Consider the following 121,896-nt stretch of genomic DNA (forward strand, 5'->3'; position numbering starts at 1 on the left):
ACCCACGACTAGTTGAATTTTTTTTCTCTGACAATACAATTTTCAACTAAGGGCCCCAACAAAGTGAAGTCTGGTTAGCTACATACATAAAATAAAAATTGTCACTGACCTTAAAATGTCCACCAGCAGCCCCAACAGGAATTTGAACCACAACATGCAGATCATTGAGGAACAGAGTGTATTGTCTGGCAGCCATCTCAGCGGCATCCAGTCTCTGGCCGTCCACACCCATGTGCACCTCCAACAGCTTGAACTGTCCAGAGGAAATCAGGGGGTCCACTTGGCAGGGCAGGTACCAGGTGATTGTGTCGGGCGTGAACGAAACACTGCCTGTATGGAAGGAGAAAACCCATCTGTCAAAGCGTTTGAATATCATTTCAACACCAAAGTTTTGAATAATAACCCCCCCCCCAAAAAAAAAAAAAAAAAAAAAAAAAAAAAAAAAGTTGTAATGTTGAGATTTTTGGTGATGTCAGTATTGAGTCATGACAATGCCCTGTTCAATTACCCTCCAGTATTGGACATGCAACTGCTGCTTCGATTTGAGTTGCCAGCCACTTCTTTTCAAAGATCGCAGAGGTTTTGAGCACCATCATGGGCACCCCGGCTACCTGCAGGGTTGGGTCAGAGCATAAAGCTTTTACAACTGATTTTGAATCTTTAACAGTGGGGTTTGGACAGAGTTGCATCATAAAAGTACGCCAACTGCCAAAAATTGTGGGTTATTTAACAAGGCAGAAAACGAGAAGTCAGTGCCAACTGGATTGGAGACAAACTGTTTCAAGGCAGTTTAGCATAGTTAAAGCCAATAATGCTGCACGGAAAGTTGTAAGACAGCCAATGGCCTGTGTGCAGTTTAACCAGAGGTGGAATGAGACACAAGTGACCTGCAGCTTACTCACCATCTGAGTGTATGTTTCAAGTGAAGTCTTTGGGCTTCTCAAAACCAGCCTTGAAGGACTATTTACTATTCCATAGCCGCTTCTCTGGGCCTCAGTTACTGACATGGTTTTTTCCACAGGAGAGAAAAACTTGAGCCTGGTGATTCTGAAGCCACCATCTATGGTCTTCTGCATGAAGTAATTAGGTTAATGTCACATTTCCAGAAAATGTTTAAAAAAAAAAAAAAAAAAAAAAAAGTGCACTAATCTAACCTGTGGAGCTTGAGGAGCACTAAATTTGGGATTTGTGCCAGGGACTGCATTTCCAGGTGGAGCGTAGTCACCTGGAGCTGCCCTTTTCACAGACACCTGAAAAACAAATGTCAGTGATAATCCATATGTCAGCCCTGATGCATGCAAACAGCACTGCAGCTTATTATCCTGTAAACTGCAGAGTAACACTTCTGTGGTATTCACTTGCCTCCATGTAGTTGTGTTCACAGATGATTTCCCTGGAAGCCCAGGCAGGATATTGGCAGGTTTCAACCACCTGGTGCACCTCATCCTCACCCACCTGGTTCCCATGCACTCGAAGACTCAGCATTGTTGTGAATATTTTATCATCCTAAAAGATACAAACAAGAAACTTAAAATAAATAAAAAAAATTGGGACAGTACCACAAAAGTAAAGTCTTCAGTTTCATCACCGCATTTTGAGCAAAACAGTTTTGAAGGGAGGCAAAAATGATGGTGTTGCCCCACTGGTCCGTCTTCACGTTGAAGCCACACTGAGATGCCAAACTTGGTGTTAGAAGGATGGCAGAGTTATCTTAAAAAAAAAAAAAAAAAAAAAAAAAAAAAAAAGGGGGGGGGGGGGAGAAAGAAGAGTAGTTACAGAAAAATAAAAATGTATACACACGTAAGTGGATTGGTTCACTTACTGATGACACCAGCCACTTCAAGAAGATTCCCTCCAAGTGGACCAACATCCACACGCATGATGTTCCCCAGACATTTTGAGCTGATACCTGGGATTTAAACAAACACTGTTAGGAGAAATCCCAGTTGCAGCTGACTACGTTTGGGGCAGCAAACACATACTTATGGAGGACTTCTTTTGAGCCTCTATGCGTACAAGCGCCAGCAAGAGAGTAATCCACCTGAAAGACACAGAATCATTTTTAAAGAAATCAATTTGAAAAAAATCTCAATAAGTCAAAAGCAGAAGAACAACAACAAAAAGACAAACCCTAAGCCAATTAAACAACCCATGGCACAAGAGGCAGTGAACTGGAATCCTCAAGGCCTCTGATTCTGCAGCTTTTATTGAAGTGAGTGTCAGGCCTGAAGTCTCCAGCCGTCCACAGAGGGAGGCTCCTGCTCAACAAAACCACACACAGGTGGATCCTGTTACTGCCTAATGGTTTAATTGAGTGTGCCGTGATCAGGCCGCACATGGGAGGCAGATTATATTTGTCCAGACTTCAGTGCATGCACATTTTTTTGTCTACAGTGTCTTAAATTATGGACAAAAGGCATACATGCACTCAGGTTAATGTACCGATTAAAGTAGAAACTAATGTCATGAGGATTAAAAAAAAAAGAAATATGCTTAAAATAAGTTAAAGATGTCTTTAAAATATTAATTGTGATCCTTTATAAAGGGTGAAAGAATATTGTTTTCAAATAATGAGCGCTAACAAAAAAAATTTTAATAAATCCCTACACATAACTACACTACACATAAAAAAAAGTATATTTTCACAAATGAGACACAAAAATGTTAAGAGGCCGCATTCATTTTCAGAGTAGTACAGAAATAGTCCAAAGCTCAGCCAGGGTTGGTGCTTTTTCTTAGGAACAATTAGTTTTACACCATAAGCAGCACACCTGGGAGATACCGTGGATGTTTTTTATGGCGGTGATAAAACGATGGGAAGTGCTCTCAGCCAGGAGACAGGTTCAATGGTTTAGTTTGTCGAATTGTCTCGTAGATTACAACTTGTCAGCCGGTTTGGTTTAAAACCTGGCGGCTGTGGCTGCAATCACAACAAAACTGTTCATCTGCTGTTACAATAAAAGTATGCTGTATTCAGCTTTAGCTGGCCAACACACTGTTACTGCCTGGGTCAGGGCTCAGCTTGGGTGCAGTGCTTTTTCACAAAAGATTGAAATGCCAGTGTGTGATTCTTACTTTCTTTGTGCCCTCCAGCACAGATAAGTTGCCTTCGGTCTCACTTTAATACGAGCCAAGTGCATTTTTACTAAATATTGCACATGCATTCAAGCAGCAGTACGTAGAGCTGTTACACAGTGAAAGTCTTTCAGGGGTTCAAAATGCCAACACTATAGTTCTACTCAGAATATTGTTCTCCTGTACAAATAAAACCACTCTGTATTATTGCAATAGTGTTCCTTCATCTGTGCAGCCTCCCTCCCTCCTTCCTCTCTCCTCTCCTCATCTCTCCTCCTCTCTTGCCCCTCCCTGTTCCCTGTAAAAGGGAACAAACTGCTGCCGCGCTGCTGTCCTGCCTTCAGCTCTTCTTGTCCTGGCTGCGAAGATGCAGCCCCGCGCTCCCTCCTGCAGTGACCCCACTGTGTGCAACACAAATCTGAAAACAACTGGATAAAAGTTATTTTTCATGGAAAGAAAAGCTGCAAGTGCAGGTGAGCACCAGTTTTCCATTTTCTACTCGGCTTTAGTAATTAACTTAAAAGTAACAGATATTTATAGATGGGATTTGGTGGCAAATAAATGCTTAGACAAAAAGTCAGCACTTTGTGCATGCAAATAAGCAGTATTTTAGCCAGAAGGGATTTGTCAATGCCCAAAGAACTATATAGAAATTTACATATGCCGGAAAACAATCCTTTTGGTTGGTGTATGGGTTCAGTTTCAACTTGTTGCCTCTCATTTCCTCTGAGTTAGTCTAGTCTGCTTTGTAATTTGATTGCTCGAGTGATAATCCTGTTCTTGAGCCCTCCAAGAAGTGACAGTACCTCACGCCTCTTCACTCTCTCCAGCACAAGCCATTTCCTGTGTGTGCTCTATCGATTTTTTTCCCTTCAGAGGACTAATGTGTTGTGCTGGCAAATATGTCTTGATAGACATCTGTCCACATAAATGCTTCTCTCACAACTCTATCTCCAGATGGTTAGGGGTCATTTTCTCGTCGTGAAATAAAACTATAAACCGATAAATTGACAGACATAATTTATATGCCATGTCTCTGAACATATCATCAGGACAATGGGATATGGGCAAATCCTCCATCGGCATGGGAATGAGGAGGAGCGGGTCCACCTCAATGTGGGAGGGGTACGACATGAAGTGGATCCTGACATGCTGCTCCGCTTCCCTCACACGCGGCTGGCTCGTCTGCTGCGCTGCCAAAGTGAGGCAGCAATCCTGGAGCTGTGTGATGACTACAGCCCGGCCGACAAGGAGTACTACTTTGACAGGAATCCTCGGGTTTTCCCCTGTGTGCTCAATTTCTACCACACAGGACGCATCCACATGATGGAAGAGCTGTGCGTTTTCTCCTTCAACCAGGAGATCGAGTACTGGGGGATCCAGGAGCTTCACCTGAGCCCCTGCTGCAGCAACTGGTACCACGAGAGGAAGGAGTACATTGAGGACAGAGACTGGGACATCAGGAGCGATGACCAGCAGCAGCCCAGCTTTGACTCGTCCTTCGAGGAGCTCTCTGCTCTTGATAAAGACTTGGCCAAATTCAAAGGCGCCTGGTGTGCAGAAGTGAGGAGCTACGTGTGGCTCAGACTGGAGGATCCGGGTCACTCCAGAGCTTCAAAAATCATCGCCGTGGCCTCCCTCAGCGTGGTCCTGACCTCTATTGTTGCCATGTGTGTCCATAGCATGCCTGAATTCCAGCATGTAGATGACAATGAGAGGCCCATCGAGGACCCCGTCCTCACCATCCTGGAGGAAATCTGCATCGCCTGCTTCTCTGCCGAGTTCATCATCAGGCTCATCGTTGCGCCCTCCTGCAGGAAGTTCCTGGGAAACCCCTTAAACATCATAGATGTTGCTTCCATTTTGCCATTCTATGCCACATTAGCTCTGGAGACGGCTGACGAGGAGGTCGCAGAGGAGAATGAGGACATCGAGAATGTGGGGAAGGTTGTGCAGGTTCTGCGCCTCATGAGGGTTCTGCGAATCCTCAAACTGGCTCGTCACTCCATCGGGCTGCGAGCGCTGGGAGCCACCATCCGCCACAGCTACCACGAGGTGGGTCTTCTTCTTCTTTTCCTCTCAGTGGGTATCTCCATCTTCTCTGCCCTTATCTACTTTGCGGAGAAGGAGGAGAAGGACACAGATTTGGGGACCATCCCTTCAGGCTGGTGGTGGGCCACAATCACCATGACCACGGTCGGCTACGGTGACACCTGCCCGGTGACGCTGGCAGGGAAGATAGTGGCCACCTTGTGTATCATCTGTGGCCTGCTAGTGGTGGCTCTGCCCATCACCATCATCTTTAATAAATTTTCAAAGTACTATCAAAGAAACAAAGCCATGGAGGGACAATGCATCACTAAGCCTGAAAGGCAGGACCCAGAACTTCCATATTACAATATCAGGGACTTGTTTAAAGAGAGCATGTATCCCTTCATTGGAGGTATCACCTTCAGGAACAGTGAGAGCAGTGTAGGAGACAATACTGATGCCTCCAGTCTCCAAGACATAGAGGTGTATGACAATGACACTTGTGAAAATGGGGCAGCAAAATGAGATCGCTGCCATTTCAGTTAATGTCGCTCCCTTTACGACTGTAAGTCACTCTGTGCCTCTCAGGGCGAAGCGCTCCGTCACTGACCCTGCCTTCCTACACTGTCTTCCTCCTGCAATTTGACAGTGAAATATCATGGTGATTTTTTTTTTTTTTTTAAAACAAGGAAATAGCTTGTGAAATATAGAGTCTTGCTAAAACCGGGAAACCTGAAGGCATTTATCTGAACCTTGCTCAGAGGTTTGAAAGCCCATTTTCTGCTTGAGAAAACTGCAGTGATGCATGTAGGAGGCCATAATGTTGATGTTTTTCAAGTAATGTCCTGTATTGATTTGTCAGAGAGTTTGGCAAATACAAAAGTCTAGAATGACAGCAACACTGTTTGATGTTTAAAAATGATCTCTGAGTTGACTGATGTTGCACAGTCTGCATGAACAGAAATAAACGCGATATAAATAGTCGAAGAAGAATTCTTAGTAGAATTATGCAATATCATTGATACAGATGAAGAGAGGACACACTTCTCTCTCACAGCACTTAGCACAGCACTAATGTGCCAGATTATCGTTATCAAACTTTTGCTATGGATAGCTTTGCTGGCATGCTGGGTGACTCCTGGGGGGGGCAGCTTAGATGGACCTGAAATAAAACTTGGTAAATCATAAGAAATGTGCCTGTCATTTATCACAGGACGTATAATAAGCAGGAGTATTCACTCATTCAGGAGAAGGTTTTCAAATTCAGGTGCACAACACTGATTTGTCACCATAAAGTATAACAGGATTATATCCGTTTTTCCTGGATAAAATTCATCTAAAACCTGTACAACATCTTTTCTTCAACGCTGAAATAAAGCAGAACCTTTCTTTACCTACTCAGTCCTTTTCTTTCCATGGATTTCCTGTCCAGTTTGATCATCTCTGGTTGAATGAGCTCCTGTCCTATAGAGCCAGAGATGTAAAAATCATTCCTCTGCAGGGGTCTCAAAGGGGCTCGGCCAGTTGACCAGAAGCATCTTCTCGGAAAGCTGACATGGCTTGTACTTGCAACAAAAAATGTTGTGTTACATGACGCATTTATCTTCCAGCTGGATTTAGAAACTTCAGATGGTTTCTTATCTACTGGCAGAATTTAATGGGAACCTATTTAAGAAAGGAAACAAATAGACTTGAGAGAGGAGCTGAAGAGCTGGGTTTCCTTACAGACACAGTTTTTACTTTACAGGTTGTGTAAAGACCGACCACAGACTCACACGAAGACATAAGCCTGTTGATGACTGATTATTTGTTAATAGTACTAAATGAGTTTCAGTCTCTGGGCCTCAGGTGTGGAGATTTGCATTTTGCTTCATCCACACTTTCTATGCTTTATGTCGGCCCGCTGCCATTTATTGTAATGGGAAGCCCAGAGAACTGGTACAGACAAGCTCTGATTACAAAGGCAGCGCACAGTCAATAAAATATTCTACATCACGGCTCATCGTTACATGGATCAAACTGCTAAAATTTGGATAAGAAATATATCAGCACTCATCAGATTAACAAAAGAGCAAGAAATTATGTTCGGGTCCTCATAATCATGTATATGTGCGTGGTTAATCACAGACTTAGTTTGAAAACATTGCAATAAAAAAGTCTAAGGTGTGATCGAACAGCGCTTGACTTACTGTTAGTCCTGCTATAATGGCTATCCCCAAACACCTTTGTTAGAATTAGTTCAGCAATGTAGAAAGCTGTAACTTGCACACAGTTGGTACACTACGAAGTCCAGACAAGAACAGTAATTTTAGGGAAGAGATCCCACCCAATTGATTTTTACTCAGCTATTGAATTTAATGACTCTCGGGGAAAATCTCCTTTCAATGTTTGCGTGATCAATAATATCTGTGCTGAAGAATCCACCACACAAGTCGCTGACACTGATCCAGCACCACCAGCGACAGATAATGATATTTCTGAGTTCCTCATCATTACTCTCAGCTTTGTGACTGTGGCCATTGGTTCTGTTGAGTGAGGTGGATTTCAATATTCTGTCACTTTGCTCCCAGCAACAATGCATTCACTTATTGAACTTATGTCAGACTGTGTTTTCTTTTCGTTTCTTATTTTCCATAATTTTCCACAGCTGCTGGCACCTCTGACATCTGACTTCTGAAAGCTATATTATGAGGGTTGTTGTAGCTGCTAGATTTGGTTTCTTATTCATCATCTGCATCACGGACTGGACCTGAAAGGTACTAAAAGGAAACATGATATACTGTACAGGCCTGAATATGTCACAGTCTTTCAAGCATTTCCAAAGTGAAACATTAAATATGGTAATACGGGAAAAATGTCTGTCTTGGCTTCAAAAAACAGAATCCCTCTCTTTCCAAAGTAATTTAGTCTGGCAAGTACAATTTTTTTAGGCTCATCATCTCTGCCAGGGACGATTCTCAGCTGTTTGGCAGATTTTTTTCTGCACTACAGATGTCTGGAGATGCTATGAACTACTTTCATTTGTCATTTTTTATTTGGTCAGTGGCAGAAAAACTCCTGCAGGATAAACTGGACTAAGAACGCATCCATAAAGTGACTTTAAAACAAAAGACAAGAAACATTAAAGCTATAAACAACCCATAATTCAACAAAGAGATTTGACATTGTGTGCCTGTATCTAAATGTTCAGGTCGATACAGTTCTGTTCTTCAGATATTTATTGGTTCTCTGGTGTGTGTAACGTATGTTAATACCTTTAAATTCCCATAATAAACCCTACACGGTACTACAGGTGAAACACTACTGTCTTGTATGTACAGGGTATGATAGTCATTGGCCAGGCCGTTGTTAATGTAAAGGGAAAATGCCAATTACCTGTTAAGGTCACAGTGAATGTGTCAACACAAATGCCAATGTTGCAGAAAGTAATGTGAGAGTTACGTCTCAAGCCTCCCTTTAGGCTTTTTTTCTTTAATGAAACAACAACTTTCATTATGTTGAGGCTGAGGGGAAGTTTCTGACTACAACACTCCTGCTGGGTCAAATGAAGGCTTAATCCAAGCTGATTGGATGTGGTGGAGCAATGAAATACTCAGGTAAAAGGTGCCACTAAACTATTGAATTCCTGTCAGAAACGCTGCAGTCGTTGGGACGTAAAAACAAATCAATACGTTTTATTTAAACAGTGTTTTATCCTTTTGCCTTTGGGATATAGTTTTGTAATTGCTGGCTGGCACTTTGATGTTGATTTGAAGTGAGTTATTTGGGTGCAGAACAGACAGTGATGTTTCTCAGCCCTGCACTGTGGTCAGGAGGGGACCCTTCTGCAGAGGCTGCTGGACATAAATATTAAATTAAAGTCACTGAAGAGAAAGATGGAGAGGGCTGAAACATCAGACTGTTCGCACTGTTCGCCGATGCACTTTTTGGGGTTGTAGGGAAAAAAATAAACCTTTGAGAACTCCAACGTTTGGTTTCAGCTGAAAGTACGACTTTAGTACATTACCCATACAAAGCCTCGGGGTCTGTAAAGTCCCTGAACCTCACACAGAAGGAAAAGGTCATAGCCTGCAATGATTCATGTGCAAAATAACTCAACTTCTTATATTGTAATGACATCGGTGTTATTTATTTTTACAAATGCTGATGTTCTCACTCTTCCTCAGTGCACTGAAACACATTTTCACCATGCACACCAATTTTTATATAGGCGTTAGCTATCATTAAATATTTACACACATGAACTGCCATCTGTAGCTGTCAGGCAGCTAACGAAACTATCGAAGCTTACCTCGCTAACATATGACCCATTTAGACTGAGGAGTAAAACGATTTATAAAACATGTGTTGACTCCTGACCGAAGATTTTAAATTCATTTTAAACAAAGATCACAGCATTGACTTAAATTACAAGAAGTTAAAAAAAGTACTATCCATATTATTTAAGCAGCTAAAATTGTTATTTTGGAAAAGACTAATTATGAAAATATACTGTTATCAGAGAGAAAGCTTGTGGTTGTACAGAGCAAAACAGCAGCATGCTTTAACGTTTATCAAGATAATGAGCCTCATCTGAAAAGCAAAGACTTGTTAATGAGCTGAAAACAGATTGTGTGATGCCAGTTAGGTAAGCCAACAAAAAAAAAAAAACAAACTGTAGAAATGTTTTTGTCTTTTGTCATGTGAATCAAAGATCATTTTGGGACCCAGCTGGGAGAAACAGTTTGAATATTTTTCCATTAGCTTTTGTATGCGAGCTAATATATTATGTTTTGATCACAGTCATTACATGGTACAGCTCACCGCAGAGTGCAGCCGGATCGCTTTCACTCAGCCATTACCAGCAGCTGTGTGGTTTCAGCTCAGGGTCAGATAGAACAACCAGGCCACTTTGTTTATATGTGGATTCCACTTTTTTTCCTCATGCAGGTTTATTACATCAGGGCTGGATGGATATTACTGATGGAGTTTTTTGGCTGCACAGCACATCAATCTGCTGCGTTTCAATCAAGCATAAGCATTTTGCATGTATTTAAATTTAGACATCAGGCATGTAGGAATCCTGCCGTTGTACCTGCCTACTGCTTTGCATCTTACCCTCAGAAAAACTTTCTTTTTATCAAGCAAGCAATATAAATGTGTTTTTGCTATGGCTTATCATTAGTTTATAGAACATACTGTATATTTTTATTCCATGTTTATTTTTGTAATAACAAGTACATGGAGCTACGCCACATACCAGTCTTTAGAGCTTTAGCTAGTCTGCAACGCCTGGCCTTAGATGGATCCTTGTATAAATACACATGACTAACAGGAAAAACCCCTGGCCCAAACATCAGTGCAATAAAAACTAAAAGGACATGGCCAACTGCTTTTAAAATTAAATTAATGGTAAAGCAGGTTGTATTTTGTTTTGCTGGTTAGATAATCTACATGTTCATGTGCCCAGTTTTTGGCATTTATGGGTAAATTTGTGTAAAAAAACAAAAAAAAACAAAAACAGCAATAATTTGAATAATCAGCTCCAATAAAATGATCTAACATACGTAGGCCTCTTTGAAACACATGATGATGTCTTTGCTCCACTGCTCAGGAACTTCATCTGTTGACTTGGCTCTGTGGCTGTAACTAACCAGTTAAGTAAACAACTAAATAATTTCCCAGTTCAAGAATGAGGGTGTCCTTGCCAGATTTAATTCCTATACATAGTTTAAAGAATGATTACATGACCTGAAGAGCAGTATGTGATCAAGATCCTCAACAAAAAGAAAACCTTTTTTTATATTATTTTTGGGAGAAACTCCCCTCCAGATGTCAATATTAATCATTCTCCATTAACCTTGAAAGTTTTAACTGTTATATAGCTGAATTAAAAAAATGAAATCTGGATCATATCTCAATTGTCCCACGTTAAAAAAAGAAAAACCTACCAGCTAAGGCCAAACTCACCTTCACCTCACCTTGGACACTGCACAGTGTGACTGATCCCATTAATGAATAACGGAGGACTGAAGCATTTCAATTAAGCTCTCCGGCTATGGCAATCGTCCACCATTACAGCCATGAACAGGAAACCCTCAGCAATTACAAAGGAAGAGATAAGGAGATAATCCAGTGTCCCATGTGTGGCCATCCTCACAGTGATGTGGGCTCAGACCTTAGCACGGTCTGACCTCAGTCGTCCTCAGCGCAGCTCCAGTTCACCATTCACAGCAGCCTCAGCCTCACTGGGATCTGTGACATTTGTCCTTGCAGACATATTCAACACCTGGTTGTTTGGACAGGTTAGGAGAGGTTACAGGCTTCAGCACTATGAGGCTGTAGGGTTTGAATGGCTACATTACAAACGGTAAACCTTTCATTTTACTAATGAGCCAAAAAAATCGGGATCATTAAAATATCTTCAATACGCAGATGTATCAGTGCAAAAATTTCAGATTGCTCTAACCTGTTCTGTTTCTTTTCAGTAGGTGGCTAGTGGGGATAATAATTGTTCACAAAAATGTTTAATTTTGCACCAGATTGGCTCTTCATTTGGGAGTTAATGGGGCATATTTGTGCTTCTGTTTTACTCTTAAGCTTTGTTTCACATCTATGGGATTTCCCACCAATATTTCTTGTCTAGCTCATGAAAATAATTGGGCTACTTTGAACATTTGTTTCTTGTAAATCAATATCTATGAGCCTCTTTATTGGCATTGCCATACTTCATAATTTAGACCAATAAACTGGGTAGCACTGGGTAGCAAATATATTTTGTTTTAGTATCATTTGTTTCATTTTTACAGCAGGTACAAAAAAAGCAAGCATGCAATATTTGTCGAAAGAGTCTCAGAGATACTGTATCTCTTTCACTGTTAATTACCGGCTCTCAAACATTACATGAATTGAATTTACATCTCATTAATGTGTTTCAGAATGACAGAGAGCTGAGCTTGGCTGGGCTGGGCCCAAGTAAAGATAAAGTGGATAGGATGAAAAATGTTGACTACATTGCTGCAGCGCTTAGCTCAGATGATGAACTGACGCACTCACTATCCACAGAGGGTTGCAATGGAGAGAGCAGGGATTTAATGGAGGTAGTAAAAGAGGGCAAGAGGGCTCTGAGTCCTCCTAATGAATCAGATGAGGGGAGTAGGAGAGAGAGAGCGACTGAGGCAGACTGCACGGAGGAGGGATGGGCCAGAGAAAGACAAGATGACAAAAACACTACGTTTTCTGCAGTGTACTGCTCCAAGTCCTCTGCCGTCCTGCACACAGCTAAACATGATCACTGTAAAGCTTGAAAACAGAAGCATGCCCTTCAAGCATTTAGTCGGCCCAATTGAGAAAAAAATTCAATGATTGCGATTAAATCAGAATAAGATTAGCTATCATAAAAAAGTAAGTAGTAAAATTACAGTTAATTAATTGTGCAATGCTGCGTTTAACACATAGACTGATGATGATGGAATAATTGTTTGGTGAAAAACAGTCAAGACTGATTCCAAGCTTCCTGGTTAACAACCAATTGCCTGAAAGCAAAATTTATACTTTTTTTTTTTTTTGGTCATATGACAAAAAGTGGAAAACATGTATTTCAAAAGCTGCAAACAAAAGACTATCTTTTTGTTTTCTCAAAATTTTTAAAAGTTGGCCCGAACTAATTAATCTATTAAATTAGCAACACATATCCTTGGGTCTTTACAAATCAGCAGTCATGTAATAGCAATATTCAATTAGGACCTAATTGAATATGCTCAAATGAGCGCATTTGGAGGATGAATAACAGTCACTCACTTTCATCTTATGGTACGGGAGATGTGTGACTTTATTACTTTATTTTATTCAGCCCATGATGTTGAAATACATCTACGCAGCCATAAAATCGAGACTGAACTTTTTTTTTTTTTTAACCTTAGTAGCAGGTTTTATAGTCATTTTATATTACTGCTGTGCCATGTAGTGTGGTTGTCTGTAACTGGGTCCACTCAGCCTTTCCAAGAATCAATAAATATCTTTTACTGAAAATCCATGAGAATCTCCAACTTCATTACATTCAGTTTTAACTAAAGCTTAGTTAGTTTGATGCAATGCAGTTTAATTAGATTTCCTTTATTATTATTCCTTTATTATCCCACAATAGGGAAATTCACATTTTACCTCAAAAGGAGTATTTATTGAGATCTTGTACACTTGTGTTGCTGCAAAAGGAGCTGGTATGACGGTTTTTGGAATAAGGACGTAACATCAATCAAACAGATGTGAGCAGTGGAACTGAAATTACGATCACTGCCTTTTATCCTTGAAGATGTGCTTTAAAAATGGCAAAAAGAAGAGACACATTAAAGCTAACTTTTATGAAGACAATTTCAATGTCATAAAAAACTTTTATGCAAAATCTGTGGCCAAGAGAGAAAAAAAAAAAAAAAAACGAGGCTCCTGTGATTGAGTGATAGATGTCGCGTTATATGTGAAAATCATACTGTGATTTGTGGAAATGAGTGAACCCGACAGCTTTAATGGTGACAAACTACCAGGTGTAACTTTTGTGCCTCAGGAATAATCTCAGTGTAAAATTTAAAGGGCTGAAATGCTGAATGCCAGCTCTGGTTACTGATGTTCAGTATGAGTCTCAGCGGTGAGCAGGTTAACATCTTCCTATTAACGCAGGACTGTGTACATTTATGTATGTGTGTATGAAATCTGAAATGATAAACCAAAGAATAAACAACAGTACTGCTGTCAGTGGAACAGTAAAACTGACGGAAGTCCAGGTAAACTGTCAAATTAGCATAAATTAGCATTAGCATGTTACATTCATGAGGCAGCATTAGCATAGCTTATAAACAGTGATTAAAAAAACAGCTTACTAGCTTAAGTCTACTCAAATCAACATCAGTGGGAACAAACAAACTGTCTCAATAGCCCCACAACACAATAAACTGTGGACACGTAACACCAAAGTTACTGAAACACGTGATGTAGTTAGTTAACACACTTACACACACCGAGTGGAAAGCTAAGCTACTGCCAGCGTGCGCAGAGTTGAAGGACCCCATCGCCTGCTTTAGGTGCCCTGGATAATACCTGTCCATTATCTCTCATTAATCGGGCTTGTAAGTGCCCCCTAGCGGGTAATTCTGTACGCACAGTCATAGTGGTCAAATGGGGGAAAATGTCTCCACTGACTCCAAAAGCCCAGGCTGTCTCCCAGATCTCCCCATGAGACACCTGACAACCTCATGAACATTTAACCCTAACCCTAACCCACGTTACCGCACTATTGCACTAATGTATCATAACTCACTTCAAATATTTCTAATTTCAATGCATCTATGTATATAATTTTTTATTTCTTTTTGTCTTTCCCTTGTCCGAGATTGAAACACCGGAGTCAAATTCCTAGCATGTTTACACATACCTGGCAATAAAACTATTTCTGATTTTTGATTTCGACTTTGGGAGCAGGTTCATCTCGGCCTTGCAGCCACCTCTCTCTCTCTGCGACTTATTTGTTTTTGTGGGTGACTGTTGTGATACAGCAGCCTCTCGGGTTACTTTTTCCCTGTTAGGTTTCATGTCAGGATCAGTTACAAGCAGTGTTGCTTTGCGTCTTTGATTTGACATTAACATGGAAATCGACTTTGGTGTGCTGCGAGAGCAAAAGCACTTAACAAATCTCTGAAGACATTATTCACTGAATAATTGGCCACCACATTGCTGAGCGGTATTGCTTTATTGTGCCCCAGTGATTGCTTTGATTAGTCCAAGATGACCTTGTAGATAATTGATGAGTGAATTTTAAGTTCTTGATAAAGCTGCTATCCATCTTATTTGCTGAGGTGAAAGTATATCTATCGATAATCTTCCTTCTAAATTTTGGTCTGCTCCTTCTACTTAAACATGCTTAAAGAAGAAAAAGTAATGGTCAAAGTATGACTGTAAATGTGACAACAGAAGATAGTAAGGTCATTTAGTATTAAGCACAACCATGCTGGACTGCTGTTCTGGTCTGATGAGCCATAAAATTATTTCTGGGGGAGTTGCCAAAGTGATGAATCAGTTCCTTTGGGGTATTTTCTTAAGATATAGCCCAGATATAAAAGCAGCATCTTCTCCACTGTTGTCAGCAGGCTATTGATTTACATTTTCTGGATTAATGTAATCAATTTATCTTAGCTACTAATGCAATTTTAACTTAGACGTGAATAAGGACAAACAAAGGTGACCCCATTTCTCCCATGATCTCATATATTTAGTGGAAGAACCCTATGCATTTATTACAGGAAAGTATTTTATTATTCTTTATTGCACCAACCTGATGATGCTTATTAATATTCACTGGATTTAATCAGCAAGAGAATACATTTGCAGACCGTGTTTCGACTGTGCAGGACGGTCATCACTTCACCCTCATGACTTATTGCATAACATGTTTCCAAAATCCATACACCATCACAGACAGAATCTCTGTAGCCGCAGCAAATGAGAACAATTGTTTATGTCGGAGCCCAGATATGGCCATTATTGGAGTTGTCATTTCAATTTAAATGAGAGACAGCGACAGTGTATTTATCTGAAAGTGTAAACAGAGAAAGCACTCTTGGACGGAACAATTGCCTGCTCCAATAACACAAAGGGTGCAAAATGTGGACACCAAGCAGAGATTGAAAACAACAGCGATCTTTCTGTCATTAGGAGGCAATAAGTCTGATTTACATTGTTCTGAGGCATCAGAGAAAATGTGGCTATTGATTGAATGTACAATAAGATGAAACTAAAGGAAGATTTATGTGGTGTTGTCATCATTTCTGCATAGAAATGTGTCAAAACAACAAAATGAATACAATTTATAAGATGCATTGGTCTATCAATAAACTACTGCCTCTTATTAAAAGTGAAAACTGCAATTTATGAAACTTTGCACGTCTCTAAAGTTTGTAAATATGCTTCATAAAGCTAGATAGATGAATTTCCAAACCACAACTTGCTGTTGCTGAGTTGTAAACTTGTTGTTCAGATACAAAGATTGTCTTTCTTAACATAAAATGAGAAAGCTGCTGTCTGTGAGTCGGAGCCAGGATCATGTGTATCGTGTTTTATGTGCCAAGGTACCTCCAGTCACAACCGATATAATCCTAAACTTGAGACTGTCCTGTAAAAAAATAAACTATTTTGCCTGAAAAATTCTGCAACCAGCAAGTCTGGTTTTAGAAGACATAAAGTGTGTCGATCATTTGCAACCAGGGACTGTCATTTAAAAATAAAACAACAAAAATCATTTTTTCAACACCTTCAAGGACACTTCCTGTGGAAAAATTAGACAGGTAACGTCAAGAAGCTGATTTTCAGGAGTCAATCAAGACAGTGAGGAAGTTTCATGCCATAGATAACAGAGATACTGTCAGTAAAGAAAATCAAAGATTCAACAAAACAGCTATTATTGTCCCCACATCCAGTCATTGAAATTACTATGCTTGCCTGAAGGAAAATGCCTGTGAGGAAGAATAAGCAAAGACATTAAACTGGTTAAAAAAAATTGGTGATAACAGTTGGATGCATTCCTGGAGAAAAGCAGAAAATAACTCAGATTATTCTTTTAAATGAATTCTAATGAAAACATGCCATTGTTGACTTATGGGAAATGTAGTGTCTATGGAAAATATCTCAGGCTGATCAAACTTTTTTCTTTTTATTAAATGTAATAATTAGCATTCAATCATGCTTTGTTGATTTGGTTGTAAAGATGTTTTACTTTCCTGTCAACTTCTGTTTTGCACTTTTTGGGTTCTTATTTAAAATGCGTGGCAAACCCATCAGAGACCGATAACATGCACTATATGCTATATTACTAAAACCTGTGAAAAGCCCTCATATAATTTCAATAAAGTATAATGTAATGCTAAAACCTGCATAATGAGTAATGGTGATGATGTCAGGGCCAAACCAAGGAAAGCCCGTCTGAGAAATAGCAGCAGAAGCCCCGTCATACAGTATGTTCACTAATGGACTTCTGGCTGCATGCCTGGATCAATCAGCAGGCCATCGTGCTACAGAATTCCCAATTTCAACAAGTCAGAACCCAAACTGTTGTTTACATCCCAAATGGTGTAGGCTGACGCTCCATCATGCCTGGATGCACAAAGCCTTCTTAATCGTGGTGGTGTTGGGGAATGTGCAGGTTCAACAGGCGGGGCAAGCCAACAAGGGGCGTACAGGAAGCACAGATAAATCAGAACATCTCGAGCACTGCATCACCTCCCGCCTGAAAGGAGAAGGCTGCATGTTGATGACTTTGTGATGGATGACTGATTCAGTCCCTATCAGATCTGGTGATGGATCACAGCAGCACTGAACAGGACACGGGCCAAGCTAAAGTGTCTGCTCAGGGCTTTGAGGGAAACCTTGTTGCACCAAGTGAAAACATGCTGATGTGGTTTAAGAATTTCAGCTGTTACAGGAGGGCTAATTCTGGTTCAGGTTATTTACCATATTTCCACTCAACAAACATCATTGAGATTTCCTAATATAGATGAAACCGTAAAGCTGTTTAACTAGGGCTTTACTCAGTCTACATTACAACCAGATTTATGTGTGGAGGACAGAGATGTAGTGGAGAATGAACCCACCTAAACTTAGCTGCTAAACCAACACTTTTATGTGCAGACTGTTTTATTTGCCACGAATAAATGCCTTTCACATTAAACAGATGCAAATTATATGACAGGGCCTGTTGAGCACAATAAATTAGTGCTTTACTGGCAGTGTGGTGGGGGAGAAATCCATGATGATGATAATCAGCTGGAAAAGGACCACCTGGGCAGGGAAAAATTATCTCTGGGCACATTTCCATACACAAATTTAAAGTGCTGTACATAACGCATTCAGAGCATTAAATAAGATTAAAGACAGAAATGTACTCTATGAGAACTGATGGTGGGGTGGTTAAACACTTTGGGAACTCCCTCATTTATATAGGGCAGCTGAGGCAGGTGGGAGTTTTCCAAAAAAAAAAAAAAACTACAATGTCTCAATTGTCACATAATCAATTGTCAATTGTGACACACAAAAGAGTAAACAAGAGATTACAAAAGCCAGGACACATACGTTTTGTTTGGCCCAAGTGGTGGCCATGTAGCTTGTGGTCATACTAAGAACAACATAATAAAGGTTTGACATCACTATATGACGAGTGAGAAAAAGTTCAGGGTATTTTACAAAAGCAACAAACTGTCTATTAGAATATCAGACATTTTCTAAAGTATCAAACATTCACTGCCTCAAGCAGCTAAAAGAAAACACATTACCTTAAAAATGCATTACAGGGTCAGTACTCAATGCAAATATGATTTTGTGGTGCTCTTTTGTTCATTTTCTGGTGAAGCAAGGGTGTTTGATTGCAGCACAGACAGTAAATAATGTCCTTGTACAGAGACTGTCTTTGTTAAAGTGGGGACTCAGACCAAAAGCTCTTGTGCCCTCATGGGAAGATTGGCAGGAGTCAGGAAATGAGGACTGAATTGAGAGCACTTACAGTGAGGGAGTGCATTTGGCAGGGCAACAGACACCACCTCTCTCACTCATGGATAATTTCATATTTCAGCGTGTTGCAAGGTCCCAAGCTGCCAATTCTGCAGAGTCACAACAAAGGACACAACTCCTGTAATAAACAATGAGTGACTTTACTGGGCACGGAGATGATGCAGATCCTTCCAGCTGCCCTAATATTTGCTGAGTGCCTCAAATCCTGTTCAAATTGTGTCTCGGCATTCAGGCAAGATTAAATTCTCATTCCTTCACCCTTCACAGTCGGTGGCTGCATTGTATCATTTACAGTGTACCCACGATGTGATGTGATGACAGCCCAGTCTTCACATCACAGCACAGCACAAACACTACAAGGGGTGACTGATAAGTTTGTAGCCTAAGGTAGACGTTGATCAGCAGTACAGTTCTAGTTCATGCGCACGCAGTTCAACTACATGAGTTACTATGCAGAGGGTTTGAAGTAATTAACTTTTGTGTTATTTCTGTTTAGTCCCTGACCTTTCAAAATTGCGTTATGGTTCCAGGCTCTCTTTGCAATATTTGACTGCAGCAGCTCACTTTCTTCCTGCATTATATGAAAGGGTCACCATATCGTAGTGGACCTTCTTGGGTGATCATTCCTGGAGACAGAGGTCGTGACGTGAGGGTTGATGTTGTCCGTTTTTGCCTGAAACAGAAATGCCATAAGTATTATTAACTTCAAACTCTCTGCATAATGTATAACTCATCTGCTTCTACCTTGTACTTCTGAAATATTGCGTCGTCATTTTATAAAATAAACTTATTGTCTTACACCTCAACTGTTAAATCAGAAGGATGATTTGGTAAATATGAAACTACAGTTTGCAAGTGGTTAGCCTAGCTTAGCATCAAGACTAAAAATATGGCATAACAGCAAGTCAGATAACTGTAGCCGCAAACATGCCATATCTCATAATGCGCCCAAAAAACTGTATTTTAATTTCCATTTTTTGCACAGATGCAATAAATAAGATATAGTGTGAATATTAGAGGTGCTTGAGTGTAGATTTTGTAGATCAAGATCAGTTACATTATCTGTTTCCCTACATGCTAAGCTAAGCTAGCCATTTACCTAGTATTGCATCTTATTTTCTAGGAGGTGCCCATCTTTGCAGTAATACAGTGAAAAATTATATTTTCTAAAATACATTTGCTTTTCCAAGCTTTTTGGGAATAAATATGACATCAGAGGGATCTTGCTGGACCTGATCCCTTGGAAAAGAAGATTTTCTCCTGCAGGAAGCTGGCCACTGGGAAAAAGAGCCTGATCACTCCAAAGCTGTGGAAGCGCTGTGGCTTGAGGGCAAGATGTATATGTTCCTTTTAAATGAGAAGGAAGGAGATGTCATGAAACATGCCGCCGTCAGTCCCAAACACCTCATATATCTGGGGCATATCTACCCTGGGCAACGAATGGATTGTATTCGAAGGGCTATTAGCATAACTGTGACAAACTAACTGCTGACCTCAGCTAAAATACTGACAGATGGTTTCAATTCCATTAAGTACGCCAGTGTGTGAGGAAAGCGAGGCCGCTGATCTTCAGCAGAGCAGGGCTCCTCTGTGTTCACTGCTCTGAAACTGACAGCAAAATGCTGGAGAACCCTGGATAAGGATGACCGACAGATAACCAATCAAAGCAGGAAGTGTCACAGTCCAAGAGGTCAGCTGCAGAGATTACGTCTCTCAAGGCCATCAAGCCAACATTGAAAATGAGCCGAGTGGTTTGTCAGTTATATGGCGGCTATAGTCATTACATGTAGTGATTCTGGTTCTGGGATCAAGGACAGCTGGATGTAAGCAATGCAGGAGAGATAATGTGCATTTGGTCGAGCAGAATGCCTTTAAAGCAAGTCAAAGAAGCAGAATCATTGTTTCATTTTTATTTGACTGAGGGTTTCCAGTCGTAAAGCCTGTAAATATGTCAGATTGGAAGGATTTTAGTGAACACAAAGCAAGGGAAATGGATCCAGACCAATGCTCCGAGCTCCTCGCGTGTCCTCTGCATGCTGTTTTTATAGTAAGTTGTAAAAGACTGAATCACATGCAAATAAACTGCAGTATGGTTTCAATAAATTTTTGATATCACTTTCCAAAAAATGTTTTGTTGTAACTCATGGTTTTCAGGTCACCTATATTAACACGACCACCTTTGGAGTCATTAGGTTTTCAAAAGTCGCTTGACAAGGTGTTTCATGAAGGGCTTAATCTGAATAACACGTATTTATTGACAAAAATCACAACTGGGAAAATCCAAACCAATTAGCATATCTAAATCAATGGAGGAAAGTGTGATACCTGTTTTCATTTCCCTCAGCCTACATCTGCTTCTTCTTATGGAGCTACAGGAATGACATTGACCTGCAGCCTCACAAGTCACGGCCAGAAAATGGTTTTCTAGCTGAATGAGTGAACATAAATAATCTTGACTGGAGGGACTGCTGTGAAAGCAATCCTGCTGTGTGTTCATGCCTGCTATTTTCTAAATAATACAATTTTTTTAAGATCACATTTTTGGCAACTTTCTAGCTCTGTTTGCCAAACATTTGAACACAACTGTTCAAATGTCAAAATAAGCCACTCAGTCCTCACAAGGATTCACGTACACAACAGCTCAAAGCATGGTTGACTAATTTCTAATATTTTACATATATAATTGTGATTTTGGTGAAGTTGTAAGACAAATGTCATGTGATCTTCAGCTCACCAACACCATATGACTTCACTGATGACAGCTGACGTTCTTCATCCCTTTTTCTTTTTTCTGTCTTTCATTGTGCACCTTCAACGGCTTCTTCATTTAAATTTAGGTCAGCAGCTTTGAAGAACATCAGCCTGTGCCAAAGCCTTCACTCCCATTGCTATTTCTTTAGAAGTTACATTCTCCAGTGTACATTTCTTCTTTTCATCAGATGTAACTTTACTTCAGAAGATCTCTTCATTTCTCTTCAAGGCATTTAGTGACATTGATCTGCTGTTCTGCTTTGTTTCCTTCACTCCACACAGCTCTGCCCCCTGATGTCTTTATCCTCTCCTTCATCTCTAACCTCTTTTATTGTGTTCATGTAGCTGGGGTTTCTAATAGGACCTAATTAGTAGGCCCAGTGCTGAGGAAAGACATTTGATCCTCACAGCAAACCTCAGTTTCGTCACAAGCCAATGGACAAAACGAGCCTATTGATGACACTGAATGCAGCTTCATATATCTCCAGGCGCAGCTATACACCGAGAAAACAGACATACCCAGTACTTTGAACTTTACAATGACGTATATCTAATTTGTATGATTTATCAGTTTATTGAAAATGATTTCATAAAAGTACAATAAGTTTGACTCCCAGCGAGTGCAGTTTAGTCCAGGGAAATTCCTCTAAATTGCTTGTAGCACGAAAGATTGCGTGGCTCTATATGTGAGCTCTGCAATGGGCTAGCAACCTGTTCAGATGGATAATGGATGGATGGATGGTTTTATATGAAGGAGAAATGGAACACCACAGGACTTGGCATTGCTGCATTTTTTTGTGAATTTTATATCTATTTTATTTTTGATATTTGTGAAAAACTCATAAAGTGAAGTAGGCCAATAGCACTGCAGATGGAATAGTAATGGTCCATTAGTCCACCACTGCGGTCCGATGTAGAGGGATGATTATCATGAACTGAACTTTTGTTTAGTCATGGTTCCTACAGCATCAGTTCCTCATATTAACATTTTCTAAATCATAACTCACTTAAAAATGTCAAAAATGCCAGCAGCCAACCTCTTGACAATACAGAGGGAAAATGAATGTTTTTACCGCACCATTTATTTTGATGATAATAATTGAACATTTAAGACTGAACTGTAGAACTGTAGGCAGAGAAAGCATGTTAGCTCATCACCGTGGTATACATTAAAATGAACATTTTTGTTTAAGTGATTTTTAAACATTTTAAATATTTTTTAATATATTATTTTTGATATTTGATTTTGATTTGTTGTCACACTTGAAATCTACAGGGGGACTGGGGCCCAGAGGTTGGGAAACATTTTCCCAACACAATGAGTCGTCCTGACTTGATCCCTGATCCCTGTGAATTTTTATGTTATTGGGACAATAATCGCAGGTAGCCAGAGCATTCACATATATAATTAATATATACAACTTATTAACTGATTTCCTAAAACCCTAAACCCTTGGCACAGGATCTTACTATAAATATAATATATAGCTTCAGCTAAAATTCAAACTAACAGAAAATTATTTAAGTTCAAATTATTTTTTTTTAAACATAAAGTTGTGGCTTCCACTTCCTTTTTTCCCTTTTGCTTTGGCATAAGAAAAGAGCTATGTTTGTTCTGGACCCAGCTCCTCGAGATGGCCTCTGTAGTGGAGGGAAATTTAATGATAGTTTTGTCAAAGAGAGGGAGACAGAAACAGGGCTAAATTGTCCTCTGGAGTCTCAGGGAAGTATGCCCCGCATCTCATCTCCTGAGGGCAACAAGCTGCAGTTCCCTTTGCTGAGCGGCATCTCAAAATGGCTGAGTTATGTCATCATTGATCAATGCCAAATTTCATCACACCCCCATGTCTGAAGATGAGTTGGCTCAGCAGCCGTTAATCTGAAAATTACAGGTTTTTATCAAGCCTGTCTTGCAGCCCAAAACAAAGCTGTGTTATATTTCATTGTTGATGAATTGACACCAACCTGTAAGGACTGGGGAAGATTTAAGACTTTGACTTAAGGGATTAACCTAAAGAATGGATCTGGAAATCATCAGTGTGAACCCTTTCTTCAAAATAGGCCGCAACAGAATTGATGTTTAACTACACACAAACTTGCGAGAGGAAACTATCCTGCATGCTGAAGCTCTGCCTCCCCCTGCTGGGTCAATGCCTAACACTCACACACCTCCTCTGGGACTGACAAAATTAAGAAACATTTCGGGCTTTTTTTTTTTTTCCAAAACAATTGCAATTTTAATAAACTTTTCAATTCACAAGTCATATTGCAGCTGACGTGATTAGTTTTTTTTTTTTTTTATATTACCAAAATCAATGAAAGATGCAGTATCATAAATATATGGCAGTCTTATATATACTTTTCTTTACATATTAATTTCAAAAGGTCCCTTAGTTGCAGAAGTAAGTGTACAACCAACCTAAAATTCTGATGAAAATTCAACATCATTTTCCTAAGGAAAACATTTTTTTTTTAAATACAAGTTCTACCTTTATTTAAAAGGACTGTGCCTATAAAGTGATAGATTGCTTTGTTCTTGACGTTTTATTGCTAGAGACATCCTGATTATCTAATGAAGACCACTCAATGAAAAAGTAAAATATTTTGACATATTCAATTAAATAATGGGTATAAAAAGGCGAAAGCAGAAGCATTCATTATAAGTGCATTTACAAAAAATAAACTTCCTCTGAATATTTAAAAGATACAAAGGTGTGGAGTGTGAGCATTTGTCTGTGGACCTTGTGCCCTCTCTGTTCAATCCCTTTACACTGTTTACCCATCAATGCATCTCATTGATTTTTCTCCTTGTTTATTATGTTCTCTCAGTGCCAGTCTTCATCATCATCATCTTCCCCCTCAGATGAGTCTTCATTGCTATCAAGCTCTGCCTGGTCAGTTACTCCATTTCCATTTCCTCCCTGATGACCTGCCACCGCTGCAGCGACTGCAGCTGCCTTCCTGGCCCGAGCCTCGGCTGCTGCCTGCTCCTCTAGCTCTTTCTGCCGCAGCGCGGCCGCCTTCTTCTCCTGCTCAGCGTGACTCTTCATGTGGGCACTTCGACTCTTTACTTTACTAAACACCCTAAAACACAAAAGCAAAATTATGCAACTTAACACACAATAGCAGATGTTTGAAATGAGGCAGCACCACGATGGACTAGTGACATTATCGAGTCTGCAAATTAGGGACACTGCATTTTCACTTAAATTTATGAGCAAGACTCAATTTAGGATAAGTGGAGAATTAAACCTATCCTGGCTTGTTTAAGGTGCGTAATCACAATCATCTTCCACATGTTGTTGATACCACCTACAGTAAACAGTATTCGGCCTTGTCATTTCAGTAAATACTAGGTGCCCGTTTCTGTGCACTGGCTCTAATACCCTTAAAAACCACAACACAGCTATTAGAAGATTTTGAAGCAATTGCAATTCTTCAAAGTAGTCTAGGATATCACATTCAAGAGGCCAAAAGTGTGTTTAGATATGTTACAATTATTTTTTCCACGAAAAAAAAAAAATAATAATAATAATTTTACAGATCACTGGAAAAAAAACAAAAACAAAACAAAACAAAAACCAAGACACCTGATCATATTCCCAGTTACACATCACCACACGAACCTGTTACATTTCTTGCATGGAAATACTGCGTCTGGATCCTGCGGGGGCTTCGTCGGTGCTTTCCCCTTCTTTGGTGCAGACTCTGCTCGAGGCCTGTGAGCTGCTGACGGGTGAAGACTCTCCTCTTTGATCACCAGCACTGTTCCCGCCTGGAGCAGCAACATCAGTGGAAATTAAGTCTCTACCGACCGTCTTGACACACATTCTTATCAACACTTCAGTTAGAATAAACACGGCAAAATCACTGATTACGCTCTACTCTCCTGTCTTTCACTAAACCCGTGTAAAAGATTTTTCAGGAGTGTGTGTGAGGTACTGTTGTCAAATAACTGTCTTGCGGAATATGTAGTAGAGCTGCAGCCTGTTTTTTAGGGCAATTTCAGCTTTTCAGCATGACAATATTTTCTGTTTTTTTAAGTCTTTCACTATTTAATAAAACAAAAAAAATCTAAATCAAAAAGTGAAGACATCACCTTGAGCTCTGGGAAATAAGTTTTTTTTTTTTTTTTTTCCCCCCACCTCTTTCTGACATTTCAGTTGATCCATTCATCGATTAATGTAAGCTGCTGCTCTTTGTAGTAAAACACTTACATAGTCATGAGCCTGTAGTGACTGAGCAACCCTTGCCTGCTGGCTGCTCTCATGCTCATAAACATCCTTCTTGTCATCTGTATCCATTTCTCCGAAAGTCAATTTTGACTGCTGAGAACCCTGTACGATGAATCAGACCAGGAAAATACAACATGCAGGTTATCAGAATGTCAACCCGTAATATTAAAATGATTATTAATCCTCCTTTGACCTGAAATTTATTTTGTATTGATATATACAAATCCACAATTAAATACATATTTATATTATTCAACCACAAATCATTGCAGCCAAATTGAGTCCACTTCACCTTGACATCCACCACAGCCTCTGTGTGCTTCTCCACTGGGGAATCTGGAGGTCCAAAGGTTAAAATCCCGTTGCGCCCGATCTTCACTTGTTTCTTGTAGGTGTAGTAAAACTCCACACACTGAGCCACGGTCTTGGTCTGCACCTTTAAATATCAGCCCAGCAAACATGAAGATTTTTGCTCATATTCATTCACATTGTTACATACAAAGCACTCTGTTACATCTACACATTCTCGCCAAATAGTGAGATAATGGCAGCCATTGTCTGAACTAAATTATACTGTTGATATTTTTGATTTTGACAGAAATGAAGACATTTAAATCCTGTTAGTTCCTGTCTCAAAACAGGATGTGACTTATTAAGTCCAATCTTCTTCTTGCTTTATTTGTTTTTAAGGAAGAGCTGGAGCTTCCTGTTTGCAGTTATGCCGATTTTCTAACTCGTCTCACAGAATGAAAGAAAATTAAGTCAACATTCACCGATGACCGATCAGTTCATGTTTGTTTAAAGTGACTACGCTAATGCCTCACAATGAGCATGCATGATATAGTGACACTACATGGAAAATATCCATTTCGCTTCCACATTGTTTTTTGTTTTTGTTTTATTTGCTTTGATGGCAGATTAAAACAAACAAGCATACCAGTTTCTGCACCATAAAGAAGTCCTTCCTATATGCAGAGATCCCCTTGTTGAAGTAGCGCTTCTCTTCTGCAGTCCAGCTGTCAGAGCCTGTGAATGAATGTAGACCACACCACAATTTAATGCATTCTTTAGAGAGGAAAACATAAATGTCATCAGGAAATTGGACTGGACAGACGAGCCTTATATTCAAAGTATTTGATTTCCCCCATAAATACTTGCCTGAGTAGTGATAACCTGCCAGCTGATGGTCTCTGGGAATAACTGGGTCTTGAAGCATCAAACGCTCCAAGGTTTCCTTAGAATAAGGATCAGAATGAATAAATCGAACCTTAACATGATCAGTGTTGCTCAATTGAAAAAATGAAATATTACAAATAATTTGATGAATACATCTGAAGATTTTCATTAAAATTTGTTGAGATTCGCAGGACTTTCCAAAATATGTCTTTTCAAACTGAATTTCAATAAACGGACCAACTTATACTTACCAGAAAATCACCTTTACATTCATGTAAACAATGCAAAGCCAGCTCCTGGTTGGTTCCTCCACCTCTGAGCACACTGGAACAGGCCACATTCATCAAATCCTCCACTGGGAAATAAAAGTGAGGTGTGTTGTAGAAAGGGAAGTGGGTTTAAACGCACATAAAATAAAATGACAAAATAGCCAGTGGATGATGTTCATTGTGAGACACTTACTGGTCTCTTTGATACCGTGTTTAAAGTTAGCGTCATCCACCGGGACCCAAACCAAATCAGCTTTGTGCTCGTCACACTGAGAGGAAACTTGATCCTGCAAATCTGGTATTTCTGCCTGGTAATGCTGCCCGATATTGATACGCCTGGACAGAAAATAGGAGCGGAGAATGGAGTTATGGATATGTAATTCAAGCTTCTTGTTTTTGGGACGGATATCAATAAGTTCAGGAACTTGTTATCTGTTAGTTTGAGGTGGTACTTACGGTTCAAGGCTAACTGGCGTGCCATCAGAGATAAGAGGCAAGACAGGGGGTGTAACTTCTGAACTTGCTAAAAAAACCAAAATAAAAGTTCTTACACATTACGGAGAAAAAATCATTGGCAGAATTAACCTCTAACCAATGCATAGAAGGATAAAAGCAGCAACCAAGACTTACAAGTGCGCAGCAGGCTGCGTGTCGCAGACTTGGGTGTAGCTGGGGGAGGCAGGATTTGATTGCTTGCAGCTATGTTTGTCATTAAAGTTGAGAAATAGAGTCCAGACCCCTCACGCACAGGTGAGAGGATAGGTGGGGGAGTGTAGGGAGGCAGAGTGAGGGGGTTCTCGGGTAAACGAACTGGGGAGCGCAGGTTGCTCTGGAAGGACGAGATGCTGGAGTAGACGGATGGAGGGATGAACGTGGCTGGTTTGGGAGGTGGAATGATGAGAGGCTCCGGGCGAGGTCGGCGCTTCAATTTGAATTTCCCATCCTCGTCCAGCCCGGGATCATTTTCCCCATCCTGGACAGGTACACAGGAAAGGAGGAGAGGTTGGTAATGTCAAAGCAAGCCAAACATTTCCTTTCAGTGCTGTTCCTTCACATAATGAAACACACCATGGCTTTTATTGTGAAGCAGGAAACACAATACCAGTTCCAACTGAGTTCCTCTCTAAAACATTTTCTTCCCCTGACTGTAACACCCGTACACCAGGAGCTGACCACTGGTATTGTCAAATCAACCAGGACTGAAATCCTAAAGATTATGCATTCACTGAGCTCTTTATTAAGAACTCTTGTACACCCAGCCTAGCTTGTGACAACAGTCAGGGGTGGAGCTGGTGGAGTGATGCTGAATGCTTCCTTGGCCTATCTGAGTATTGTATCTGACCACCTGGACACAGCACCTGATCTCTTAATGGCCACTTCCAAAAGTAAGTAAGCATGTAGTAAGTAATAACATGCTGAGTCACAAGGCTAAAATCATCTGACCCTGATTTCATGAACATGACTATGAGCTCATTGAACTTCAGGAGACTGGCAGCATGAATGTCCCATTGACTGAATGATGCAATGTACTTGAGTCATCATTGACAGAATTGGAGATAAAGTTTTAAACATCTTGTTAAATCCATGTCATGAAGAAGGCCATTTTGAAAGAACAGAGAGGAACTAGTCAATAACTAGCATGGTGTTTCTCCAATAATGCTTTTTGAGTATCAACATATCTACTAAAAGACGGCTCTGTGCTAACATTTTAAGATGCTCTCTGAATAAGGATGACTGTACTTAACAATATTCTAATCCATCACTGGTCTTAATTTCTCATTTAAAAACTGGCTGAGCCAATCACTATCACACTCTCCTCAAATGTTTTCCTAGCCATGACATAACTAGTGTAATGTCCCATTGTTAAATCCAGCTTCAATGTGAAGACAATTAAAAAGCAGCTGTGCATTTCAGATTCTTGTGAAATCGATGACTCACTTCATTTAATCCACACCCGCCATATCACTGGCCCAGTTTTCAGCAGCAGACACTCTACAGTGGATCGTTTCCAGGCTCAAATCTCTAAGGATGGTTTCTGTGAAGCTTCTTGTGGCCATAAGTATTTGACCTTTGAAGTCCCCTGTGTCACTGGGTGGGATTACATTGTCACACACCACAAACCTGCCCTTTAAAGGATCTCAAGGTAGTTGTGTGACATTGTCTCAGTAAACATCTACAAACATGACTTTTGTAAAGTGTTCATTGTCATATATAAAGTCTAGAAAGCTTCTAAGTGCATAACTAAGCCGAGTGTGTAAATGTAATCTCTTCACAGAACTAACCTGACCAAAACTCTCAGTCACAGAGTTTCTGAGCGATCGCCGGCGTGACACAATGACAGGTTTGCGGTCGGACTGTCCTGCTGGCCGCTCACCCTGACCGAGCTGGCCCTGAGTCCATCCACCCTGAGGATCTGTTTGGCTCCTATGCACTGGCACAGACACAGGGATAACCAGGGGCACCATGGTGGCCTGTTTGCCTGGGGGACTGTCTTCTGTCTGAGGCACATAGAGGAAAAGGTGGGAAAATGAGGAGAAATGACAACATCGCAGGGAAACAGGGGAAATAGCAAAGAAAATGGAAAAGTTCTTCAGATATAAAAGAGGAAGATGGGGTGAATATACATGGTCATCTACACATAAAAGCTCATTTTCACTCAAAACATTTTTGTCATCTTCATTGACATTCATATTCTGTATATTCTAATAAAGTTCTTTAGTGTTGCAACTTAAGCTTTTTCCCCTTATGGACTGATCTGCTGCTTTGGCAGTTTTAAATAGGTCACATCATCAAATGCCTTGTTATCCAACGAAATTAATTTTATCAGCATGAAAAGCTGCAAACTGTAACATGTTGATCAAAACTCTTGCTCATTAACTCTGTGTTGATAAACCGATCAACTAATCAACAAATCGCCAGCGCTGAATTGCATAATTAAAAAACAATTAAAACAAATAATAATCGCTCTTTGTTCTAAGCCCCAAATTCAAAGTCAACAACCATATCTAATGGATGTGAAACTCATTTCACAGCCCATAAAAATACTGTTCAGCAAGCACAATACACGACAGGTCTGAATTGTGAATGTGATATTAAACCTGTTTGGTGTGTGTGGTTGTTGGATATAGGTGTGCAGGTTGACAGGTCGGCCCCTCCCAAGCTCTGCTGAATGACTGCAAAGGAGCCTGAGGAATGTGGAGGTGTGTGGACATGCAGCCGCTCCAACTGTATCCAACACACACAGTCTGCACAAAAACCTATAACCAGATCGGAGGGTGGAGTGCAGAACGTTGCAGGAAAACTGACCCAAAAAGTGATCAATTTAGGCTTCTTCTTTTTTTTTTTTTTTGTTTGTTTGTTTAGTGTGCCAAAGAGAAAATAAAAAAAGCCATTTGCAGTGGATGTGCCATTTAGAATGTAAACAATATAAATCCTGATTAGTGAGTTTGAGGGAATCGTCCTACTCACGGCCATAAAATGAACAATCTATAAAATGCAGAAGTTTGGTTTTTTCCCCTCTAGATTGCATGAGTACATTGGTAAATAACAATGTTGCGCCTGAAATGACTGTCCACTCTTAAGAACAGTCTGCTATTGCTGAGACTCAACAGCTGTAGGAGTCAAGTAAACAGACCCAAGAAAAGGGTTTTGTAAACCATAGGGAAGTTCTGCATAGAAACAGGCTTCTTCCTCTTTGTACAGCTGCTTTGCCGACTTTGCCAGATGATAAAATTTGCTCTCAGTTGCACAGATGAGCCATCTCAAACACCATGAGTTTAAGTTGCTCTGGTGTGAAATTAGTAGAATTAAAAAGGAAATGAAAGACAGCAGCAGGTAATGACTGGTTTGTTAACCTTGACAATTTTTTGCCTTTCTGATGCTGTGTGAGCAAGAGTCTCCAAGTTGATTTCCTTTGACGCCCTCCTCCTCCTGTTGCTGATCTGGATGACCCCTCCCGTAGTTACTTGGGTTTCCCCTGCTCTCTGTCCACCTGCCACCCCATTATGGGATGGTGAAGGCTCTTTGGACGCTTGAGACCAGATGTTTGTCGAAGGGGGACCAAGTGGGGACTGTCCCTCCCTGGAAAGGCGCTGTGAACGTCGAGGGGCTGCCGGCTGTCCATCAGTGCTGTCCGCAGGATTTGCAGCAACCTTATCGGCACATGAATCAGGTATGGCTGACACATCACAGGTTTGAGCCTCCGGTTCCTGCTGCAGCTCCATGGATTGGACATTTTCCTTTTGAGATGCAGCATCAGGTGGACAAGGCTCAGGAGACTGATAAGATGCAAAATTTTGGGTCTGTTGCGGTTTTGGCTGCACCTGAAGTTGTGTTGTTTCTTTCTGTTGCACATTCTGTTGTTGCAGTTGCTGCTGCCTTTGCTGAATTTGTTGCTGCCGCTCTTGTAGCTGCTGCTGATGATGATACTGCTGCTGCTGCATCTGCTGCAGTTGTTGCTGTTGCATTTGTTGTTGCTGCATTTGTTGTTGCTGCAAATGTTGCTGCTGCTGCTGTTGCTGCTGCTGCTGCAACTTAAGGTGATGTTGTTGCTGCAACTGCTGTTGATGCATTTGTTGCTGCTGCATCTGGTGTAGCAGTTGCTGCTGCGCTTGAGGCTGCTCACTATAGGCCAAGTTCGGCATTGCCTTGTTTCCCGGAAAAACGGAGTAATAACCAGATGAAAACTGTGGCTTGTTGGGCCTAAAAGTTGCCTGGAAGGGCTGCAGAATGGACCCCTGCAAAGTGTGAGGTGGCACGTGGGTCTGTGCCTGGATCTCCACACCTTTGTGGCCATGTTGATAGGCTTGCAGCTGAGCCTGGTGCATTGCCGCCGCCCCATGCTGCTCCCACTCAAGCCCCCTTCCCTGAGCTTGACTCTGGCCTGCATCTCTATAAACCTGCACGGGTGCTCCTTGTAGTTGATTTTCGCCACCCATCGGCATAGCTACGCCTTCATGGACTCCTTTGTGAAAGACCATCTGGCCCCTGTTCACTCCACCCATGTAGGGGCCAAAGTTCTGCCCCCAGGCCGACACGGGGGCTTCCTGAGACCAGGCGGTGGCCTGTATGGAGTCCTGCTGCATCCACTTTACAGGAGCAGCCTGTTGATAGTGCTGTACACCTTGGGGCCCTTTTTCTGGGTTATAAACTCCAGAGGTGCTAGCAGAGTCACTGTGACTCGACTCTAAAGCTGGAGGCGCTATACCATAATAAACCTCCCCTGAATGCTGCACAGGCTCCTTCATGGCTGCAGCCCGATGCTTTCCACTCTTGTCAGTATTAACTTGAGGGGGAAGACTCATACTAATGTTGTAAGGCCCTATATTGGGAGTCCAGGCCTTCAGTCTTGATTACAGAGTGTGCAAAACTGAGTTAGTGTGTCTTCAGTGCCTGCGGCTGAGAGAATCTTTGTTTAATTGTGTATACAGAGGTATTTGGGAGGAAATATAAATCCCAAAGGAAAAGTGCAGGGCGGGGAACATGCAACCCTCCTTCCAGAATTAAATCTGAGGTTTGTTGTCCATTCTTCTCGTCCTCTTTACGGTGCCGGACCTTGTGAGAGAAAGGAGGGGGTTAGACACTGTATTTTTCTCTGACAAGCACACAAAGTTTTCAGTCGGCTTTGACTCGTCTGCAGCAAAGAGGAAACTGAGGCCTACACAAGCAAACAGCCCCAATCAGCAAAGCAGAAATTAATCTGCTGAAGTGAAGCACGGGCGAGGAAAAAGGCTATTGTTTCCCCCCTCCTCATATTTATTTCCAGGTGGGTGCAGAAGGGGTGTTTGTTATAAGGTGGAGTTTTGAAGCGACAGCCAAAAGCAACAAGACGGTAGCTCACAGTAAAAGCTGCCACTTGGCATAACAAGAAATACAGGAAACGAAGGGACTCGTGCAACCACCCGAGCGATAGCCAGTGATGTTATGTTAGAAATCAGCAATAAGGAAGCGCCCAAAGAGCCGAGACACGGTAGATTGGTGAGCGGTGGTGTAAATACCTGATCAGTGCTGCACGGAGCTCCCCACGGCCCGCTCCGTGGACTTTCTTTGCTTTCGATCAAAGTCGATTGCATGCAGCTCCATGACGGGATTGTGCGCAGCAAATGTCATAACTCTTGACAACTTTCCTCTCCCCCCCCTCCCCCTCCTCCTCCTCCTCCTCCACCCCGAGTTTCACAGCGGACAATATGGCGAACAGGCGGCTTTAAAACCAACAAAAACAAACATCTGCTCCAAAGTCTGCACAGGCCGATTGACGCCGCGGTTATTATGCTGCACGGCGCGTCTGTAAAACCGTGCACTTCCAGGAAAACATGTCCACAACTTTCTCCACCTCCTCCCCCCTCCCTCCTGCGCATCAACGAGCAAAAACCTCACGTAAAACGGCGGGTGTGTGAAATCGCTCCAGCGCGTCGGGCCACGCTGCTGTTTCCGCTGATTTAAACACTCAGCTGCCGGGCTGAGCGCCGCAATTTCTGTCTATCCGCAGCGTATGAAACGCTGCGAAACTGCGCAAACAAGCAGAAAGTTGCGCACCCCGCGAACGCACCGCCTCACCCCAAAACAGCTCAACTCACATCCTGTTGTCCAATCCGATTGTTTGGCCACGCCCATCGCCGTGTCCGTGTGCGTTCGTTTTTGTCGTCACGTGTGCCCCGGAGAGCGGAGTCTAAGTTCAACACGCAGAAACAGTTCGTGGTGGGTTCAGGAACTCAGCAGCGTGAATGTGGATGACGCGATCAAGTTTTACTCAGTGCTTTAATAATTCATTTGCAGTTGTTACATTGACAAACTGTTTCTATGACTTGCTTTAGTCAGCAATATCGGAGCAATTTATTTGAATTCTATTTATTCGTTAATCATCAATGAATAAAAAAAATGAACTACTTTATTTCCATATTCGTATATTATACATTTTCTTTGTACCGCTCTGTGAATCTGCTCTTCTTTCAAATAGCTATTTGACATGTAAATTAGTTATATGAAGACGGTTAGTACACGTACAAGTTTTTACTTTTGGTTATCACATGTCTGTTGCAAATAATCTAGTATATGAACACCACAGCATGTGCACTTTGAGATGGTTGATCAAGAAAAAAAAACTTAACTTGGATGCAAACATCTATCAAAAGATTTGCATGAATGAGAAGATGGTGTTTTCATAATGATAGGGTTTGGGTCCTGCTGGCACTGTCCCTGTTTTCTTTTCACTGCTGAAAGGTGGGGAGTGAATACACTGCAGAAAGAGGATGGTTCATCTCATAGCTCCCCCTGAGCCTGGTTCTGTCTGAGCTCTCTGCCTCTTAAAGGAAGTTTTTCCTTGCCACTGTCGCCAGGTACTTGCTGATGGGTGGATCTGTTGGGTCTCTTTAAATTGTTTTATAAAGAGTTTAGACCAGCTCTGTATGTAAAGTGCCTTGATGTGACTTTGTTATGATTTGGCGCTATAAAAATAAATCTGATTTTGATTTAATAAAGGAACTAAAGCAAAAACACGCCAGGCTATGGTGTGACTGCCAGCGATGATGCGTTTGCGTCCATTCTGTCATTCATAGATTGTTCACTTGTCTGTAGCGCGCTGTGAGAGCATGCAGTGATTTCTATTTGTAAAATATATATGTCAAGGTCAAGGCTGAAGGAGCACTTTAGTTACTGTGTGATATGAGGATTTGGACTGCGGTGCGGTGGTTTGCGGGGGCTGAAGGGGTGCACCAGAACTCCCTGCAACGCATCTGCCTGCTTTACATTTTGATGCAGTGTTGCTGTATTGCTGACACCGTAATCATTCACTTGTGCACAGACAAGACTATCAACTATCGCGTCGGCGCTGCCCCCCTAAAAAACAAACAAACAAAACAAACAAAACAAAAACACCCCCAAATCCCCCCATAACGTCCGTGCCGCGGAGGATGCGGGAGTTTTTTCCCGCTGTGACGTCACCGCCGCCACAGAGCCAGGACACTGGGCATCACTCCGCATCCATTAGCAGGCTAGCTGGCTAACCGAAGCCATGGTCCGTCACCGACACCTCCTTTCTGGAGCAGACAGCCACCTTTAATGATCTGCCAGACCCGGATCATGGGGCCCGCTTGGTTTTCACGCGTTAACCGGAGCCGCACCGACGCGACGGAGCGAGGTGAGCCCGGCGGCTGCCGTTAGTCAACATGCTAGTTAGCTTGTTTTCACGGTCAACCAGCCACGTTAGCTTCACGGCAGCTTTATCGCCTCAAGCCGGCCGGACATTCTCCAGATTTTACCGGTGAGCCGCGCCGGCCAGTGTGATGTTTGACCCAGACTCAGCCAGAACCACACAGTGCTAGCTGTTCTGCTTGCGGGACCACCGGTTAGCTTTAATTAGCGTCCCCTGTGAGGTGTGGCTAACTCAGCTGAAAATGGACTTCTCCACATGTGTCCGCTCAGGCAGTGATAAGTAACGGTTCCCCTTTTTGCATCGGCCGCAGGCGGTGTTTGTGAAACAGAAATCTGAAGTGTGTTTTGAAATCCGGTTCCCTGTTTGCAGTGAGCGGCTTGTGCCACTGATGCCAGGTGCAGGCTGTCTCTGAGAGCACTCAGGATGAGTGGGGCTGGAGAGCACACGGACATCCTGTCAGTGGCAGATGTGGTCAGAGATAGATGGAAAGTGGTGAGTGTCATTTCACTGACAGCCAAATCAAGATCACTACGTCCGCATCTGCTTATGAACTATCTCTATTTTTTCACCAGTCGAGGAAGATTGGTGGCGGAGGGTTTGGGGAGATCTATGAGGTTTTGGATCAGCTGAGCCAGGCCACTGTTGCCTTGAAGGTGGAGTCTGCTCAGCAACCCAAGCAAGTGCTGAAGATGGAGGTAGCTGTGTTGAAGAAGCTCCAGGGTAAGTGATCAAGAAGCAGAAATTTCACAGAGAATTGCCCTGTAATACCTTTTGCAAAGACCAGCCCCATTTGGACAGTGTAGCAAGCAGGCGATGGACTAGATATAGCAGTTTACCTGCAGTTCATACAAAGTACTGACTTCTGTTGCCGGCCCGAAAAAGTCACAGGAGAGTATTAAGTCTTAAACTTGATTTACAAAAGTATTGAATATTTTGTGAAACTTGAATCTTGTGACAGAGGCTCTTCAGCCCCTCTGTTCTATGGAGAATCAGAACGTCACTTACTGCTACAGAAAGTCCGTCCAATTATAATCAGTATCATTTTGAACTGCTTAATCCATGCATCATTTCCTGCCATTTATCTTAGTCTAGGTCTCATAAAGTTATTAGTTAATTTAGGAAGTGCAGAGTGGGAAGCAGAGAAAGGTATGTGCCATAAATGTACATAGATAAATGATCTTATGTGTATGGCATTAACTACTGTATAACAGCTCAATAGCTGCTCTTTTTTTCATAAGGGTAATTCATGTCTTATTAATATTGATACATATCCTCTGCTCTTTAAGTATTCCAGCAGGTGTTTTAATAATTCACATTATCATGTAATGCATATAATAAATTCATGCATATACTATATATATCATTGGCAGGCAAAGATCACGTGTGTCGCTTTGTCGGCTGTGGCAGGAATGATCGCTTCAACTATGTGGTGATGGAACTCCAGGTAGGATTTTTAACAGTGAATGCTGGTTAAGCATTTAATTTGCTTCTCACACCAAGTCATACTGACACTGATTTTCTGGCTAAAGGGGAGGAATCTGGCAGATTTGCGCAGAACCATGAATCGTGGCACCTTTTCTGTCTCTACAACCTTAAGACTTGGCAAGCAGATTTTAGAGGCCATTGAAAGCATCCATTCTGTAGGTTTTCTGCACCGTGATATTAAACCAGTAAGTTCACCTAAAACCCTTGATGGTTTGTAAATGAGTTGTGCGTCAGTTGTCAGTTTTCTCTTCAATATTTTTTTTGTGTTCCTCTCCACCCAGTCTAACTTTGCTATGGGAAGACTGGCCAGTACCTGCAGATGCTGCTATATGCTTGATTTCGGTTTGGCCCGTCAGTTTACCAACTCCGGCCAGGAAGTCCGTCCTGTGAGTGCTCCGTGGCAGCTGCCTAAATACATTGTTTTAACTTCTTCAATCAAACATGCAAGCATTGTCTATTGACTGTCGAAGGATTTGTCTACTTTTAAAGAATATTTCTACATATACAGTCAGATATTACATGTAAATGCTTTGTAAAGGCAAAGAGAATATTATTTGTGTCACAGTCACTCTTTTTCACTTACCTACGTCTTTCAGCCTCGACCTGTTGCAGGCTTTAGAGGGACAGTGCGATATGCTTCCATCAATGCTCATAAGAATAAAGTGAGTTAAGGCCATAGATACATTCTTACAGCAGTCTTGCATTTCATTCACTATCAATTTACTTGTTTTCTCACCCTTGTATGTATCTGAATCTGCAGGAAATGGGTCGTCATGATGATCTGTGGTCCCTCTTCTATATGCTGGTGGAATTCATGGTTGGTCAACTTCCCTGGAGGAAAATTAAAGACAAGGTATGTGCCTCCGTGATACTAGGTACACAGTAGATTTTTATTTTACTTTGTGTGTGTGTGCTCATTTTATGTCTTATTTTTTCCTCTCTGCTCTCAGGAACAAGTAGGAAATCTTAAAGAGACATATGACCATCGCCTCATGTTGAAGCACCTTCCCTCTGAGTTCAGTGCTTTCCTTGATCATGTCTTGACCTTGGACTACTTCACTAAGCCTGACTATCAGGTTAACAATCTCGTTTGGAATATTTTGCACACACTGTTTGTTTCCCTCCAGATGTCAAATCTGCCTTTATTATTATTAAGATTATTATTTTTTTATTCTTATTATTATTTTATTATTTATTTATTATTCCTTTTTCCTGCAACAGCTCTTAATGTCAGTGTTTGACAACGCTATGAAGAGTCACAACGTGCTGGAGAATGACCCTTATGACTGGGAGAAATGTGATTCAGGGGATATGCTGACCATCACTGCCGCAACAACCACTGCTCAGCAGCTCACTCGTCTTACACCAGCATACTTGGGGTGCTTATAGCTAAAGAAGGCTTTATCATTATCAACACATATTTAGTTTTGAAATTACTTATAGCTTAATGTTACAGTTTTACATGTGCTATTGAAACTTCCTTCACATTATTGTTGGATATGTATTCGCATATATAGCTATAGCTTTTTTTTACCACCAGAAATCTGTACACTCATGGATCCCTGAAAAAAAATCACTGCTTTAAATTGTGTTGTGGAAATGAGCTGCAGGGTGACCTTCCCTCTCCTCCACAGCATGGCCAATGCCTCAGTGCTGCCAGGCGAGCTGCAGCGGGAGAACACTGAGGATGTCCTGCAAGGGGAGCGCCTCAGTGATGCTGACAACTGCCCCCCCATACCCACACCGACCACCCCTGGTGGAGATGTATGGGAAGAGATGGACCGCAACCGAAACCATAAACATCCTCCACAGATGATCAGAAAGGTCAGGACAATGTATTTAACTGTATATTATTCTCACCTCCTGCTCCTGTTCTTTCTATACAGCTGCTGTTCCTGCACAAAATTGCCACCAAGCCATTAATGAGTCACAATGGATGTCTTACATAAATCAAATTTTAATGCTATTTTTACTTTACCCAGAGATATGGTAATGGCTGAAATTCCACTAACCCTTGGCCTGGCACATAACCCTAATGGCAGCTCATCTGTTGTCGAGTTGGACTGCTTATCTCCCTTTTTAAAGAAATAAATTCGGGGATAGATATGCAATATCTTCGTGCTTCACCTCCATGCTTTTTTCTCAGGTGGTCAGTGAAGATGAACACAGTCAGAACCAGGGGAACCAGAGTCCCAACACTGGCTCAATACAGAGTTCGCCCAGACGGGTTCGGTCTGAAACCATGTTCCTGGACCGGGCTGCGCCGCTGCTCCGGAGGATGAGACACAGCCAGAGCTTGGCATTTGAAAAGAGGCTTGCACCTGAACCCAAGCCAACCATTGAACGCTTCCTTGAAGCCTAGTTAGTATACCATACACAACAAATTAATAAGGCTAAACTGTCTTTTTACAACTCTTGTCTTAATTATTACGATCTCTTGTTTCAGCCTAGGAAAACAACGTCCAGTCCTCTCTCAGGTGGGGGAGAAATCCATTCCTGAAAGTGGGCAGCAGACTGCTCCCTGTAATGAGGACCACTCTGGAACAGCTACGCCCGACCCTGAAGAGGGCGCAGCAAGCAGTGGATTTGTAGCTGTCAACCTCAGTCCTGTGCCTCAAGAGGGAGACTCTCAGGAGTGGGTGATGCTGGAACTTGAACAAGGGAGTGGCTCTGCAGGAAGCAGACCTCCAGCAGAAGCTGCGCGCCAAGACAAGTCAAGCTCCCACACACCCGCAGAGAGTGAAAACCGCCCCTCTGAGCCGCAGGATGGCCAGTCCACTGCAGTGCCGAGCAGCCCTGTCCTCACTCAGATGGCCATGCCTGGCACATGGTTACTGGGCCACAGGAGGCTACCAGGCATGCTGGGACAAATGCCCTCAGTCATCATGGGAAGGTCTCAGATGGACCAGGTGGGCATAACTAAGTATTTTGTTATATATTCACAGAGAGCAGCACTGTGAAAAGAGGTATACTTAAAAAAAAATCTCAAGGGAAGGTCTACGTACATACTTGTTTTGGAGCTTTTTACCATATTGAAGGGTGCTGTTCAGATTTTGAGTTTTTTTTAATCATCAATAATGCCACACGATTGTGCCAATTTCATTTTAGTCTTGGGGTGAGGAGCTTTTAAGAACGAAAAACAATCAAATACAAAGTGTAAGGTTACACATTTACTATTATTATATTTACTATAGTATGGATGTCAGTCATAAAGTGTCTTTGAAATAAAAAAATGTGCATTTATATGAGAAGGTCACTTCACTATACACAGTACTGTGTTGTATGTTGTACATGTTAACAATTTTCATAATTCCACACGGTTTACACACAAACTTTTTTATTCTTTTCCTGTTAGTTTTGTTATTTATACCTCTTCAACAACCTAACAATCACCAAACTCTTTCCAGTCCTCCAGTTGTGCACCACAGTCACCTGTGCAAGAGAAAAGCGATGCAATACCACTGGAAGCCCCATCAAGTAATTCTCAAGGGCTCCTGGCTGAAATCATTAAGGATGAAGGGAGGTTTGAAATAGCTCCATTGCCATGTCCAGCCAAAGGTCCCGCTGCTCATTTGACCAACGATAGAGACCCAGAGAGTGATTCCGGTCTGCCTGATCGGTCCTCAGAGCCGAATCAGCAGCCTCAAGCTGACACTGCAGGAGGTGCTATGGAGATCACTGTCTCCTCCTCTCCACCTCCAGTTTTGCTCAGGCGAAGAGATTCTCCCTCATCACCAAGATTGAGCCGAATCCCAGTGCGAGACCCCAGCACTCCCCTGGACTCTCCAAGCAAGGACATCAACCTTGAGAGGCGCCATCGCTGGAGCAGTCCTGTCCCTGGCTCTCCCACCCATTCGCCCTCACCGTCTCTGTCCTGTGACAATCTGCCCAGTGCTCTGCCAAGAGACAAGCTGCCCTCAGAGCGAGGCTCCAGATCCGACTGTGCAGGAGAAGACCCACTCTCACTGTCATCCTCATCCGGCAGTAAAAGTAAAATCCCACGACCTGTGAGTGCCACCTTTGTAGCTGAGCAGCTGACGAGCAAGTTTCTGCCTCGGCCACCTCCTGGGAAACCACCCATCCGCCCATGTGTAGACAACAGGTAAGAGCTGTACGCAATGAATTTATGAAAAAAAGAATTTGAGCAAGCAATTTGTCCATTTTTTTATTAAAGGTGTATAAGTAATATTTTATTTTTAGGTCAGAACAGCACTTACTTCTAGTAACAAGTGTGTGCTTGAAGTTTGAGGTCTGCAGATTTTGGCCCCTAACTGGTTGCTGTGGCCGCTCCTGTTTGTTATAATTTTTTCAGTAAAGAAACAAATACCAAATGATAAAGTGGAAAAACCAAGCTTTGTCCTGTGTTGTTATTCATTTTGTAACTCAGTGGATGAGCACAGCGAATCCAGACCTCTTTAGCAATATCACATTTCCTGTGATTGCTTCATAATAATAGCTGTCTGAATGCTTTTAATGTAAACTAACCACAGAAGGAGTCATTTAATTTACATTAACATGAACTTTATACTGATAAGACTGAAGAGGAGTGAATATTAAAGAGCGAGGCTGTTATTATTAGATTAGATGAGAAGAGCTGCTTGTGGAAGAATGATTTTAATAGCAGGATAGAAAATAATTTTACAGCAATATGTCACGTTGCACGGCTGTTGTTTTCTCCAGACGGCGGAGGTTAAGAGTCCGCGCCAGCAGCACTAGTGATGCAGACTTCCTGGCCAGTCTGACCCAATTGATGCAGGACCGCAGTGGGATGCTCTTCAACCCTCCTCCTCGCCCTCGCAGCTCCTCCTCCACTCTGCAGCGCTCCCTAAGCTCCTCCCCCTCCCGTCAAGAACTCCGTGATGGCGTGGCACTACAGGGACGTAGCCGCTCTCCTTCTAGCTTCTCCGGGTCGCCTCCTCCTCGGCACACTCATCTTCAAGATGGCTCTGCAGGGCAGGGTCAGTGGGGCTACAGCTCAAGGGGAAGGGGCCTGACCTATGAGAGCAAAGGCTCTGGGAAAATGAATCGATGACTGTATTTGACAGAAAAGACTGATCTGGATTGTGCAACTGTAGCAAGAGGCTGTGTCCTTTCCGGTCCCTGATAGCATGTGTAAAATGGTATTTACTCAAGGGAATGTATTGTATCTAATGTAAAATGTATGATAAATTGTATTTATTTATTTATTCATTTGTTGGATGTCTCTAAAAATACTTGACAATGTTGCTTGATACCTGCAATTGAAAGAAAAAGGTAGGTAAAGCTTGAGATTGCCAACTCTTACCTCTCATTTCACTCCTCTCTGAATACTCCATATAGGCCTACTAGTAGACCAAAAACATAATGTTTAATACTTGAGGGATGTAAAATTGACGCTAACTGTAGATATGTACCATCAGAAAAACACAAATAGAAACCATGTACTGACATAAATAACACTCGTAGTAAATAAGACCACAGACAGTGTACCAACATCAGCATTCATGTACAGAAACAGGGCATGCAGTCCCATCTTGACCTCACTCCTGTAAAACTGAGATGAGTTATAGTTGCCTGAGTGAAATGATCATTTTTGGCGTATCACAGTGTTGTAGTTTGCTTTTACTTTGCAAGAAAATATTTGTCATGCAGAAAACATCAGCATATTAGAATGTAAATGTGAGTGCACTCATACCTAAGTATTGTAAAAGTGCATGAGTATTATTGCAGTTTTTTTTTTTCATTCATTTGTACAATCAGTTCAAACATCTGTATTTTTATTGAGCTGCTTCTGATCAAATACAACATAATGTAGACAAGCAATGATGCAATGTTTTTATTTCTCATTGATGTGATTATAAACCAAAAAAATTACCTTTTAATAATATCTGATTGTTCTATTTTTTTATTCTATCACAATTAAGAAATGTACTGATATAAAGGCATTAATGTAAAACAGCCCTGCTTTCACTTTTAGTTTTCACTATGAAAAATGGGTCAGTAATTCACATTTATTTAGACAGCACCAAATCATAACAGTTACATCAAGGCACTTTACATACAGAGCAGGTCCAGCCAAAATTTTTTTGAGAATTGTTAAAAAAAAAAAACCCAACAACAACAAATCCCTCCATGAACAAGCACTTTGCATCAATGGCAAGAAAAAAACTTAGCGGCAGAAAACTCAGGCAGAACCAGGCTGAGGGTGGGCGGCCACCTGCCTCTGCTTCTGAATTCCTTTCTATGTCCTCCCTCACCCAAAGTGGTATCTTTCTATAATAGTTTTGTTTTATTCGCTCAGGTCTCCAGAGATTTCTGTCAAAAACATGAACACAGCAATGGAATAATGATAATTAATAAATGGAAGGGTGTAAAATCTCTTTCTTGAAACTGTTTCCCAGCTCCTCTGGATAATAAATATTCATCTTTTGTTTTCCCAACAACTACTACATCTGCAGCAGACATAATGCCAAGCTAAGCAGTACTGTCAATGATTATATGTGAGGCCCATTGAAATTGCATCAGATTGGCAGGTCCCCGGGGAACACTCGCTGTCACATTCTGGTGAAGTGACTTTTCAGTGACAGTCGTCTGTGTGAGGGAAGACTGCTGATGAGCTGCTGAATGGAGCATAGTTGCTCCCAAATGACAACCACAGTGAAATTGAGACTCCTCCATCTGTTGCGGAGAAACACAACTAAACAGTAGTTTAGCTGCAGTAAGTGATAGAATGTGAACGTGGCACCACGTAGACTGAATAAACAGTTAATTATCTTTTTAGTCTTACTTGCTACATTGACTCTGATAACCTTTTCTATAACATTAACCCTCTTCATCAATGTTTATGAGTGTTATTCGCACATTCAGGTACCGCAAATGGCCAGATGTTGACACAACAAGCGACTAAGCACAAATAATCTCAGAGCTGTTTCTCATATCAAGCACAAACACACATGCACAAGTTGTCGTGGAAAAGTACTTTGAAGACTTTTCACCGAGCATTGTTCAAGTGGTGACATGTTATTGTGAGCTAAAATTTCTATAGTTTCGAAAGAATTTGAAAATTGAAGTAGCCCAATAGAATCAGCATAATCAGCGTTTCGGGACAGGCTATTTTGGCTGTAATTTGTGAAATTGTATATCACTATCCTGATATTCATCAACGGCGTTAACACACTGTAAACGGCTGACAACCTGCTGAGTATTTTCTTTTCCTGGCAGCAACACCCCTCTTCCGCGTTGAACGGTGGCCGCGGTGGCTCATTAGAGCTATAACGGACGTGGCTACTTCCGGGTTTTGGAAATCTACGAAAATCAGACGCTGTAAAACGATTGGACGACGCACGTTTGGCCAAATTGACAAATTGAAAATTGGCAATCATGGCGGTTTGATAATAGTGGTGTCCTTTATCCATGTGTCTTGAAGTTCTTTATAGTTTCTGTGTTAAAACTTAAAATTTGGTGCGGTGTTATCAGAAGGTAAGGCGTCAGATAAATGCCGCTAACTTTGCACAACTTTCATGTTAATCTGCAACTGTTGAGTCAACCTCTCTTTGGAGCCAGGCTAGTTCTGACCACCTTATAATATTTTTCTGTTCCTTGTTTAATAAGACAATTGCACACATCTGTTTACTGCCAGTGCACAGCCTTGTTTACATATTTGCGCTCATGTTGTCTGTTTTTGTTTTGCCAGAAATGGCTGAAACCTCCGCGGAGAAGAGCAGCAGCAGAAAAGGATGCAAAAAGAAGGGCCAGAGAGTTTACTGCAAGTTGTGTCGCCGGTCACATTCAAAACGTGTAAGTTGCAGGACTCTTATATTTCCACGAATGACGCCACTGCAGCCTTTCACAAGTAATATATAACCCTGACAGTATGTCTCCTAACTGCAGAAAGCACAGGACCATGTGCATGGTATGCTGCACCACAAAGAGCTGGAGACAGTGCAGGGCAAGTGAGTGATGTCTCACTTATTTTCTTTTCTTCTGTTTGTTTATTTTTTTTAAGGAGTTGTAATTTGCAAGTCATAAAAAATACAAAATACAGTACACACAACTTATATTGCATTTCTGATCTGAGGAAGAAAAATTGCACTTCTTGGACAATATATGTCAAGAGTGCGAGGCTGAAATTGCAATTGCAATCGGTGTATTGATTTTTGGGGTAGGTGTTCATGTACAGCTATAATAATGGATCAAAAATATAGTAAAAAAATATTCAAAGATTGTAGCATCTACTTGTATCTTCTTCATTTCTGTTTTTTTTTTCCTCTTCTTCTCTGAACAGGGATTCATCTCATGAATGCCAGGCTTGTAGGGTATCCTGTATGGGTTTATATGAGTATGGCAAGCACATCTCCACTGCCCAACACCGAGCCAACTTGAAGAACATAATTTTGAAAAATGTAAAGCCTGTTTCTCTGTTTAAGACTCTTAGTCCACAGACAATCAACCAAATACTTGAACGAAACAAGAAACTAAAGAGAGAGTAAGAATTTCTCTTATTTAAATGAAGTCAAATGTCAGAGTTTGCATTTTATTTTCTACACATTGTAAAATGTTGTTGAACCTGAAATGCTGCATTTAAAATGACTGTCAATTTCCATTACAGGAAGAAAGCAAAGGCCAAGAAAAAGAATAAAATGAAGAAAAAACTGATTCAGAAACAAGCAGCAATGCTACAGAGAGAAGGCCAACCACACAAACTAGCATCCAAACCAATGAAGCGAGAACAAAACAAAAAAATCAACATAAGAGTGAATAAAGAAGCCCAGCAGAAAGGAAGTGTCAATGTTGTCCAGAACAAGGAGAACAAAGTGCAAAGACCTTCTTACCAAGGAGAGGCACCTCAGTTGAGAAGAGAGCCTCCTGGAAGAACTTGTCCTTCTAAAGTTGCTCCTGCTATATCAAAACAGTCAAATTTAAAAATGACACAAAATACCGACCAGAGGTTACTTGTGAGAGATGGACTGTCAAATAGGGAAAAAGATTCTCGTATAGGGCTCGACAGCCCAGTGTCACTCAGACAATCTACAAGCAAAACTGTACCCACTGAGCCCAACCTTAATATCAGCCACAAGGTGCACATTGCCCACGAATCAAAAACTAAAGGGGGGACGAAGGCTGGACTTAAACCAGCCCAGAATATTTTCCACTCCAAGAGTAGGCTGAGCTGGATGGAGATGTACATTGGGACAAAAATGAAGAACCAGGACAAGATGAAAGGCATGCCCAGGTTTGGAATTAAGTTTGGGAGACCTCCAACTCACCAAGAAAACTCAACACGCCTACAGGACATGGACTTGCCTCTGTCCGAGGGCTTCCACTGGGAATCGATTCTCAACAGTCCTTCAGTGCCACAGTTGTCTTTATCACCTCAACCTCAGGACACAACAGATACCACTGACTCCCACAGAGATACCCGATCTGATTCTCAGTTACAGGAACCTGTTGCGGCACAAGGTGATCAAAACAATCACACAGCAACACTTGTCTCGGTGAAACAAGATCCAAAGCAAAAGGATGATACGGGAGGTTTGAGAGACAACGGTGCCAACAAGAGGAAAAACTGCATGGTAAGTAGCATCTTGCTGACTTCAGCTCAGGGATAAATGCCCTCTGTTCACCCTCTGAGTTATTAATGTAGCATACATTTTCACAGGATGATGGTATCTCTAACAAAGAGTCGAGTCAAAGGAAGAAGACAACAAAGACAAATAAGGGTAATTTTGATATTGTACTGTCTTTTAATTATCACAGTTATAGTCCCAATTTATACTGAAATGCCAGTGATTCCTGGTATTTCCATTTTAGATTAGATAAGTCAATGGTAGCTTTTTAAATTTTGAGATGTTTGTTGTAAGTATCTTGTGATCAATCTCAGCCTTTTGTTGACTGGTAGACCATAATCAGATGGACCAGCTGTTGGCAGTCTCTTTGAGGGAGGACAAGCTAAGCCACTTATTAATATTTGTAGCTGAAGGAATCGCGCCTTTATTTTGTGAATCGTACATTTAAGCATCAGTGATTTTGAACCAAGAAGTAAAATGTGGAGGACATAAAATTCTTAATGGTGAACAAAAAAAGTTTATTTACAATTCACGGTCAGGTAACACAAATGTTTGTACTTGTTATTTAAAAAAAAGTTATATTTCCTCCTCAGAATACAAAAGTTCACAAATGACCTAAGGTCTACTGGAAAATACTCAATATATTTAGAGTTGAAAATAATAATAATAATAATATAATATTGTAGGAACCCTGAGGAGTGAAGTCAGTCATAGATTCATGGTGTTGTAAGTTGATCTAAAAATTTAACAATGACCTGCAGGTTAGGGTTTTAAAAAAGAGGAGCAGACTGTCTGGGGTCATCTGGTAACACACTGATGGAGTCCTCTGCCTTTCCACACAGCATGCAGAGCATAGTGTACTCCTGAATAATACAAAATAGTCCTAATTTAGGTTTCAAAAGATGAATACAGTGGCAGCAACTTTGCATGAATCCTTTTGTACAACAAGTTTTTTTCCTTACACAAGGAGCTGCTTAGTGAAGATGGATATTGCTAGTACGGCCTTACTAACCTGATATTCATCAACGACGGAGAAAGTATATTCGTGTCTGGCGATGACATGGTCACAGTTTTTGCAAACATCTGGAAAAACAAATGAGTGAAATATTTTAAATAGTTACAAAAAATCTTGAATATCCACTATAATTATGTGTATTTCTTTCCATTAGCATGCAGGTGTAACTCTCGACAGGCTTTTCATTAGAAATATGGAGCCTAACTCCGGGGATTGCTCATACTCCGTGTTTACAGCATTTCAGTCTTTCTCAAAAGTAGTTACATGGAGTTTAGGCCACAGTTGTTCCTGTGAGGTGCTTGTATTGAACATTGCTGTAGTATGTTGTGGGTAGACCATTATGTATGCTAGACCGTCAACAGATTGGTGACTAACGATCATATGTGACAATCTCTTCTCCATCATCATCTTCTGTGGCTTTATTACTGATCAACACAAAGTCCCTTTGATGGCAGCTGGCACAGCCCAGGTAGTTCATCAGGTAAGAGCCATTTTCCAGACAGGTGTTCCCCTAAGCAGGGAATCAAAGGATAAGCTTATTTCCAGCTTGAATCAACATAATAGAAGCACCTGAAATGCAGTTCAGTGAAAGTCACATCAAATTGCGGGCTCCAAAATGATTTAGTTTTCATGGGGTGACCGTTGCATAAGTGTACTACTGCTAATTTTATAAAACTAAGTTCTTCCATAGTTTATGGGCAGTCTTATTTGTACTGTACGGCACTGTATCTGGACTATTCCAATAAATAATAGGAGCTAATAAAAGGAGCAATACAAAAATAATTGTATAAAACGTACTTCGTTAATTTCCACCGAAGTGACACAGAATACTAAACTAGTACTGCAGTTTTTGATATCAGTGCTCATCTGTTAAAAGACAAGTTGGTGTGAAAGTGAGAAAAGAACAATAGATATGAGCTAACTGCACCGTAAGTAACATGCCAAAATGTTAGTCATGTTTATATCATTTCATCACTTTATATCACCAAACTGCTGGAGAAGGTTGATCAGACTTAGACAAAAAGAACTACATCTTACTATAACGTCAGTAGTTACGCGTTTAGCACTAAGTTGGCATTTTAAAGTCAAAACAAGTGATCGAAACTTACCCGGTCTGGGTATTCTTTCTGAACACATCCATTGCACATTTTAACTTGTATGAACTGTGAAGCTACAGTTACAGCTAAGTCACACGTTAACACACTGTAAACGGCTGACAACCTGCTGAGTATTTTCTTTTCCTGGCAGCAACACCCCTCTTCCGCGTTGAACGGTGGCCGCGGTGGCTCATTAGAGCTATAATGACTCGGACGTCGTTGCCTCGGCTACTTCCGGGTTTTGGAGATCTACGAAAATCAGACGCTGTAAAGCGATTGGACGACGCATGTGTGACGAAACTGACGTTGGCAAACATGGCGTTTTGACAATAGTGTAGTACTGTAGCCATGTGTGTTGAAGTTATTTATAGTTTCCTGTTAAAACTTGAAATTTGGTGCGGTGTTATCAGAAGGTAAGGCGTCAGATAAATGCCGCTAACTTTGCACAACTTTCTGTGTAAACTGTCAAGCAAGTGACGCTAATCTGCAACTGTTGAGTCAACCTCTCTTTGGAGCCAGGCTAGTTCTGACCACCTTATAATATTTTTCTGTTCCTTGTTTAATAAGACAATTGCACACATCTGTTTACTGCCAGTGCACAGCCTTGTTTACATATTTGCGCTCATGTTGTCTGTTTTTGTTTTGCCAGAAATGGCTGAAACCTCCGCGGAGAAGAGCAGCAGCAGAAAAGGATGCTCAAAGAAGGGCCAGGATTTTTACTGCAAGTTGTGTCGCCGGTCATATTCAAAACGTGTAAGTTGCAGGACTCTTATATTTCCACGAATGACGCCACTGCAGCCTTTCACAAGTAATATATAACCCTGACAGTATGTCTCCTAACTGCAGAAAGCACAGGACCATGTGCATGGTATGCTGCACCACAAAGAGCTGGAGACAGTGCAGGGCAAGTGAGTGATGTCTCACTTATTTTCTTTTCTTCTGTTTGTTTATTTTTTAAGGAGTTGTAATTTGCAAGTCCTAAAAAATACAAAATACAGTACACACAACTTATATTGCATTTCTGATCTGAGGAAGAAAAATGGCACTTCTTGCACAACATACGTCCAAAGTGGCTGAAATTGCAATCAGTGTATTGATTTTTGGGGCAGGTGTTCATGTACAGCTATAATAATGGATCAAAAATATATTTTAAATATATTATAAAAAAGTATTCAAAGATTGTAGCATCTACTTGTATCTTCATTTGTTTTTGTTTTTTTTCTCTGAACAGGGATTCATCTCATGAATGCCAGGCTTGTAGGGTATCCTGTATGGGTTTATATGAGTATGCCAAGCACATCTCCACTGCTCAACACCAAGCTAACTTGAAGAACATAATTTTGAAAAATGTAAAGCCTGTTTCTCTGTTTAAGACTCTTAGTCCACAGACAATCGACCAAATACTTGAGCGAAATAAGAAACTAAAGAGAGAGTAAGAATTTCTCTTATTTAATTGAATTCAAATGTCAGAGTTTGCATTTTATTTTCTACACATTGTAAAATGTTGTTGAACCTGAAATGCTGCATTTAAAATGACTGTCAATTTCCATCACAGGAAGAAAGCAAAGGCCAAGAAAAAGAATAAAACGAAGAACAAACCCATTCAGAAACAAGCAGCAATGCTACAGAGAGAAGGCCAACCACACAAACTAGCATCCAAACCAATGAAGCGAGAACAAAATAAAAAAATCAACGTAAGAGTGAATAAAGAAGCCCAGCAGAAAGGAAGTGTCAATGTTGTCCAGAACAAGGAGAACAAAGTGCAAAGACCTTCTTGCCAAGGAGAGGCACCTCAGCTGAGAAGAGAGCCTCCTGGAAGAACTTGGCATCAGGCTTGTGTGCGAGACCAATCAACCCAATCAATTCAACAAATGAGGTATGGTGCCAACTTTTCTGTCAATAATCAGCACATTAACGTGAAAGCAGAGCCCTCCCACACGAGACCAGTTGAAACAAGACCACACAACAACACCACCCAAGATGATGCCAGCACTGAACTGCCACAACAAATGACATGGCCTGCTGTTTGCCAGTATGACTTTTACAGCAACCGGGACAGTAATGCAGGAGACCCCATCACTGACAACTTCTCTAATCACGGAAACTTTATCTTTGATCATGATAAGAATAAGTGCACCAGAACTTCTCAGCCAGAACTAGAGGGTCCACATTGCTCCACTAATCCTGATCCAGCAGACATGTCTGTCAGTGCGGCGGCCATTAGAGATGTCGATGTAAGTGGAATGCTAAAGCAAATCAGAAGAGCACTGGGTGTGAGGGAGCCCTGCAGAGCTGATCGTGAAGCCAAGAGGCAGAGCAGTGAGACAGGCTCCCAGGTGGCTGATGGGAGCACTACACAACAGGCTGAATCCAAGAACCAAGAACCGCCTAAGGCTGGAACTACACCTGTGCAATCACCTCAGGTCAACAACTGTGCATCTGCAGAGCATTTGGGTGGTTGTCCTTCTAAAGTTGCTCCTGCTATATCAAAACAGTCAGATTTAAAAATGACACAAAATACCGATCAGAGGTTACTTGTGAGAGATGGACTGTCAAATAGGGAAAAAGATTCTCGTATAGGGCTCGACAGCCCAGTGTCACTCAGACAATGTACAAGCAAAACTGTACCCACTGAGCCCAACCTTAATATCTGCCGCAAGGTGCGCATTGCCCACGAATCAAAAACTAAAGGGGGGACGAAGGCTGGACTTAAACCAGCCCAGAATATTTTCCACGCCAAGAGTAGGCTGAGCTGGATGGAGATACACAATGGGGCAAAAATGAAGAACCAGGACAATATGAAAGGCATGCCCAGGTTTGGAATTAAGTTTGTGAGACCCCCAAGTCTCCAAGAAAACTCAACACGCCTACAGGACATGGACTTGCCTCTGTCCGAGGGCTTCCACTGGGAATCGATTCCCAACAGTCCTTCAGTGCCACAGTCTTTATCACCTCAACCTCAGGACACAACAGATACCACTGACTCCCACAGAGATACCCGATCTGATTCTCCGTTGCAGGAACCTGTTGCAGCACAGGGTGATGGAAGCAATCATACCCAATCTGATTCTCAGTTGCAGGAACCTGTTGTAGAACAGGATGATCAAAACAATCACACAGCAACACTTGTCTTGGTGAAACAAGAACCAAAGCAAAAAGATGCTACGGGAGGTTTGAGAGACAACGTTGCCAACAAGAGGAAAAACTGCATGGTAAGTAGTATCTTGCTGACTTCAGCTCAGGGATAAATGCCCCCTGTTCACCCTCTGAGTTATTAATGTATCATACATTTTCACAGGATGATGGTATCTCTAACAAAGAGTCGAGTCAAAGGAAGAAGACAACAAAGACAAATAAGGGTAATTATAGTCCCAATTTATACTGAAATGCCAGTGATTCCTGGTATTTCCATTTTAGATAAGATAAGTCAAAGGTAGCTTTTTTTTTTTAATTTTGAGATGTATGTTGTAACCAAACAGCATGTTTATTACTAAACTTCTGAGTAGTGTGTGTAAATATATCCAAGTATCTTGTGATCAATCTCAGCCTTTTGTTGACTTGCAGACCATAATCAGATGGACCAGCTGTTGGCAGTCTCTCTGAGGGAGGACAAGCTAAGCCACTTATTACAGGATGTGGACATATCTCTGGTACAGGCTCGCAATGTCCTGCAAGCTGCCTATACAGAAGTCCAAAGACTCCTGCTACTCAGACAGCAGGTACCACCACCAATAGACACATTATTGTCAGATAATAGATTTCTATGTTTTCCCTCATATAAACGCCTCCGCTGTTGTTTTAGTTCACTGCTGAGGTCAACAGTCTTAGAACAACACGCATTGAGATCCTACAGGGGATGCAAGGTAGGGGTTATATTGACATGGAAACCTTGTGCGCAGAATTGGTTCATAGGTATAAACAATTATTCTTATTTTTATTTTTTTTTTTTCATCTTTTTCCAGAAGGGTACTCAGGATCATACAATGTCACAGAGAAAGCCGTCACTTCATCAGCAAATCCGGCTGCAACAATTCAACCAGGAAACTCTCCCCTTCCTTCTTCACGTGCCTCTGCAATGTCTTCCAACCATCAAACGTCTGCAACAACCTCAGCACCTTCCCCAACCCTCTCCCTGTCAGCCAAGCCAGTGAAGCAAGAAATCTGTCATTCAGCCACTACTGGACAGGCCAGTCAGCCTGTCTCCTTGATCCCAGATGGACGCCACGTGGCCCCAAATCAACCTCTGCCTTTATTTCCATCCAATCTGCTCACCCCGCTGCTGCCTGGACCTTCAGACTTACCGACTGCCACATCTACCCATGCTGCTCTTGCTGCTTCAACATCAGCCAGTACACTTCTTTTCCCTGAATCATCTGCCATGGAGAGGGAACCAGCGATGGAAAGGTTACAGGACACTGTGCTGACAGTGAGGTTAGAAGAGGATCACAGACACCTAGTTGAAAGAGAATCTGAGAAAGAGACAAGAGGAAAGATTTCCAGGAAACAAATTAAAGCAAGAGATATAGCCACAGAAATTTCTGTTCCTGCGAAAGATTCAAAGGCATCTGCTCCAGCATCAGACAAAGGCATAAATGAGAGCGACGACTCCGTCAAATTGATTCAGACCTCTGATGTGGTTATTGACATTGACGACTCGGACAATGAAGACTCAACACAGCTCATCACAGGTGATCCAAATCACAGAGATCCTCCCCAGATGTCTGCCAGTGTACCGCCATCACAGCAGAATGACACTGACAGGTGAAGTCACTTCCTGGGATCACATTAGGATTTAGAGACCTGACCTTGCAGGAATTTAGATTTAGATACATAAATGCGACTGACTGTTTTTTCTTGACCTCTTAGAAAAGTTCAGCTGCCTTTGCCAGTCAAAGATGAGAACATTCATGCAGGTGAATAATTTCCTTACACTTTCTAAAGCGTGTTCTAATTGGACACAAAAAGGCAAAAATGTTGAAATCCCATTATTTCAGAGTCTGAGGATGAAGAACCATCCTTGGGAGCCTTTGTGAGTCACACTGGCCCCGTCCATGGCCTGCAAGTCTACAAGAGCCTTTTATACACTTGTTCAGGAGACAACACGGCAAGAGCCTACAGTCTGACGGTAGGTTGTTCACTCTTTTGTCCCAAAAAGAAAACTTTTCACATATAGGAAGCTGAAACAAGAGAATGCCCATCACCGCTATGATGAGTTAAAGCGAGGGAGGTTGGGGGCACCATCTCCAATGGGAGCCGTTGGATCGTGGCCCCTTGTGAAGTGCTTATGAAGACTTTCACAACTCACTTTGCCACAGAGTTGCACCTAAGCCATTTTAGCCTTAATAAACTCCATCAGCTGAAAGGGACAAAGAGAGCAATCAAGAGGGGAAAATGCAGGACAGAGTAAGTTGGAGCAATGCAAGAAAACTTTTTTTTTTTTTTTTTTTTAAGTTGGTAAAATTTAGTATCACTGACTGTAACACAGTTTTGGTCCTCACACCTTCACAGGGCAGTGATTGCACTATGAAAATGAAAACACCTGTGACAGATACATTTTAAAAAGATTCCCTTCAGATACTGCTTCTTGTCTCCCTATATCCAGAGCATGGAGTGCAAAGCTGTGTTTGAGGGGCACACAAACAAAGTCAACTGTCTGCTGGTGTCGTCCCTATTGAACTTGCCGGCACGCCTCTACACTGGTTCAAGTGACGAGACCATTCGCTGTTACAGCATCAAGGTACAGACGTCTGGCCATGACAAACCATAACTATAAATGAGTATGTGCTGCTTCACGTCACTTTTGTTGCCTACATAAACATTTTTCATATTAGTCACTGAGCAGATTTACTTGCTGAAGTACTCATACCAGAAATCCTTTTGTTGTCTCTTAATGTGTTGTTGAACATTTTTGAAGTTTTAACTAATTTTCATTTTATGATTTACCATTCTCCTCCAGTCTCTGAGGTGTGTGGGCCAGATTTCTTTACCAGACAGTGTGTTGTGTTTGCACACTGCCTGGAATATTCTGTATGCTGGACTTGCCAATGGTTCAGTTTGTAGCTTTGATTTAAAGGTGAGTGAAATGGGTTTTATGATGATTTTTGAGGGCATTAGTCATAAACACGGTTCAATGAACGGTTGGGATTGTGCTTTGTCAGTGAATGCTGCAGATTTAATAAACCAGGCATCTTAACTGGGGTAATTTCAGTCTGATTCACTTCATCATTATTAGACTCTGAAGCACCTGGATGTGTTGGAGTGCCATGGCCCACGAGGTGTGAGCTGTCTCGGCACAGCGCAGGAGGGTGCCCGAAGGGTGCTGCTGGTTGGCTCCTACGACAGCACCATCAGCGTACGGGACGCCAAGAGCGGCCTACTGCTGCGTTCACTGCAGGGTCACAGCAAAACTGTGCTCTGCATGAAGGTGAAGGAATAGCACCAGCTCTTCTCACTGAAACCTAAAACGATGCCTATCCAGATATCGTGACAAATTGATTGGGACTGAACTGGAGGTGGAATAGAAATGTGTTTTAATGTATTATAAATGTAATGGAGACACACAAATATCAGTTGTCTTTAGCAATGGGACTTTGTGCCACATGCATATGTGATTCGGACCAGATTTTGTTCTTTTATTTATTGCTCACATTGTCAAGAAAGCTTTAGTCTGTGTTCATGTCAGGCTCAAAATTCAGATTCCGGTGTTTGCAGACAATTCTTAATCATGATCAGTGTGATCCCTAGATTGCGCTTTTGTGATGATCGTTTGATGATATGAGGATCGGTAGAAGAAATGATTACTTTATCAAACACTGAATAACACCTACCTTGTTGTTTTCAGGTGGTGAACGACCTGGTCTTCAGTGGCTCCAGTGACACATCTGTTCATGCCCACAACATCCATGTAAGTGTTTTTCCTTTGATTATGAATTTAAATTTCATTTAATTTTGTTAAAGGTTGTTTCTACTCTTTATATCTATTTTTTGTCTTCTTTCTCAATTTTTTTTTTTTGTAATTGTAGACTGGAGAGTTGGTTCGTATCTACAAGGGTCACAGTAATGCCGTCACATCGATTGTCATCTTGGGGAAAGTGATGGTGACAGCCTGTCTGGATCAACTGATCCGAGTTTATGAACTACAGGTATTTATGATGAGCATTTGTGTATTTTTTCTTTCTTTTTTTTGGGGGGGGGGGGGGGTTAATTTTATCATTTTGGAGATATGTTGACATGTTTTGTGTGTATTTTTTATATTAGCTATATATAGCAAAAAATTTTTTTCACATGCAGTCCCATGACCGACTGCAGGTGTACAGGGGTCACAGTGACATGGTGATGTGCATGGCTATCCATAAGAGTGTGGTGAGTGGACCAAAATTGGCAGCCTTCTTTGAATCTAAACCTGCATGACGGAGGTTGGTTTTACAATACATTACCAAATAATAGTGATTGTAACAAAACAGTTTCACTTGGTTGTATTTGCTTTTTTTTTTGGGTTGCATTCAGATCTACACTGGCTGTTTTGATGGCAGCGTTCAAGCACTGAAGCTCAATCTGATGGAGAACTACCGCTGCCGGGTAAGGGCTCAGCTTTGTTTTCCCCCAGCACTGATGACAGTCAGAGCTGCAGGCATTCTTTTAGTTATCTGTCCCAATCTTCAGTGCGTGATGACTTTTTCAGCTTTGGCACAAATGTTCACTGCCAAAAGACCCATGCATGAGCTGATCTAGTTTTGAAGGTCGAGGTCACTGTAACCTGACAAAGCACTCTTTCTTCAGGACTTCACACAGGGATAGAATAAAGACTACTTTGGCATTCAACCATGAAATAGTATATGTAGTTTTACAGTCATCCAGTTGATATGTTTTCCGGTCAACTGGTGCCCTAATGCTTTTCTCTTGTCCAGTGGCAGAATTGCTCTCTAATTTTTGGCATAGCAGAGCACCTTCTGCAGCACCTTGTTGGAGATCACAGCAACTTGAACCTGCAGACAGTCAAATGTCACTGGAGAAGCTGCAGCGCTTTTTTTGCCACACAGCAGGAAATTCAGCAGGTATTGGGCTGATGCCATACTTGGTCTTCAATTCCATTAGTTGAATTGTTAAGTCACATTTTCTCATAACGAAATGAGACTTGGTTCAGTCTCACTTGTTGCTTTGTTATAAACATGAGTCATGTTCAGCAGCTTCTAATGCTGAACTCTGTGTGAGAACACTTCCCTCAGAGTGGCGGTCTGTTTTGTTGTTTGTTTTTTGTTTTTTTTTTGCCTCCTGCAGAAGTTGCCAGATCATATGCAGAACCACGTGGAGAATGACAGTAAGGTGGAGTCTTGACTGTGGTGGAGATGAAGTGAGCAGATCAGACTGGAGAATCATCCATCACTGCAAACACTCTTGTTTTTCATTTCCAGTTTATTTTTACCATTTTGGTTTAGTGAACACTCAACTGCTGTGTGCAAATTTTTTTCATGTTTTGTTGATGTCTCTGCTGGTCTCATGCAAACTACATGACCTCTTTTCTTTGTGTTCTCTGTGACAGTGAGTTGAGATGCCACGTTATTGATCCAGTGAAGCTGATGATTAAAATGTTCAGGGTCGAACCTCAAGCTGCCTCATTCACCCTCAAATGAACCTACAGGATATATTCCTGCTGATTCTGAGGATTAGTTGATCTGTTTGCTTTTAGGTGAACACATCCTCCAGTGCTTTAGGCATTGTCAGAAATGTTTTATGTAATCATCTCACACTTGGAGCACTATTTATTTATTTTATATAAAAACCAAACACTTTATTGTAGTTGCTATAGTGAATAATTTTCTATGAATAATTGTTGACTATAAAAGAGAGGCTGCTTGTTCGAGTGTTTTCAGGTAAAAGTAGAAACAAGGGATGCTACTTGAATGTCTGAATATAGGATACATCTCAGCCTTTGGAGTGTGTGACACCATCTATCTGTACACTCAAGAGCCATCGTAAAGATGAAAAAAACCTCCCCAAGCAAATATAATTCTTTATGAATTTTTGCCTCTCAGGATTTTCAAATCCCTGACTGTTACATTTCTGAATATTGTATGACTAAGCTCGTCTTCCCTCACATCAGGCTTGCATCTTTTATTTATAGATGCATTTCAGGACACAACTCCAGTTTAAAACCCTTAGGCTGATATTCAAAAATTCAAACCATCACTTTGCAGAAATAATACATTTCCCACCTCCACTTAACTGTCAGATTTTTTTTTTCCATCATTGTGTCAATATGTAAATTATCTTTAATTCCTAACGTTAACATCCCATTTTAAGGAGGGTTGTTTTAGGAAATGTCCTTGGCCCCTTCATCATTGTATAAAGTGGAAACTCTCTCCAGATACTGGAAGAAAACAGTGAAACAGATGAGACCAAACTGACTCACATGATGAAACATTGTCTTATTTTTGGCACTTAACAGTATGTATTTTTGTAATTAATACATACTGTATATGTCCAGCAATAAGAGGACAAAATCAATATTCCTGTCAAGAATTGTCAAACAAAATGCTGATCAGACCGTTGTGATGTTGACATCCAGACTTTGTTGTGACGTTAAAGAAAAGCCAAGTAACTCCAGGAGAGTGAGGTCTTGACAAAGCTGACATTGTGAGTTTGCACAATGACTGAGTGCAGCTACATCAGGAGTCAAGAGGTCAGCCTACGAGTACATTGTCAACTGAAGCCACTGCAAAAAGAGAAGAGATTTCTCAAAAAAAAAAAAAAAAAAAAATATATATATATATATAATATATATATATATATATATATAGAAATGAATTGAAGGATAATTTTCTGTTGGCCCACTAATCAATATGTCAACACTACATTAGCTGCTTCAAGTTTGTGTTCTTGCCTCAAAATATCATGAACATGTAAGTAAATGAATCTTATTACTACAGAGGTGCATATGTTTGTATTTTGTTTATCCCTAAGGGCATAATGAAGTTTTTACAGATGTGTTGAAAAGCTCTTAATCATCACAGAAAACTGAAGCAATGCAACATACACTAAAATAGAAGCATTAACGACAACAAAGCAACACATCAGCATATCATGTAAAGCAATATGATAAGCAACACTTACCTCCAGCACGTTCAGCTTGATTATCCCATCTCCATCTTGGTCAAAAGCGTTGAAAGCTCCTGTGAGAGACTCTTTTAGAAACCTTGAAGTCTTTGCTCTGATATTTTTGGTTAACAAGCTTTCTGGTATAGTGCGCTCACGGAGTGTCCGCCTTTTTTGCTCAATTTAAAATGCACACGCCAGGTACTTACTGAACATGCCCTCTAGACGCACGAAACAGCAGATGTAACTGTCAAAGTCAATGTTGAGGTGTTCATCTGCGTAGCGCATCGCCAAGATGTCATATAACTGTTTGTTGAGGTGGAAACCTGCATGTGGAAAGAATGAAAGAAAAATTCACTATTCATGGATTTCTATTACTTTATATCATAGTGACCCCAGAGAGTAATACACTTAAACTGTTTAATTGAAATATAATATTCTAATAAAGTATAGTTGTGAAATGCATGATAGTCTGCATCATCCATATGTATAAAGATAAAATGTATGTATAAATGTATAAAGATAAAAAAGAAACTACAATTATGCATCAAAACATTTTTTTGAGGATAATTCATGATTATTTCTTTGTCTCACCTGCATCATGAACAGCATTCCTCATCTCAAAACTACTGATGGAGGAAGTATTATCTTTGTCATAACGTTTGAAAATCAGCTGCAAACGCGAAGACACAGGCAGTCAGTCATTTTGAAAATAAAAAACAATGCAGGCGTAAATGTGAATAAAACATTGTACCTGCCACTGCTTGATCTTTTTCCACAAGTGCTTGAATTCCTGCAGATTTAGTTTTCCTGTCCCATCAGTCTGAAAAAGGTAAATTATGGAAAAGCATAACATGTACATATATAGTTCATATATTATACGTGTGTGTATAATATACACAGATTTTTTTTATTTTTTTTTTTTGATCGTCACTTTCCAGTGGTCGTAAAGGGAAGAATTATTGTTTTCATTTGTTTACTGAATTTAATCCAGTTTCATTTTTATCGGAATAGTTTAATTTTTCCACAAAATATGAAGAAATCAAAATAATTTGAAAGGTGGACTCAAATTCTAAACATGACAGAATCATAAGAGTCAGTTTATATTTAAGAATCAATGCAAGGAGGTCTACATTGCGTTCATGATAAAATTCACTTTTTCCTGGTGTTGGATGAGCACGAGGATCTTCAGTTGTTCCCCATTTACACACGTTTCACTTTTCAGTAGTTTAAACCAGCTGAAAGGATACATCCATCAAGGCAATCATGCTCCGGCACGTCTCAAGGCTGAAACCTTCTCTGCTCTTTAATTCACTATCTGTGGAAAAAGGTAAGTAGGTTTAAGTGATCACCAAGTGGCACAGCGTGGATGACCCCTGTGTTTTTGCTGCTCTTACGTTTGGCGAGCACATTTTTCATGATCGTCTTGAGCTCATTGGCACAGATCTGCATGTCCTGGTGGAGGGTGCAGGGAGAGAGAACATGTTTTAATATCAGCGCCGTACCAAAACATGCCTGCTCACCTTGTGTTGTTCTAATTCTTGCTGATACTCACCTCACCAGCAATCTGTTGATAAATGGCTCTGAACTGTTTTTCCTCCTCGGTTTCTTCTTCAGGGTGCAAGAGTTTGTGCTGAAGCAAAGATAGACAGTTTCTTAAAATATAAATAAGCAGCCTGCAGTCGTCCTTTGGCAGCTAAACCCATTCCAGAACAATTTTTGGGTTTAGGGTTAGGGTTAGGGCGACTCTTTTCTTTTGGACCACGTAGCCTTGTTACACAAATCAGGACAAATTCATGTATTTATTTAATAATCGGAAATTGAATCTGGCATAAATATCTACTTCCAATAATTCCTCTTTTGACAGGAAATGATATCTGGACCATACTCATTTGAAAGGTAAAGAAGGGCTGTTTCATTGCCTTATTTTGACTGAATACAACAGGGTGCATTTCCATACAGATCAGTAATTGGCCCTCACACAGTTTGGCCTTACAGGAAAACAGGTGCAGAAGAGCTACTTGAGATCATTTGGCATAAAACTAAATATTTTTATTGTTATTTGACCCGGTCATGACACATTTCAATGTTGTCACGTCGCAGAAATTAGGACAGGGCAAAGGTTGCAGTTCATGATTTTGGCTAATAATAATTCATCTACATACAGTCTGCTCCAGCAGGAGAATACCTTTGGTTTCTTCTTCTTCTTTTCCCCCAGAATGCCGTCATGCTCGATTTCCTTGTTGGCACGCGCTCTGTCTGACACAAATACAATAGGCTGGCATGTGGGTAATGGTAGTGGTTGGTAAGAGGAGATAGGGGTTATAAAAGACAAACAGGAAAGAAAAGAGGAAAGAGAGTTAACCTTGGAGTTATTCCACCAATCATCATCAGTATATTCAATGATGGCACAAAGTGTGACTGCCAACATTGCTAAAAGCTGACATCGAGCGGAGAGAAGCACAGAGTGAAGCAGAGTTTTAAAGCGCATCCACTGATGCGATAAACACGTGCATGAATTACCTTTTCTTTCTTTCTCTTGTCTTGCTGATGGCCAATAAGACAAGAAAGAACAGGGGGATGAAATGAGATGAAACGGAGGAAAACCCGTGGATAGTCTGTTAGTAACTCTTGTGTGGAAAACAATGAGTGAACATTCAGTATGCACTGGACAAGACACAGAGAGTTCAAGAACAGAGCTGATGGATATGCATGTATGGAGTTTGCAAATAATTCACCGATTAAAGTATTTGATTGTGTGATCCTGAAGAAGACTAGTGAGTTCATATTCACTGAGCAGCCTTTTAATTGTGGCTTTTTCACTCCCTGATCGCTTTCTCATCCATCAGCAGCACCAACAAATGCTTCCTTATATCTTTCTCCTCACATGCTGCCAATAATTTCAGAGGCTTCAGAACTTGCTCATCTGTTTTGAATCATTTCACCACATTGATCGTAATTATTAAAACAGATTTTGATCCTTCTATGTCTTCATTCATGTTCCAAACCTGCATTTGAGGAGAGCCGATTGTGTTCTCCGCTTCCCTGTGAGAGAAACCAGACAGGAGGATTACTGCTACGCCCCGATAATCATACCATCAGCCGCACCACCAAATACACCCTCAGAGATCCTTACTCAGATCTGCTCTGCTTCTCAGAAAAGACCCTGAGAATAAACTCTCCTTCTTCGTGAGGTTTGAAGGTGGTGGGGATGATGACGTACTCTCCCGGAGGCAGACGGAAGCGTGCTGTCACCTCTCGCAGATTGATGTAGGTCTTGCATTTTGCTTTGGAGGCTGTGTACAAAAAGAAGTCCTTCTGCAGGTGCTGAGTCTGCCCGCGCATCTAAGGATGCAAAAAATAAATAAATAAATAAAAACACTTAACAACTTAAACAATTAATCAACAAGTTCATTAAACAAAAGTGGCATTAAGAAAGATATTTTGGTTTGCTTTTTTAAAGTTTACTCATAAATCTGACCAAGAGTTAACTAAATGTATGAGTGCATGACCTGCTAAAGTCAACACACACAACTCTCTGGAGATACAGGCCAAGTCAGGAAAAGTGATGACTTCATCAAAACGTCCTTTTCCATGATAGACATACCTCCCTTGGTACCTATAGAGAGACACAGAAGACACTCAGCGCATCTGCTTAATCCCATCAGAGCAAATGTCAGTTTAGGGTTATGTGATCACTACCTCGTAGATGGAAAAGCCAATGGTGAGGAATTTGGCTCCTTGATGACGCTGCATCCTTCGACCTTTCTGCATCAGAGCCACGACGACAGTGCAGGCCACCTGTTCATCCTCTGGGTCGTCGTCCTCTTCGTAGAGCTGCAGGCGATACTGAGGGTTTGTCCAGAAGGTTTCTGTAACACACACAAAGTAAATCTGAATATTTGTCATATGACAGCAGTCTGAATAAAGAAATGATAAGAGTTTGATATCTGCTTTTATCTACACGTCTCGAAAGCCAGTAGAAAAAAATTCGCTGCCTACCTGGGAAGTTCCTGCAGCCGCCAGCAGAGCTGCCTCTCACCCAGCGACCCTCATTGACCGACACCGTCCAGCTCTTTCTTTCATCGCCCTGCAGTGTGTCAGGGGTCAGGTTACACATCTCCAGTTTAGTGTAGTTCCTCTTGAAATCATCGAAAGACATCCTAAAAGGGAACACAAAAGGGGAAGCTTGCAGGAGAGAAACTTCCTGAGGACTTTTCTCTCTATTGCTTTTTGGTTTTTGGATTAAATGAATGTTGTTGAACACATGAAAACTTCTTGTTGCTGTTGTTGCGACGGTCAAATTAACGTCATGGTTACATGGTGGAGCGGAGTTCAAGTAAAGGCTGCCGTGCTTCCACTCACCAGAACTCACTCATCTCAACTGTCTGTTTTATGAGGTTGTTCTTGTCTCCAGTGGAAATGGTCGACCATTCCTTTGAACTGAGGAAAACAGCATTAAGAGTCTGTGTATTCATGTCATAATCAAAGCATCAGGAACGCAGCAACACTGCTGAGGCGTCGGTCCAGATCAAATCTCACTTTGCACTCCAAGGCCCCTTCCACAGCACCCAACCCCAGGGATTACGCAAGCGTATCAGACGAATGCTGGAGTCCTTCTCAACTTCGTCACACTGGAAAAAACATTGGCATTCCTCTTTAACACTTCTCTAACAAGCACATACGTGTGGTGTGTGTGTGTATTTGAATTTAGAAATATGTCTGTATTTACAAATAGTGGAAATTTCAGCGTACCTCCTCCAGGCCAGTGATGGAGTAAGCATGACCTCTCACCAGCCCCTCTTTGGTCCGAGTCTCCATTTCACTGGCTGAAGCAACCTGAGAGACACAACATTTGTCAGAGCAAAAGCGAAACTGGATTTTCAGGCATGTTTTCCTCTTAAAAGCACACTTCAGATTTAAACGCCTGTCTTCAGAAACTGTTTTGTTCTTTCATTCATGGTTTCACCCATTTGACATCTTCAGAGCTAAAGAAGACATTGATGTCAGTCATTTTGCATCATGTCTCATCCAGTAAAACTTGTTTTTCTCTTTGGGATTCCAGTTAGAGGCACAGTAACTGACTGTCGTATATCAATTTATCCTGCACGCTCACATCTATGGAGCAGCCCATCAGTGAGCCTCTGTCCAGAGCTTTCCTCAGGATTTTGTAGAGCTCTTTTGGCGCCTCAGACAACTCAAAGAACTCAGTAACTCCGCCTGTGAAGTCCTCCATGGCTTCCAGCGTGTTCCCTCCCTTCAGTGCTTCATAGGACCCGTGCAACCTGGGCATGGATGACACGTGAAATGAAAAACTAACTTTTGTAATCTCAGGTACGGACTCAAAGACAAACGTTTTGCATTTGGCAGAAGGGAACTGTGGGAGGTGAAGATGTGATGAGCTGCATGCCTCCACTTCAGTGGGCTCTGCTTACTTTGCATAAGCCTTTTCCAGAAGAGCGCTCCAGAACTCGTTCTCTCTGAAAGATTTGGTAAAGACCAGCTGGTTTCTGCAGGTGGGAATGCGGTCGTCCACAATCACGTCAATCCATTCGCCATAACGCCAGAACTAAAAATAAGGCCATTAATAAGAAATACGACTGTGAACGTTTGCTTAAATAATTTTAACAATTTTAAAAGCACAAAAATATCAGTTTTTCTCTAAAAGTCATTTTCATTTTCTCAAACAAAATCTGAACTGTGCTGGTAATTCAAGAGTCACGACATCCCAACAGAAATATGATCATGAGGTGTTTGACAGTTTAGTTGTTTGTTGCACCACACGTCAGCTGCTTATATAAACCTGGAAGTGGAAGATGCCGGCGTAGTTCTCGGTGAAGCTCTGATCCGGCGGGATTACTCTATAGAGCAACTTCTCGTTCAGCGTTAGACAGGCGATGGCAGCGAGCAGCCAACAGTCGCCTGTCGAGAGCACATCGTCAGATCTGAGGGCACTTGATCCAGACACACCACTTAATGAAGTCACATGGTGGTGATACGTTGAAACCAAACTGCTACAGCACCACTGCAAACTTTTTCTAAACTTCTAATTTGAAGCTACTTGTTGTGTCTTCTAGAACTCTGAAAATGCTGATTTAAGGAACTGTTCTTTCTAATCTTTGTTCACAGAAAAAGAGAAATACTGTAGAAATTTCCTGACTGCGTGGTGTGTTTAAATGCTTTCAAAGAAAGAAACGGTTATATTACCCAATTCTCCCTGACAGATGTCTGTCCTGTTGGCGCCATCTATGATGAAGTGGGGGTTTTCACAGATTTCCTGTTATTAAAAAAAATGCATCAGAGGGTGTTTGGGATCATGCTCAAAAATGTATTACAACAGACCATGCAGGATGAGATGAGAGTTGAATTAACAACAAAAGTTAGTGTTTTTATTTATTTATTATTATTGTTTATTTTTGTATATATGTGCTGGTTAAATTTGTGTTCTCTCTGTATATATATTCATATTTTTTCATCTTGTTTTTTCTACCTTATCTAGCTACTGTAGTTATTACAAATTGCCAACAAAAGAAAAAATGGTTCAACGTTCTTTTCGATCTGTTGACAACACATGAGAAAAAGTGTAGTATTTGTAGTGAGCAACATTTGAACTTTCAAATCTGAGTACACAAATCCACACTTGACATCATTGACAATATGAGGACTTGACCCACGAAACTGAAAGTGACATAAGAAATGTCTTCGGTCGGGTGAACCAGCGACCATGAATTCCCCTCTGCACTTGTTGCACATTTATGAAGAGGCAGCTGTTTGAGGTCAGCTGGTCATGGCCCTTTAGTAGCTTGGAAAGTGATAATGCTGTACTGAATGGGGAGAAGTCCTCACCTCATGTCAATGCAGCATGACCGACACTTTCAGCTGCCCTTAAAGGACGAGGACCTTAGTGAAGTATGGCACATCAGTTTATGTTCGGTTTATAGCGGAACAGTGTTTTGAAGTATATTATATAGATTTTTGTAAAACTTGTGATTTGAGGAATTGGATACCATAAACTAATTTTTCCCATTTTTACCTCTCGAAATATTAAATACCTTCACCTTTTTATGCCTATAAATAAGTGAAATAATGATAAACAATCAGAAATAAGGTCTCCTTCTGAGTCTATTAATGGGAGTCCCAGCAGAGCAAGTCCCTTCATTATATGACTAACCATAAGGTGTAAAACTGCAGACTCATGTCCCAAATTTAGAACAGAAACATCGCTGACACTCAGATAGGATTTGTGTATCATCAATCTCTGCTGAGTGTCTAAACTACGTTCATCATCTAGCATTACAAATCACAAATCACACTCCAGCTCTATATTGCTCCAGAACATAAATTCAAAATGAAAATAATTTTTATGTTCATTTTGAGTTTAATAATTTATGATTCAATTAAAAATATATAATAAATATTTTTGTGTTAATGGAAAGGTAAAAAATACTGTGTACAGTATATAATCATAGTAATAATTATAGTTCCCCACATCAGTCTAATGGAGGAAGAAATGGGAAAATATTCTTCACTACATTTAACTGGCATTAGTAGGTGCTTGCTATATTTTTACTTCCACTTAAAAAAGATGCATTGGTACTTATTAAGCCCACAACATTTTATAAAACTATTTAGTTAGCTTTTTATTCAGAAATTCTGTCAGCGTTATTGTGCACTATTATTATAATAATAATTATTATTATTGTTATTATTATTATATAAAAATTCATTTTGAATGCAGAGCTGTTAAATGCAAAGGAGTGTTTGTGCATCATGGCTTTGCTGCTATAAAACTCCCCAGCAGGTCATGTATATTATAAACACATAAAGCCCTCAAGCCAACACTGAGATGCCATGATGTTTCCCAGCCGTGGCCAGGTCTGTGGGAGAGTCAGCTGTTTGTGACTTTAGAAGGTGATAACCCTGAGCTATCCCATTCAGCCAAATCAACATGACACCCCATACATGTGCGGTGGAGGAAGCGATGAGATACAGAGAGGTTTTAGACGAGGAACCACTGTCACATTAAGTGCAACTTAATGGATTTGAGAAAAGACTGGCACTCACCGAGGGGCGTTTCCACTCAAATTTCATCGAAGGCTTTTGACTGTAGAAGAGTGAGGAGTCGTTCGCAGGGAACAGGGGGTCCTCAAACAGAACCTTTTTCTTTACATATTTGTCTCTCAGTTCCAGAAAGGTCTTAAGGCGCCTGGCATCTTTTACGGCCTCATTTCTGCTTAGAATGGCAGAGTAGATTGAGTTTGTCCCCACAGGTGGATAGGCAGCTTTTTCATCATCAGGGTCAAATGATGCTTGAGTTTCATAAAGCACTTTCACCTCTGTTTCCTCCACAACAGGCACTTTCCCTTCATGGCCGTCGTCCCCCATCTTATCAGTGTCCACCTCAGCTTTTGGCATTCCTCTTTCAAAAGGCAGCTTACTAAGTGGTGTCCTTATTTGCAGAAACAGAGAACAAGCTTGCAAAACAGCCCAAAGAAACTTCCCGTCCCTCCTCCGGTAATCACTTTCGATTTCTTTTGAAATATCTTGACTGCTTGTGGAGAGACAGAACCAACAGCCTCCAACACCAGCGCTCACACAGTTACTGTTCTGTCCCTGGACCTAAATATAGGCCTCTTTAAAGGAGGGGAGGAGGCTTCTTGGACAGAAACCCAGCCAGTGTCCCAGGAGTTTTAGGTCACAAAACACAGTTCAGTGGGCCCGTCTAGAATCTATACCATAAGTGGGAGTGATGGTCCTGGTTCTTTTGAGATTAGGAAAGAAATGGTTTGCATGGCCATTAACTGTGTGGACTGACACACAAAGGTCGCAGAAAAAGAAGCTTCCTCGTGGTGCTTAAATTCTCTGATTACAAATATTGTTTTGTTTTAATGTAATGTTTAAAAACAATTCTATATGAACATAGATATAAATGAGTATGAGAATAGAAAAACATGTGATGTACTCCATCTGTTTTTTTCTCATTGGCTTAGCGGTGGTTCTACTGGATGTCGAGGGTTTTCTTGATTTGCGGTTATTGAGTCTCTAAAATGTCACTTACATTGACACCTAGTGGAGACAAACACGACTCCGTGCTTACTTCCTTTTCAATGGTTTGATAAAGATGACAAAAGTGGCCATTCAGCATAATCCGGTTCTCAGTTGGCCTCGCCTTCTGTCAATCTGACGGGATATCAAATTAGAGAAGGGAGGCGGCTGACAGAGGGGCTGCCAGATTTGAGGAAAACCTGCACTCGTATTATTTTTGGAGAAAGACGCTGTCAGCCTGTCATTTACACAGAAACGTGGCAGAAAAAAAAGATTTGGGAATGTTGTGATAAAAAACATTAGTAGTGATGTCAAATTCTGAGATACTTGGATTCAATACTTGTAATAACACTACGTTCTTGTTTCTTTATCTTTTTAATTGTTGTTTTTAATTACATGGTGTCATCAATTAAATACACATACAAGTAGCTTTTTTTGTTTCTTTAAAATCACTATGCTTGTCTTCTCATTTTTGCTATTGTGTTTATCATTAAAGTATGGCCATTGGATACAATGCTTACAGCAAACCAAGTTAATCAGTACCTCAACGCTGGAGGATAGGTGGATAGATTGATAGATGTTTTTCTTGAACATTGGGCATATATTTAATATATATTATAATGCACTGTACACTGCTATATGTTATTCTAATGCAGGGTAAATATATTTTGCCATAGGGAGGAAAAAAGAAGCAAAAAGTTGGGAAGCACGGGATTAAATGAAACCATAAACTTGATGGGGAAAGGGTTTGCAGAGAGGGAAACGTTGAAACATAATTTTCGCAGAAGGGGGATCGGAGACACCACCTGGCAACCCGTGCTGGCCGTGGCAGAGCGGTGTGCATCCGTAAGTTGTCGCCATCATATGTGGCTACATGTTAACTAGCTCCTCCGGCTGCCCGCTGAGTTACCGATGACGTTACGCCGCCTTTGTGTGTCTGTGCGGGTGTTTGGGGGGTTTGCTTAGTGAGCAGGTGTGATGAGATTGATCCGTGAACGTGTGTCGGATGTTGTCGTTTGGTGGACTTTAGTCGCTCTAACGGAGTCTTGAGAAGCAGCGAGGGGCGGCGGAGCTGCTAACTCGTCGCTACAGAGAGACCCTTTCTCAGTTTAGCTGGTAAATCCCAGGAGATACTTAAAGTCTGTGATTTTTTTTTTTTTTTTTTTTTTATTATTTTTTAAAGTTCGTCCTGGGTGTTGTTAGTTACCTGAAGGGTCCCCCCCCCTCTCTCTCCCTCTTCCCTCCCCCGGTGTGGAGGTAGTACCGTACCGTGGCCAAGGAGCTAGCAGCGCCGCTCAGCTAGCTGCGACTCCGCCGAGAAACTCGAGAGAGCCGCAGCCGGCGGGGGCTCAAACTGCCAACTGGGGTCGGTGTCTGTTAAACTGGAGCTGGCATCGTCACACTTCCTGACTTTAACACGTAAGTCCTTCAATGTCTGCCGCTTGCCCCTCTTATCCGAGACCCGGTTTATAATGGCCTCTTCCTGCAGAGGGCTAATCCAGCTAACTTCTTTCTGCAAACTTACTCCTCGGCTGCAGCGCTGTTAGCCGGCCAGCAGCTTCCGACCTTTGTCGTCAAGCTGTGCTTTAAAACTTGGGAGTTGTTTTGTGTGTGTGTGTGTGTATGTTTGTGTTTACTGCCAGTTAGCAGGTCTGTAGGTGTGTGGTCAGTCATAGTGATGCTGTGTTTGGGCTTTCCTCCGTCCTGCAGCAGGCTGCTGGGCCTGACAACTGAGAGGATGTCTGAGGGAGAGAGCAAGCAGGCCCCGGACACCGTCCAGGAGGGGAAGCCGGAGTCCGTGGCTGCTGCACCCGCAGGTCAGGGAGTGTCGTCGGTGTCCCCCCCAGTGTCCATGGTCACCCAGCCTCCAGCCACTGCTGCCACGGAGGATGAGGAGGAGGAGAGCGAGGATGAGTCAGAGATTTTGGAGGAAAGCCCGTGTGGACGCTGGCAGAAACGCAGAGAAGAGGTATAGTGATCTGTTAGCAGAGGAGTCAGGTTTACGCTCATTAGTCTGCTTTGTGGCCAATGCATTACTTTGTTTTCCTCCCTTAGGTGAATCAGCGAAATGTCCCCGGGATTGACAATGCTTACTTGGCCATGGACACCGAGGAAGGAGTGGAGGTGGTTTGGAATGAGGTCATGTTCTCAGAAAGGAAGAATTTCAAACTACAAGAGGTGAGTAAAGTTAGACCACCATCCGGAAATATATCAGATGGTATGCAGTGCTGTTAGGACGATGATGTCAGCAAATAATCTTCCATGTATGGTGTTCAGCATTGTTTTCTATGATAGCTTTCTTTGTTTGCTGTGATCTCGCTAACAATTTGAAATCTTTCCAGTTTTCATTCCCCCTTTGGCCTTTAAGCTCATTAAGCGAGGGGTTGAATTTGTTGCTGCCAACAGCATACCAAAGCACAAACTGTACTCATTTGGTTACAAAAACATTTTTCAGAACTGTCAAGGGGATGGCGAAAGACACCATATATTTTGGCATCTCAGGCATTTAAATTGATGGTTTGCTTCATTTTGAAATGTTTCTAATTTTTTCACATTATCAACTATGTAAAATAAAATGGCAACACAAAGAATCATGTAGTAGTCACTGCCTCAGACAGATAGGCTTTATGTGTTAATGAGTGATCCCTTGTTTTTTCTTCAGGAAAAAGTCAAAGCAGTGTTTGACAACTTGATTCAGCTGGAGCACCTGAACATTGTGAAGTTCCATAAATACTGGACAGATGTTAAAGAGAACAGAGTCAGGGTGGGTAATCAATTGAAAATTCTCTTATTTTTTTCCAAGATAGACTAGAAAGAGCTTTCGTCTCATCTCCCTTATGTTTATCTACAGGTCATTTTCATCACTGAATACATGTCATCCGGAAGTCTCAAACAGTTCCTGAAAAAGACAAAGAAAAACCACAAGACTATGAATGAGAAGGTGTGAAAACTCACTTACAGTAAATACAATTCTTGGAAAATGTTGCTGAAAGTCAAATAGCTGAGTAATCCTTTTTAGACTCTTTCTCTTTTTTGAACCTGTTTTACATGAACCTTCATTTCTGGTAACACATTTATTTTCTGACAGGCCTGGAAACGCTGGTGCACACAAATACTTTCAGCACTGAGGTCAGTCTAACAAAAATGTTCATTTTTGCAAGCTACTTTGCTTTTAATAAGTAATAGTGGTATAAAGTCCATATTCCAATAATGGCTTGTATTGTAAGTTCAGGTAATCAGTTATGTAATTGAGCTACATTTAGGGGAAATCACAGAATGTGAATGTGTTGCTTTATTAGCATTTTAAAACCATACTACTCTCCTATCTCTTCTCTCCAGTTACCTACACTCTTGTGAACCTCCCATCATCCACGGCAACCTGACCTGTGACACCATCTTCATTCAGCACAATGGCCTCATAAAGATCGGCTCAGGTAGGCTGAAGCATGTCAAACATATCCCTCACCATTTTCCTTACATCTAGCATTAGTGTTGCAAAGTCTTTCATCCTTTATTTCAGTTGCTCCAGACACCATTAACAATCATGTGAAAACTTGCCGGGAAGAGCAGAAAAGCCTTCACTTCTTTGCTCCAGAATATGGAGGTGCGATCCTACCAGTGTATCATCTGTCTCACATTGAGTTGCTGTGTTTGATACTGATCAGTATTTGTTTTCCCTCAGCCGTTGCCAGTGTTACCACAGCCGTGGATATCTATTCCTTTGGAATGTGCGCCTTAGAGGTGAGAGGAAATCACACAGCACATACTGAATATGAATGATAAATAATCAAGGTTGATGTGTCGAGAGATGACCAATGTCTGCAAACGTGTCGTGTAACATGGGAGCGATTGCTGCTGCTTGAAGCTCTTTGTTTATGAATCACTTCTGATCTGTTATCTTCTTTGCACAATCACTTCCTCAGATGGCTGTGTTGGAAATCCAGAGTAATGGAGATTCGTCTTATGTGTCTCAAGAAGCCATTAACAGTGCCATTCAGTCCTTAGAGGACCCGTTGCAACGAGTGAGTCAAATATGTCAAGCGTGTATAGCTGTCGAGGAGGGAGATACACAAGCTAAAGTTTTGGGATTTTTTTCCGCTGTGCCTTTTCAGGAATTTATCCAAAAGTGTCTGGAGATTGATCCCAGTAAGCGACCTACAGCTAAGGAGCTGTTGTTTCACCAGGCCTTGTTTGAGGTGCCCTTACTTAAGCTGCTGGCTGCACACTGCATCGTCAGCCACCAACGTAAGTGCAAGCACACACACAAGCACACTACACTGCTAATTCATATATTTAGTTTAAAGGAGGAGAATGTGATTTGCCTGTGCAAACCCACGATACAATACAATTTGTATGTCAGCTGGAAATCTCATTTAACATGTCTGAGGCGAAATTTACAAGCTAAGACTGGAATGTGGCTCAGCTCCAGATGAGTGTCCAAGTGGCCATCTTTCATGTACCATATAGACCCAAAGCCCGCCAAGAATAATCTGCAAGTGTGTTTGGCAAATGGAAAAAATTATGTTCTGTATGATTGAATGTTGTCTCTTTATTTGCAGATATGATTCCAGAAAATGCATTAGAAGAAATGACAAAGAATATGGACCCCAACTTGGTGATTGTTGAGGCCAAGGAGGGAGTTCAGATGAAGTAAGTCTGAGAATCACATTATATAAAAAGACCAGCATTTGGTTGAGGAAAGTCTTTACTAAAATTCATATTTACATGTATTTTATACCACAGACTTTTTTGTATTTGTCAGTGTACATTATATTTAATGTAAGTTGCAGTAATTATTAAGATTATTAATTAAGAATGTGATGATTTTTTTTTCTCCCCCCCACCTAACTGAATGAATGCTCAGCATTACTTAATTACATTCACTTTCTATCTTTTGCTCCAGACTCTCTCAGTTCCCTGCCCTTGAGCTTGACAAATTTCTCGAAGATGTTAGGTAAGAAATCAGTTGTGAGCATGTACTGGAAAGCAGATTTACTATTAATTTGTTTGTGATTTAAGATTTGGATTAAAATACAGTGGAGAATTTAAAATGAGATTAGATCTGTTCACTGATTGCTGAGAATATCCTGAGTTGAAGTGTGCTGCTTCTTCTTCTGTCTGGCGTATCAGGAATGGGATCTATCCTTTGACTGCGTTCGGCATACCATGTCCTCAACAACCTCAGCAGGAGGCGGTGAAATCTCCCATCGTGCCCCCCTCAGTCAAGACCCCCACCCCTGAACCTGCAGAGCTTGAGACCAGGAAGGTGAGGACTGGCAGGAAGTAAAACTATTTGCAATAAGCTTTTGGGTGAAAATATAATCATTGGAAAAATATAATCTATCTGTTCAAATATACCACAAGAACATTTCTAAAACTAAGTAAGCAAATTTGGATTTTATCTATTTTATCAATGTTCACATTCTGTATGCTCATTTGCCAAATACTAAGCTGGGTCTTGTGACACTTCCCAGGTCCTACAGATGCAGTGTAATATTGAGCCTGTTGATGAGGGTGCTAAACATCATGTAAGTCACAAATTGTGCCTGCAGATAAAGCAATCTGAGAGAGTGAAAGCGTGTAATGTTTTTAAATGACTTCTTTTATCCTCTCCTTAGCTGACCTTGTTGTTGAAACTTGAGGATAAATTGAACAGGCACTTGAGCTGTGATTTGTTACCAAGTGAGTATCTCTGTTCCTATCAGATCATGGTGCTGTTGTTAACAGATGGGGCACGTGCACATTTGCAGTTGTTACGTGTAACAAATATGATAATCTTTTAAGAGCGTTATTTTGTACTTCATCACTGGCATTAGGTCATACATTCACTATAACATCATTCATCACATGACGTTCTGACTGTTTTGTCCAGATGAGAACGTGCAGGAGCTGGCTGTGGAGCTTGTTCAGCTGGGATTTATCAGTGAGGTTCGTAGAGCTCGTCACCATGACCCCCTGAGACCTCTGTACCTTTTGCTATTATTAGCATAACTACAGCATCCAGCCTCAGGGTTTGACAGGCATTGGCCATTTTTTTGACACCACTGTATTTCCGTTTCAGGGCGATCAGCCACTACTTGCATCTGTTCTTGAAGAGGCCTTCTCCAAGTTCTACAGCCGGAATGGTTCTCTTAATCCGGTGACTGTTTCTTCATAGTGGAGGACTTGCCAGGCCTTCTTATAATAGCCCTCCTTGTCCTCAACAACAGGACTAGCTTTTTTTCTTCACCTGAGTTCCTGAGTTGCAGGAAAGCTTTGCGCGGACATGGGAGGGAGCCTTGGTCTGATTGCAGATCCTGCAACCTGTCCTTGTATCTTCTGGTGGGAAAAGCAGCCACTAAGTGGTTGTTGGCTTTCTATCTTTTTTTTTTCCCATCCCACCTAATACAGTCATCTGCTTCTCTTTTCAGAGAGGAAATCCTAGTTGAAACTTCAAGGAAAATACAAATGTTTCCACTTTTCCCGGCTTATTTCTTTCAGTTCAAAGTAGAAACTAAATGGTAGAGGTAAGCAAAATAAAACTGGATAACGGTAGTATTTTCCTTAAGTCAGTATTAAAAGTGTATTTTAAACATTTTTACGTGAAATTGTTCGATAGTTGTCTGTATGGAAAAAAAAAACTTTGTCCCGGCATACTGAAGTGTATGTATTATGGTGTTGTAAGGTTAAGTCTGGTCGTCTGGTCCTTTTTAAACTTTTTCTTGAGCGGTGAGTGAGGCATCTTCATTACTTGTTTGTTTTTGACGAGTCTCAATTGCATCAAGCTCGTAATGCGACAGATGCAACGTCGTTAAAAATTCTGTCATTACATCAACATAATCATGAAACATGAAGTTGCAACACAATCTGAAGAGCTACCGATAAACTATTGAAACTATTTATTTGTGTATCTTTTCTTGAGTGTGTACTTTACTTCACTTCCAGCACTAAGGCCGGTGGTTGTTTGAATGTATGCTTTTACGTGCTCTCCTCCTCCTCGCTCTCTTCTTTAATCCATACTGTTGTTTTCTACAAAAAGAGGTGTTGACTGTGGTCCAACTATTGCTAGCTTTTGTTAGTAGTAGTCCATGGCAGTAATAATCAATTAGGGCTTGGTCAATAAGTTGTCTTTAGGTGGCACTTTACAACTTGGGACTTAGCTTAGATCCATGTGAAGATGCTGCAGCGTTCAAGCACATAATCTGATGGGTGTTTGTCTGCAGGTTTGGTGTGTGCACGTATGCTTTTCAGTATCTAAATGGAAACTGATGCATGCAACATGCTTTTAAGTCAATGGAGTCAGTAAGTTTTCATGTGGAGAGTTTTGTCAGCATTTAGATTTTTGTCACTGAAGCGTTAGTTTTCCATCTTGGCTGAGGCATTCTGTGCGAGTTAAAATGTGCTTTGCCACTTAGAAATTCAACTCAATCATCGCCTCTGACCAATCTTATCTGTTCAATGTTTAAAGGCTCCCTCTGCTACTTTGCACTACTGTACATTTTTACATCCTGTTGGAAATGTCCTGTGGCCTCTGGCTTCTTCACACCAACAGGAGGAAGTGAGATGATTATAAATTGTGTCACTGAAACCGATGTCAGTGAGGAGTTCTCACCTACTCTGTGCTGTGATTACCTTCTCTTTGGGTCTGTAGATTCTGCAAGATACAAGTGTGGAACTGCCTGGCATGCTTGTGACCATCTTGTACACTGTATGCTGGACACTGTGTTCTGTTTCTGCTACGCATATACCCTTTTTTCACTTCCTAAAATAATAAAAAAAAAAAAAAATCACTATCAGCACTTACTGCCAGTGTTTGGTGTCATCCTGTGTTTAAACTGGGCCTTTAAAGTGTTTTTGTACATGATGGCAGCATAAAGTAACCCAGATCACATTTTGTGCAGAGTAGAGTAAAACCCTGGCACATCGGACAAAGTTAGACAAACACTTGAAAGAAAATTTAGCAACTCAAATATTAAAAAGTTTTATTGGATTAAATAAAATAAGATTTAATAAAATCTGAATTTCAAATACAGAATTAATTCAAATAAATTACACTTAAATTCATTAAATATCTTAATGGGCTTACTTGAATGGCTAAAGTTGTTAAACTTACTAATAGAACTTGAGTAAATTTAATGTACATGAATTCATAATGTGAATTTTATAAAAGTCTGTAAGATTTGGTTGACTTTAAATATTGATAGTTTTAATTAAAACTATTCAAAATACAATTATTTTAATTGTAATTAATTCAAACTGATTTGAGCAATGACCCATTGCACCTAAATTGAGTATGGTTTAAATCAGTTAATTTTACCATTTATTTAAATAAGTTTGTAACCAAAGACTTCAGTATTTCTGATTTTGACATAAATTTCACATAAATGTCCTATGGGTCCAAAAAAAAAAAAAAAAAAGTTTTAGATGGCACAATATACACACGGACACACAAATGAACAAAATTTACTTGTTTAAATTCATTTATACAAAACCCATCCTGGTGTATCAGGAGTGTGATCTCTATCCATCACTGCCTGAATTAACAATTTGTTCAAAATTTTAGAAACTGTAGCCCTTGTACAAGTAAATTAATGTACATACTTAAAGTCACAATGTGTGCTCAAATAACAGTTGAAGAAAACACGTTTCATGCTGACAAAACACAATGCCGTACAAAATTACAGCAGTATAATAAAAGTACAGCGAGACTTAAAAAATAATTTTTTTTTATAAACCGTCCTAGAAACACACCCCAAATAAAAAGCTACCGAAAATGGTGACATCCAGTTCATGAGTGTTTTTCAGAGACGTAGGTATTGTCAATTCTGTACAGCGAGTTTAAAAAAAAAAAAAAAAAAAGAACTACAAAAACAGTACATAGCACTTCAATTCAAACACATTACTCTTTCACATTAAATTTGTGTTTTACTTCCCAGTTCGAAAGTAATGTATATAGGCACAGTAATTAAATTCATGAACCATGTTTTGGCCAACGCACAACTCCACTTTAAATCATGGACAAAGTTGAATTCTGAGTCAGCCAGTTCACCTTTTCACTCTCTTTGCCCAGTTTTTCCTCACCGTGAAGCTGAGAGTTGTTCAGCGTTAAGATGTCAGTGGAAACGGGATAATCACCGTCATAGTGAGCTCCTTTTTCTGCATCTCACTCATCATTTTTAGGTGATTTCACATCAAGATGGCACCTCTCAAACAGACATTCAAACTGAAATCTGTAAAATTTAGTGAAGCTATGGCCACAATTCAAACTATTCAAATCTTAAATCATCTCAATCCTCTATTTACAGATACCAACAATATCCTGTTGTGTGCTTTATGAAATATGTTAATATTGTCAGATAATTAGATTCCTGCTTCAACAGACTTGTCTTTAGTATATTTTAATTTCATATTTTCAGAAATTAAGGAGGTTCTGTGTATTTTCTTTAATTGAATATAAGTCCATAAAATGGACATCTATTCTAATTACTTATTTCTCTAGAATCATACTGGAGATAAAGAGATACAGTTCATAGTTTTCACATCTAACTGCTGCAGCTTGACATATAAACAGCACAGCTGTTTCATGACTGACTAAAAGTCTTTTTCCAAAGTGACATTTTGCCTTGTCACAGTAGGAAAAGCAGACATGCCATAAATAATGGCGGACTTTTATTGAAGCTGCTCCAGTTTTAGGATCCTGACATTGTAAATTTTGGCTCAGAGTCACTTTGCCATGACTTACTAGGACACTCCAATAGACCAGAGCCCCTATTCATCTTATTACTGATGCCAGTGATCTTCCTATAATAAAAAGGCATATTGGATCACTTTGTTATAATAAGCAAAGGTATAAACTAAAAATTGAGATTGTTGTATTGAAGACTTTGACCAGTATTGCTGTCTGTGAAAGCTGAAATTTCTACTTTAAAAAAAAAAAAAAAAATCTGAAATCCTGCGACATGAGTAAACAATTGATTCATACTTTGTGATGCGAGACCATTTTGGATCCTACCAGAGAAAGACGGATTGACTGGGTCCAGTTTCTGGAAATTACTTGAAGAAGAATTAGATGGTTTACACTGGTGTCTCTTTCAGTCAAACTCGTGCCCATAGCAGCTCTGCATATCAGATACCTGACTTTAGAGTGATACTCTTTAACCCTTGATGTGGGCGGATACATGATATAAATAAAGTCATGTCAAGTTAGCACCATCAGTGCAGCTGAAGGCATTAAACCTGCGGAGGCTCGTTCAGGTTCCACTCACGGCTAGAAGCAGATGACTATGGTTCATTTAGTGCTGTAACAAAATCCATCCATCCCTTCCCTCTAACGGTTTAGGTTAAATGGGTCTGAGAAGGAGGCCTGAGAAATTGGCGTCCTTTATTTCTTCAGACACTGGTACATCAGCGCTCGTGGATTCAGCATGTAGCGCTCAGAGTTGAGCAACTTGGTGAGGTACTGCGGTACCGGAGGCCGAGGGGCCATGTAGGAGACACCAGGGCTGACGGCCATCACCTCCGCTATCTTCTGCTTCATCTCACGGATCTCTTGGTCCTGCTTCATCACTTTATCTGCAGGATAAACAAATGTATTTCATTGTATTCATATTTATATCTGTGCCGGTGTATGTGTGTAAAACCATTTTTATGATGAACAGAATTATATCAGAGAAGAAGAAAAAGGATTTTTTTATGTGAAGGTGAAGCATGCGAACCTTGAGCGATCTCCAGCTGTCTGCGGGCGTCTCCCAGAGCCGAGAACAGGTCCAGTTTTATGCGAGTCTCGGCGCTCAGGTTGTACTCCAGATGTTGAGCTTTCTCCTGCATGGCTGACAGAGTGGACAGCAGCAAGTCCGTCTCTTTTTCCACACAGCTGTACTTCCCCAAAGCCTGAGTCCAGGAACACATCAGTCGTGAGAAAAAGTGTTAAACGAACAAACTTCACTTTACCTCCTGCAGTGACTACCTGAGGAAGTAAGTGCTTTGGTTTTCTAAGTATTTCATTTAATTTCAGTCTATTTTTCCACTTCATCACTTGAACTGTTTTGGAAATGGAGTTAATTTCATTCACTTAGAGAACCAATGCACTACAGACACAACAGCTTCCACACAATGATGATGACCTGGCCAGCCATCCAAAAAATAAAAAACACATAACTGCACATGATTGGAAAGCTACACAGGAATGATTCTTTCTGTGGTGACATTAACTTTTAATGTTTCAATATATTTTGAGGGAGTTGACCTGCAGTCTCTTTTTTTTTTTTTAAATCCAGGCAAAATAATGTTTTTACATGGAGGACCTGGCTTCTGATTCAGCATGCGTCATGTAGAGTATGTGACTAAAATCAAATCACACGGTACAAAAATGCACAAACCTGATGTCATACAAAAGCAACCATACAGTAATACTGATGCAATGGTAATATGTTAACTGCAGGCCAAAATAAAAGGAACAATTCATCTCTCCCATCAAGTCCATTCAGTTTTCTAGTATGTTTTACGAAAACAAAGAATAACAAAAAAAAAAAAAAAAAAATAGGAACAACAACTCAAACAGCAAAACTACATGACCAAACTGAAGACAACTGAGTACTTGACCACTCGAGACTCACAGACACTTAACTTCACAAGCTCATTCCCAAACAGAGGAAAAAGATACCTCAACATCACTCTCTAGATCTACCACCCGACTTTCTTTCACTTGATACTCCAGCTGTAGTTGTTTGTACTCTGTCTCTAGATCTTTAACTCTTTTCCTTAACATTTGGGTTTCAGAGTGTTCCTGCCTGGTGTAGAAGATGGAGAAAATAACAGTTTTTGAGCAGTAAAAGAGGGTTTTCATTTGAAATGAAGACCAGATCACACAGAAAAAAGACATGGCATTCATTAACACTTTTTACATTGGCCTTGTGTGCTACAATAATCTGTAAAGTGTCGCATGCATTGGCGGAATAATAATTTTTACACGGTTATTGGCAACATGTCTGCGCATTTAATATGAAGCTACGTTCAGCTACTGTGAGACAGGAAGCAGAGGGAAACAGATAATCTGGATAAACCAATCAGCACCTCTGAGGACCACTAATTAACAACTTGTTTGTTTAATTTGAATAAAAAGCAAAGTGTCCCCTGAAAGAACCATCTTAAACGTTTCCCCTGTTTCCAGTCCTGTTAAAGACATCAGTGTGGTAACCAATTTCTGGTTTTAAAGCTTGGCAAGAAAGCGAATAAACATGATTTCACTCTCACAGCTAATTTTTAATCATATTCAGCGGCAAACAAATGCAGATCCTGCTTTACTTTTTAGGCACTAAGCCACTTGAGTAGCTGGAAATTTGAAAGTGTGATTTACCTGTTTGTTAGGCTCCGTGCTGTGCTGGCTGCCTCCTCCAGTTTCTGAGCCTTAAGTTCGGCCAACTGTTTCTCAGCAGAGAGTCTGGCCTCTGTCTCTGCTCTGGTCTTCTTCTCCAGCATCACACTGGTCTGTTTGTCCCGCTGTTTGGTCTTAGTCAAACACAGAATCCTGAAGGAAAGACATCAGATCCCACTTTTAATAAGGTCACAAATAACACCATAAAATAAGTTAATTAGTGTTTTAACAACACATCTGTAACTCTTTCGTCATCCTTCTTGTTGTGAAATCACTGGTGAGCGTCTGGCTTTAAAAACTGGAGCATGTCATATCAGCAGTGTTGGCACTGATCCAAACTGCACATAACATGCTCATCTCAAAAAGATTTAAAGCCTGTGGCTGGTAGACGTGGCGTTGGACTAACTTATGAAGTACCTTTTTTTCCCAGCTTAAAAATGCAGAAATGAGAAACATAACATGCTTTAAAAAAAAAAAAAAAAAAAAAAAAAAAAAAAAACAATAGTGGAGGTGGAGGATTCATGCCAAATTTTGTTTGCATGCAAATGGTCTGCTGCTGCTAATTCTAGCCCCATTTTTTACTGGCATGCACTCTAAGTTTTCATCTATATCCTGATCCAACATGTCAAACAGCCCACAGAAGGCGCCAGAGACACTTTGGTGAGTCACTCACTTGCTCTGCAGCAGCATGTTGGACTGTCTGAGCAGGGAAACCTCTGGTCTCAAGCTTCTCTCGCTATTTGTTAAGTTGCAGATGTGACTTCGCAGCTCCTGCTCGCTCTGCCTGCTCGCCTGCAGCTCACCCTTCAGCCTCCTCAGCTCCTGCTCCAGCCTAAAATACACAGGAGAGAACAGATTTCAACATCTCTTGACGACGTGAAACTGAGCTGAGCTGAATTATTTGTGACTTACTTGCTCATTTGTTCTGCATGGTAATTCTGAACCACTGCGGTGCTCTTGTCTGTCAGGTCCCGGTTGGGGCTGACTGTTTTTGAGTTGGATCTTTGTTTCTTCTCAGTCCTCGCTGCAGGTGGAGAGGGAGTGTTTGTGCTTCCCCTGCGAACTTTCGGTGAGGAGCTCTTTGCTGCCCGAGAGACTTTGCTTCCTTGCTCCTCTTGAGGTAGATTATCTACAGTCGTGGAGGATTCTGGTCCTCCTGCCCCACTAAGGAGCAAATCTCTGGACTCACTGACACTGTGTTTGGACGATAATGGCCGGCGAGTCGTTTCAGCTGACTTCACCTCCTGAGTGGTTTTCTCTGTTGCTCTCTCTTCACTGCAGATCTGCAGGCAATCCACAGTGTTCGCCTCGTCATGGGCCACTACAGCACCATTCTGACACTGATACTGACTGGACTCTGGCTTTATCGTCCATTTTGACTCTGCATAAACAGACAGGGGCGAAAAAAAAAGGGGGGGGGGGTTTAGCTGCCATTACACTGCACGAACCACCCCTTTTCTTCAATAGTCTTGTTGAGTTTATATTGTGTTTATGATGGATAATATTCTCTTACAGAGGAGTAATCATCTAAACTGACGCCTTAATGCAGTAAAGGAAGTTCACTTTGTTGCATTAAGGTGTTTTATGCATTCTGCTGCAGAAGACCTCTTGGAAAAAAGAGACAAAAATTACTGAGAAACTATGAAAAGGCTAGCTGGGGAGGGAATGAGTGGATGGTGCAGATGCAGAGACTTACTGCTGCTGCCATCTGTGCCTGTCTTGGGGAAAACCTGCAGGCCTGGAGGGAGTGAGTGCTGCAGCAGGTGCATGTGGAAGTTGTTTTCACTCTGCACGGCTTTCTGTATGCGCAGCTTAAAGATGTTGGTGAAGTAGCAGGTGGCGTCAAACCCCAAATATACTACAGGATATCCAATACTGAGTGTAAATACAGGCAAAAACAGATATATTAAGAACTTGAGTGCTCATCACAATGACAAAAACACATCTTGGTTGACACACTACGTTATTAATGTGTACTCTATCAATAAATGTAAGCATATTGTAATCTTTCCGATCATACTTGATTGCTCTTTAGCTGGTAGCATAAAAGTGAATTTGCTCTTGTAATCTATGATGTAAAAACATCTTGATGTTTTCAGTCATGATTTCACAGGAGATTCATAACAGTTAATACAGATACTTTTTGGAGAGCTCAATTAATGTCCCAGCAAGAATTTTTAATTTAGAGAATTACTTTTACATCTGCTGAAGGCAAATAAACATTACCAGTGTGCCGCAAAGAGATGAGAGAGGTTGGCATGAGAGGTTTTAAGGTCTTTGAGTCGAAGTGAAGCCTCTGTGTACACCAGCAGGATCCACAGGGACACCGTTGATATACAGATGCCCTTCTCTGAAACAGTAATGAGATAATCAGGCGTGAAGAGAGAGCTGGAGAAAAAGTCCACTGGATATCCATTACAAACAAAACTTCCTTCTTATGAGAGGTAAAGAATTCCACAAACATACTCACCTGTGTGCCATATGTAATTGAATAATACATAGGTGCTCGCCACAAAGAACAGCCAGTGCAGAGGAACAAAAATTAAACAAAAGATATCAAGAGTGAAGGCAGCACAAACAAAAACAATACAAATAACCTGCGAACAAAGAAAATAGTATTGTGAGTTAAATGTACTGGAACCATTCTGCAAAATGATCAACATCTGGACTATTGCACACTTTATGAATCACACAGTGGGGGCGGGGGGGTCCTCACCAGCCCGTGGCAGTGGAAAGTGGTGTATACACTCCCAAAGAAGAGCCAGCAAGGCCACAGGTACTCCAGCCTGAATTCAAGGATGAAATCCGCCAGCAACACCAGCATCCACATCATCATAAACTTTAAGAAGGTGTACGCACTGGGAAAACAGAGATCAAAATAGAAGAGTCGATTAATACGCCTTTTACACGTCAAACCATCAATCCAGTTTGGCCTGATTTGAAACACATCTTGGATTTTACTGAAGGCAAAATAAAGCAGCCTTTCAAGCCCCAACATAAAACCCCCACATGAGCCAAAAGAACACTTCAGCTCAGACACGAAATGCTGAACCCTAATTGAACAGCTGCATTTTAAAAACCCAGTCAGTGTCTGAAAGTAGAGGCACTTAAGAACAATGACTGCTCCCGCTTCGTTTTATTAGGCGATCACGAGCCGAACAGGAGCTGTGGTTTACTCCTTTGTTCTGCTCGTCCATAGGCTGCTATCACATCGCCCCTTCTTTGTTTGGTAACCATGGCAATATTTCATCTGGAGGAGAGAGGGAGCCCCACAGCATCCCGTGACACATCCAAGCTTAAATATGCCTTTCATTTGTAAGCTTTCGTGCAGGTGTTTTCATTATAGCTGGCAAGCATGCAGGTTCTTTCAAATGAACTTCTCTTTAATGAAATGACCCAACGTGGAGGAGCGAGGTGGGACAGAGAAGAAACCCCACAGCATCTTGGATTCCTGCTACGAGTTCAATATGACTTTACAAAGCATTTTAAAAATGATCTCACTAGTATCCGAAGCATCATCAAAGATGAGAAGTGTTCCTCAACAAGAAGGATTTTTTATGTGAAACACTGCAGCGTCTGAAATTCTTCATATCAGCTCAAACTCGCCTTATAGCAGTATTTTATAATACAAAGAGAAGGAGGGACAGTAAGGGAGAGAAACCAAAACAATTCTCCTCACAATACAACTGACTATCTACTTTAAGTTATCAATGAGACATTCAGGCATGCAACAACAATTTCACAACAAAAAGAGCTCATTTTTATCCATGACATCTTGTCACGCTTGGCTTTGCATACTTGAAATACTTAAATAAGACGTTAGCATTTGTTTTCAGAGTAAAAGACATTCATTTATTAGCATTTCCTGTTGTTGTCTCCCTCCTTTATGAAACAATGCCCCATTAAAACAAGTGGTTTCTTTCTTCAGCGAGTCCTGTCTTGTCTGGACGCTGTCTAGACACTTTCAAATTGTGTGTTTGTTTTTTTTAAATCGCAAAATGTTGTTTTCCTTCATGTTGGACGGGAAAAGGGTTTTAAAGAGGATTTTTCCATCCTGCTGGTTGCAGGTTTAGTGTGTCTGTACTGAAAGGAGAGCAGGCCGACGGTAAGTTGGCCACAGCTGCTTCATTTCTGTAAACAAAGCGGGCTGAACTGACATTTCTGCGCTTCTATCTTTCATTTCAGACGCATTTTTTTTTTTTTTTGGCCCAGATGCGATCCGGCATACAGGTGACACCATACACACAAAAACACACATGCAGACACACGAAGAGCACAACACAAAGCTGAGCGGTGCCCACCTCTCAGACAGCCGCTCCGTTATCTTCAGCTTCTTCATTTTCCGGATCCTGCTCGCGTCCACATAGCGTTTCTTCATCTTATGGCTTCCGCTCCCTGCGTGCTGCTGTTTGCAACCGCAACAAAAACACACACACACACAAACAAACAAACAAACAAACAACAAGAAACAAACAGAGCGCGGATTGATAAATAAATAAATAAACCAAAGAGGAGATGCTTCTTTGTTGGGGGAAGACGCTCAGCTCAACCTGTGATGATGATGATGATGGTGATGATGGTGAGGATGTCTAGGAACAAATACGGGCTGACTGGCCGCTTCTGCGCATGCTCCGTGGAGGTTGTACCTACAAGTTGTCATCGCAGGAGGGGAGCAGATCAACACACTGAAGACCCCGCAATGTGTGTGTTGTGTTCATCAGTCATCACCTTCTCAGACACACAACACATCCTACATCTGGAGACATAAAATTATCAATTAGGTATAAATAATATTAAATATACATTTAGTAATATTTATCAAAAAAACTTTTAAAAGGAGTCAAAATGGGCACAATGGCTGATTTTACTGCTTATAATGAGCAGCACAGGCAAATAGCCAGATTATTATATCAGAGGCCATTCAATAGCTCATCAAATCCCTTTTGTTTGCATACATTTGAACGCAAACAAATAAAACCGATCTATTTTATGTTTTTATGATGAGCAGAACAAGATAAAGCAGTAAGTTTATTATTGATGGACAGCTCGTCATCAGCGGTGGAGAAGGTGCTCAGACCAACCTTTTTCAACACACAATACACTAAACTTAAAACTGTCTAGGATTTAGCAAGCATTTTAAGATGACTATACATGACATGTCAATCACTTTTTCGAATGGAAGGATTTGGATGTGGATGCTAAAACCAAACCAGAGTGTCGCTCAGTCATCTATCCAACATCAGAGCAGAAGACATGACTTCAGACATAGCAGTCATATCATGCATTTTGTTATTTGGAAGTAATCTAGCATTTTTTGTGTTGTTTTTTGTTTGTGTATGTTTGAGTCTTTTAGGTTTTCTTATTTAATTGTGGTACTTTTTTAGAGTGTCTTTGATCGCATGACCTGCCATCAAGGACGTACTCTGAATGTTGGTTTAACTTTTTGACTTACTTTATGTTTTACATTATCGTGGTTTAACTTAGATACTATGTTCTTTTTGACATTGCCATAGGGAAACAAATATAGGCCATTATGGATATTTATCACAGATTGTAAACACAGACCTGCGGCTTTGAAGGATTTCTCACAGCTGCCACCTGGACAAAATGTTATCTTTGCTTGGTCCGCGTTTGAAAATCCACTTATCTGTGTGTTCGAGACTATATAAGTCACACCTGTGGCTGACAGAGGTCATTCTTATGGCTGCGACGATGCATATGATCACTCTCCTGTGTGTCTTTGGTCTCTTTGCTGCCGCTCAGGTGCCTGGCACCTTGGCAGAGGATGTAGAGACCATGGTAAGTAAAAAGACTCAACTTACACAGGCATCATAATTATGGAACAAATGGCCACTTATAAATTGGATTTACTTTTTTCAATTTGCAACAAATTAAACTCTATTTTCTCTCTCATCTCTGAAAATCATACTCAAAGGAAGGTGAGTATTGTAATCGTTACTCAACACATCCATTTTATCTCAGATTAAGTACTGACAGTACTTAATTCTCTATCATTGTTGTTTTATTTTGCCTTTACCTTTTATTTATTTAGGCACCGTCCTACTCTCCTTCTCAGACCAGACTGAGATTGTCAACAAGCATAATGCCCTGAGGAGAGGTGTTCAGCCTACTGCAAGCAACATGCTGAAAATGGTAGAAGAACGGTAGAAAAAAAAAAAAAATTACATTATAAAATCTCATTATTACTAATATTTCAAAAACATAGTGCTTTGCCTGTGAAAACATTTGAGCTAATTTATTAGTGCTTGATTTGATATGAAACAAGTTTCCTCACAGCAGTGGAGGAGCAGGCAAAGAGAGCTCTTAGATTATGTGAGATCATTTGGTGCATATATTGTGGTGGTCAATGTGTGTGGATTTCTCCTTTGCTCCCCACAGAGCTGGAACAAGGAGGCTGCAGCCAACGCTCAGAGATGGGCCAAAACCTGCTCCATGAAGCACAGCCCTGAAAGCTCCAGAAAAATCAGCAGTTAGTTCACAATCACACCTTTTTTTTTTTTTTTTTTTTAAATCTGCGTACCTTACCAAAGTCCCCCTCGCTGTCATTTAGCATCCACAGACAGCCTAATGGTGTGTTATTTATCACTATTTTGTGCCAGAAAAGGAATCGTTATTCTATTGATAAGGTTATTCTGAAGTGGAGCGGGGCAACAAAAGAGTGAGCAGTAAATGATAATACAGATCAAACCTCACACTTCATTTATTGTCACTCGTTTTTGTAACATAGCACTTTGAGATTGTTTTCGATGTAATGCAATATAAATAAAATATATTAGGTCTTTTTTAAAAAGAACTAAATACATTGAAGTTAAAAGAGTGATAGATTGAAGAGAGAGTTTTTCATATAAATCTATATATAATTTTTGACTGTAGCTAGTGGTTGTGGAGAGAACTTGTACATGGCCAGCTACAAGAACACATGGGCCAACGCTATCCAGTCCTGGTACGACGAGGTGAAGGACTGGCGCTATGGAATGGGATCTATCAACGGAGGAGTCGTCGGACATTTCACGCAGGTGCCATAATACTCAGTGTGCTATCAAGCATCCCAGTTAATGCTGATTAATTCACACACATGTTCACCATCATCTGCTTCAAAAACACACTGTTTTTCCAGCTCGTTTGGTACAGGTCCAACCAGATTGGCTGTGCCCTGGCCCACTGTCCCAACTCTAAATACAAGTACTTCTACGTCTGTCACTACTGCCCACCGTAAGCGGAATATATTTCACAACATGCCTAGATGTGTTTCATTATTTCACTTTGACTCTTCATGATTATTTAGATAAATACTAGGGACTTGATACATGAAGTGCTGTTTAGAGTGTTTAACAGAATAGATTTTTCTTTTTCTGACCAAGGAATCGGAACATACTCAAAATGTATTCTAATAGAAGTATTGTTGAAGGGGCCGTTGGACTAATAAAGACTAAAAGTGGATGAAACAATGGAGATTCAAATTCAATAAAAAGAATGCGCAGTTTGCATCAAGCTCCTTCTTGTATTTCCTGAAGGATCACTAAATAGTCCTTCAAGGTGCTCCTGCCTTCTCACATCCCATCTATGCTGCTGTCATCTTTAACATTTGGTGGTTTGGCCTACATTGCAGTGGAAACTACCAGTATGCTCGCCCCTACAAGTCAGGACCCTCCTGCGCTGACTGCCCCAACGCTTGTGACAACAAACTGTGCAGTAAGTGCAAAACACCGAGCTGAAACACATATGCTGTATATCATGTACTGTTCCGAATGACAACAGTAGATTGGATTAAAAAATATATTATTCATGCACCTCAGAGGTTGATAAGTAGAATAATTATGAAAGCAAATTAAGTGAAATGGCTAAAAAATAAGCTGTAAAATTGTTTTGTTTTTTTGATATTTTGCTGAGCTTGTGCAGTCTCTTAGTATTGGCCACTTTATGCTTTCCCCCTTGAGAAAAATGATTAGTTGGCTGTGCTCAGTAAGATTAACTTCTGCCAATGAGATATTTTCTGGCTCCAAAACATCTATGAGTCACTCTGGAACTTCTAAAATCCAAACTGAATAACAATCTCTCTCAATTTTTGGCATTTTTATTTCGATTCTGTACAAGTGTCAAACAGAGGGGGTGTGTAGGGAGGGTCGTCTGACTTTTTTTGGCAGCGCAGAGGAGGGTCTTCAAAAGATTTAATGATTGTCCACGTTTTATTTTAGCTATCCCTTTGTGAGATTTACTGGACAGAAAACACAAATGATTGACGAAAAACGCACCTTTTGTAGTGAAGTTGACACATCAAACCCTAAACTCCACATAATTTCCATTTAAGCATCCACCCATCTCATCTTTTGTCACCTCTCTCCCAGCCAACCCTTGTCCCTACGCTGACCAGTACAGCAACTGTCCTGATCTGAAGCAGCAGTGGGGCTGCAGCAACAAGGACGTGGCCTCCTGGTGTCCCGCCTCCTGCAAGTGCACCAGCCAGATTATTTAAATGGCCCCATCTGACTCCGACTCAGTCAACTTCAATAAAACAAATACTCATCTTTCACACCTGTTTGTGTTGTCTCTCCTCAACTTGGTCACCAAAAACCACAAACTGAAGAATTTGTATTAGTAAGGAAATTAAGTGCTTCCCTGTGATTTAATACTTGGAGCGCGTTGAGGTGGTCAATAAACAGCAGAGATGAAGTAGGAAGTTTACTTTGGCTCACCAAATCTCTGGACAAACGACCTGCAGGAGCCCTTTGACTGTATAAGAGGTGTCAACTCACAAAGGAGGCGGAAGAACAGTGAACAGGGTGGATTTTTTTCAGAGGCAGAGAGGAAATGTCAATTCCATAAAGATTTCCCAACTTTGAGACCACACCTGCTGACAGTGGCTAATAATCCAGACAACCACGAATAAATATCAAATCCTTTTCATCGTGGAATATTTGAGCATCTTGAATCCCAACTTAACATTTGAATGAGACCACAAGGACATGCTAATGTTCCATCATGATACACTAACAAAACCTTCAAGGTCATTGTGGGAGCAGCAAAGGATGTGACCTAATCTGAGCTGCCAGAATTCCACAGGAAGCTGGAAAGGTAACTTCCCGTTAGATAAGATTTTGAAATATGGTCCTTTTTATTTTGAAGGAAGACTTGAGCTACTGAATCAAAACCTAAACTGATGGTGGTCGCTCTAAGTATATCGAGTACTGCATTTTCTACATTATAGTTCTACATTGTGCTTTTTGTGTAATTTATTTGCCTTTTGGATAGCAACTACTTAATTCACGTTTTTTCCAAATGATACATTACTGGGTGACAACAATCTTTTGCTTACCAGATGTTTCTTATTGGCTTGTTGTTTTTTTTTCCCCATGAGTTTTTTGAGGATTCTTCTAAGAAACATTTTACATTTCTAGGGCGTCTGTCAGAGCAGCAGAGCTTTATTCAATATTGTTTGAATAAAGCTGCTGATGTGTCAAATTATTTAAAAAAAAGATGGTTTTAAAGAAAAGATTTGATGATCTTACTGTGCAACAAAATGTTTTTAGAATTCAATTGACAGATATAACCTTTAACAGTTGATGTTTTTCCTCACGAGTGCATCATTGATAATAGTCCTACTGTTAAAAGTTGTCAAAAATGTTACAAAACTTCAGCTTTTCTTACGTTAAGCACACTTTGCTGATATAACTTAGTTTCATTTATGTCCTATTTTGTATGAAGGGCTTGAAAAACTAAAAGAAAAATAATGTCAAAATGACCAAAGTGAGAGTGCAAAGTCTTTAAATATGGAGCAATTTATATGAAAGTGCTTTGTTGTTTGAAATGTTTGAAGTTTCTTCTTGGAAGTGCAGTCTTCTCTCCACGACCAGCAGGAAGTCCTTCATCGTGTCAACCTGCAACTTCTCTCTCAAACGTCAAGCTTACACTTTGTCTGCTCACACCAGAGCAGAGAAGACGCTCCTTACAGACGCACATCTGAAGCTGAGAGAGCGTGCCTGTCTCCAGGGGTCCACCACACATGTTCCGGCTGCACAGCAGGTGCCTGGTTCAAATAAGGCTGTGTTTGTGTGACTTAGACTCAGGCGGTCCACATTCGAGAAGCACAGATGGAGATGCGGGCTCGGCTGGTTGGAATTCTTCCACATTGGCTTTAGTTGTGGTTTCTTTTTCCGTTACAAACCTAAATTTAGTTTCCACTCTGCACTTACAGTTGAGGCTTGTTTTCACTTTGGCTCATAAAATAATCTACACTAATTTCAACACTAGAAAGCAATAGTCCACTTATTGCCATTATGTCAGGCGTGCTGCCTTTGTGTTAGAATTTCCATGTGATAACAAACCTCTGTCACTGAATATAAACACTTGGGGTTGAATTTCTGTAATCCTGTCTACATGCCAAAAAAGTCAATGAAGGCCTCGTGTTCCTGCTAATTCACTGCAATTCCCATGAGGTCAACTAAGGAAACACACAAGAGGCATTAGAGAGCCACCTGAAGTGGTCGGAGAGGGGAGCTGGAAGGAGCGTTATTCCCCCAGCTGAAGGGAGATAAGAGGAGGAGGTTTTCCCTTGCCTGTGGCTCCAATGATAGCAGAAGTCTTCTGTCTTGGCCGAGCTCGATAAGCCCGGCTGTGCCACCCTTTGGGTCTTATCAACTTCAGCAGCCAGCCTCAACAGTTAGTCCCAGGGCCAGAAAATGTTTATGACTTCGGCGTCAGTTTGTCTTTTCAGTCTGTCTGCGAATGTAGCGTCATATGGTTTACAAAAACAAAACAAAACAAAAAAACGCAGATGAGCATGTCCTGCACTCTTCAGGTAAAGTTACCTGATGAATTCTGTGGATCGGCTCAGGTTGTGTGGGAACCTCATCCAAACTCTCCGGCTGGAGTTAAAATAATACGGGATGAGTTAATCCAGTTTAGTACAGCTCCACCAGACACCAACCTCTCTGCTATGCTTAGTGACAAACAATCAAGCGCAATTTACCTTGTTATTTCATTTCATGAAACTATTAGAAGGGAAAAAGGCTATGGAGATTAAAAAAAAAAAAAATTCATAGCAAAAAAAAAAAAAAAAACAAAAAAAAAACTTGGGGATCAGTTACATCAGTCGGTCCAGACTAAAGACACTTCATTTAGTCTGAGCTGTTATCTCACCACATCACAGTCCCTTTGGATTAGAAACAGGATGCTAAAAAAAAGAAAAAAAAAAAAAAAAAAAAAAAAAAATCAGTCCATTAACCCACCAGAGCAACACCACCGACCTTCAGGCCCAGCGGAGCAAGCTAATTTACTTACTTTAAATGCAGATGAAATGCTACACAAATTGTACATAATGCAGAATCTATACGTCTGTAAAGGTTACATGTATTAGCCCTCCAGGATCTACACGTGGTACCACATCCAGTCCTGCGTTAGTGCTACAGGCCTCAAACAGCTCCACATTGTGTTAGTGTCACCTGTGTGAAGTGAGGTCCTGCCCAGAAGCATTGTAGTCGTGCAGCTTCCTTCCTTTCATTCACTGCTTTCAGATGCAGTACAACAAAACTCGCTAACAGGCTCGCCTCTTAAGCTTTCATCACACTCATGAGGTGACATCTGAGCCAAAGGTGGCTGAAAATAGATCCCCTCTTTCATTGGCAGATCAATTTCATCGATAGAGGCCTGAAGGAAGGAGGACTGCACTTTATTTCTAATCTGCAGGTGGTAGCTGGTTCTATAGTAACCGCATACTTCCCTAAATTGTCCTGGGACGTTCTTAAGCTGCGGATTTGGTACTCAGCATGGGGCCTCCTGAAGCGCCTGTTTGCTTGATTGTGTTTGAAGTTTTACGAGCGAGTGCGATGGCCTGCGAGTTCAACCAGTGGCCAGAGATTGAGCTCCCCCATCATGCCCTGCTAAACAAAACTGGCCTGCTTTACATCAGCCATTAGCAAACGGGTGTTGTTCTTTCTCCAAGGAACGGCCTGTTTGATAGCTCTTCTCACTCAATAGTCTTTCAGCAAATGTACATTAGACAAACATTTAGAGAGGGGTCCCTGGTCTGCAGTTGCGGAAATGGCTAAAATGGGTGTATTTTAAAAACAATGTATGTGTCACTTTGATTCAGATGCAACCACAACTGTAAAAAATAAAAAGTCAAATCAAGAGTAATTTAGCTTATTATATTATTTCAGTTCATTAAATGTAACAAAATGCTTAGATAAATATTTATATACATAGTTTTTAATCTTTTGTGTATCCACAGTCCTGTTTGTTCGTTATCTACTTCATGATTAACTTACATTTCATTTCTTCCTGCTGTTATCATTGCATTATTGTTTCTACAGAAAGCTTAATTCGAATAACGATGTCCGTACAAGTTGAACTTTGTAAAGATCAAGTGCAAGTGTTGCCATAGCAACCATCCATCATCTCTTTCTCTTCTCTGTTGTCTATTCCAGCTGACACTGAGTTGGACAGGTCATCAGTCTATCACAGGGCTGACGTTGGCATGAACACTATGGGGAATGTAGAGAAAACCAGTGAGCCGAAACCTCCACTGAAGTCTGACCTGAGCCGTGTAGCTGCTCTGAGTGCTGCCATTGGCTGAATATTCAGAGGACTCTGTCATTTTGTCCTGGTACACAATGTTCTGATTACTGTACATGTTGACCCAAACACATTGAGTCTGTATTGTGATCTCAGTACCATTGACAGTGTTAGTGTAGCCTCTATGTTTTCATCAGGTAACCTGGTTACTACTTAAAAATATATAAACATTTCTATCCAATTAGTGTTTCACAATAGGCCAACTCCCACAGCTTGCCTTCAAGAGTCTGGCACGGCGCAAAGTGGCACCCGGGGGAATTTTAAAAATGTCCAGAAAATGATGGTGTGGGAAAAATTCACAAAGTGTATGTGTATCTTGGTTTATTGTGACACATGTAAGGCCTTCCCCTCCTATTGCATGAGAGCAGAGCATTCTTTTCTCCAGTGTGCTGTTCTCAGTGCAGGTTTCTTCCCACTCTCTGCCTTTATAATAAATAAACCCCACGGGTCTTTCCATCTGCTTATCGCTGCTGCTGCAATAATCTGACACAGACGTTTGCTCGGCCCGGCGGACGCACAGAAGAGCAGGCGAGCATTCCTCTTTCTCATCCTGGTAAATCTGTTAGCCATTAGCTGGTGTCAGATACACGCACGGACTAAATCCATACACTTCACTCAGGAATGGTTTGGTCACGCATGGGTCAGTCACCCAGGGCTCATTTCAGCGCCAGCTGATACACTCCTTGAACAGAAGTTATGTGACATGACAGATGATAGTTTGAGAGATCAGATTTTCCAGGAAAGAAGTTCAGGAACGGGTTACACCAGCTAGTTGTAAATCTTCCTTGAAATTTGCACGTAAGGTTTTGAGTAACCACCAGTTCGCTTTAAACTACAGCTTTAGAACAACCATTTAAACAAAGGTGTAGACCAATATAAGCAATTTACAAGGTCAAACGTTAAATAATGTTTATGAAGACTCTTTTGTAAATGAAGGTATCTATATATGCAGTCACATGCACAGTAAAAAGTGACTTGGAAATATCTAAATAAATCAAAGACTGCTTGTTCATTTAGTTCAGGTTATTACATTGATGTTTTGTAATTGGGGGAATATTTTGTTGTTTGGTTTTTTTTGTAAAAGTGGAAATCAAAGTTTTGTCACTTTAATTAATTGTTGGACTGATAATGTTTTTTCAGTCACTTCACTTAACTAATAACCAGTGAAGATAGTACGTTTAGACATTCAGTAACAACTCGACTCCACATAGTAAACGTTCTCTCTGGTGCAAAATCTGAATAAATCTCCACTAAACTCATGAACTACGTTAATTACGTTTGAACCCAGGAACAGTTTATACTTTTGTGCATTCATTCTTGCGCCACAATTTCAATTTTAGGTGCTATGTCTAAATTCTACATCAGATATATTACATCATATGATGTTGTGTAACCACCTTGGAGCCACAATAGGATCCATCCATTATCTGTACAGCATGCATATGGCAGGTTCATGGGGGCTCCAACAGCAATAAAAATTACATCGATTTTTTGGATTAAATATTATTCACAAGAGTCTCTATCAGTTTCAAAAGACAAAGAGGAATTTATTACTAGTTGAGGGAGAACATGTATATTTTGACTGTAAAGGGACAAACTTTCATTGGGGAATCTGACAACGAGTGACCTGGTAGGAGATTAATAGCAGGTAATGTTGTCCATATTTACATAACAGCAACATATGCTCACCACTCAAAGTTTAAATGTCACAACAGGGAGCAGTAGATAGGTTGTTATTGGCAAGATAATAATCTAATTTATGGTTCTGTTCAGCTGCTGCAGTTTTCATTGTCCAGGAATTCATGCATTTGAAAAGGTCAGGCAAATCATAACCTGACCAGAAAAAAACCCATACACACATTACTCTGCTTTGTCACTGAGAAAATCCTCTATGAAACTACACTCAGCAGAAGGTAATAACATTACGGTTAAAAGGCAACACCTCAACTTCCACACCTTTACTCCCTCCCTTAAACACATGAAGGTCACACCACAAAGCATTACGAACGTGATAGTAGATGTATTAAAGAGGTGTGAAATCGTCCCGTATGGACATTCACAAACAGAAACCATTATTTGTTTTTAATAAATGTAAAAAAAAGTTTAAGATTAGTGTACACTAAGTTCAATTAGCACTTCCAAGAGGATATCCAATATATAAAAACATCCTTTTAAATCTGCTGAGCACAGTCTAACACGCCATGACAGCCAAAGAATAATAAATCTGGATGCTATACTTATTCATATCATACTGAAACTGTATGGTTGCTGTGCTGAGCTTAAGCCAGCACCACACGCAGGAATGCTGATAACAACGCACACCTTCTGAGAAAATTGTAAATATTATCACATCAAGTTGTTTTTAAAGGCCAACCACAGTTTGCTACACTTGAAATTAACCATGTCTTTCCACGTTTATTGTGTTGCTCTCAGAAGTTTGTCTTGAGGTGTAAAACTGAATAAAAGCTCAAAGACAGGAGAACAAACACACGGTCTTCCATAAAAGCTCTCTATACGTCTGCATCTGCTGCTCTTTTGTAACCAACCGCCTTCTATAATAACTAACATGTGGGAAAACATTTAAACATCTCAAATAGCATATAAGGTAATTGCTTTTAATTAACATTTCACTGCACTGCTGAAACTTAAAACAGTATTTGTTTCTGCTGGATACCCACCACTTCTGTTTCAAATGTTTCGAATACTCTAATTTTAACAAGGCTCATTAATCATATATACACTACCAGCTTCCTGGTTGTGTAGTTTGTACTGATGTTTGCGTGACAAGTCAATTCCTCTTTTTTCCTTCCGTCTATACTTCGACAACATCCCACAAACCACCCATCTTTCTACATCCTGTGTGGTGAAAGCCCACTCCTCTTGTCGTTTCAGCCAGGATGTTTTCTTAGTTGCTATTTCTTCCATCCCCCACCCCCCCTGTTCGTTTTCCTATTTCTATGGGAAGTCATGGGTTGTGGCTCAATCATTTTAGTTTTTATTAAGATGCGGTGATAACGTTTCAGGTTGATTGCTGCATGAGGAAAGGGTGTGGTGAAGACCCTCAATTAGACATCATTTAAAGAAGTTGGCAGTAGATAAAGCACATACGACATCACTACAGCGAGACAGTGTGTGTACAAAAAGTAGCATGACATCAGTATGTACTGCAGAGGAAGCTGTAGGGCATTTATCCAACAATAACGTGATAGCAGGTTGGGTGGATTTAACTGTATAAGGATAAGGACTATGAGAAATTAAAAGCAAAAGAGGAAGAACAGAGGCGGGATTATGTGTCATTGGATGCATCTCTGCGCGTTCTACATGCAGTAGAAGCATTGTATGCTCCCTGCATACAATGAGTCCAACATTTTTAAATCCAGAGAGAAAAATGCATCTTAGCAGTGATATGAGGTAAAGTCTGGCTCTCGACTCATAAACACTGTTTGAATGCATTTCTTTTCACTTTCCCTACCAGAAAAAAAAATTTCAGGATTAAAAGTAAAGACAGTGTTATCATACATGTCATACTTATGGTGGCCTGGGACTGGAACTCATTTGTATCATCTTTGTAATTGAGGAAACTAGAAAGCGGAGCTAAGATTTATCTCTGCGAGTGAGTAAATACAAAAGTCCCATGACACTTCAAAGCAACTAAACTACTCCACCCGCCCTGCTGCCTCTGTGCAGCTGGTGTGTTACACATACTCCGTCAAACAGACCGTACACTGCAGCTGTGAACAGCAAGCATGGACTGAAACGTATACATGGATGTAATCAAAGACCGCGTCAGTTCTACAGGTGCAAGGCAAGCTGCATACCCTGCTGCTAAAACGTGAACTCATCGAACAGTCAGCCTTCAAGGACTTGAACTTGTGACTGTCCAGTAGGGGGAAAAAAAAAAAAAAAAGCTGCTTTAAAAAAGGCATGAACAGCTTCAGAGGGTCAATTCCTGTGTATCTCCCCCGCTGGGAAAAAATGCATACCAGCAATTTGTCAGTGTCACATTTTGGACATGTGTATTTGGTCCCACAGTGTTCGTATTGTATGCACGATCTTCTGTCTGCACTCTGATTTAACTGATGTCTGTTGCACATCCAGCAGGAGCGGGACCGGCACAGCGCTAAATCCTCCACACACCTGTTAAACATTTGCTCTCAGTTGTCTTCCAACAGCGCTGCCCATCAGCATCTGCAGTTGTGTGCGAAGCAGAGGAAATGTTTCACTGCCTTTTATCAAGACATTATCTATTTTTTCAGCTTGTCACCATAGTTTGGTTCCATCACACCTGAAACTCAAATAGTACTGGGTCGTCTTAGCCTGAGCACATACAGAGGTGGAGGCGCTATGTAGGGATATAATCACGTGTAACTGAAAAGGCAGAACTGGTCGCCACAATAAAAACACGATCAGACCTCGTGATTGTTCTTGATTGCTAGCAGCTAACATGGTGATTACGCGCCAGCGTAGGTTTCCCTCTGAGTGGGCTTATCAGGGTGTGCTATTGTTCCCCACAGAGCGCAGCTCAAGGAAACAAGGGAGGGTACGTGCAGGGGTGTGTCGTGACAGTGTAGCCAAGGGATGGAAAGGGGGAGGGTCTATACACCATCATCCCCTGGATTCTGCATCAGGATTGTTGGAAATTAGACATATAGGCCATGGACCTCAGTGAGAAGATTGCTCACATCCAGTATGGATGGAGATGTTTGCTACTGGTGTTCATAGAAGGATTCATTGATTTAACTCATGTTGGGTTTATTGGTTGCTAACTGTGCCAGTAATTGAGAAAAAAAAAAAGAAAACATCTATCAAATAGCTCCTGGTTTTATTTCTTAAGGTAGCAGTATTTGTCTCACAGACAAACAGTTATATGGCCCATAGTCGGACCAGTTCTATGGCTCGGATCAGCATTAAAAACGCCTGGTTGAAGTGCATGAGAACAAAAGACCACCAAGTACATTAGAAAATAATAAAGTATTAAATGGCAATTGATGTAAAAAGCTCTTCGTAAACAAGTAAACAGTTTATTTCTGTGTCAGAGTTTGTTTTAAGGAGAATTATCAGAATAATATGGTACATTTTCTGCTGCAGAATTCACTGTACCCTTCAGTGTGAATCATCTGAAATAAGAAAAGATCTTGGTTGTTTTTTTGGTTTTTTTTCCCCCGACTTTCTCCTTGATACCGTCAACAAAAGTCATTCGCTGTGAGCAACTACTTGTTTAACCTACTTTAACACTGACCTCTGCTCCTGCTGTCACATTGCGCCAAGCTAAAAAGGGGTGCAGTCTCTCACAGAGATAATGAACAGAAAAACATGAGTTGGATTCAAAGCAAACAGCTTAAGGTTTTCACAGAAGCTGGGCAGCACACACATGAAACACATGTTGGCTCAAGGAAGACAAGAATTCTGCAGCTGAAGATATGAAATGCGCATTGTGCATAACTTGAGCCATACCCATTTGTTTCCTATTTCAAATCTTTGCATCTTTTCTTTACTCTGTGCTACTGGAATGAATCCAACAACCTCCAGCTTTTGGTATTCTGCAGGCCTGCGTCGTCGCTCTGAACTGCCTCCATTTATTTATTAGGCCTTGTAAATTTAGCTTTAATACTGAAGACATTGCACATGTAACGCTATATGGGGCTCCTTCGCTTCTATTTGGAGTGCATGCATGCAGTGTTTCTATACCCAACCTCATCCAGCAAAACACTGATTGCTTTACAGTTCTGAATAATGAGGAGACAAGTCCTGGAGTTTATCCGTCACACCAACTGGTCTCTGTTTCCAATCAGCCATCTACATATCTCTATATGGAGGCATCTTCCAAACTGAGGAATGCAGTGTTGATCCCCTCAGTATTCATATGAGGCCTGTACACGGGAGTGCAGATGTCGGTTTTATGCAGTGTGAAAGGAGTTGTTGTGAAGACATCAAAGGCAACAAAAGTATTAGCCTGAAGGTGATGCCCCACCCCACAACACAAATGACTCAAAGAAACAAGTGAATACACTCAGTAATGTACTTTGATAGAGCTGAATGAATGAAATCTTGCCAGTAGTACACACACACACACACACACACATAAAAAATAAGATTTGGAGCGGTTTCAACTTGTAGCAATTGTTAAAGAAACACATGCAGGAAAATATGCGAGCCAGTGAGACTCAAAGCTTAACTTTGACATTTACATATAACAAACTAAGGCCAGGGTTGGAATGTCCTGACATAAAATAAAACCAACTATAGCAGCAATCAATCATTCCTCTCTGTCACTCTTTGATCCTCTACATTCATCTGGTTTGATTCATGACTGTGGCAGATAGACCAAGTGGCTTGAGAACCATCTATACAATGAGCATGCTTTCAAAGTTATGTATGTTGCATAACGGCAAGTGTGGACCCAAGACAAAGGATGGAGCACATTTAGGCTGATGGCTTGTTTATTTTCCACAAATCTGTGCTTTATGGTGGAGTTCAGATAAATCACTTAATGGCTTTCCCGGAATGCAAGTTCACAGGGAGGCTAGATTAAAACTGATTTCATTTCGGGGTGGGGGGGACGGATTCAGCTTTTTGCTTTAATGTTCAAACTTCAGTCTCTGGAGGCCTAAACAAGCCAACACTTTTACTTCCACCCGTAATAATAGAGTTTATTTGATAAAAAGCCCAAATACTCCCAAAGTTCACTCCAATTCAAAACTCAAAACGTGCCATATCTGATGCTGAACTACGTGGTTAATGAAAAACTTGTGTGTTTGAGTTCCGCTTGGCAGAAACAGAACATATTTCAACAACTACCATCAAATCTTTGTTGAGCAATTTTGTGATATTGGATAAATAAAGCCAATAAACTAGCTTAGTCCATTGGGATTCTCTGGCTTTCGGTTCCGTCAAATGTTGGCACTGTCATGTAGACATCGTCTTGGTCATCGAGACAAAATGTATGTGTCAAATTTCAACCAAAGGTGAACTTATTATAAAAACCTTTATGCAGATTTAAGATGCCACCATGAATAAATCCATACTTTGCACTGACAGGAGGGACTTTTTTACTTGCTTGTGTTACTGAGAATTAGTTTAGGTTTAGTATGAAGACTTGACGCCTTAGCCCATGTTAAAAGTTGGCATATCACCTCTTATTGTTCATCTATTCACAAACAGCACACAATTGTGGTTTAACAGAGAACTATGCTGTCGAGTGAGAGATTAGCATGTTATCAGCCCTTAGGCCCTCAGCTTTTGTCTTATCGTCAATCTGGCGCTGGATCATGAATAAGCTATACTGACAACTTAAGAGCACTGGTACCTCTGGGATACCCAGCACTGAAATGTGAGCAGGAGAACTGTTATTTAACAGTCTTGACTATGTAAATATTTCTCAGGATCCCTGTCACAACTCTAACCAAATACAGCTGAGAAGAGAAACATTGATTCTCAAGGCTTCCAGTACTACTCTGGGGGCAAAAAATAAGTTTAGTTACAGGCGGTCCTGCAGTAAAAAAAAAAACAAAACAAGAAGAAGCTGATGTGAGAAAGCATCTTTAACTGTCACAAATTAATGATTATTGCAGTCAGGCCGAAAATCCTCTCATGGTGTTCAAGATGGGACTATGACAACCCTCCACTGAACTCCACTGCCAAACATTACAGCACTCATCTGCAGATTGAGTAATGAGTCACACAAGTACAGTATTAGCAGCGCTGCAGAGTTTGATATCTTTCACCATTTGGAAGTCATTTCCCCAAAAGGTCTGGGAAAGTCCTCACTGTTCGCAGCTCCAAGACAAACAGAAATGTGTTGCTGGCAGTGATTAACTACTCTGCTCAATCATACAGCTCACGGCCCAAATAAAGGACCCTTGCCCTAAGGTAATTTGGTGAAGGTCCTCATATTGTCATGAGACTTGCAGTGGAAGACGATTACTGCATCAGAACCTGCAGGAGTAAGAGTGGATAGTTCCCGACGTGAAATAAAGCAGAAGCATGCACATTATTTAAAGATGGCTCAAGACAAACACGTGATGCTCATGATGTTCTTCAGTATGATTTTTTTTTTTGGTCAATACTATAGTTTATACCACAGAAACATTTATTTGTACATCCTTTTGTTGTTTTGTATACATCATCTTTTTCACTTTTCACCACTATAATAACAAGAAACCTCTGCGATCTGACCTATGAAACAAACAAAAGAAACAATGTTCAGTAAAGTGAAGAAAAGAAAAACAGCTAAATATTATCAACAAATTGAAACAACAAATATGCCTTTCTAGAAACATCTTTCTTGAATCCTCCTCTTTAACATTGAAGATGAGCCTGAAGTAAGTGAGTGAATCAACAAACATAACTTTGACAGTGAAAAATGAGAGGGAAGGAGCAGCCATTAAGTTTTTCTCCCATGTCCGCTAACTGGCTGGATGTCATTATATTTGTGTTTTGCTTTGTCCCTTCCAGCGTCAGAGAGGAAACCCATCCTAGTGAGCAAAGTGCACGAGGGGGGTGTTCACCACTCAAGCCCCAGTCTTCTGCCCTTCCATTGGTCCCCATGAAACCTGCATCATTTTAAAACCAGACACCACTTTCTTCCCTCCCTTTACACGAGACAACCCGCGAAGCTCAGACTGAGTTGTTGAATGTGCATGTGTGTGTGCGTGTGTGTGTGTGTCTCACACTTTGTGAAAGATAACCAGAGTTGGTCTTGGGATGCCTGCATACGCCACCAACATGAGGTTGAAGTTTCCCATTGTGGCCTTGGTTTTGGAGATTGTCACCATCATACTGTTTGCAGTTTTTGTGGTCTATGATGACGGCAAACATCACGGACACAGTGAATACACCAATGGCACTCACCATACAGCGAACCCTATGGAGCTCTACCCCAGTAAGTCTATGGGATGCTCTGCTGCTGAATGTCTGCCTGATTTCACCAGGATGTTTTTAGGCAGTTTAAAAGTGATTCATTGTCAGACTTTTATTTTATACTTCAGAGACATTGCTTTTGTTGCAGCTTTAAGGTTAAAATTGTTGTTTATTGGTGGAAATTCAACCTGAAAGCAGAGTTTGATTATCAAGCAAAGCTTTGTGACATTTGGTCCTGCAGGAAAATAGTTTCATTTATTTCTATTCTATTTCTATTTTGAGAAAGTGAATATGTCGGCAAATTTTACATTTTGGTGCTTTAGTCTTTAACATTGAAGCGTTGAGTTAACTGAGAAAGGTGTCCTTCCTTCCTTCCTTCATTGGAATATTGTGAATTTGTGAAATTATCTTATTTTTTTTAATTAGGTGCAAAGAGAAATTAAAGAATATAGAGGCTGTCTACAGCAGGTCTCCTAAATGCAATAAAAGGAGTCACGAGGCCACATTCTCATCTGACGCAAAGTGAATTTACACGCATGCAGCTGTGGGGTGAAGAGGGAGAAGCGTCAGTCTCATGTAGTCAGGGCCACATGTGATTTACATTAGTGTCTCAAAACAGAGATATAATAAAGATCAAAGGCCGCGGGTCAGTGGAGCAGAAAAAAAAAAATGCAGTTTGGATTCTTCTATGTGACATTTAAAAGCATAATTTAAGGTTTTTTGTTTTTAATCAACTTAAATGAATACATTTAGTTTCATGATTGGGTGGGGTAGGCGTGAACCGAAGAGATTAGCTCAGCCGCTGCTTATGTCACATCTTTCCCTTCAGATGCAGTGTTTTAACCATATCCTCCAAACGCCTTTCCCAAAATTTCTAAAAAAAAAAAAAAAAAGGCCATTTTCATTTTTTATTGCACAAGACAAGAGCTAAAATTTTCAGATTCTTCCCATGCAATGTTTAAAAATAACGTTTTGATTTCTTTGTTGGTTGCTTTTTTATTTTTTTTTACTCCCACACTCATGTGAATTGTATACTGGCTCAGGATTTAATCCACAGCATTCAATATCAGAACCCTGAAGAAAGAACATCAGTCTGCTCAGTGAAGGTCAGATATCCAAGTGACGTGACAACTAACTCTTAGAGTGGAGGGAGATACATGCACCAACAGTACAAAGCCACCTTTATGATATGCATGAAGAAAATATCTTCTTTTCACCGAAAAGGCTCCGTTAATTATTTAAGCTAAGTGGAATGAGTCATCGACATGGCCATTTATAATGCAACTGGATATCTAGATTTGTGATTGGCTATCCAGCACGTATCAGAAATCTGTAATGTTCAAATCAAAACAAATAAGTAAAGAAATTTATCAAAAAAGAAAAAAAAAAAAGAAAACTGCTAAATTTAACTGAAGTCATTTGAGCTTGGTGATGCATTGAGTTGCAGAACGAAAGCTGAGGACATTTGGGGGTTTTTAAATTGTGCTGGTTGTATCCTCATCTACTGACGGCAACACTGAAGGTCCTAAGGAGAGTTTCTCTCAATTGTCTCGTCCAATTCTTCAAGAGATTACTGAGCATTACCTAACATCTGGGCATGGTGCCAGCCACAGTGGCTGCTGTCCAACTTTACCTCCTACCATCCTCAATCTGCTGTTCGCTAGAAGCCCCTACTACAGGGGATGCAAGTCCGATTCACCCAGCAGAGAATGGTGCCAGCTGAGGGCCAAACAGGTTCTCTTCAAAACAGCTCAGTGGATGTGGAGCAAATCAGACATTTACAACTCGAAATTACTGCTGCACGTAAGGATGTTCAAAATGCTGACAACATTACTCTGCATCGACAGATGACACAAGATACTTTAAGATCAACACCACTTATAAAAAGGCAAAGTCGTATTAGGCCCCATTCACCTCTTTGTGAACACGGCAAGACTGAAAAATGTCTTTTTCAAAGAAGAAATATCAACAATATTGACTTCAGAAGATTATGCTGGTGTTCCACTGCGTAACCAATCAGTGGAGAGAGTAACTATTAGGCTCACAGTGAAATAAGACCTTAATTCTCTCCAAACACAGAAGATATGAGAGCACTGCGGATCGACACACCCCACAGGTATTAATCAGTCAGAGACATTTCTCACAACAGCACAGTGGGTGCCAGTGGGATCTTTAATGTCATTTAATGGAACAGCTCCAGTGAAATAAGCAGCTGTTTATTTTAGCTTAGCGCTCAAACTAATAACAGGACAAAACATTCGGCTTTGTTCAATTCAAAAGTGACCAACTTTGTCTACATGCAGCTCCAAAACTCGTGAATGAACTCTTTATGAAGACATCCACTCTAAACACAAGTCCTCTGCACACATTTCACCAAAATATCAACAATCTAGCTTGATGTGAATGAACCTCCCATCTGTTCTACTATTCCACTGAATTTCAAGTTGAAGAAAGAAATAAAAGCAGTAAACTTTATATCGGTCATTATACAACCATTAAAAGTAGGCCTCTATAATGAGTATGTAAAATACTAAGTTATTAAAGGTGCTACGGATATGTGCCCTTCTCCAACTATAGCTCAGCAAAGACCTGTCTTTTAAATATGAGGTATGGACTGTCTGACAACAGTTGCTGCCTTCATGGTAAATATGTCCTCACACATTGTTTCTAGGCTTGATGTGCTTTCCATACAACCCAACCCATTATGTAAAGTTTAAAAGCTTTGGTGTGATTTCCTGTCCTGAAAAAGACACCACAAAGTTCTGTGTGTTCAGTGGAGAATACTGAGGAAAAAAAAAAGGCACATAATCCCAAACTAATTTCCAACCCTAGCATTTCTGTCAGTCTAACAGCTGTGACTAATAGATAAGGGTTTGACAAACGTACCCTCTCTCAAGTTGAAACTTATCAGAATCGTATGCACTCAAGGGCCACACACTGAACAGACAGCATTTTTCCCAGAATCCCATTAGTAGTGTGATTGAATTGCTCTTGCAGCTAACGCTAACGTCACGGATGATGCACCTCTTGTGCAAAATCCAGTAACTGCTTGATAAATTGGTTAAACTACAAAGTCCAAGTAAAAGCCACCATGAAGAGAGAAGTCATAGCAGATGGGTAATTTGTAATTGAAAGCAGAACTTCATTAAAATGTTTAATCTCATTCAAGTTCATGTCCACATTTAGCTGAGGCTGAAGTGGGGCTCTTACCACAAAGCAGGGCCTTGTCATGGACTCCACGGCAGAACTGACCTCTCCTCTTTGTGTCTCCAGTGTTTCAGGATGTCCACGTCATGATCTTCATTGGCTTCGGGTTCCTGATGACCTTCCTCAAGAGATACGGGTTCAGCAGTGTGGGTTTCAACTTACTCCTGGCTGCATTCGGCCTGCAGTGGGGCCTCCTCATGCAGGGCCTGTGGCACATGCATGACGGCAAGATCAAAATCAGCATCCTTGAGTGAGACTGTCTCTGGGTTCCTTCTTGTTTTTTCTCCTGGATTTTCTTTGTTTTTCTAAAGATTTGTTTCCTCCCTGCAGAATGATCAATGCGGACTTCAGCACAGCCACAGTCTTGATCTCCTTTGGAGCTGTTCTGGGTAAAACTAGCCCTGTGCAGCTCCTGATCATGACCATACTGGAGATCACTATCTTCTCAATCAATGAGCACCTGGTGGTAAATGTTCTCAAGGTGATTACTTGATGACACATGCATGTGCTGGTGGACCACATGAGCAAGACACAGTATAAATTCCCGCATCATGACCACACACATTCACAGTGTAAGCTGATATACGTTACAAACACATTGGCACGATTGTTATGGATACACGTTCCCTTTGCAGGCTCATGATGTTGGAGCATCCATGATCATCCATGCTTATGGAGCTTACTTCGGCCTGGCAGTGGCTCGAGTGCTTTATCGGCCGGGTTTAAGAAACGGACATGAGAATGACGGATCTGTTTATCACTCTGATCTCTTTGCTATGATTGGTGAGTCAGCTACACTTGCAGTCAATGCAACTATCATTGGCCTCCTGACATGGGAGACGTATGCCACCTAGTGGAAACGCATAGCAGAGCAGTATGTACTGAAATTTAGGCATATTGACCTCTGATGCACATCAATCCTGCTCACCAAAAACTGATATTCATACTGAAACAATTTTGTGTCTAAATACCATGTGGTCTTATGTGGATAAGCCTAATAACAGTGTTTTTTTTATTTTTGATGACCCTCTCAAACAGGAACTGTCTTCCTGTGGATGTTCTGGCCCAGTTTTAACTCAGCCATTGCTGACCAAGGCTACACCCAGCTCACTGCAGTGATCAACACCTACCTCTCACTGGCTGCCTGCGTGATGTCTGCCTATGCCATCTCCAGCCTGGTGGAGCATAAAGGAAAGCTGGACATGGTCAGATAACTTCCCTGTAACATTCACAGGAACATTTTAAAAGGGCAGTTTATCTAATGAATGTCTTCCTATCACAGGTGCACATTCAGAACGCCACCTTGGCTGGTGGTGTTGCCGTAGGAACCTGTGCTGACATGAACATTGGGCCATTTGGGGCCATGCTGATTGGATTCGTGGCTGGCATCATCTCCACCCTTGGCTTCAAGTTCCTATCTGTGAGTTGAAAGTCGTAGGTTAAAAATGGGGGAAGGATGACCCTTTTTGTTTTTTTGAAATTGCATGGTAGAAATTTTGGGAGTTAAAAATCAGCACCTGAAATATGAACATTTTGTAGTTTATTAAAAGTATTATTCTTTTATGATGGTAAACTGAATATATCTGGGTCAAAAGATGCTATAATCACTAACCAAGTTAATCATTAAATGCAAACAACTTAGAAAATATTGTCTTTAACACCAGATAATGGTAACATTGTTATTGTTTTTTTACCCTTTAAAAAGACATAAATTTAACTGTAACCCCACCACCTGCAGCCCATCTTGGCATCCAGCCTGGGCATCCAGGATACCTGTGGTGTCCACAATCTGCACGGCATGCCCGGCATCCTGGGTGGGCTGGCTGGTATCGTGTCTGTGGCTTTAGGGAAGGCAGAAAAGTAAGAGCATTCTTTATCCCCCTAATTCTTACATAAACATAGATAGATTACATAACTGCAATACAGTTTTGGAATAATTTTATATTCAAAAATAATAATTTTATACTCCAGCTAGACATCAGTCTGCAGCTCCAACAGCCTTGTGTCCTTTCTTCCTCCTCTTTAGTGGTAGTCCTGCCATGCAAGCTGCTGCCTTGGCTTCATCCCTCGGGTTTGCTTTGATTGGAGGTGCTGTTACAGGTGGGTAGAGATGAAAATGAAATGATGAGCTTGTCACATAACAGACTCAATCAAACAAAGGGTTGTGTTAGAATCATGTTCCAAAGGGCAACAAGCCCTGAGTAACCAAACAATTCATTTTCTTCTGCAAGGCTTTATAATGAAGTTGCCATTCTGGGGACAGCCTCCAGACCAGAACTGCTTTGATGACTCTATTTACTGGGAGGTGAGAAATCCTGCTCTTCATTGATGTTACCTCCAGTTGAATATTAAAAGTGACAAAGGCAGCGGCCAGATGTTTTTGCGGTTTTAGAACGATTGTGGCTCTGCTTCAGTATGTCAACATTATTTCCGTATAGTATGAGCATTAGTATAACTGGGTCTGTTTCATCATGCTACAGAGAAATCATTTGGATCACTTGCTTTCTAGGTTCCTGAGGAGGAGGACGAGAATGAGGAGAGCTTGGCTCATGCTGATCACTCAAAGAACAAAGCAGAAGCTTAAACATCTTTCCTTCATCCACTTAGCTCAAAACTGAAACTTAAAGATTAATAATTAGCTGCATGATTACAAAAGATAGCAATTTTTTGTTATGTTTACAAGATTGATAAAAGAGGTTTTACCACACTCACCACATGCAAACTTTCAATTCAATTTTGACACTGTTTTATGAACAAACTTATGTTCATACATGTTTTTAAACCTGAAATTGATAGTTTTTTATATATCTATCTCCCATTTCCACTAAAAGATTTTGAATACAATAACATTCAGGGATTTATTTTCTTACACTGACACACTTACACTATTTTATTAAATAGGCACAACAGTCTTAGGCCACAGCAGTTAGTACTTTCACTTCACAACTTCTTCTATAAGCTTTCTTTGTGTAATTTTATTTTTTACTATAAAAAGCAGGTTTTAGATTATTGAGGTAGTGTATTTTCTTCCATGCATTCTTTTATGTTTTCATAAATAGCATTTGTCTGTAGGAGCTTCAATCAAAGAGAGAAGTTAAACTCAGTTTCAACCTGCTGCTTCATGATACCTCACTGGAGCCCAACCTTTCAACTCCAAAGGAATCAGAGTCAGGCTGTGAGTGGAATATGGCTCTGACATGGGCAGGGATAGTCGCATGATATTAACTTTAGTCGTGTAATCAACTATTCAACTTCTGCATGTCTTATCTACTGTTGCTTCGATGCGTTATCTATCTGTGAGCAGCTGCACAGCTTCTTTTAAGTCAGTGCATTCAAAATATTGCATTTAGCAGTAATGGTTGTCACTGGGCAAGCTGAGGATACCTGTTTTTTTTTGTTTTGTTTTGTTTTGTTTTGTTTTTTTTCTCTCTTTCTTTTTACTATTTACATCATATACATTCTTACATGTACATAAAGTTTAGATATTAGATGAATCGACATGGTCAGTTTATCAAGGTCCCTGCAATGTCAGAAAAAGGGAAGCTGGTACAGAAATATATTTCTAATATATTTTTAAGGAATGCAATATCTTTGCATGCGGGGAATTAAGAAAAGGATGGAAAATTATAACAGGTAACAGTAATGTCTATTTCTTTCATTCACTTTCAAACATTTTCATGCGTCTGTTTGGGTGATATGTCTTGTCTTCCCAAACAGAGTGCATGGCGTTGCAGTACTGGAGGACATGGATTTAATGTGATGAACAATAAAGCATAAAGCTTCAGGGCTGAATAAAACTGACTACAAATAATCAATATTTTGGTTTGTCAAATGATTTTTGATGCCCAAAACACTGAAATACTTCAATATTTTGTATTTTTATACAACAGGTATAAGCTCTCATTTGTATAATTTACTAATACTGTCAGAGTAAATGTGTTTTTGTACAATACCAGTGTTTCTGTGTGACTCCTATAAAACTGTCTTTCAGCTACAAAATTAACAAATCTTAAAACTTGAATATTTGTGGAAATGTTAATTTTCTGGCCTTCCTGCATTTGACTAACTAACTTTAGTCAGAAGTAAATGAGGAAAACCTGAATTGGGTTAGTACTTCATTCATTTGAGTAATGACTGAAAAAGCACTGAAGGGCAACGTGGTTTGCTTCACTTGGCATATAATACACAAGTTGGCTTTTATTAAACTATTGAGCACCCTTTTGGGCCAAAACCTGCTGAAGTAGAAACTCCTGATGGCTGTTCTCTCCGGCCTCCCTTGCCGTTCCGCCTCTGTCCGCTGGGGGCGCCATAGCGGCTCCGCTGCAGTTTTCAACCTCTTGTTTTGAACGTGGCCAGACGCGGTGCATCATGGGATATAAAATGTCTCCTCACTGTGCGAGCTAATACAGAAAAACCAGGGATAACAGCCAACTCACATACGATCTCTGCCGGCTGTGGAGCCTGTGTGTGTGTGTGGTATTTTAACTGGTTCCCTCTGAAGTAATGGTGAGTTCGATGTCTCTTGTTTCTACAACTTGACTATTTTTTAAAACTTTGATGCGCATTTTGGATTTAGCTCAGTGAACGCAGCACTGTTATTGTAGCTTTTAGCGCCAGGAGAGGACAGTAAACACAGAAAGGAGACTGTACGTTTATTTTATTCTTTGGATGGATTTAACTGACTGTGTGTTGTCCAAGTTTGACAGCTAACACCTTTAACCAGGAGCGCAGAACACGTTTCAATGAACAACTGGTTGATACATAGCTTTCGTTATTGTTTTGTTAAACGCGGCTAATCTTGTGCCAAATGTTTATACTGCTAATTTTGAGTGATCACCGGCTGAGGGTAGGATTTTTTTAGCTATTGTATGTATGTTTTTAATGCTCCGTGAGCTAACATGTGCTAACATGAGCTAGCATGTGACTGTCACGTCGTTTTGCGTCGATCTCTAAACAGGACGTGATTTATTTGGAGGTATCCATACTTTACCGGGTAACCCACGAACCCATCTCATTTTAAAGAAATGTTTTGCTTCCTAGTCAACGAAAGATGAGTGCAGGGTGTCCAGCTCCAGCTCCAGGACAGATGAACGGAGGCGATCGAGGAGCAGAGGCAAGACAACCTCACACACTGAAACATAACAACCAGCATTAATGTAATGGACGGTAGCATTCGACGTTATTCATGGCAGAGAGCAATGAATTTCGTCACAATGACTACTTGTACAGACAATCTATCTCAGAAGATGAGACAGAAAGTTTTAAGGGGCTTCTCTGCTGACAAGTTACCTTGTTGTCATTTATTGCCTGATGTCATGTATTAATTGAAATGTACATATAGTGCTCAAGTTCTGGCTGTGCAGGTTAGACAAAGTCATACATGAGTCACATTACGAAAAGTTTACTGTGTATTTTTATTAATCTAATGTTTTTTTTTGTTGTTTTGTTTTGTTTTCTTCAGGACGAGAAAAGAGGAAGCGAAAGCGCAGCCGTAGTAGGTCTTCCTCATCATCATCTTCCAGTTCGTCGTCATCTTCAGCGTCCTCATCCTTGTCTTCTTCATCGGGTTCATCAGATTCATCCAGCAGCAGTCGAAGTAGCTCTAGCAATAGTGGTAACTATCCATCTAAAAGCCTCATCATAACAGCATGGTCAGGTTTGATTTTCATTGTTGTTGTTTTTTTAAGACTCCCGCAGTAAATCCAGAAAGCAATCTAAGAAAAGGAAAAAGGAGAAACAACATAAAAAAGTAATTTTTCTACACTTGGTTTCATTAGTTTAAGTCACTAACAGAACATGGAGTGTTACTTATTTTATATTCTGCTGCAGAAAGGAAAGAAAGAAAAGCGACATAAACGTAAAAAAGACAAGAAAGCAAAAGGAGGAGAGGAAAATTCGGGACCTGTACAGATTTCCAAGGTAGTGATACAATTTATTTATTGAAATCAGTTCTCCTGCTAATATGACGAACATATTACAACTTAATTCTGTGTCAGAACAATGCACCGTTTATTGAACTGTAGCACTCCCTGACTCAAATGTGTTTTTCTTCCAGTACTTAAAGGACAAAAAAAAAGGCAAATACAGCATGATTTCAGGGAAGAAAATAAAGATGAAAGTAAAGAAGTCAAAGAAGGACAAACAGGTATTCTCGCGTTCAAGTAACTGAATAAATCTATCTTTTTATAGTTTGTGAATGGATTATTTTCTTTCATTCACATCTCTCCTTTTTTGTTACAGCGGGATAAAAATAGGGCGGAACTTCTTGACTTCTTGAATTCTACCCTGTGATGCCACTGTGGATGCAAGTGTCAGTGGGCGGACTCATCAGTAGAACTCAGGAAACAACACCTCAGCCTTGAGGACAAGATGATGAATACAGCTTGAATAAACTCATGGGCAGCGCTGAGCTAGATGAGAGAGGAAGGAGGATTCCCATTCTTCAGCTTTTACACCAGTAACTTTTGCAACTTGAGCTTATGTTGGACGTTGTCTCTGTGTGCCCAAATACATCATATAAGGGTGACAGCTGTCAGTAGCCAACAGTATTGAAAGAGTAAACAGCCATCAATTAGCATCTTAATTCATCTGTGGTTTCAATGTATGGCCACACCCTTTAAGAGAGTACTCCATCAATCTAACAGCCATTAATATTGTAGGATTCTCATCGGACAGGTTTGTTTTTGACCAAACAAACAGAGCTAGGTATGTCTGGTTATTGTCTGTAAAAGTCTGCATTACCTACAAGCGTCTAGCTTCCTGGAGAGATGAGAAGACTCCAGAGGTCGGGTGAACGCCTCTCTTTGTAGCTCAAACTCAGATTCTTATTTTCACATTTGCCAGTGCTGTAATATCACCTTAGGATGTTTGCCAGATTTTAGCTCCTTATGGATCCATGATTGGCTCGACAAAATATTTTTCCACACATGCAGTTGTATTCCCCATGACCTAATGTAAAATCTGTGATGTTGAGTTTCACTTTTTTATATATATATGCCGTTTCTTCTTCAGCCCTTTTTTTTTTTTTTTTTTTTTGTAAATAATGGCAGATTAGGTTTCCACAGAAAAACTTTGTGAACCACAGTGTGACCTGTGTGTAACAATATCCAAGTTTTTTTGTGTACATTTTATTTAAAATTATATAAAAATTGGCAACATTGTGTTTAATTATACTCGTGACATTCTTTTGCTAGATTCTGCCACCTCTGTTGTGAATCTTATTTCAATGTTAGTCATTTTATTTCACTGCAACACAAAAACAAATTTACAGTTAGCCCCTGTATCAAACGAGTTAAAGCCAGAGTAGTAGTGTGTAGTGTTGAATTTTGCTTTGAAAAACAGACAAGAAACAGCAATAAACTGCTGGGAAGATTTTACTTAAAAATTTTTCATTCAGAAAAATCTTAAAACATTTACTATTTCTTGGTGTCTTTTCTTTTGTGGCTCTATTTCAAACAGAATTGATTTGTCTTGCTGAATTTTTGTGCAGAGTCCAACAATATGCAGTCTGTGAAGAAAGGACTCAAATCTCTGAGCTGACAATGTGAACACTGACTACTTATTAGTTTTAAGACTGTTCGGTAACGCCTGCACAGAAATCTCAGTCAAAACATCATAAAAGGCATCTCTGCAAGAGGTGACAATATCAACCAAGCTGTTAGTTTTTGTTTAGTTTTGTTTTTTTTCCTCTTTTTCCTGTGAAGGTACAGACATTTCCCTTACAGAGTGGAGGTGAATGGTCTCATACTGAAACGAGGAGGATGGGATTGATCCTCTCGGTGCACAGTGAATGTGGAGATCAGCATCCGTTTGACTCAAATGTCCCATCATCGTGCCCATGAATGCCCCACATCAGACAACTTTACTGCTGCTGGTTCCTTTGTATCTGAAGTCAGGCATGCTCCACACCCTCTGTGACCTCTCCATCCCTTTCTCCACATCCTCTGACACGGTTTTGAGGTCGCTCAGCCCCGCTGCCTCTGCCCCAGTGGAGGTCAGACCCACTGTGCTCCCGAAGGGATTGATCCTGATCCGTGATTTGAAGTTGATGAGAGACATACTCATGGCACGTTTGCTGTTCCACTGGCGGGCAAGCCGCTGTGCCTCCTGCTCCTCCTTCAGGTGGTCCAGAGCTTCTAGCAGGACAGAGCGGAACAGGCTGGACACCTCCTGGACCTCTGGCTCATTGGCCTGCATGCACTCCCTGAATCTGTAAAGAAAAACAGGTACAAGTCAGCGACTTCACACTGAATGTGTTAAATGGAAAAAAGAAATAAAATTGTGGTCACCCATGCCTGATATTTTACTGTCCCCTTCACAAAGGCATAAAAACAGCATTAGGAAAAATCTAAGTAATAAAAGTTATAAAGTACATTTTGACAAAGTTTATGAAATAAGTGGACCACAGAAAACACAACCAATGATCATGCACAAATCTGTGTCAGTATGTTAGCTTTTTTTTCCCCCTGCCATCTGCACAAACAACATGCACATGATGGAGCCTGTTAGAACAGGAAACCTGGAACACAGTCATTAGGGCCTCAACAGCATGACCAGCACACTCCTAACCCCCCAATTACTTCTAACAAGATCTACTGGACTCTTAACAAGCCTAACAATCCTCTGTTCAAGCACCTGCTTCCCACTAAGTGCTTCTGGTTAAGAGATGACTGGCCTTATTTACTGGAATTGTGATCCAGAGAGCACAATTTCCCCTGAAAAGAAATGTTGCTTGGATCACATTCAACTATGGATCGTATTTGAAAAAGTCTATAGACAAATTAAATGATTAGCATCACGCTATAGTGTGATCAGTTTATATATTTTTTTATTAATTCATGATGTGTGAAAATGTAGCTCATTTTGTCACTCATTTTCAGAATTTTTTTTTTTATTTTACTCTTTTTTTTTATTCGTTACTATTCGTTATTTCGTTATTTTTTTTATTAATTACAAGAGAAGCTTAGCAGTCACTTTGTGAAAAGTGATGGGAAAACATTTGGGAAAACCCAAAGTGTCCCTCCTTCAGAGAGCGCGTCCATTAATTACTTTTCACAGCCAGTTTAACAACCAAGAATCCAACAACCTTCTTCTGGCTAATTAAAATCTCAAAAACATGCTCCACTTGGTCCCTGCAGTGTGTGTTTGGTTCCTCGTTGCTCACCTACATTAACACCTCTCAAACTGCTTCCCCAAAAGCTGCTAAATTCTAACAAGACACCTGAGCCCTCCGCAGCTTTTGGCGAACAGATGCTCAGACAAGATCAGGAGACAAAAGCATCGCAGACTTGTGTGGGACAACAGAGAAGTTGGCCTACAGATCGGTTCCCATCGCCAAGTGTCTTGTTTTCTTTGGCAATGATCATGCAGAGGTTTGTTCTCACTTAAATAGTGAACATTAAAGAAATACTAGAACTGATTAAACAGAACACTGTAAAGCAAAACAACAGTTTCTGAATGTGTGTGGTAGCAAATCTTCATCCTGAGCTTTCAGTTTTAATGTTGGTGTAAAGTGGTCTGGATGAGATAACACAATCACCCCAAGTTCCTCCCACAAATCAGCTAAACTTTTCACTAATTCAGGGGGAAAAAAATTGTAGTTCTATGTTAAAGATCCTCTCCTGCCACATTTCAAGCCGTCTGCAGATAATTTCATTCAATACTACTGTACAACACTATAAATCTGAGGGGTTGTGGGATGGTTAAGAAGAAAGGATGTTTTGTGGCAACACATTGTATTTATTTGATTTTTTATCTTGTTGGCTTATTTAAAATTCTAAGTCTTATCTTATCTAAAAGTCTCACATTCAGACACCTAAAACATCAACAGGCCTGCATATTGCCTTTTGTCTCTTTTAATCTTTAATTATGCACCCTTGCCCCGACCCCACTCAGTGTCTCCTTACTTGAGTATGACGAGGCCGCAGCAGGACGGCGGCACCTTGGAGCAGAGGTCCTCCAGGCCCAGCCTCTCCCCGGTGCTGATGCTGTAGGAGGAGCGAGGTGTGCTGGCCAGCCAGCTGTAGTCCACGCCGGTCTTGAGGCGCCTGTACTCATTCTCCCTCTCCTTATGCTGCCTCTCAGCCTCCTTCAGCTGCCAGCTGAACTCCAGCATCAAAGTGTCGGTGACCACATCTGCTGGGTCCCGCCGGGGACTCCGGTAATATGGCTCATTCCAACTAAACCAGGAGGCCATGCCCTTCTGCTCTTTCTCAGGCCCCTGATGAGGGAGAGACAATCAGAGGGAGCTATGACACAGAAAAAAATTTGATGTGACCTCAAATTAAATGAGATCATAGAATATTGTTGCTACTGCCAACTTTTCAGAAGACCCACAGATTAGATTTGCTGCCCTGGTGTGGCCAAGTGCACCACCAACATGGCCACTGCAGCCTCCCTGACATATTAGGAGGGCAACAATTAAGGGATATTTAGGCTGTTTGTGGTTGTGTGGTTCCGAGGACTCAAACAGCTTCCCACACTTCGTGCAAGATATCCCTCTGCCTCATATCTCATATCCTAAAGGGTCGTGGGCTGGATTCTTACTCCTTAAGTGGTGAACTGGCTGAGAGCTGATTGCACTGATGGACTGCACCTGCACTGTAGAGGTGTGTAGGTGGACCGACCCAAGTGGACAGAAAGCGGGGGGGTGAAGATATAAATGGACTGACTCCATCCAGCTATCTTCTACCACATTTCCGTTTCCGGGTGGCGGGGCTGCTGGAGCCCATCCCAGCTCACATTGGGCGAGGGGCGGGGTACACCCTGGACAGGTCGCCAGTCACAACACAACAACACACAAAGAAACCACTCACGCTCACATTCACACCTACAGTCAATTCAGAGTCACCAGTTAACCTAAACATGATGTCTTTGAAAGGACCCAGGCCCGGAACTGAACCCGCAACCTTCTTGTTGTGGGGCAACAGTGCTAATCATTACGCTGTCCAATGAACAGTAAAGTTAAAATTTTGGTTGGTGTCAAGAGTATGAAATGTAAAAATATGAAATATGTGAGCACAGGGTAACCTTGACTGCAGTTGAAAACACAAAGGTAGTGTGATTATAGAATGGATTACGCCATGTGGGTGGGGTGATTGGGTATTACAGCAGTGTACAGCAGTGAGTCCTGCTGAAGGGGTGCTGTGAGGAGCGTGTGACATCTTGCTTTGAAGGCAATATGGGATTTGGCGAATGTTGCTGCTTCTGATGTTGGGGAAATAAATCACCATGCACTGTGCCTGACTGTGTGCTTGTCATCCTTTGTCAGCCGATGCAAAGAGTCCAGTGTCGGTTGCATTACCCTCACCTAAGTCATAGGTGTGACACCTGGCAACAAGGCTGAGCAGTAAAGAAGTCTTGAAATGTGAGCGCAGTAAAACACAGCAACAGCACAGTAAACCCGAGGTAGGCTGCACTACTGGAGATAGAATTGTCAGTTGTCGTTAGTTGGTTTAATGGGTTTTATTTTCCAGGGTTGTGTGAAATGGACGCGTTTGAGTGATACTGTACTCCATCTCCGCCCCCGTCGGCTCTTTGTCCCACAGGTGCTGTGTTTGCGCCCACAGATTCTCCATTCGATTCAATCGATAGGTTGTCTTTTGTTTGTTTGTGCGGCTTGATGTGATGAAAGCGCAGCAGAGGAGGCGCCCTGATAAAGGCCCCGCACACATACCTCAGATGTTGAAAAAGACTATACCTGAAGATATGAATGCTATTATTAATGCACAGATTGTAAGTGAACAAATCGATTCGTCAATTAATTCAGAATATTCATCAGCAACAATCACGTTGATTCTTATTACAGTTGTGATGTCCATTCCCTCCTTCAGTGTGAAGGCTTTTCTTTTTGTTCTGAAGCAAAAACTGTGTGGATACAGTCTCTGAAATGTCAGCTTTCATTGATTTTACTGTATTATGAACATCTTTTTATCTCATAATGAAAAACTCATTCGCTGCAGCCTTTAACATTTTATGCTGCCGGGTTGAAGTAAAGCAATTTGCTGATTTAGCTCGATGACCTTTTAGGCTAAACCAACTAACTGATGAAGTGGGAAAATAATTTGATCATTAATGGATTTTAAAAATGTCCTAAAAGCTGCCTCTTAGCCTCTTAGCAGCAAACAGCTGCATGCCTGAATGCATCTCTTTATTTTGTAAAGTGTCTTGTTTTGTTTTGAACTGTCCTCCTAATCTCAGGTTAATCTGTTGACATTGATGTTATTTCTGCTGCACCGAGCTTTACACGCCTCTCTGCTGTGCTGCAGTGGTTAGTAACTATCAGCAAGTGCAGAGGAAATCTTTCACAACAAAGCACAATGAGATTAGTGACAGTCCTGCTCATACATAAACAACCATTTAACCCCGAGCCTCACAGTTACACAAGCACATCACATTTGCGAAAAACTATTTAGAATCAGTTTAAGACATCTGTATCTCCTCTTCCTAAACTTAACCCAAACCCAATTATGAAGGCTATCGTATGGTTGGCTTTTAATATAGACGGATGGGACAGGAACTGGAACGCCCAGAGACCTATATACCAAAAAGGAACTGCGAAATAGCTCATTTGACCTCACTTCATAATCTAAATAAATCGAAATAAAATGGAGGGGTGTCGTCCTCAGGGGAATCAAATAAAATGAATCCATCCAACATTCAACTTCCTGTTGCTCATAAAAGCTTCCCCAAGTGTTCAAACAAGGTAAGACTTTTGTAACTTGTTATTCCATGATTTTAAATCTGCCTTTTACGTTCTCATAAAATTGTTTTACACAAAGGAAAAATATGTGCTAGACAGATAAATGAATAAATAAGAGTAGACCTGCTGCTGATAATTATTTTTAATAAAAATCTGATGATTATTCTGTCAAATAGCATTCTTGCTTCATTTTCATTCACTCTGGACATTGGATGATTAATTGTGTCCAATTAATAGTCCAAAACTAAAATATTAAATAATATAAGGTCAGCTAGCTTTCTGAATATTTTACCACTAAATTTCTTGTTAATCCTGATTTAAATAGAACTGAAGTGATTGAATGATTAACAGAACATTTACAGACTGATTTTCTGTCATCTGTTGCTGTTTAGGCCGTAGCAGAGTGGACATTAGAAAAAGAAGAAACTTATTCCTACCTTTTCTCCTACGTCTTGGACTCCAAAAGAAACAAAATGACTGAGAGCAGAATTGAAAAAGTCCTCAGAGCAGAGAGCTGGATGAAGCAGGATTGGTTGAGCAAAAAGCACAGAAATGGATTCTCTCTCTGCTCTCAGGTCCTCTCAAAGCCTCACAGTATTATCTCCACCCGCCTCCATCTCTCTCTCTCTCTCCTCCTCCTCCTCCTCCCAGGAGCCTCTCTGGCCTGCCTTTACTTGTTGCAGGAGGTTGGGGGCACCATCTCTAATGGGAGCCATTGGATCACGGCCCCTGATGAAGTGCTTATGTAGGCTTTTATGATTCATCGTTGCCATAGAGACGCTCCTAAGCCTTTTGTCCACAATAAGCGCTATCAGCTGAAAGAGAGATAGAGAGCAATGAAGAGGCAGATAAAGAGGACAGAGTGAGTTTGAGCAGCGAGCTGGAGAGAGGGAGATAAATCAGAGGACGTTGTTGTGAGGACACGGTGGTGGTGGTGTGGGCTCAGCATGCTGTGATGGCAGCGAGCCGTGCAACATGTGCAAGAGGTCAGTCAGCCGGTGTGAATTTACATCCTACAGATAACGAGTCGGACTGGCCTCTGCCTTACAGGAAGGATGGAAAAGTGCTAATTGCAGAGGGAAATATTTGTCAACGTGTGTGCGAGACGCAGAGAAGATGTCCAGATTGACAATGCTGTTGCGTAGGTGGCTATCAGGGTTTGTTGGTTTATTCTGTGTAGATGTGAGCAGCTAACCTCAGATGTTTTCCCTCTGCACATATTCGCAGTAGCTGTAAAATCTTCGTCCTCCTGCTCCACCACATGCACCATCATCACCCCTCCTCCTCCCCTCTAGCGTTACTCTGCTAAATAACAAGCTGGCTGATCTGTGAACTTCATTTAGTCACTGCAGAAACATCAACATCCACCAGTGTGAACAGAAAACCGGAGTGTTTTCCAAAGTTCAATTACAAACTCTTGAACCGAAAACACAAACCATAAAACACTCAAATTCATTCTGATAGTGGAAAAGTAATAAATGTGATCACGCTTCAAATTATTCATGTTATGCAGAACAAAATGTTTAGAAAATGTTAACCATAAATTTATGTTCTGAAGTGTGTGTTTTCTCATTGTACGTCCTCTCATTCACCTTGAAGACAGAAGACGAGGAGGATTTAATCTGTTTATGACAGCGTGTTTCTGATCTGGTTAATGCTGCATAGCATTACATTTTACAGATTTACTGCTCACATAAAATTGATTTATCATGATTATCTCTAAAAGAGTTGTGTAGAACAAGCAGAGTTTACGTGCTTTGAAATAGGTTCATGAAGGCACCAGATCAAGAGTGCCTTGGTTTTACTCTGCCTGAATAAATAAATGTCCAGCGTGAGAGTGAGGCCTTCTCCGTGTAAAGACAATGTCCACCCCAGGTCCAAGGTGACATATGGGCAGGTAAGAGCTCCCTTTAATCCAAACAGATGACAACACTAATCCTCTAAAGTGATTCCCTGCATCAATCCCATGTTAACCTCCCTCGCTGAGCAGCCGCAGGGCTCAGATGGTGCGTCACTGGGCACGGATGTTGTTTTGTGAGGTTTGGCAGATTTTGCTGTAAATGCTGGTGAGGTGAAAAATACAACAAAACTAACTTCTTAATGTGTCCTGTTGCCCTGACTGCTTAAATATCATTGAATTCATTTGCTCATAGCAATATTCCTCCGTTTAAAATACACAGGCAACAGTTGCCTCTTGGTCCTTTTGTCCACAGATGAAGAACCGTGACATTATCTTGAACAATATTTCTTTTTTCGCAGGTTCGATGATGAGCAGATTAGATTTTGCTAGTTTAAGGTAAAGGTTGCTGTGATATTCACTCAATTTATTTTCATTGTTCATTTTCGAGTCAAATTGCATAATTTTTTGCCAATTGAGTGAATGATAGTCAATCTAAATGATTTCACTCACTAAATTAAACTAAACTTCACTTGAAAACATTTATTGAGTGAATACATTTTAATCACGACATTCATTTTAATTCAGTTTTACTTCAGTTTTGCCCAGTTTCATTAACTTCTTGCAATGTTCATTAGTTTGAATAAATTTAATGCAAATGCTCTATTTTCATGACGTCTCTTCACTGGATTGACAAACTTTCTGGAATATTTCTTTTCTTCTTTTTTCGTTGACATTTTCTGCCGAGGCAGAAAATAACCACTCCTGCTCCAGAATTATGTCAGCCCTTGAATGCACCACTAGAGGGTATATTTTCACTATTTTAGTGACTAGAGCCTCTGAGATCCTCGGGTGTCTTCTTTCTTTATCGAGCTGAAGCAGCTCAGTCCTTTGGGACTGCACTCATCAGAGGTGGTATGTGTTCTGTAAGGACAATAAGGCGATCCTGGGCGTGTGGGGGGAATTCATGTTTTTGTTTTGAATGCTCATACTTCACATTCCTTAGATGAAAAGCCTAAGAAGTTTGATCAAATAAACAAATGACTGCCTCACCTACTGAACAAATATTAATATGTGACTACTTCCCTGAACAACAGGATAAGAGGGTAAAGGGCTTCAGAAGAATATCTGGCAGATCTGTTAAAAGACAAATGTTTTCAGTAAAGCACAGGACACCGGATGAATGTAAGGTTTCACTCCACATACACATTTTTGTGCAGTGCATTAAAAGACAAACATCCCTTTTCAGTCCTCCAGTCAAGTATTGTGTTCACAAAATAAGCTTTGTTTGTTGGATGGCTTGTTCAAGGAGACACGCGCACACACACACACACACACACACACATACACACACACATCTGACAAGACTTCTGCACTGAAGTGAGTAACAGTCACATGATGAACCATGTACAAACCACTCATAGTGACGTTAAGGCTTATTCCACAAAAACACTTCTTGTTGTCGCTTGTTTACCCCTTTTCTATTTGTACGATACGTTTTCACTGATAAATACCCAGGGCCAAGACAATATGTCCTATTATTCCCATTCTCTGTGCTAAGCGCTTAACATAGTGCATTTTCACTCACTAACAACTTACAAGCAAAGAAAAAAGGAGAAAACATTCAATTCTGTATAAGAGTGGTGTTGTTGGTCATAATAATAATATTAGTATTAATAATACTAGTATTAGTATAATAACTTTTATGTATGGAGCTCCTTTCAAGTGACCTAAGGCCCGTATATTAACATATAGTGTTTTTCACTTTCTACTCCCTCGCTGTTCTCCTTAACTGCACACAAACATCTGACAACTGTTTACACCACTGATTTGTGAAAGTGACGATGCTACTTTTATGTAAAAAAAAAAATTGTATCATTTATTATCCCAGGTGTAATGGGAAGTGTTAAGAAGAAATGTGATATATGAGAAGGGAGGGCAATTCCTGGAAACAAAAGGAACGCAAAGTAAGCCAACAGCCATGTTAGAAAAATATAAAAACAGGGAATTAACATCTTGATTAGAAATGTTATCGTCTCATCACTTCATTCATTTCTACTCCACTTCTCCAAAATTCACCTAAAAACCTTTAACCAATGACTGAAATTAAAATTGTCTCTGCCGCAAAGGACCCAGCTGCTCTCTGGTCTCTCTGGTGTGGCTGTAGGGAAGGAAGTTCAGGCAGATCACATGAATGCAGTGGAAAAAAAAAAAAAAACCTGATTTGCTGACATCCCCCTTTTCGTTGGCCTTTGTATAGCGTCCCTTTTCACTAGAAAAGCCTCTGTGGACTGCAGACTAAGGTCACTGAATATGAATCCTCCCACGGATCATCGTGGTCTGAACATTCAGAACATTTGAAAAGATGTCAAATTAAGCTCGACATCATCTCATAAGGGGCTGTGAGTGCAACTTTTTCAGGTTCAAAGTACTTGACACCATCAGTTTATGACCTGTAAGTTGTTCTCATGCCACAAAGCCCAGCACAGATTCAGTAGTTTAAGAAATTGTTTGAAATTTTGGGAAATAGCTTCCAAACGGACAAACATTAGAAATGTTGTATTGTAAACACGAATGTGGTGACAATCACTTACAGGCAACACTTAGAAATCAATTTAGTGGGCAGCTACTTAAGCTATCTTAATTTTCAAATATTCCTTAAAACTGCGTTTCAACAACAAAATGGTCAAAATGCCAGGCCTAACATTTATTCTGTTTTAGTGCCACTGTGAAATACTCTGTCTGTCTGCAGGTGATATGAAGTCGCTGATCAGAGCTTCACTGCAGAAAACAATGAGCTT

At 40.8% G+C, this 121,896-nt stretch overlaps 13 protein-coding genes across 24 annotated transcripts in view; 7 read left to right on the top strand and 6 right to left on the bottom strand.

Moving 5' to 3' along the window:
• Positions 1 to 4,047, bottom strand: part of LOC115038229 (uncharacterized) — a 7,049-nt gene extending 3,002 nt beyond the window's left edge. The window contains exons 1-9 of the mRNA XM_029497100.1: positions 4,019 to 4,047; positions 1,983 to 2,041; positions 1,823 to 1,909; positions 1,589 to 1,710; positions 1,363 to 1,506; positions 1,164 to 1,250; positions 903 to 1,067; positions 509 to 611; positions 110 to 330 (exon numbers count right to left, since the gene is read on the bottom strand). Coding sequence (XP_029352960.1) covers positions 110 to 330; positions 509 to 611; positions 903 to 1,067; positions 1,164 to 1,250; positions 1,363 to 1,506; positions 1,589 to 1,710; positions 1,823 to 1,909; positions 1,983 to 2,041; positions 4,019 to 4,047 — 1,017 coding nt within the window. The remainder of the gene's footprint in view (positions 1 to 109; positions 331 to 508; positions 612 to 902; positions 1,068 to 1,163; positions 1,251 to 1,362; positions 1,507 to 1,588; positions 1,711 to 1,822; positions 1,910 to 1,982; positions 2,042 to 4,018) is intronic.
• kcns3b (potassium voltage-gated channel, delayed-rectifier, subfamily S, member 3b) lies at positions 3,500 to 5,631 on the top strand. Its single transcript, XM_029496356.1, has 2 exons — positions 3,500 to 3,548; positions 4,128 to 5,631. Exon 2 carries the CDS (start codon positions 4,132 to 4,134, stop codon positions 5,629 to 5,631), a length of 1,500 nt encoding a protein of 499 aa, XP_029352216.1. The 5' UTR covers positions 3,500 to 3,548; positions 4,128 to 4,131.
• Positions 5,632 to 23,585: 17,954 nt separating this feature from the next.
• mideasa (mitotic deacetylase associated SANT domain protein a) lies at positions 23,586 to 33,620 on the bottom strand. Its single transcript, XM_029496883.1, has 13 exons — positions 33,058 to 33,620; positions 30,916 to 32,614; positions 29,344 to 29,559; positions 27,692 to 28,034; positions 27,518 to 27,584; positions 27,255 to 27,397; positions 27,044 to 27,147; positions 26,775 to 26,850; positions 26,554 to 26,642; positions 25,909 to 26,052; positions 25,599 to 25,718; positions 25,008 to 25,156; positions 23,586 to 24,465 (listed from the first exon to the last, which is right to left on the bottom strand). The coding sequence occupies exons 2-13, from the start codon at positions 32,362 to 32,364 to the stop codon at positions 24,207 to 24,209; spliced, it is 3,159 nt and encodes a 1,052-aa protein (XP_029352743.1). The 5' UTR covers positions 32,365 to 32,614; positions 33,058 to 33,620; the 3' UTR covers positions 23,586 to 24,206.
• A 1,380-nt stretch (positions 33,621 to 35,000) lies between these two features.
• ttbk2b (tau tubulin kinase 2b) lies at positions 35,001 to 42,555 on the top strand. Its single transcript, XM_029496505.1, has 15 exons — positions 35,001 to 35,195; positions 35,580 to 35,702; positions 35,783 to 35,930; positions 36,581 to 36,654; positions 36,740 to 36,880; positions 36,977 to 37,081; positions 37,292 to 37,357; positions 37,456 to 37,548; positions 37,646 to 37,771; positions 37,917 to 38,074; positions 38,330 to 38,519; positions 38,842 to 39,056; positions 39,142 to 39,604; positions 40,103 to 40,797; positions 41,376 to 42,555. The coding sequence occupies exons 2-15, from the start codon at positions 35,634 to 35,636 to the stop codon at positions 41,725 to 41,727; spliced, it is 2,895 nt and encodes a 964-aa protein (XP_029352365.1). The 5' UTR covers positions 35,001 to 35,195; positions 35,580 to 35,633; the 3' UTR covers positions 41,728 to 42,555.
• A 1,445-nt stretch (positions 42,556 to 44,000) lies between these two features.
• znf106b (zinc finger protein 106b) lies at positions 44,001 to 58,076 on the top strand. Of its 4 annotated transcripts, none has more exons than XM_029496514.1 (25): positions 44,001 to 44,153; positions 44,368 to 44,471; positions 44,565 to 44,626; positions 44,959 to 45,159; positions 45,283 to 46,246; positions 46,333 to 46,393; positions 49,002 to 49,105; positions 49,199 to 49,260; positions 49,584 to 49,784; positions 49,908 to 51,564; positions 51,651 to 51,711; positions 51,917 to 52,071; positions 52,155 to 52,215; positions 52,315 to 53,113; positions 53,219 to 53,265; positions 53,347 to 53,477; positions 53,955 to 54,089; positions 54,309 to 54,425; positions 54,585 to 54,776; positions 55,194 to 55,256; positions 55,375 to 55,494; positions 55,643 to 55,714; positions 55,859 to 55,930; positions 56,260 to 56,406; positions 56,630 to 58,076. In XM_029496514.1, the coding sequence occupies exons 2-25, from the start codon at positions 44,370 to 44,372 to the stop codon at positions 56,684 to 56,686; spliced, it is 5,643 nt and encodes a 1,880-aa protein (XP_029352374.1). In that variant the 5' UTR covers positions 44,001 to 44,153; positions 44,368 to 44,369; the 3' UTR covers positions 56,687 to 58,076. The 4 variants fall into 4 exon arrangements, with proteins under 4 accessions (XP_029352374.1, XP_029352375.1, XP_029352376.1 ...); XM_029496515.1 differs by having other exon boundaries at positions 55,661 to 55,714; XM_029496516.1 differs by lacking the exons at positions 44,001 to 44,153; positions 44,368 to 44,471; positions 44,565 to 44,626 and having other exon boundaries at positions 45,028 to 45,076.
• On the bottom strand, positions 46,372 to 48,525 carry churc1 (churchill domain containing 1). Its single transcript, XM_029496527.1, has 4 exons — positions 48,365 to 48,525; positions 47,631 to 47,766; positions 47,253 to 47,323; positions 46,372 to 47,103 (listed from the first exon to the last, which is right to left on the bottom strand). The coding sequence occupies exons 1-4, from the start codon at positions 48,401 to 48,403 to the stop codon at positions 47,011 to 47,013; spliced, it is 339 nt and encodes a 112-aa protein (XP_029352387.1). The 5' UTR covers positions 48,404 to 48,525; the 3' UTR covers positions 46,372 to 47,010.
• On the bottom strand, positions 56,553 to 67,010 carry capn3b (calpain 3b). Of its 6 annotated transcripts, XM_029496522.1 has the most exons (24): positions 66,509 to 67,010; positions 64,652 to 64,721; positions 64,248 to 64,366; positions 63,880 to 64,013; positions 63,561 to 63,729; positions 63,200 to 63,283; positions 62,987 to 63,078; positions 62,810 to 62,887; positions 62,447 to 62,607; positions 62,147 to 62,316; positions 62,052 to 62,063; positions 61,581 to 61,789; positions 61,457 to 61,489; positions 61,268 to 61,277; positions 60,968 to 60,991; positions 60,633 to 60,722; positions 60,000 to 60,077; positions 59,842 to 59,899; positions 59,695 to 59,762; positions 59,199 to 59,267; positions 59,039 to 59,117; positions 58,654 to 58,770; positions 58,463 to 58,521; positions 56,553 to 58,064 (listed from the first exon to the last, which is right to left on the bottom strand). In XM_029496522.1, the coding sequence occupies exons 1-24, from the start codon at positions 66,857 to 66,859 to the stop codon at positions 58,038 to 58,040; spliced, it is 2,361 nt and encodes a 786-aa protein (XP_029352382.1). In that variant the 5' UTR covers positions 66,860 to 67,010; the 3' UTR covers positions 56,553 to 58,037. The 6 variants fall into 6 exon arrangements, with proteins under 6 accessions (XP_029352382.1, XP_029352381.1, XP_029352380.1 ...); XM_029496521.1 differs by lacking the exon at positions 61,268 to 61,277 and having other exon boundaries at positions 61,453 to 61,489; XM_029496520.1 differs by lacking the exon at positions 61,268 to 61,277 and having other exon boundaries at positions 61,453 to 61,489; positions 62,987 to 63,099.
• Positions 67,011 to 69,227: 2,217 nt separating this feature from the next.
• Positions 69,228 to 75,272, top strand: nrbp1 (nuclear receptor binding protein 1). 3 transcript variants are annotated; one of them, XM_029496524.1, is made up of 17 exons: positions 69,228 to 69,458; positions 69,545 to 69,667; positions 70,152 to 70,253; positions 70,341 to 70,430; positions 70,578 to 70,618; positions 70,829 to 70,923; positions 70,980 to 71,093; positions 71,172 to 71,230; positions 71,413 to 71,511; positions 71,602 to 71,734; positions 72,049 to 72,139; positions 72,393 to 72,443; positions 72,620 to 72,755; positions 72,964 to 73,017; positions 73,108 to 73,171; positions 73,362 to 73,417; positions 73,551 to 75,272. In XM_029496524.1, the coding sequence occupies exons 1-17, from the start codon at positions 69,228 to 69,230 to the stop codon at positions 73,644 to 73,646; spliced, it is 1,635 nt and encodes a 544-aa protein (XP_029352384.1). In that variant the 3' UTR covers positions 73,647 to 75,272. The 3 variants fall into 3 exon arrangements, with proteins under 3 accessions (XP_029352384.1, XP_029352385.1, XP_029352386.1); XM_029496525.1 differs by having other exon boundaries at positions 71,010 to 71,093; positions 73,551 to 73,646; XM_029496526.1 differs by having other exon boundaries at positions 70,152 to 70,157; positions 71,010 to 71,093; positions 73,551 to 73,646.
• A 643-nt stretch (positions 75,273 to 75,915) lies between these two features.
• On the bottom strand, positions 75,916 to 104,534 carry LOC115038125 (macoilin). Of its 2 annotated transcripts, XM_029496974.1 has the most exons (10): positions 104,502 to 104,534; positions 84,143 to 84,597; positions 82,558 to 82,699; positions 82,312 to 82,438; positions 82,068 to 82,191; positions 80,515 to 80,673; positions 79,824 to 79,994; positions 79,131 to 79,257; positions 78,184 to 78,358; positions 75,916 to 78,040 (listed from the first exon to the last, which is right to left on the bottom strand). In XM_029496974.1, exons 2-10 carry the CDS (start codon positions 84,217 to 84,219, stop codon positions 77,850 to 77,852), a joined length of 1,293 nt encoding a protein of 430 aa, XP_029352834.1. In that variant the 5' UTR covers positions 84,220 to 84,597; positions 104,502 to 104,534; the 3' UTR covers positions 75,916 to 77,849. The 2 variants fall into 2 exon arrangements, 1 of the variants encoding a protein (XP_029352834.1); XR_003840491.1 differs by lacking the exons at positions 79,131 to 79,257; positions 84,143 to 84,597; positions 104,502 to 104,534 and adding exons at positions 80,754 to 81,222; positions 81,538 to 81,716 and having other exon boundaries at positions 77,909 to 78,040; positions 82,558 to 83,332.
• Positions 85,554 to 88,342, top strand: LOC115038127 (serotriflin-like). The gene is made up of 7 exons (XM_029496976.1): positions 85,554 to 85,644; positions 85,894 to 85,994; positions 86,241 to 86,331; positions 86,736 to 86,878; positions 86,980 to 87,074; positions 87,472 to 87,554; positions 88,208 to 88,342. Exons 1-7 carry the CDS (start codon positions 85,554 to 85,556, stop codon positions 88,333 to 88,335), a joined length of 732 nt encoding a protein of 243 aa, XP_029352836.1. The 3' UTR covers positions 88,336 to 88,342.
• Positions 101,004 to 108,450, top strand: rhag (Rh associated glycoprotein). Its single transcript, XM_029496975.1, has 10 exons — positions 101,004 to 101,313; positions 104,565 to 104,748; positions 104,829 to 104,979; positions 105,134 to 105,281; positions 105,537 to 105,703; positions 105,781 to 105,918; positions 106,237 to 106,358; positions 106,525 to 106,598; positions 106,730 to 106,803; positions 107,008 to 108,450. The coding sequence occupies exons 1-10, from the start codon at positions 101,136 to 101,138 to the stop codon at positions 107,080 to 107,082; spliced, it is 1,311 nt and encodes a 436-aa protein (XP_029352835.1). The 5' UTR covers positions 101,004 to 101,135; the 3' UTR covers positions 107,083 to 108,450.
• Positions 108,451 to 108,866: 416 nt separating this feature from the next.
• On the top strand, positions 108,867 to 112,736 carry LOC115037901 (pinin). Its single transcript, XM_029496672.1, has 7 exons — positions 108,867 to 109,004; positions 109,539 to 109,611; positions 109,960 to 110,112; positions 110,186 to 110,247; positions 110,328 to 110,417; positions 110,554 to 110,643; positions 110,739 to 112,736. Exons 1-7 carry the CDS (start codon positions 109,002 to 109,004, stop codon positions 110,787 to 110,789), a joined length of 522 nt encoding a protein of 173 aa, XP_029352532.1. The 5' UTR covers positions 108,867 to 109,001; the 3' UTR covers positions 110,790 to 112,736.
• Positions 111,934 to 114,693, bottom strand: rd3 (retinal degeneration 3, GUCY2D regulator). The gene is made up of 2 exons (XM_029496671.1): positions 114,404 to 114,693; positions 111,934 to 112,707 (listed from the first exon to the last, which is right to left on the bottom strand). Exons 1-2 carry the CDS (start codon positions 114,691 to 114,693, stop codon positions 112,350 to 112,352), a joined length of 648 nt encoding a protein of 215 aa, XP_029352531.1. The 3' UTR covers positions 111,934 to 112,349.
• Positions 114,694 to 121,896: the final 7,203 nt, after the last annotated feature.

This window comes from Echeneis naucrates, chromosome 24, assembly GCF_900963305.1.
Source record: "Echeneis naucrates chromosome 24, fEcheNa1.1, whole genome shotgun sequence".
Taxonomy (NCBI): Eukaryota; Metazoa; Chordata; class Actinopteri; order Carangiformes; family Echeneidae; genus Echeneis; species Echeneis naucrates.

Coding starts and splice junctions, on each gene's coding strand:
- LOC115038125 (XM_029496974.1), bottom strand. CDS start 84,219: ATGAAGAAACGCTATGTGGACGCGAGCAGGATCCGGAAAATGAAGAAG. Junction 80,674..82,067: donor CATCTCTTTGCGGCACACTG/GTAATGTTTATT, acceptor TGTGTATTTTAG/GCTGGAGCAGGAGCTGAGGA. Junction 78,359..79,130: donor ATCTAGAGAGTGATGTTGAG/GTATCTTTTTCC, acceptor TCCTGGACTCAG/GCTTTGGGGAAGTACAGCTG.
- znf106b (XM_029496514.1), top strand. CDS start 44,370: ATGGCTGAAACCTCCGCGGAGAAGAGCAGCAGCAGAAAAGGATGCAAA. Junction 46,247..46,332: donor ACAAGAGGAAAAACTGCATG/GTAAGTAGCATC, acceptor ACATTTTCACAG/GATGATGGTATCTCTAACAA. Junction 54,777..55,193: donor AAACTGTGCTCTGCATGAAG/GTGAAGGAATAG, acceptor TGTTGTTTTCAG/GTGGTGAACGACCTGGTCTT.
- kcns3b (XM_029496356.1), top strand. CDS start 4,132: ATGGGATATGGGCAAATCCTCCATCGGCATGGGAATGAGGAGGAGCGG.
- rhag (XM_029496975.1), top strand. CDS start 101,136: ATGCCTGCATACGCCACCAACATGAGGTTGAAGTTTCCCATTGTGGCC. Junction 105,919..106,236: donor TTGGCTTCAAGTTCCTATCT/GTGAGTTGAAAG, acceptor CACCACCTGCAG/CCCATCTTGGCATCCAGCCT. Junction 106,359..106,524: donor GCTTTAGGGAAGGCAGAAAA/GTAAGAGCATTC, acceptor CCTCCTCTTTAG/TGGTAGTCCTGCCATGCAAG.
- ttbk2b (XM_029496505.1), top strand. CDS start 35,634: ATGAGTGGGGCTGGAGAGCACACGGACATCCTGTCAGTGGCAGATGTG. Junction 37,358..37,455: donor TCAATGCTCATAAGAATAAA/GTGAGTTAAGGC, acceptor CTGAATCTGCAG/GAAATGGGTCGTCATGATGA. Junction 38,520..38,841: donor CTCCACAGATGATCAGAAAG/GTCAGGACAATG, acceptor CTTTTTTCTCAG/GTGGTCAGTGAAGATGAACA.
- churc1 (XM_029496527.1), bottom strand. CDS start 48,403: ATGTGCAATGGATGTGTTCAGAAAGAATACCCAGACCGG. Junction 47,324..47,630: donor AGAGATTGTCACATATGATC/GTTAGTCACCAA, acceptor TTGTTTTTCCAG/ATGTTTGCAAAAACTGTGAC. Junction 47,104..47,252: donor CCGTCGTTGATGAATATCAG/GTTAGTAAGGCC, acceptor TGTATTATTCAG/GAGTACACTATGCTCTGCAT.
- LOC115038127 (XM_029496976.1), top strand. CDS start 85,554: ATGCATATGATCACTCTCCTGTGTGTCTTTGGTCTCTTTGCTGCCGCT. Junction 85,995..86,240: donor CAAGCAACATGCTGAAAATG/GTAGAAGAACGG, acceptor TGCTCCCCACAG/AGCTGGAACAAGGAGGCTGC. Junction 86,332..86,735: donor AAGCTCCAGAAAAATCAGCA/GTTAGTTCACAA, acceptor TTTTGACTGTAG/CTAGTGGTTGTGGAGAGAAC.
- rd3 (XM_029496671.1), bottom strand. CDS start 114,693: ATGGCCTCCTGGTTTAGTTGGAATGAGCCATATTACCGGAGTCCCCGG. Junction 112,708..114,403: donor TGCGGCCTCGTCATACTCAA/GTAAGGAGACAC, acceptor TTTTCTTTACAG/ATTCAGGGAGTGCATGCAGG.
- nrbp1 (XM_029496524.1), top strand. CDS start 69,228: ATGTCTGAGGGAGAGAGCAAGCAGGCCCCGGACACCGTCCAGGAGGGG. Junction 71,094..71,171: donor CTTTGCTCCAGAATATGGAG/GTGCGATCCTAC, acceptor GTTTTCCCTCAG/CCGTTGCCAGTGTTACCACA. Junction 71,231..71,412: donor TTGGAATGTGCGCCTTAGAG/GTGAGAGGAAAT, acceptor TCACTTCCTCAG/ATGGCTGTGTTGGAAATCCA.
- mideasa (XM_029496883.1), bottom strand. CDS start 32,364: ATGAGTCTTCCCCCTCAAGTTAATACTGACAAGAGTGGAAAGCATCGG. Junction 27,398..27,517: donor ACGCCAGTTAGCCTTGAACC/GTAAGTACCACC, acceptor TTTTCTGTCCAG/GCGTATCAATATCGGGCAGC. Junction 24,466..25,007: donor CCATGCAAGAAATGTAACAG/GTTCGTGTGGTG, acceptor TTTGTGTTTTAG/GGTGTTTAGTAAAGTAAAGA.
- LOC115037901 (XM_029496672.1), top strand. Junction 109,612..109,959: donor GAGGCGATCGAGGAGCAGAG/GCAAGACAACCT, acceptor TGTTTTCTTCAG/GACGAGAAAAGAGGAAGCGA. Junction 110,418..110,553: donor GACCTGTACAGATTTCCAAG/GTAGTGATACAA, acceptor TTTTTCTTCCAG/TACTTAAAGGACAAAAAAAA.
- capn3b (XM_029496518.1), bottom strand. CDS start 66,859: ATGCCAAAAGCTGAGGTGGACACTGATAAGATGGGGGACGACGGCCAT. Junction 62,888..62,986: donor AAGGGGCCTTGGAGTGCAAA/GTGAGATTTGAT, acceptor TGTTTTCCTCAG/TTCAAAGGAATGGTCGACCA. Junction 62,317..62,446: donor CGGCTGCAGGAACTTCCCAG/GTAGGCAGCGAA, acceptor TGTGTGTTACAG/AAACCTTCTGGACAAACCCT.